We start from the raw sequence: 113,499 nt of genomic DNA, 5'->3' as shown, positions 1-113,499 counted from the left end.
CCGCCTGCCACCCTCCCCTCCCCCCTTGCTGGGGGAATTCTCTCCATAACACCCGCCGCCATTGAGTCCTGGTTCGGAGATTTTCAGGTTACTTTGGACTTCTTGTGGGCTGAGGAATTTCAGAATCCGCCTTTCATCTTCATCGCGAAGACCGCATTCCGTGTGGTTGGTTTGATCCGACTGAAGGATTCTTACGCAGGGCCCTAAGAGTAAGTGGAGGAAGAGGAGGAGACAGAATGGCACAGTGGCCGGCTGCTGAGGGCTGTGGCATGAGGGCCTGGGTCTTGGGAGAGGAAACAGCAACTCCAGGAGCCGCTGCGTGGGGGACCAGGGCTCAGGCCACTGAAGGGTCCCTTCCAGATGAAGGGACCCAAGACAAGAGGTGGGGCTGAGGGGTGGGTGTGGGAAGGGGGCTTGACAAGGGGAGCTGGTGGGCAGGGCAGGCACCAGTGCCCGTGTGTCAAGTCAGGCCTCCTGGAGGGAGAGGCCTGTGGGTCACCCGTGTGAGCCATGCACCCCCACCTCTGTGTGGGCCACAGGGGAGTGGCAAAGGACTGGGGAAGTCAAAGCCCTAGAAACGGCCTGTGATGGGCCCGGAGCCTCTCAGGGGAAATACCAGGACGACCAAGGGCCTTGGGGCCTTGGGAAAGTCTGGAATCCAGGCAGGAGGGCTGGGTGCCTCAGCCAAGGCCACATAACCTTTCTCCTTGGTCCACATAAATAAAATTGCTGTGTCCCGGGAAAACAGCTGGATGGGCTGCCACCAGACGTGGGTGGTATGATAGGGATGGTCTCACTGGACATACAGGACACATGGCAGCCAAGAAATTCCCACGGCGGCCCCAAAGAGAGCCAGAGCGCCTCCTGGGGCCAAGAGACGCAGGCCCCAGGGCCCTGCATGCTCAAGACCCTGCCCACAGGGCAAGTTTTGAAAATGAGCCTCAAAAACGTCAGGAAGTAGGGGTAGGTGCGCACCAGGCTTTTCCGGGGGGGGGGGCAGCAGGTGTTTTATTCTCTGGAAGATTCACATGTCTCCCGAGGAGGAAGTGGGGGCCCCAAATGCCAAGGCTTGACGCCAGTGTGCAGGGGGACTAACGTCCGTGTTCCATCCAAGACTATGATGCCGTAGCCTTGCCCTTGCACCCACGACCTTCCCCATTTTATCATTTCCTCAGCTCGAATTCCACATCCACGAACCACCCTCTCTCTGGTTGTCCGCACGGGCCCAGGCCCAGTGGGAGGCACACACCATTAAGGGGTCCCGACAGGGCATGTGGCAGTGATGTGCGTGCTCTGAAGGAGGGTCAGGTTTGACGAGCATGTGGACTGCAGTGTGACATGTCAAGGTGAGACAAAAAGTGAGTAAATAAAGAGAATCCTAGAAAGAGACATGTCGAAGATCAAGATAAGGCTGGGCACGGTGGCTCACACCTGTAATCCCAGCACTCCGGGAGGCCGAGGCAGGAGGATCGCCTGAGCTCAGGAGTTCGAGACCAGCTCGAGCAAGAGCGAGACCTCATCTCTACTAAACATAGAAAAAGTAGCCAGGCGCGGTGGCGTGTTTCTGTAGTCCCAGCTACTGGGGAGGCTGAGGCAGGAGGATTCATTGAGCCCAGGAGTTGTAGACCAACCTGGGGAACACAGTGAGACTCCATGCTGCCAAAAATATAGAAAAATCAGCTGGGTGTGGAGGCGCGTGCCTGTAGTCCCAGTTACTCTTATGCCCTTGCAGGTGGTAGGAGGTATTAATATTAAATAGCCTGCTCAGTGGGCCCTTGGGCAAGATCTGTGGTGGAATGCCACTGATCTTGACTTCTCTGAGCCATCGGGTGGTGTGAGGCCTTGCGATTATCTTGTTGCTGCAAGGAGGGTCCACCAATTCTGAAAAACAACTCAAATAGGAGGGGCTTGGTGAAATAGAAAATTAGAAAGTTCTGGTCAGCAAATCTCACTGGCTTGGGCACTCAAAACATTAGAGGACTGCAAAAAAGGCGTTTTTGTTCATGGAGCCAGTTCCAATACAGATGAGTCCTCACCTGACCAGGTAACCACCTGACCAGGAACAATGGCTTTTATGTTTCCCACATGAGGAAGCTGAAGTTGACAAAGGGACCACCCCGGAGTTGCAGGTGGGATTCTGACCTGAGTTGGCCACAGAGGACAGAATCAATGGCCCCCAAAGCTACGCAGGCCCTAAAGCCCCAGAGCCTGTGAATGTGTCACCTCACACAGCCAAAGAGGCTGCTCTGCAGATTGGATTATGTTGAGGATCTTGAGATGGGAGGATGATCCGGGATTATCTGGGTGAGCCCAGTGTCATCACAAGGATCCTTATAACAGAGACATGAAGGGAGGTGTGACTGTAGACACAGAAGCAATGTGACCAAATAATGCAAGGCTGTTGTGATGATTTAAAAAAAAAAAAAAAACAAGCCAGGCACAGTGGCTCACACCTGTAATCCCAGCATTTTCAGAGGCCCAGGCAGGAGGATTGCTTGAAGCCAGGAGTTCGAGACCAGCCTGGGCAACATAGTTAGACCCCATTTCTACCAAAAAAAAAAAAGAAGTAGAAGCAATGTGACCACTGAAGCCAGATGCCTCAGGAAGGAGCCAAGAAATGCAAGGAACGTAGCTCTAGAAGCTGGAAAAGGCAAGGAAGTGAATCCCCCTGGAACGTCCAGAGGGAGCATTGCAGTGGAACCGATTTCAGACTCCCGACCTCCAGAACTGTGCGAGGATAAATTTACCTTGTTTTAAGTCACCAAACCGGCAGTAATTTGTTGCAGCCGCAACAGGGAGCTAGTAAATTGGGCAGTGAGCACCACAGCAGCTGTGTGAACACACGCCCCAGTAAGACGGAAGTTACTGCAGCTGGCACTGCCCCAGGCGGACCCCCCTAGTCCTTACAAGGGGGCAGTTAATATTATTATCCCCATTTTATTGATTGGCAAACTGAGACACAGAGAGGTGAAATGCCTTGCCCAGGGTTACAGGCTCCTGAGTCTAATTTTTTTTGTAATATAATTGTGTTTATTGAATTTTTTATTTTGGTAAAACATGTATAATGTAAAATTACTACCTTAGCCATTTTTAAGTGCACAGTTCAGCGGTATTAAGCACACTCAATATTGAGCAACAATCATCACCGTCCATCACCAGAACTTTCTCATCTTCCCAAACTGGAACTCAGTCCCCAAGAAACACTTAACTCCCCACTCCCTATGCTTATTTTTATTTATTTTATTTTATTTTTTAAGGTTCGGGCTACAGTGCAGTGGCACAGTCGTAGCTCACTGCAGCCTCAAACTCCTGGGCTCAAGCCATCCTCCTGCCTCAGCCTGTTCAGTGCTAGGATTACAGGTGTGCACCACCACACCTGGCTGATTTTTCTATTTTTTTTTTTTTGTTGTTGTTGTTGTTGTTGAGACAGAGTCTCACTTTGTTGCCCAGGCTAGAGTGAGTGCCATGGCGTCAGCCTAGCTCACAGCAACCTCAAACTCCTCGGCTTAAGCGATCCTCCTGCCTCAGCCTCCTGAGTAGCTGGGACTACAGGCATGCACCACCATGCCCGGCTAATTTTTTCTATATAGATTTTTAGTTGTCTATATAATTTCTTTCTATTTTTAGTAGAGACGGGGTCTCACTCTTGCTCAGGCTGGTCTCGAACTCCTGACCTCGAGCGATCCACCCGCCTCGGCCTCCGAGAGTGCTAGGATTACAGGCGTGAGCCACTGCGCCCGGCCTCTATTTTTCATAGAGATGGGATCTCACTTTGTTGCCTGGGCTGGTCTCAAACTCCTGGCCTCAAGTGATCCTCCCACCTCAGCTTCCCAAAGTGCTGGGAGTACAGGCATGAGCCACCGTGCCTGGCACGGATTCTCTTTTTGACATCAGCCGTGTGGCCGTGGGCCACCTCCTTCCCCTCTGGAAGCCTTGGGTGCCTCATCAGTGTAAGAGTCCTAGTGACAGTCCCCCCCTCCCAGGGTTGTCAGGATGGCATTAAATAAAATACGGCTTCCTAGGGCTGAGCAGACGCTCTGGCAGAGAGGAGATGGGCACCCGGTGCCAACAGCTATAATTATACCTGGAGAAGGAGAAGCGGAGATGGAGGAGTCAGCTGAGTAGAAGGTGTGAAAGTGGAAAGGAAGCCAGACAGAAGGCAGACAGATGGCGGAGGCCCCTGGGCAGCAGCTGCCGTGAGTGGGCCGGAGCCGGCAGCCAGTGGGAAGATGCGGAGAGCCCCTTGTGTTGGTTTGCTAGGGCTGGCGTAACAGAGTGCCCCAGACAGGGTGGCCCAAACAACAAAAATGCATCGTCTCCCAGTTCTGGAGGCTGGAAGTCTGAAATCCAGGTGTCGGCAGGGTTGGTTCCTCCTGAGGCCTCTCTCCTTGGCTTGCAGAGCTTTCTCCCTGTGTCCTCACCTAGTTGCCCTCTGTGTACATCCGTGTCCTAGTCTCCTCTCCTCTTCTTACAATGACCCCAGTCCTATTGGATTAGGGCCCACTTTAATGGCCTCTTTAAAGGCAACTGTCTCCAAAAACAGCCACAGTTAGAGGTTCTGGGGGTTAGGACTTTAACATATGAATTTTGGGAGGACACAGTTCAGCCCGTAAGAGCCACTGAGGGGGTTGCTGGGAGAACAGGAAGGGGGAAGAAGTTGAGGCTAGAGGCAACAGGCTCCTCTGGCTTCGGGTGTGCCCGACTCACAATCCAGTCTCTGGGAGGCCCAAGGGACGGTGGTTCCAGTCTTCCCACAAGGCCTAGTTGAGTGGGTTAGGTGTCTGTCTCCCTTGTTTAGGTTCCTTGCAGCCAAAAAGGGCCTAACTAAGCCAGTATATAAAGCACCTGGCACACTCAATAAGAGCTTAATAGCTCTTACTGTTACGCAGATCACTTTGTCAGCAATATTCACATCAGAAAAAAATATCATGTAGGTCGAAAAATAAAGAAGAACCTGATTATACAACAATAAACATTACCATAAGGTTGGAGACACAGCATTATTAAACCTACATGCTTCATACACTATAACAACAATATGGAAACAAATGTTAGGAGTAGAAGAAATGGAAAGAAACATAATTACTGTGAGAGAATTCAGTATCCTCATATGGCAAATCGAGTGTACGAAAAAGAAAGAATATAGACACAGAGGATATATGTGAAAGCTATAATTAATAAAATAAAAATTTAGATGCTAAAGTTTATACCTTACAAATTAAGTAGGCTTTTTTTAAAAAAAAACTTTATATTTTAGAAAACTTAATTTACAGAAAAATTACAAAGATACTATACAGAGTTCCCATATATCCCGCCAACCCAGTTTCCCCTATCAGTAACATCTTAGTGTGGTACATTGTTACAATTAGTGAATCAATACTGATACATTATATTTAACTAACATCCCAGACTGGGTGTGGTGGCTCACACCTGTAATCCCAGCACTCTGGGAGGCCAAGGTGGGAGGATCGCTTGAGATCAGGAGTTTGAGACCAGGCTGAGCAAGAATGAGACCAAAAAAAGAAAAAATAATAATTAATATCCATACTTCATTCAGATTTCTTCAGTGTCTCACTAATCTTTTTTCTGCCCCAGGGTCCCACATAACATTTAATTGCCACGTTCCCTTAGGCAACTCTTGGCTGTGATAGTTCCTCAGACCTTCCTTGTTTTTGATGCCCTTGACAGTTTTAGGGTTTTTTTGTTTGTTTGTTTTGTTTTTTAGAGAGAGAAGGTCTTTTTTTTTTTTTTTTTTCCCTATTTTTTGAGAGAGAAGGTCTTGCTCTGTCACCCAGGCTGGAGTGCAGTGGCACAATCATAGCTCACTACAGCCTCTATCTAACTCTTGGACTCAAGTGATCCTCCTGCCTCAGCCTCCCGAGTAGCTGGGACAACAGGTGTGCACCACCACACCCAGCTAAGTTTTAAAAATTTTTTGTAGAGGTGGGGTCTCGCTATATTGCCCAGGCTGGTCTTGAACTCCTAGGTTCAAGAGATACTCAGCCTCCCAAAGTGCTGGGACTACAGGCGTGAGCCATGGTCTGAATGTTTGTATTCCCTCAAACTTCATACATAGAGCCCTCATGCATGGGATTATAAAAGAGGTCTTATAAAAGAAGCCCAAGAGAGTTTGTTCACCCCATCCCTCATGCTAGGACATGACATCTATGAAGCAGAGAGCAAGCCCTCACGGGGTTACATTCTGTGACAAAAGGAAGGTTATCTGTGTGTGCACAATCTAATCATAAGAGACCTTTAAAAGCAAAGCATTTTTCCCTGGCTAGTGGCACAGGGCATGTCAGAGAGTGTCCAAGCGTGAGGATGATGGGAGGTGACATTGCTGGTTTGAAGGCGGAGGGGCCTCTGGGAACAGAGTGCACCTGGCTGACAAGCAGTAAGGAAACTGGCTGTCAGCCAACAATCGCAAGGAACTGTTGTTTTGCCAGCAACCTGAAGGACCTTGAAGCCGATTCTCCCCCAGAGCCCACAGATGGGGTTGCTTTTGAACCCAGCCTGGACTGATTTTGATTTTGACCTTCAACTCAGCTCAAACTGACTTCTTTTTTTTTTTTTTCTAGTTGTAAAAACACAAAATCTACCCTCTTCTCAAATTACGAAGTATACAATACAGTGTGAACCACACGCATATTGTTGTAAAAATCTGCAAGGCTTCACAAATTTGCATGCATGCCATCGTCACACAGAAGCCAGGCTAATCTTCTCGCTCATGGTCCAGTTCAGCGTATGTGCTGCCCAAGTGAGCACCCAGCCAATCTTCTGACCTGCAGAACTGCGAGATGATAACTGGGTGTTGTTTTTAGCCACGAAGTTTGCGGTGATTTTTTATACAGAAATAGAAAAATTACATCCTAAGCACTGAAGATTATTGGAAGATTTAATCAAGGTAGTGCATGTATTGCGCAGAACCCAGTACCTGGGCAGCACTGATAAATGTGTTAGCTGGTACTGACGCCACTGCCCCCTGCCCCCACCCAGTAAAAACCAGCTGGAAGCCATCTGCAGCCTGGAAACCTGTGCTATAAATAAGGTCTCCCTCATCCAAGAGGTTTCACATAAGGTCTCTCAGGGGCTCGCTCTTTCATTCATTCATTTTGAACACCTATGTGCCAGGCACTGGCCTACGCATCAGGACATGACAGTTGTCAGGTCTGCAAGGGGCTTACAACTGGGTAAGGGAGGTGGAGACCCGGAAGTGATCGCCTTCGGCTCCAGGAAGAGCATCCTCCTGCCTGCACCAACCCCCTGCCCTGCCTCTTCCCACGGGGGGACCAGGCTGGGAATGCAGAGCAGGGGTTCTCTACCCACCCTTTCCTTCCAGGATGGAGCAATGCCCAAATGGACATTCCTTCCACGTCCTCTCTGGCCATTGCCCTCTCCTTTCCCCTGCCCACCTAGAGAAAGAGGCATCTCTCCTAGGTGCAGGGCTAACCCCTTCTCAGATACTCTGCTCCCTCATGTAAACACACTCGGGCTTCTCCCGCTAAAAGCAATCCAACCCTTAACCAAGCTGTCAAACTTAGCATCCCCCAACAGTGGGACAAGCTTCTGTTCTGGACCTCCAGTTGCGACATACTGGAAAATACACATCACCACCCGTGGAATGTTCTTGACAAAATTGGAACCTCATCATGATGAATCAGTCAAATTCAGATTGTGGGACAGTTTTACAAGAACGACAGGCTTTTAAAGTCACACTCATAAAAGACAAAAAAAAGAAAAAATCGAGACTTTTCCAGATTAAAGCTGACTACAAGAGACGTGACAACCAAATGCAGTAAGTGATTGGAGCCTAGATTTTTTTAAAGGATGCAAAGAGAAAACAGAGCCAGGCACAGCGGCTCATGCCTAGTGATCCCAGCACTTTGGGTGCCTAAGGTGGGAGGATCACTGGAGCCTAGGAGTTTGAGACCAGCCTGGGCCATATAGCAAGACCCTGTCTCTACAAAAAAATATAAAAATTAGCTATGGTGGCGCACACCTCTAGTCCCTACTACTTGAGAGACTGAGTCGGGAGGATTGCTTGAGTCCAGGAATTTGAGGTTGCAATGAGCTATGCACTCCAGCCTGGGTGACAGAGAGACTCTGTCTCAAAAAAACAAGAAAACACGTAATCCTCACGTAAAAAACACGTAATCCTCACGCCTGTAATCCTAGCACTCTGGGAGGCAGAGGTGGGAAGATCGCTTGAGGTCAGGAGTTCAAGACCAGCCTAAGCAAGAGTGAGACCTCGTCTCTACTAAAAAATAGAAAAAAAAATTAGCCAGGCAATTAAATATAGAAAAAATTAACTGGGCATGGTGGTGCATGCCTGTAGTCCCAGCTACTTCAGAGGCCGAGACAGGAGAGGATTGCTTGAGCCCAGGAGTTTGAGGTTGCTGTGAGCTAGGCTGATGCCACTGCACTCTAGCCTGGGCAATAGAGTGGGACTCTGTCTCAAAAAAACAAAAAACAAACAAAAACAAAAAAATCCCAAAAGTTTTTATAAAGACAAGGTCTTGCTATGTTGCCCAGGCTAGTCTCAAACTCCTGGACTCAAGTGATCCTCCTGCCTCAGCCTCCCAAAGTGCTGGGATTACAGGCATGAGCCACAACGCCCAGCTCATAATGACATTTTTGTTAACTACTGAGTGCCTATATGATGGTGGTCCCATAGGCTAGACCACATAGCCTAAGTGTGTAGAAGGCTGTACCATCTAGGTTTAAATGACGGTCACACAATAACAAAATCACCTAGGGCAGCATTTCTCAGAAAGTATCCCCGTCATTAAGTGACACATGACTGTATATACAGGTTGAGAAAGAGAATGTTAAAGCAAATGTGGTTAAATGAACCTAGGTGGAGGGTGAGTGTTCATTGTATTATTCTTACAATTTTTTTTTTTTGTAGCTTTGAAATTTTATAAAATAAAAATTTGGGGAAAACAAACAAAACACCCTCATTCCTTCCCGTATGTTCCTCCAGCTGTCACCATTTCACCTTCTGTGCACAGCAAAGATTCCTTGGAAGAGACTACGTTCACTGTCCCTATGTTCTCAACCACTGCTGTGCTGGTTAAATGTTTAATAACTGGCTCAATAAACAAACGAGCCCCAAAGCTCCTGACATATAATGTTTGCCAATTCCTGTGGTGTAAATACTCCCGCTGTGGTTGATATCCAGCTACTAATGTGGCATCAACAAACATGGATGCCAAAATAGGTAAGCAATTCAGGGGCACACATAATATAGTATTCCCAGCATAAAGATACTGTGTATGTAAATAACTTCAAGAGCACAGATCATAGTAATGTAGCAAAATAATTACAAAGTGATGAATTTTGAGTATTTATTACTTTTAATATAATCCATTTGATCATAAGTTTATACAACTAATTATTACATATTGGCTCTGTTTAACAACTGGCTCTAAAATTCTTAAAAATTTACCAGCTGGCTCTGGCAAAACAGTACAAGCTGCCTCTGGGACACCTCTGTAAAAAAAAAAAAAACCTTAACTCACCAAAATCTGGCTGCCAACTCCACCATTCCACCAAAACCCTCCTTGCTCATCTCACCAACGACCTCCAGGACAGTGGATACAGTTCTGCCTTGCCTTGCCTGACTGCTGTAGGTAGCATCCCACTCTGGTAATTCCACCTGCCTTCTCCAAGGCCTTCCAGGTCCTATCTGTTGGACAGTGCTGCCCGGGCTCCTCGAAGGGCTCTTCCTCCCCACTTTTTCTTGGGGCCCTTGACATGCCCATATGACACATGTTCCTGGGTGCCCTTGTCCAACCCCGTGGTTTCAACTACAATTAAGAATCCGGATTTCTAACCCAGATCTTCTTCTCAGCAATAAACTTGTGTACCTCAGCTGCTTAACTAGTTTGCTCCTCTTGCAATAAAGACATCTCAACGGAAGCTGGAGTGGAAGCGCTCATCCGTTACTCCCCTGTTGAGGTGGAGCCCCTCAGGGACCGAGAACACAGGTCTGTCTGGCCCTGAAGCCAGGGAATGCATGCTCCCCAGTGCCAAGCTGCCTTCCTTTCAAGGAATGAAGTCCCATAAATCCAAATCACAGGTCAATAATGCAAAAAGGTTCAACAGGACCAACAGCAACATACGTTAACTCCCCCATGAGACCAGCCCTCCTCCACTCCCGTCACAGATTGCACAGTCATATAAAGTACCGCCACTTGGTGGCGGCATTCTCCAAATAGAAAATAGCATCTGGGGTGCTGAAAAGACAAAAACCTGGGCTTCTTCAGGTCAAGGTGTGTCAATTCACACTAAATTGATGGGGGACTGGACCCAAACCAGCCTGGTCTCAGCTTCCCCCTTCCTGTTCTGGGCCAAAACTAACAGGCGTCTTCCCAAAGCGGGCTCCTGCGCTCTTGCTCTTGGAGCGGCTCACTTGCTGGTCAGTCACTGTCAGGGAGAGCCAGAGTCAATGACTCTCGGGCTAGTCCCTCAGTCAATCAGAATCCAACTGAATCTGTCCTGTGGTCGCTCGACCCACGTGCCTGTCCCTCCTGTCACCTACAGGATCTGCGGAGAGGATTACTACAACCCGGTGAATTCACGCCCTAAGGCTCCGCCCCTTCGTAGTCTCGTCCAATCACAGATCTGAACGTCACAGGAGTGCCCACCCCCGCCGGCCACATCCAGTCACAGGCACCGCTCTTCCAAAACCCAGCCCTATCACAGGCCACGCTGTCTAGGAATGCCACGCCCCCTAAGGCCCCGGTGACGGACCCAATCAGAGACCTCTCCCTCCCCGAAACTCCGCCCCCCTGGGTCGGCTTTTCCCAGGCCCGAGCTGCTCCGGGCAGACGCGGCGGATGATGCAATTGGGCCGCGCCGCGAGAAGGTCACACGGCATCCTCCAACATGGCGGCGGCGGCGCTGCGGGGTGGCTGGTGCCGCTGTCCGCGGGTGAGCGGAAGTGGCGAGCTGGCAGGGCCGGTTTAGGGGGATCGGAGCCTGCGGCTTCCAGGGTCTCCTTCTCCTCAGGCCTTTGGCGCCCGTGGCCCTTCCCTGGGCTCCTCGGGAGGCTTGGGGTTGGGTTGTTGGGTCAGCCGAGGCCGGAACAGGGGCCGCGGCACGAGGCCTGCGGGCGGGGACGTAGCGCACCGGGCAGGGGGCGGCGATGCGTGGAGCCCGGCGGGAAGCTGATCACCCCTCGCCTCCTGATCAGGCCCCACGTGCACTGGGGAGTGCATGGTGGCCGGGGCGGCGGTACCCCATGGAAAAAACGTGGCGAGGGGAAGGCAAAAATTTGTGACATTCACAGCTGGCTTTTAAATGCCAGGTCCTCTACGGAGAGCATTTCCTGTATCGCTTCTTATAATGTTTCAGTGTGCAAGAGGTGGATCTCGCCCTGGCTAAGAGCTAGGGATGGCTTTTGGGTTTATAGGTCGGTAGGAGTCAAGGCGTTTAACGCGTACCCAGAAATCTGTACTTCATACCGCTGCTGCTTGTCCCTATTTCATTATATTAGGAAAGCGGAGACTCAGAAAGGTTAAGCGGCCTGCACGCAGTCCCAGAGCCTGTCCGATGCCTACGTCAGTCTGACTCCAGAGGCACATTGTTAAGGGGAAGGAAAATATCTCATAGGAAGCAGAATGTCCGGACAAAGAAGATGTCTTTGACTTAGGACTGATTTGTTTGTTTTGTTTTGTTTTTTTCAGGTGCTTGTCTTTTGAGCCAGGGTTTAGAGGCTGAATTTACACATGTTTAGATTTGGGCACAAGACTGAGAGGGAACCCACCCCAGGCTGAGACTTCTCTCCCAAATTAGACAGCCGTCCACTTCTATTTCAGATGGTTGCTGAAGTCAGTGCTTCTGGAATCCATGGGTATAGGCGTATAGAGAGATAAAACAAGTTATCTACACTCCCCAGAGTTATCCTTGAGTAACTATAAAAGATAGTGGCACCTGTATGAGTTTGGGATGTTGCACAGGGATCCTAGAGCCTAGAGGCAGGGAATAGAGAGGAAAGGCCCAGGAAATGCGGAAATGGAAGAATGGTTCTACTGGGTCATTTGACACCAAAGTGGCAGGCTCTGTGCTGGATGCTAGGGTACAGAGTTGAGCAGGACCTACGTGGACCTTAAAGTTCATCATTTGGTAGGAGAAAAAAGTGCCTTTCACATGAGGTTAGCTGTGTCTTTCCCCAGAGCGACTCTCCTAAATTACTGTTTGCAGCCCAACCCTTTAACAGGACATTGCAGGTTTACTCCAAGGATGTTGATGGGGCAATAAGTTATCAGTGTTTGCCTCTGAAAGTCCCCGTCTCTAGTCTTGGAAAGCTTTCAGATTCAGGGATTAAATTGTACTGGTACATTTAGTCTTCTTCCCCTATACGGTGGCATTTCCTAGGACCCTTTGGTTTTCTCCTAGTTTCAGAGGCAGGAGGGTAGATACAGGTTCTGGAGGTGCAGACACAGCATTTTCTCTTTTCTGCCAGATTCTACTGGCTTCTCAGACTTTAGGAAGATTACAGAGTGCACAGCATGCAGCAGGCAGGGGATAAAAATTAATGAGTAGGTTGCAGGTGATCCTTGCTTTTTTTTTTTTTTTTTCTTTTAGAGACAAGGTCTCACTCTGTCACCCATGCTAGAGTACAGTGGTATGATCCTCACTCTGTCACCCATGCTAGAGTACAGTGGTATGATCGTAGCTCCCTGCAGCTTCAAACTCTTGGGCTCAAGTGATCCTCCCCCTTCAGCCTCTTGAATAGCTGAATACCGATACTCACCACCATGCCCGGCTAATTTTTGTAGAGATGGGGTCATACTGTATTGCCCAGTCTGGTCTCAAACTTCTGGCCTCAAGTGATCCTCCTGCCTCGGCCTCCCAAAGTGGTGGGATTATAGGTGTGAGCCACCGCACCCAGCCGACCCCTGCTTTTTTGTGTGTGGTCTGCTTTCTTCTCAGTCAGCCTCTCGTTTGCCCCAATTAGAGATGCCTCGGCAGCGGAGTCCAGTTTCTTTCCAGCCACAACGTACCCCGTGGTTCAACCTATCAGATATGCCGGCCAGGTGGAGAGCTGCCACTGGTAAGTGACAAAGGACACTCAGGCAAGTACACACGGGGGAGGTCAGAAAAGTCAGACCCTTATTGGCGGGAGGGAGGAATAGGGCTGTGACTGTTGAATTCTGCCTCCCTGTGGCTTCTGCCCGTGGATCCCTTGCCGAGCACAGCCGTTCCCTTCTTTGGGAGATAGCCCTGTAGGCATTGGAACAGAGTCACCGGGTTGTGCCCTTGCCTCCGTTTCTCCTGGTCACTGCTGTTCAACCCTGCTTCTGTTGATGCCTCACCACCATGAGGAGGGAAGCTCCAAACCTGTGTGCTTGGGCCGCCCCACACCCTCTCTTCTGCACCCAGAGCCTCAGCTCAGCTGCCTTCTCACAGGCGGCTAACTACCTCCCTGATGCTGTCCTGGGTGTGGGACAGGCTCTGTGACTCTTTCCCTTAGTTGTCCAGTCCCTTGCACCTATGGTGTACAGCCCTGGGGGAGTGTGGCTGGGCTGCTGTAAGGTGGCGTGATCCTGGATGGTTGTAGAACCTGGGGTTGCCCCAGGGAAAGGGTGGCATCCTAAAGGGACCGCAGCCTAGCCACCCCTCTGGGCTTGGTGTGGCTTTCCCTTGTGGCTTGTTGGGGGCCAGGGAGGCAGTTGTCCCCAATCTGGTATACCCAACATACCTATGGAAAAGTTGACCACAGGTGGCCACTTTTCCCTAACTTGACTCTTACAGTGGCTCCTTAAACTGTTTCTCTTTCTTTGAGCCCACTCTTAGCTATGCACGTGGCAAAGCAGGGGTTTAAATCTACCTCTGCTTGACCTGGAACCCCTGTCAAGGGGTTGGAGCCATATACAACAGTGGCTGTTATATCTGTCTGGAGCTGAGGCTTTTTCCCCAGCCGACCTAGGGTTTGCCTCTGGGTGTGCTGGGTTTTCCCAAGGGTGCAAATTTTATTTTGTTTTTTTGGAGACAGGATCTGCTCAGTGCTAGAGTGCAGTGGCAGGGTCATAGCTCACTGCAGCCTCAAACTCCCGCCTCAGCCTCCGTGTAGCTGGGACTACAGGCGTGCACCACCACACCTAGCTAGTTTTTAAATTTTTTTTTTTTTTTAGAGATGGGGTCTCACTATGTTGTCCAGGCTGGTCTCAAACTCCTGGGCTCAAGCAATCCTCCTGCCTCAGCCTCCCAAAGTGCTGGGATTCAGGGCATGAGCCACCATGCCTGGCCTATTATAAAAGAGACAGCTTTAACAAACGATTTTCTTACACCTGTACCAACAGAAAGGAGAAAATTTTTTAAAATGCCACATCTATCTGTGGGACATTTCAGCATATGTCCTTCCAGTCTGTTCTCTAATTTTTTGTTTTACGTTCTTTCTAGTCCAAATCATATTCTTCTGGAAACAGAAAAGGCTTTCTGTCTGGCTTGCTAGATAATATCAAACAAGAATTAGCCAAAAACAAAGAAATGAAAGAAAGTATAAAAAAATTCCGAGATGAGGCCAGGAAGCTGGAAGAGTCAGATGCGCTCCAGGAAGCCAGAAGGAAATATGTAAGTCCCTTTGTCCCTTTGCCTCAGATCTGTCTTGGCCGATGTGCTCGTTTCCAGAGCCAGGGGCAGCCAGGGGGGCTCGGTGCCAGGAGACTTGGGGCAGGGGTGGCTTGGAGGAGGTGAGGTCACTCACTGCACTGATGAGCAGGAACCCGGGACAGCATCATGTCACCAGGCCCCTCAGTTCTGCCATGAGACCAGTGTTCTCTGCGGCTCAGAGAAGCCCTGGCTTCTCCCCGGAGCTTATGGGAAATGCAGGGTCTCACACCCTCCATACCTGCATTGTCACGGGTCCCCGGGTGACTCGTGCGCACCAGCTTTCAGATGTGCTGCTCCCAAGAGCTCCTGGTTGTGACCCTCTGAGTGAAGAGTGGAAACTGGGTGCTGGTGTCATTAGGAATTTGCCACTGCTGCGCCTCCTTGCGCAGCTGCCCAGCGCCAGGTGGTGGGAATGGGCTGAGCTTGCTGTATTTGTAACGGCCCTGGGACCAGTGGCTGAGGCTCAGAGATGCGGGCACCCGCCCCACGTCCTTGGAGTTTGGTTCTATTGGCCCCTACCCGGCCATGGGCAAGGTCTTGTCCCTCTGAATGTCCCCAGAGTACTCCCTTGCCTGGAAGTACTGTGTGGGCCCTGCCTGTGGGGGATTCGGTGGCCAGCAGGGGGGGAAGGGGACTGCTGAGAAAATGCTCCTTGGAACCTTTGGTTGTAAGAGAAGTCTCAAAAATAAACAAACAAATAAATACCATTGTCTGCCTTAGAAAACCATTGAGTCGGAAACCGTGCGGACCAGCGAAGTGATACGGAAGAAGTTGGGGGAGTTCACGGGCACGATGAAGGAGGTGACGGTCACACGCGGGAGCCTTTGGGGCCACAGCGGGTGGGGTGGGCATCGGGGGAGGCCCACCCTGAGGACGCCCTCTGGAGGCTTCCAGAGTTGTAAGGCAGCAGGACGGAGGGTGCAGTCAGACCACCTCCCGCCCGCATGACACCTGACCCCTTAAGCTGGCGGAAGCGTGTGACAGTAGCATGGCCTCGAGGAGAAGAGAATGCTTTTCTTCCAGCCTAAGACAGAAGGGGGGGTCACTCTCACCCGCAGCGAGACCGCCCGAGTGCACCTTCTTGTTGCCGCTGTTTTTGTCTGGACTTGCGGGGTGCTGGGCAGCCCCTCACCACCCTGGGCTGCCCTCCCTGGGACTGATTCCTTGTCTGTCGCAGGGCAGTTCCCGAGTCCCCGGAGGACTCCAGACCACGGCCTGGGGGTGCTGTGCCATCATGCCCTCTCTCTGTGTCCCTCTGTCTCAGAGCCTTGACGAAGTCAGTAAAAGTGACCTTGCCCAGAAAATCAAGGAGGGCGTGGAGGAGGCGGCCAAAACGGCCAAGCAGTCGGCCGAGTCAGTGTCCAGGGGCGGTGAGAAGCTGGGCAGAACAGCGGCCTTCAAAGCCCTTTCCCAGGTGAGCCCAGGTCTGGCCCAGAGCGTGCAGCCCCCAGGCGCGCAGGCCCCGGCGCCCACTCGAGGCCGCTGTGCTTCCCCGGCAGGGCGTGGAGTCCGTGAAGAAGGAGATAGACCACAGCGTCCTGGGGCAGATCGGGCCCTACCGCAGGCCCGAGCGACTCCGGAAGAGGACGGAGTTTGCAGGAGAGAAATTCAAGGAAGAAAAAGTGTTTGAGCCCAATGAGTAGGTCCCGGCCTGCCTCCCTCCGGCACCCGGCACTGCTGTCTGTCTGCAGGGACCCACCCAAGGCTCCCACCCAAGTCTGCTTCTCAAGTCTGCTTTCTGCTTGACGTTCCTGGCTTGCTCCAGAGAATTTGAGGGAAAGGGGAGGAGAGCAGGCAGGAGGCCGAGACGGGGGTGGAGTCATCATGGCCCCTAAACTTGGGGTCGCCTCCTTGTCCATCCCCCCCACCCCTCCCCACAGCCATAGGAGGGTGCAGGGCCCTTGGCCAGAGGGCCTCGGAGCCGCTGCTCATGCCAGCCGCCCACCCTCTTCCCCAGGGAGGCCCTGGGGGTTGTGCTACACAAGGACTCCAAGTGGTACCAGCAGTGGAAGGACTTCAAGGAAAACAACGTGGTGTTCAATCGTGAGTGGGGATGTCTCCAGGGCCCACGACCACCTGCCTGGGTCCCAGGGGGTCAGCTGACTGTAGAGCATTCCCCTCCATACTGGGCCCAAGATCCCCATTTTGCAGAAGAGGAGACGGGGTCAGAGTGGTCCCCTAATCATGAAGCAGTTTTCTGCCGTGAGACCCTAGATGATGGTTCCCTCATAAGAACAGTCAGGACCCGGGAACCCTGGTGCTGACAGAGGCCATGGCCAGCCCCAGGTCCCATGGCAGGCGCTGGGGCTGGGCGTGGGGTTTCCCAGGTGCTAGCAGGGAGAGCCGTCGTGCCGCATGCCCCCGTCCCTTGTCCCGTGAGGACCGCTAGAGGCCTGTGTTTCCTTTGTAGTAGAACCAACAGCCAGCGGGGGTGGCGCCCCATAATTTACACAGCCCCACTAGGGCCGCGGCTGAGGGGTCTCCACAGCCTCGCCAGGTAGGTGGGCAGGCGGCGGTGGACGCAGGCTCACAGAGATCCCCTCCCTGCCCCGACCCATGTCAAGCGCGGAACCCTCAGGGAGCCCCCGAGAGCTGTGGCAGAGGGGCCGCTTTCCGGAAGGGGCCCCTGCTCCAGCCCCTGCCCCTCCCCTGCAGGGTTCTTCGAGATGAAGATGAAGTACGATGAGAGCGACAACGTGCTCATCCGGGCATCCCGGGCCCTGACAGACAAGGTCACCGACTTGCTGGGTGAGTGAACTGCCCCAGGACTTCCCATGCTGGCCACAGGGAGCGTCCCAGGCCTTCCACCCACTCCAGGCTGCGCTCCCTGCAGGGGGCCTGTTCTCCAAGACGGAGATGTCGGAGGTGCTCACGGAGATCCTCCGGGTGGACCCGGCCTTCGACAAGGACCGGTTTCTGCAGCAGTGCGAGAATGACATCATCCCCAACGTCCTGGAGGTGGGTGCGGGAGCCCTCCCCAGCTGCTCCCCGCCCACTGCCCCGTCCCCAGCTGGCACCCTGGGTCTGAGCCCAGAGTTCTGCTGCTGAAGCTGTTTTCTGAGCAGACACCTTGCACTCGGGCTCCTACCTGGCTGCAGCCACCCCACGGGCTGTGCCCAGTGCCCTTCCTAGGTTTCTAAGTCCTGACCATACCCCACACCCAGGTCGCCCAGGTCCCCCAGGCCCGTGTCTCTGAGCAGGGGTTGGCAGTCACCTGTGGTCCTGGCTGGCACTCTGTTGTCATTTCATGCCTCGCCCACAGGGTATGACTGCTCCGGAGAATGAGTTTCTCTCCCCCTCACTGCCTGAAACCCAGCCCAGCACCTCCGGTGTCACTTCCCTCACACTTCCTACCTGACGCTCTTCCCTCGAGCTTGCCCCGGGAGCAGCTGCCAGGGGCCTCTGAGGCATTGGGGAGAAGTGGGCGGCCACCCTCAGGCAGAGCGGGCCCGGGCCAGCCTGGGGCTGTGTCTCAGCTCAGGGTCCCCCTGAGACCCACAGCTGAGGGCGTGTTCCTCGCTGTGCTGTCTCAGGCACCCAAACCGCCGTTTGGTTTGTGGAGGTGGGGGGGGGCTCTTTCTCAAGGTCATGCTGCAGCCCACCCCCACGAGGCTCCTCCCCAAGGTCACTTGCCTCTGCCTGCCACATCTCTGCCTCTTCAAGGCCCCCAGGACACAGTCAGGCCAGGCCTTCCTAAGTCCCTTCACAGCACCACAGAAAGCCCCTCTGCCCTTGTCCCCTCTGCCCCGCCAGCCTCCTTGAGGTCCCCTCTTCCTCCACCCGGTGCCTAGGTCCTTCGTGCCACCTTGGGCTGTCTGGGAGGAGGTGGCAATGGAAGCCGGAGCCCAGGCAGCTGCTTCCATGGCAGGTGCAGGACGTTCCAGGCCCCTGGCTTTGCCCGCGGCTGTCCCCAAGGGCACCTGACTTCTTCCTGCTCCTCTCCCTGCTCTAGCGCCTCCCACCTCCACGCCAGATCTGGCCCCATCCCAGGTCCCTGCAACCCGCCCCTCCTCCAGCTGTCCGCAGAGGTTAGGAGGCGGCCAGTGCTGCTGGTGGCCAAAGCCTCCTCCCCAGGCCCCACGGGCTGGGGGATGGGGAGGCGGTTGGGGGGCGGACCTCCGAGGCGGGGGCCCGCTCATTGGAGACTTCTCAGGAGTTCTCCCGCCGCAACACCTCGCTTGTTCTCTCTTGCTTACATTTTCCTTTTCCTTTTTAGGCCATGATTTCAGGAGAACTTGACATTCTCAAAGACTGGTGCTATGAAGCTGTGAGTACTTTGTTTTTTAAAGCTAAAAAAAAATCAACGTGGAAAAGGACGTCTGCTCTGACAGCTCCGTTAGGGAAGCGCACAACAGGACCCAGTGTCCGGGTCCTCCTGTCTGCTGGCCATGACAGAGCCCAACAGCCCCCACCACCTTCTGACCCTCTGCGGGTGGATCGTCCGGGCCCATGGGCTGGGCACTGTGTCACTGCCGGTCCCCTGCTTCCAGACTGTAAACTCCTGCTCAGGGATAATCTCTTCCTTCCATGCCTGAGAGAAGGCCTGTGGCATTCTTCCCCCATGGGAAGTCACGAAGCTGCCATCTTAAAATAATTTTGTCTAAGGACAAGTCCTAGGAGCGGTGACTGGAGTAAGATGAGGTCTCTGGCGTGGCCTGTGGCTTGTGTCTGACTGCCCCATTCCAGGCGGCCGAGGTGGCCTGGGGTACGGGCTGGGGCCAGAGAGGACGCAGGTCCCACATATGACCATAGGGGTCTTGGTACCTCTGTCCCCTGGCCAGAGCTGTGTCCCTGTGCCCACCTCCCAGGCGTCGGGGGAGGGAAACCCGAGCACAGAAGGGGCCTCCAGGACAGACGCATTAGCTGTCCTCAAGACACCGTGTGAAACAGACCAAAACAAACGCTGGACGGAACAGCGTGTCCCGACAGCTGCTTCCCGGCATTAAAGCTCGGTCGTGGGGCCGCGCTGGGTGCAGGAGGTCAGTGTGGCATCCCCGGGAGCACAGGCTGTCTGCGATCCCTGTCCCCTGGGCTCCCGTCTTGCCAGGCCACCTCACCTCACCCTGTGCACTCCCTGACCTGCGTCTTCATGAGCTGTGTGTTTTGTTTTGTTTTTTATCCTGCCACTTTGTCTCAAGCCATCCAGAATCTTCTCTGGCTAATTCTGTTCTGCACCCAGCTCACAAACAACTTGGAAAAAGCAGAGGAGAAGATGTCAGATCTTCCTTTTAAATACTCCCCTGCACGGTGACTAATCCAACAGGCATTTATGAGTTTTGGTGTGGTGGTTTTTTGGTTTTTTTGGCTTTGATTGTTTTTTTTTTTTGTTGTTTTTAACCTTGGGACCATTAAGCAGCAGCTGATTATTTTTGCCAGAGAGCTGCTGGTGGCCCTGGAAACCTAGCTAAAGTTCCAGCCCCTTCCACAGAGGTGCTTTTAAAATGTCATCTTTAAGAAACCAAACAAGTCGGATTGGCTCCAATTCCCACCCCCCGCCCCGCACCCCCGAGGATCAGCGGTTTCCATAAAAAGTAGATGGTATTGGAGCATCTTCCGTCACGGTCGCCTGCCAAGCCCGGAGAAGCCTGCAGTGGAAATGTGTCTTGGGGGCTGTCTCCTGTGCCGGGGAGCAGGGGCTGGCAGGTGCTGCTGGGGGCTGGTCCGAAAGATGGGCGACCCACGGGTTAGGGACAAATCCTAGAAAAGGTGTTTGATTCCAGGCCAAGACTCAGGCTGAGGTGAATTCGGCCAGGGAGCTGCCAGCTTATCCCTGGGGAGAGTGTTTTGGGTTGTGTCCCAAGAGAATCACCCACTTGCTGATTAATACCGTTTTCACTGGGCAGCCTGGATCTGACCCTGTTCTCAGGAGAGGGAAGCGTGTGATCGGGCCAGCAAGTGGGTGGCAGCTGCCTCCCTGCCTGGACGCATGCTCTTGGCATCTGCTCTTCCTGGACGCAGGGCACCCCAGCGCCAGGGTGTGCGGGCATTGGCTTCCTGTGGTGTGGCGCCTCAGAGGCCACCCTCGGTGGCCGTCACAGGAGCATGCCGGCCTCTCGTTGCAGACGTACAGCCAGCTGGCCCACCCGATCCAGCAGGCCAAGGCCCTGGGCCTGCAGTTCCACTCCCGAATCCTGGACATCGACAACGTCGACGTGAGTGCCTCTTGCTGGGGGCCCGGTCAACCCTGGGGGTGGGAACTGTGGCCCAGACAGGGCCCAGGAGACGGCCTCGCCTGGGGCTGTGCTGATCAGAGGGTCCTTGGGAAAGGTGTCATGGGAAATGCCTGCTGGCGGTGGGCTGGCGGGAGGCCTGCTGGGGGGGGGTGGCAGTGCTGGGCAAGGTGCCCGGGCTGCTGTCTGAGGCCCTCTCCGGGCTCCCCCACAGCTGGCCATGGGCAAGATGATGGAGCAGGGGCCCGTGCTAATCATCACCTTCCAGGCCCAGCTTGTCATGGTGATCAAGGACCCCAAAGGCCAGGTGGTCGAGGGTGACCCGGTGAGTCAAGGGGCACACAGGCACCTCCCACCCCCAGGACATTGCCTGAGGCTACGCGACATGGATGCCAGCTCAGAGCCCAGAGCTTCTGGGACCGACTGGGAACAGGGAGAAACCTCGGGGCTGGAGTTCGGGGCTGGGGGAGGTCAGAGGACGGACTGGCCTGTCCGATTTTCCCAGGTGCTGGGCAGCTTCTGAGTCATAGGCCCTGTCCCAGCCTCTGCTCCCAGCGCCTGGGGGTATTCCCGGTAGCACCTACCCCATAGGGCCCAGACCTGGGTTGGCACCAGGACTCTGTGCCCTGTCCCCCATACCCCCAGAGCCACCTCTCCCAGCAGCCCCTTCCCCTCCCCCTGCAGGACAAGGTGCTGCGCATGCTGTACGTGTGGGCGCTCTGCCGCGACCAGGACGAGCTCAACCCCTACGCGGCCTGGCGGCTCCTGGACATTTCTGCCTCCAGCACGGAGCAGATCCTCTGAGTGTGGCCACTGCAGCCAGGGAGCCCCCGGGGCTGGATCACCAGGCGTGGATGCCCAGGGACACTTGCAGCAACTCCAGACCTCTGGAGACAAGACTGCCTGCTCTGTCCCCCCAGCTCTGCCAGGACAACTACAAAACCAGCTGGCCGGGAAAGGGGCCGAGGGCTACTGAGGGTGCCCAGTGGCTGCGCCAGCCTCTGCACTGTCCCTCTGCCACCTTGGGGTGCCCAGGCCACACAGTGCCAAAAGGCTCTGGGGCCCAGGGGGCAGGGCCAAGCCCCGCTGCTCCTCGTGGCTGGCCACGCCAGCCAGGCCATTTTAGGTCTTTTTTTAATTTTAACAATGCTCTCATTTCCTGTACATAGCCTGAGATTTGGAAATAATAAAACACCAAAGTGCAGAAGAGCAACTTGAGTGGCCTGAGGTGTCTCTGTGTGTGTGAGACAGTGACTGGGACTGTGCATCACAGAGAGGTGGTCAAGGTCAATGACTGCAGCGCCAAAGGGGTGGCTTGCCCTGGTCAGGACATTACCTCTGGGGCAGGGAACTGGGGTGGTCAGTGACAAGGAAAATCCCAGTGACCTGTCTGGGATCTCGGAGGGTTGGGGTCCCCAGGGCTGGGCAGCTTGCGTGCCCACAGGAGTGATGTTTGGGGACGATGAGAACCCCAAACGGAGCCGGTCGGTGGTGGTCTATGGTAGAGAAGAGTGCGGGGCGGGCGCTCGGGTCAGGCCAGGGGTCTGAGGTGTTACGAGTGGGCGGGGTGGCTCCCGGGTGCCCGCGAGGCCCTAGGGTGGGGGCTGGGTCCCCCCCGCAGACCGGGGCGGGGTCGCGGGCCCGTGCTCTGCTCCGCGCGCAGCCTCCGCCCCCTGTGGCCCCGCCCCCGCGGCGGCCCCGCCCCCGTCGCCATGGGAACAGCCGCGGCGGCCCGGCTCGCGCGCGGCTCGCCTGCCTCGGTCTCTGCCGCTCCAGGGGCGGGTGGGGTGGGCTGAGCCGGCGCCGGAGCCCGGGCTGCCACCTCCGCCGCCGCCGGGGAGAGACCGAACGCGGCGCCAGCGCAGGTCCCGGAGAGAGCGCGGCCGCCGGGTGGTCCGTCCCGGTCCGGGTCCAGGCTAGGGTGAGGGGCGCGCAGGGGCGGGGGCGGCGGCGGTGGGGGAGGGAGTCCTCGGGCCGCCAAGAACAAAGGGAGCAGGGCGGTGGCAGCGAGGACCGTCCCCCGCCGCGCCGCCCGGGCCGCGGCCGCGCGTTCGCACCTGTTGTGCACGGCCCGGGCCGGTCGGGGCTCTCTCTGCCCAGACACGGCCGCAGCTGGGTCCTCCCGTGGCGGTGGCTGAGAGCCCGCGAGCCGGGCATGGGCGTAGCCCGGGGACCGAGGCGCGGGCGGGGGATGGGGCCGAGCACGGTAAGGGGGCGGTGGCGCGGTAGGTGGGGGTTGGCGACGCGGAGGCGCAGGAGGGCGCAGCCTCATCCCTGCACCCCGGGCGGGTCCCCTCCTCCGCAGGGCACGCGGCGATGTGAGCCATGAGCGCGACGTGGACGCTGTCGCCGGAGCCGCTGCCGCCGTCGACGGGGCCCCCGGTGGGTGCGGGCCTGGACGCGGAGCAGCGCACGGTGTTCGCCTTCGTGCTCTGCCTGCTCGTGGTGCTGGTGCTGCTGATGGTGCGCTGCGTGCGCATCCTGCTCGACCCCTACAGCCGCATGCCCGCCTCGTCCTGGACCGACCACAAGGAGGCGCTCGAGCGCGGGCAGTTCGACTACGCGCTGGTGTGAGGGGCGCGGCGCCCCGGGCCGGCCCTACGCGGGGGTCTCCGAGGGCCGGCCCGGCCGGGGGCGCCGCTGGGCCCGGACTGCTCTCGGGATCCCGCCCCAGAGTCCCCAGCCTGGTGGGGGAGGCGTTCGGAGAAGCCCGGCCCCTCCCCCTTTAGACCCCTCCCATCCCCCCTCCTGGCCTGGCCCGAGACCCACCTCGTGCCTTTCTCAGTCCTGTCCCTTTACTCTCTGCACAAGTCACCCGGGATCCTGAGTGGGAGGAAGACCCCCGCGCCACCCCCTCCCCAGCGTGTAAGTGGCTCTGCTATTGTCCATTCCCGGGAGTGGGGACCCCCTCGTGCCCGCTCTCTCCCCTGTCATCTGGCCATCGTGAATCCCACCGTGACTGAGTGAGCGCTGGGCCCACGGGGCGGACGCTGCATACCAATATGCGCTGCACAGCGTGTCCCGGAGACGGCGGAGCCCGAGGACCTGCCACCGCTGCGGTGTCCAGGATGCGTGGCGCCTTCCGTGGGGGGGAAGCGCGGGCAGGCTCCTTCCCGACCCCAGCCCGGCCCCAGCACAGGTCAGCGTTCCCTCCCCCTGAGACCCCTGCCATGCCCCCCCAAGCCCTGCCATGCCTTTTCACGCCTCCCTGCCTCTGAGCCGATAATAAAAGCTGTTATTGAGCGCTTACTGCATGCCAAGCAGTGTGCTGAGTTGGCGCCTCCTATTCCTAGCCTATTTCCTCTTCGGGATGGTGAGAATGAGCCCCTCGCTCCCTTAGCATCCCCATTCTACAGGCCAGGCCACTGAGGGCCAGGTGGCTGGAGTGCCTTGTCCACAGCCACATGGCTAGAGAGGCTGGCTACTGCATGCTCCCAGGACTGCCCAGTCCTGCAAAGATCCACTCACGCCTTTCACCAGCTTTGGGGGGGATGTGTGATGTGTGACCATCTCAATCCCCCCAGCTCCAGCCACAGCCAAGACCCCACACAAACTTCTTTCCCTTGATCTGGGGAGGCACTGGGGTCCCTGGGCAGGACTCAGCCCCGTGGGGAGCTGGAGGGGGGCGCTTAGCGGGCCCTGGAGGGTGGCTCCAAGGACCGCATCTGCAGCCCAATCTTCCCGAGCCTCCGGCCTCATCCCTCCTGCCCACCACCATAGCGTGCGCCTTGGAACCAAGCCGTAGGTCTGGCGCTGTGGCGCGGTGGCACAGAGTGGGCTGGCTCTGCTCCACGGCCCACCCGGGGAGATGTGTTGTGAGCCTCGGGGGAGCCGTGTGCAACGTGTGTGGGGAGAAACGAGCGTTTCTATAAAAGGCAGGCTGAGTGAGGGCACAGGCTCCGTACACAGAGAATTTACCGACTCAGACTAGCTAGGCGTGGGGGGTGGTGCCGTAGGAGGACTTCTGTTTCCCCAGGAAGACCCCTGGTTCCCCAAGCCCTGGCCCTGAATCCATGCACACAGGGCAGGTGGAGCTGAAGGGGAGACCCCCACTGAGAGCCCATCAGCACCCCCAGGTGTTTGGGATCTTGGAGATAGGCCAGGACTCCAATGCCCCTCCCTCCTCCCCTTCTAGGGATCATTAAGGCCCCAAGGCCACCTCAGGGACATGTACTTCTCCCTCCAGCCTCCGGCCTGGAACATCGCACCCCTAACTTAGCCTGGGGCCCCCCAGCCTAGGGCCTTGCTCCTCTGGCTGGGCCATCCTCGCTCTCTGCTGGCTTCTCCCCTTCATCTGTTATGACATGATTCTGCCCCACTCTGAAAGCCCGTCCCTGACACCTGGCCCCATGAATACTGCCCCGCTATTCTCTTGCCGTCCACGCTGGTCACCTCCAGTCAACAAGGGGCTCCTTGCCCCAAGCGTCACTGGACCAGGCACAGCGGCAGCTTTCCTCCCTGGCACCCTCCTCCCCCATGCCCCCAAGCTCTGATACTTCAGGGTCCTCACTCCCACCTTAAGTCACAGGGAAAAGAGAACAAGGCAGGTTGGCGAGACCTTTATTCAGTCATGGGATACCCCCCAGGAAGGGACAGGGAGCTGGCTGGGGGCAGGGGGAGGGCATTGGGAACAGGTCCGTTGCAGACAGCCAGGGAATGCGGGTCCCTGACGTGCAAGAGAGGGGGCACCAGAAAAAATGGAAGCCCAGGCAAAGGGGGACCCATACAAAGGGGTTTATGGTGCGTGATGCCAGCCATGGCCCCCCAGCAGAGAACAAGGCAAAGCTGGGCTTGGGGAACCGGGGAGGCCAGCCCCACCCATCTGTCTGCCTGTCCACCTATCTAGGAGGTCAGGGTGCTTATGGATGGAGTCCCCTGTCCCCCATTCTCCGTTAACCCAGCCACCTAGCTGCCCCCACCAAACCCCTATAAAACTGGGGTTCCATTTTTGAGACCCCTGATGTATGGAACATCTTAGAGGGTCACCCCACACATCTGAGCACCGTCTCAGGGACCTTCTGCCATGACCGGATCTTCAGGACAACCCAGTGCCAGCCAAGCAGGACTCAGGGCCCGACTGGGATGTCTGGTGTGGCCACTGCCCCTCACCTAGCAGGGGTGACCGCCCTGCCCAGAAGCTCCAGGGGCACCAGGAACGGGTTCAGGGGGCAGATCCCAGCTGCTTGCCAGGATGATCTCAGTTTGCTGGGCCCTGCCTTCTCGGGGGAGTGGGCAGTGGCCTGGCCAGGCTCCTCTGGCCCCGTGGCACCAGTCCCATCACCCTCAGCCCCAGGCCCCGGGTTCCCTCCAGCCGGGCTGGGCTCAGGGGCGGTCAGGTGTTGGTACATTTCTGCCATATGTTCCACCAGGGCCGTGCAGGGCAGGTGGGGCAGCTCCTCGGGAAGCGACATGAGCAAGTCAACCACCACAGCCGACTCTAGTGATGGATGGAGAGGGAGGGGTGAGGGGAGAAGGGGGCCTGCCGCCTGGGGCACCCCCAATCCTTTAGAACCCACCTCTCCCTCCTCTTACCAGCTGCTGAGAGCTCAGGGCCATGGCCACTACGGGAGAAGGAGGACAGGTACTTGTAGATCTTCTCAAAGTCCACGGTGAAGTCTCCCTCGGTGGACAGGCCAGCCAGGGACCCAGAAGATGACTCAGGGGCAGAACCAGGAGCCTCAGGGGTGGGGCCAGAAGTGTCAGGGGTGGGGCCATATGCCTCAGAGGTGGGGCCAGGAGCCTCAGGGGTGGGGCCAGAAGCCTCAGAGGTGGGGCCAGAAATCTCAGGGGTGGGGCTCGAAGCCTCACAGGTGGGGCCAGATGCCTCAGGGGCGGGGCCAGGAGCCTCAGAGGTGGGGTCCTCCTGCACTCCCCGGACGCTCAGGAGTAGTGGCTTTCCTCGGGCCCGCGTGGGCTTGGGGGGCTTGGAGTGCAGGAGGCTGAGTGGTTCTGTGGCCGCGATGGTGAGCACCTGATAGGCAAAGCAACCGGGGAGGGGATGGGGGAAGTCTCATCTTCCATTCCTGTTGTGCAGAGGCTGAGCCCTCCATCTCCACCCAGTCACCAAATCCTCCTCGCCACCCTGAGCTCAGACAGATGGCCTCAGAGGCAGGGCCCAGGATGCCATCCGCCTTATTTGGACTCATATGTATGACCCTGTTCCCTGGGACCCACCCCCCACCTGCCTGAGAGATGGCTGTACCTGCGAGAAAGCCACTGTCAGGGCTTCCTCCAGCGGGCCTGTTATCTTCTCAGCCAGATCCATCCATACCTGAGTGACGTGAGAAGGTACACGGTCAGCCCTGGGATCAGCCTGGAGCGGTCCCCCCAAGCCCTGCCCCACCTGGGGATCCCCCATAAGGCCAGCCCTGGGAAGCCTCGCCTTGCCCTCCTGCCTCACCTCTATGGGGGCTGGGGTCTGTGCCTCCCGGCGCCTTGGACCACCACCTGGATGCACCCTCCGAATGGCCTCCCGGGCCACACGGCCCTTGAGCTGCTGGAGGAAGTCCTGGATCTAGGGAGGAGAGAGGAGGTAGCTGAGCTCAGGGCTGCAGGAAAGAAGCCAAAGCCCGCCGCCTTGCTTGCCTGCTCCAGGGCGGGCCGCTGCGCCCTAGCTTCGCCCAAAGGGTCCCAGTGACTCTGCTGGGCGTCTGGCCAACGCCTCAGAGTATGACCAGCTACCTAATGAAGCTGTAAGTCCCAGGTCTGTTTTGGCTCCTTCATACGCAATTCATTTCCCTTCTTCGTCCACTCCTCCCATTTCTTGATTCTCACATCAACCTCATTGCGCCTGGTCCAACTGCGCGCTTTCCGACCGGCCTCGGCAGCCTCTGCCTCCGAATTCGCCCCGCCCCTAAGTTTCGCCCTCGCCCCGCCCCTCAGCCCCACGTAAGCCCCGCCCACGACTTACCGCCAAGTTCGCCCCGCCCCTCAGGCTCGCCCGCTCACGCCCCAATCCTGCGCGGCACGCACGGCCCGCCCCCAGCACGTCCCGCCCCCAGCACGTCCCGCCCATCAGCCTTCCTTACGCCCCGCCCATGCCCCGCCCATGCCTTACTCCTAAGCTCGCCCCGCCCCTAAATCTTGCTCTCGCCCCGCCTCCAGATTCACTCACGCCCCGCCCCTCGTGAGCAACCACTCAAGCCCTCAGCAGCACGTACGGCCCGCCCCTCACCTCCGCGTCGCCCCGCCCCCACCCCGGCCAGGCCACTACCCGCCCCTTCCTACAGCAGCCCCGCCCCTAAGCTTCATCGTCGCCCCGCCCACTCCGTGACCCTGCCCAGACAACACGCTAACCCCGCCCCCAGCCTTGCTCTCGTCCGGGGACGCGCACCTCACCTCAACCTTGCTCCGGCCGGGCAGCTCCCGAGCCAGCTCGGCGGCGTCCGGCTCCGGCTGGCTCCGCCGCGCCTGCAGCATTCGCAGTAGCTGTCGCTTCTCACGGGCGCTCCAGGCTGCAGGGCCGGTCACCTCGCCCAGATAGCGCGCCGGGACGGTTCGCCGCCGCTGAGGCGGCTTCATGCCGGCCAGAGAAGTGCCTGTGCTCTAGGGCCGCTTCCCTAGTGGGTGGAGCTACGGGGGCCGCTGAGGCCTGAAAGCCTCGTGCGGAGGCGGAAGTGGCTGGGGGCGTGGCTCTGCGTTCGTGGGGCGAATGAAACCTCCTCTATGGAGAAGATGGGGAGACTGGCGCCGGATCCGAGGCATGTACGAACTAGAGCTCAGCCCGCATTTCACCTCATTCGAGAAGCGGAGCCGACACCCTGGATCTCGTGCCTTCCCTCAGTTTCTGGGCTAACTCGTGAAACGCCTACTGCGTGCTTTTCTTCTCGCAGAGGGCTGGTTCCTGTCCAAAAGGCAGCTGTCCAGTCGGGGTCCAGAGCCTGGTTGTGGGGTCGGACAGCCCTTGGGAACCTTGGGCAGGTGATTTAGCCTTGTCGAGTCTCAGTTTCTTCATCTGTAAATTGAGCTAGTAGTCCCATTCTTGTCTATGCGCAAGGGAGGGAGGAGCTCCAAACTTAAGAGGAGGGCGAAGTCCAAACCAGCGAGGAGACCCGAGCGAGGGCAGGGTCGGGCGGTGGGAGTGGAAAGCAGAGAAGGCCTGGCTGGAGGAAGATCGCAGGGGGCAGGTGGGCTACTGCAGGGGCAGGAGGTGGAGCTTATTTTAAATTTAAGCTGGTGGGGTTAGGTGTTGCTTTCTGTTTGGGACAAAACGGCCTTGAGTCTCCCCTGACGGGTGTGTGTACACGTGTATATGGGCGTGTGGGCCCCGCCCTCAAGTCAGGACTTCACCCAGCCTGGATTTCCATCCCACCCCAGCCCCTCAGTCCTGGTCCTAGGCCCCTCCTGGAGCCCCCTCCTCCTGTCTGCCACCCCGCGCCTTGCACACACACTTGACTCCACCAAAACTCAGCTGGTCAGTCCGGAGGTTTATTTTGAGCCCAGGTAGGGGGAAGTGGAGGAGGGGAGAAGCGTAGGGGTAGCGGTCCCATCGGGTCAGAGATCCTGGGCAGCGGGTCCAGTCCTGGCGATCCTGGTCCCAAAGCCGCGGCTGAGTGCATCTCAGGATCGTGCTGTGGAAGGGGTGGCAGAGGCTGAGCAAGGGAGAGGACATTATGTCGGCCACCCCCTTCCCGGCAGACCAGTGGCCTCTCCCATCAGTCTGTATGCTGGGGTAAGAGTGGGAACTGCGTCTGAATGCCAAATTCTCCTTGCCTAATGCCTGTCCAAAATTTGAGGACCCCTGGCTCGACCCAGAGCCCAAAGCCCACCGCTGGTGACCCACTGCCTGAGTTGGAATCCCTCCTCCACCAAATACTGTGACCTTTGACACGTTATTTAACTTCAGAGAGTGCCTCATTTTTCTCCTCTGTAAAATGGGGACTATGATAGTATCTACCTGAAGGTTGTTGTGAGCATTATTTATTTATGTATTTTTTAGAAATGGGGTCTCCACTCTGTGGCCCAGGCTGGGTTGCAGTGGCGTCATCATAGTTCATTGCAGCCTGGAACTCCTGTGCTGAAGGAGTTCTATCCTGCCTCTGCCTCCCGAGTAGCTGGAACTATACAGGTGTGTACCACCATGCCCAGCTATTTTTTGTAGAGACGGGGGTCTTGCTGTGTTTCCCAGGCTGGTCTAGAACTCCTGTCCTCAAAAGATCCTCCCACCTCAGCCTCCCAAAGTGCTGGGATTACAGGCGTGAGCACTGCACCCAGCTGGTTATGAGGATTAAATTAGTTCATATGCGTAAAACAGAACAGTGGCTGGCACAGAGTAAGAGCTATGAAGTCATTGTCAGCCCCTCCTTCCTGCAGCTCCCCCACCTCCGCGTTTACCTGCCTCACTGGGGCCTCCTGGGCTGGGTGCCGCCGGGCGAGGTTCTCGGGGGCAGGCCGGGGGGCGGGGGCGCTGCAAGGGAGAGGCAGGCAGCAGTCGGGGTGGCTGCGCGCAGCGCCGGGGTAAGGGCGCCCCCTCGGGGCTGCTGCGGGCATAGCGGAATCGGGGCTATGGCGACTCAGGCTCGGTAGGCGGGATCGCCGCGACCCCGGGTCCCGACGCTCAGGAATAGTCTGGGGGCTGGGCAAAGGTCCCAGCGTGGCCGAGGTCTGTACCTGAGTGCGCGCAGACGAGGCCGAGCCCGGCGGCCAGGGCGGCGCCCAGCACGAAGGCTGCCAACACCAGCGCCACCACCGGCGCGGGCTCCAGGGCTGCGGGGGCCGGCGCCGGAGGCTTGGGGCGCGCGGCAGCGCGGCCCGGGACGACCTTGGGGGGCCCTGCAGGGAGTCGGCAGCACTGAGACTGGGCCCAGGACCCGGAAGTCCTTCCCACCCCTGCCCCACGGCCCCCTGCGCGGGGCGGAGGGGACTGCGCGCTCACTGGGGGGCGGCCGCGGCACGGTGACCACGATGGGCTGCGTCAGCGTGTGTAGGTGGGGGCTGTCAGCACCCAGGCTCTCGCCGCTGCCACTGATGGCGCCCACGCACGCCTCATCCTGAGGCAGGCACTGGGGGCAGGTGCGGGGTGGGGAAAGAGACCAGGACGTCAGGGCCCGGGACCCTGGCTCAGGTCCCCAGGGCTCCCAAGAGAGACCTAAGAGTCCAGCTCTCCACCACAGCCAGAAGGCCCCTTGGAAATCCGGCCCCTTAGGGTCCATGAGCCCAGCCCCTAAGTGTACAAGCAGCTAGCTGCCCAGCCCTTGGGGACCCCAAATTCCAGCCCCTCAAGGAGGTCACAAGATCCGGCTCTCTCAGTACCTAACCTGTGAAGCTAACGTCAGGTGCCCAGAGATTCGACCCTCAGTGGCCTTTTGCACCCAGTTTCTCAGCCAGAGCCGCCCAGAGTCCCAGAACTGTCCATGGGGGAACCCAGTGTCCACTCTCTGTCTCCCGAGGAACTCTTGTGCACAGTTCCATGGGCCCCTGGGGTCCTTGCGCCCAGCCCCCAGACTGGGAGAGACCCAGTGTCTACCCCCCAGTCCCAAGTGACCCCAGACCCCAAAGCGCCCAGATGCTCAGATCCCCAAACTCCGGGGTATCCTCAGCCGCCAGTGCCCAGCCCCCGAAGGGGCCTGGGGCCCTGATCCCCGGCTCTGCCTTCGCGCACCCGCGATGGCGGGGGCGGCGTCAGAGGCGCAGCGCGGCGGACTCCCCGGCGGCGGCGGCGGCAGCGGCTTAGCTGGCAGTGGAGGAACTGCACCGAGGCGTTGAACACCGGGCGCAGGCGGAAGCTGAAGCGCGCGGGGCTGGTGGCACCCGGGCGCGGCGGCGGTGGCGGGAAGGCGACCGAGGCGTCAGCGGGGCAGCCCCCGCGCAGCAGCGCCAGGGCTGGCCCAGGGGCCGGGCGTGATGACGGCGTCACGGAGCAGCGGTGCAGGGCCAGGCCCCAGCGCGGGGAGGGACGGGCCAGGGCTGCCTGGGGGACGGGGACGACATCAGGATCGCCCGCCCCGACCTGCTGCCACCAGCCCTCGGTGCTCCCGGTGTTCGCACCTGCACGAACACGCGGCTGTCCGCTGGGACCTCGAGCGGCCCCGCGCGGCGCGGGAAGACGTCCTCCACGTCCGACAGCTCCAGACTGAAGAGCGGTCTGCGCAGCCAGGGCCCCGGCGCCGCGGGAAACTGGGGTGCTGGCGGGGCGAGGGTGGGGGGAGGGCGACACTGACAAGGGAGGCCGCGCTGCCCCTTAGGCTCTCAGGGAAAGTGACCCGACCACCTCGCCCCCGCCACAACCTTTGGAAAAGGGATGCGGTGGCGGAGTCACCCAGGCTCCGCACTGCGCCACGTCTTTGCAAGCGGGACAGTTACTGTGTTGTGTCCCCTGGCGACCCCGGGGACCAGCGCAGCCCAGCAGCTGAGGCTGGTGCAAAGCTGGGAGCCCCTGGGGACGAGCCTCCAAAGCAGGTGAGGAAACCTCGGGGCAGAAAGGGCTGAGGTGCACACGAGGGTGGAAGGTCAGGCTGGGAGTCAGAGCTCTCTCGCCTCCCCCCAGGCTACTCCCCTTTCTAAGGGCAGGTAGGTGCTGTCATCAACAGGGGGGGTGGGGGGTGAGGGTGCCCTCCCCAGAGGCCCTTTGGGACACAGCCAAAGCCCAGTCAGGCCACCAGGATCTGGGACTTTTCTGCCTGTCCAGGGTTCACACCCACAGGCTGAAGGCAGCGGCAGCAAAGGTGGGGGTCTCCCGTCCGTGCCCGTGCACCAGCACACTCGCACACACACTGCCCAGGGAGCACGCACAGACGTCCGCTTCCGGGAGGCCCTCACCTAGGGTCCTTGTCAGACGCTGGGGACTGCCCACACACCCACTCTGAGGGGCACCTGCACAGCCCACCCCTCCCACAGTCCTGGGCCTCTCTGCAACTGCTCCCTGCTTTGAGGAAGTCCAGGATGTGGGCCAACCTGAGGATGGCACAGAGGCAGTCCCCACCCTACCCTTTCCCCCAAGTGGGGTGGACAAGAGGTCAAGTTGAGGAAGGACCACACAGGGAGGGATGGCAGTGGGACAGGCCCAGTGTCCCCCTCCGCCTGTACATACCAGGTGGCCCAGTGGGTGACGAGGTGGTCCCCAAGAGCAGGGCCAGCAGCAGGAGTGCAGAGCCCAGCATACTGCACTGGCCGAGGTCAGGGTGTCTGGGGGCCAGAGCAGAGGCACCAGCCTGGCTGCACCCGGGCCTGGCAGGTGGGCAGGTGGCCCTGTCCTTGGCTGGGCGGCCACCCTGGGAGGCAGAGAGCGGGGGTGGCCAACAGGGACTGACATCAGAGCCAGGGCCCAAGGCCTGCAGGGAATTAAGGACTCCTCTCCTGTCCGTCCTGTGGCTACTGGGGGCAGAGAGTCCCTCACACTGGCCGCTCGATATTGGGCAAGCTACTCTAAACACCTCCCTCCCAACACCACCCCCCACTCTGCCTCAGTTTCCCCTCCATGCAGATGCCTCAACCACCAGAACAGCACCCCCTCCCCAGCCCCTTCCCACCTCCCTGCCAGGCTCCAGACACACCACAGACTCGCAGAAGAAAAGGGAGGGGTTTATTCTTAAGCGTCTAAGGATTTACAAATGAGGGCATTTTGTTTTAAAAAGGGACAGGGCAATACTGGCGGCCTGAGAAGGGGTCCCGGGGCCGGTGGGCTGGGCCGGGCCACCCCAGGCTCCTGCCCGCCCGGTCTGCCCTCTGCCTGGTCCAGAGGGATGGCTGGTGACGAGGGGGAGGTCTGGGGAGAGGCGGGGAGGTAGGAGAGGCTCCCCCAGGACTCCCCCATAACACTGAAGGAGGGGGTGGGCAGACACACACGCACAAAAAAACGGAAAATCAAGTTAAATAAAAATAAAACCAGGTAGCCCAGTCTCGGGCCTCTACCGGCCCGGAGCCAGCCAAGCAACCTTCCAGCTACCCGCAGAGGCCCCTGTGGCTGGCCCCAGGGAGGGAGGGTGGGGGCCAGGCCTGTCGGCACCCCTACCTGGCCCCTGTCCCCTCACAAAGGGGAGCAGAGGCAAGACAAGGCGGCCTTCCTCCCGGGGCAGAGAGAAGATGACTTCTACTACTTTTAAACATGCGGCATTTTGTGACTATGATAAGGAGAGTTCAGACCACAGATGAGAGGACACAGCGACCCTATGTCTACGCTGCTTCAGCTACGTCCAGCGAGGTTCCTCACCTTTGGTGTTGGTTGGTTTTTGTTTGTGGTTTTATGGGGTTTTATTCTTTTTTTTTTTTTTTCATTTTTGTGTTTTGCTATTTTGTTTTTCTCGTCCACGTGATTTGCATGCATCACCAACAAAAAGGAAACACACTCCTCCTGCTCTGCCTGCAGCAGCAGCGAGTGCTGGGGGGACACCTGGCCAGCTGTGGTGCAGCACAGTGGCACCCTGGGGTCACGGTGACCACACTGAACTCCCACCCATAGCCTGGTGCCCCCTCTCCCCCGCTGGAGCCTGTCACATGTCCCTGAACCCCCACATCCACTCCCTTCCCCCTCAATCCAACTCCCGCCACACTCCTTCTCGTCGTCTTCAATTCGCTCTGGCCGCCTGCTCCCGCCACGCCCCCCGTCTACCTTCCCTGAAGGCCACCCTGTGTGTGGCCACAGCCCCTTGGGCCCCCTCCACACCCCCTGAGGTCTCCAACTCGCCCCTAAGCTGGGGCCAGCCTCCCCGTCCAGGGCCCCAGGGCCCCAGGGCCGGCCCCTGAAGCAGGAGCCGCAGCACCTGGCCCAGCCCCTAGTGGGCGGTCGGGGGACCCTCCACAAGCAGCTAAACGTGACTTTGGTAAAAGTTTCTGAAGGTACCAACAAACCCCGTGAGAACAAGCTCTTCTCCGCCCCCCACCCCCCACCAAGTACAATAAAATACAATAAACTCCAAAAAGGACCCCCTGAGATCAAAGAGAGAGAAAGAGAGAGACAGAGAGACCAGCCCCGCCGGCTGCAGTTGCAACGCCCACAGCCCCTTCTGGGGGCCACTGACTCATTGCCCCACGGAGACCTAAGCAGACCCAGGGGTCCCGCCAGGGGTGGCTGAGCCCAGGCTTGGGCCAGGAGGGAAGCAGAGGCAGGGAGGGTGACAAGGACAGAGGTAGAGGGGGTGACAGAGAAGGAACAGGTGCATGGGGAGCGGCGAGGACGGCACGCTCGGAGCGGGGCTGGGGACTCAGGGGTCTCTCCTGACCCTGGGGGCCACCCCAGCCCAGAGGTTACAACTGAATAAATAGCGAGTCTGCTCGCGGCCTGCTGTCGTCCGTTCACAGTGTCTGTCCGGGGAACTCGCGCGGCCGGCTGACCCCGGGGCGGGAAGGGCTGGGGCCTGACGGCCCGTCTGTCCACGGCTGGCGGGCAGGGAGTCGGGGGTGGGTGGGTGCCCCTACTTTCTGTCCTCAGCCCTCGGCGGCCATCCGGGTCCCAGGTCTCCCCTGGCAGGTGGCTGGGTGGGGAAGGGGGGCCTGTGGCCATGCCCCTGGCCCTTGCGGGGCTGGCCGCCGCCATGCAGCTACCTGAAGAAGGGCAGGTGGTGTTGGCTCAGGACCCCACTAGTCCTCGGCGACTCGGTCTTTGCCATGACATCCTTGAACCAGGACGCCACGTCCACCTCGAGTGTCTCGTAGCGCCTGATGAAGCTGTGTTCCTGCGGGGGCCGAGGCAGGGGCTTAGGAGGAGGGGGCCTCATGCTCAGGGCCTGGGGCTCCTGTGGGGATGTTCTGCAGGGACAGGGATGGGGAGGGGCCCCGGGTACTCACAAGTAGCTTATTATACTTTGGTCTCTTCCTGTGATCTTTAGTAAGGCTGCAGGGAGGAGGGAGGGAGGGAGGTGAGAGCTGGCAGGAGGGGCCCGGCTGCCCCCCACTTCTCATGCCCCAGGTGAGCTGGAGGTTGTTAAGGTCCAAGGGGGAAGGAGCTGCTGATGGTCTGGGCCCTGGTGACAGCTGGGACCTGCCCAGGTGTGCGCCCTGAAGCCTCCCGGCCCTGGGAGACCAGATGGGGACCTTCTGCAAACACGGCTCGGCCTGCTGTGGCTGGGTGCCCACAGCCTCCCACGGCCACCTTGCCAAACGCCTACGGGGCCAGCTGTCCCCTCAGACTGGGTCCAAACCCAGCTCGTGGCTCCCAGGGCATCAGCTCCAGCTCTTGTCTGTGCCCCCAGCCAGGAGCCCATGCACAGCTGCCGCCACCCCAGGGCGGCCCCACACCCCCTCCTGCCCCAAGCAAAGGGCCTCCCCTGATGTCCCTGAGAGGAGGGCAGGCAGGGCGGGGGCTCTCACCAGTCTTTGACGAAGGACTGGAAGTCCCCCGAGAAGCCCATGTGACCGGGCAGGAGCGGGGGCTCTTCCTGGAGGACTTTGGTGAGGACCTCAAAGTCCGTCTTGCAATTCTTGTAGGGAAACTGTCCCGTTGCCAGTTCCACCTGGGAGGGAGATGGGCAGGGCTGGACCTCGCAGGCACGGGGTCGGGGGCCACACCGGACCTCACCCCCGGCCCGAGGAAGGGGCGGAGCCCCACTCACCAGCGAGATGCCGAGGCTCCACACATCGGCCCGGATGTCGTAGTCTGGCTTGGTGGGGTCTGGGGGGTCGATGCGCTCAGGCTGCCGGGGGGAGAAGGGGAGGCTGTACCCCAGAGGCCGCCAGGGCCCGCCGCCCCCCATGTGCTGGGCCCCCACTCACCGCCATGTAGGCGGCGCAGCCGGCGCTCCGCGTCTTGGCCTTGGAGTCGACCAGGCGGCCACTGATGCCGAAGTCACATAGCTTGATCTGGCCTCGCTCATCCAGCAGGATGTTAGAGGGCTTGACGTCGCGGTGGATCACGCCGTGCTTCTCCTTCAGGTAGTACAGCGCCTTCACGATCTGCGGCATGCACAGGGGCAGGTGCCCATGACCATGGGCCCGGGCCTGCCCACCCACCAGGCCGCCAGCCCAGCCACTCACCGCCACTGTCATCTTGCCCAGGATGCGCTCGGGGATAGGGCCCTGCATCCGCTTCTTGAGCTTCTCGGCGCACGTGCCCATGAGCTCCATGGCGATGAAGACATCGGTCTGTCGGGGACACACACAGGGCTTGAGATGGCAGCGCCTTCCTGCTCACCCCAGGGCAGCTCTGGCCCCAGGGCAGGGGTGGGGGCACCCGGCAGGGCAGGGGTGCTCACATTGGTGATGAAGGTCCCGAAGCACTGCACAATGTAGGGGCAGTCGTGGCTCTTGAGCACCACGTCCAGGTCCATGAGGATGCGCTTGTTCTCCTCCTTGTTCCCTGAGCGCCGCATTTGCTGCACGACAGGCACGGAAGGAGGGGAGGGACCTCAGCACCGGCGGACCGAGGTGTAGGCCAGCCCGGGGGCGAGGGCTGAGGCTCACCTTGACTGCAATGACGTGGCCCGTCTTCCGGAAGCGCATCTTCCACACCTGGCCGCATGTGCCACTGCCCATTTCACCCAAGTTCTCCAGGTCATTGATTTCTGCCTGGTAGCGCTGGGAGGACAACAGGGGCTGGAGGGTCCCAGGGGCCTCGGCTGTGGCCCTGGGATGGGCCCGGCCTACCTGCACACCTCCCACCCCAGGGGCACCGAGTGAAGGGTGGTACCTGGCCCCCGATGGTCAGGTAGCCCGTCTGCTTCATGATCTCCTGCAGCTTCTGGTCGATCTCGATGCTGGGGGGACAGGGAGCAGGCGCCGGTGGAGGGGGCTCCCGAACAACCAACCCCCCTGCAGTTCCCACAGGACTCCCTACAGCTTTGTCCAGCCCCACCAGCCCACGGCTCACCTCTCCATGCTGCGGGGTGTGAACAGAGTTGCCGGGAGCCCCAGCATGTGGCGGGGCCGGGCGGGGGGCGTGGGGTGCTGTGGGGAGCTCTCTGAGGACGGTGAGCGGCTGCCCCCATCGTTGGCCAGCGGGAGCTGCAGGGCTGGGGGGTGAGAACCAGTGGCGGGGAGGGGTCAGTGCCCAGCTGGCCTCTGCTCCAGGCCTGGCGCTGGGGGAGGGGCTGGGACCCTCACCTTCCCCTCCCTGGCCTCCCCAGCTGCTGGGTGGAGGAGCTAGGGTCTCTCAACCCAGGCACTGGGCCGTCCTCAGGGTACCTCCTCCCACCCCTGACCTGGCAGGAGACTGAGTGGGCTGGTGGGGTGTGAGTGAACCCCCATCTACACTGACAGAGAAACGAGGCGGGAACCTCACGGTGTCCCTCAGCCAGGCAGCTTTCCTGGAGTGTCCTTTTCCTCCCCACCTCTGCCAAGGATGCAGGTCAAGGACCACAGTACCCACACTCTGGACCAAGCGAGGACAGAATACCCGCCAGGATCAGCCTGGGCTCTGGCCCTGCTGGCAGCACGGAACTTGGCCCCCAACAAGAGCGGGGTGGGCCACCCAGGGAGACAGTGGGCATGGGACCCCACCTTCTAGCTGCCCTGCCCCCACATGCTGCTCCAGGGTCAGGGAGGACCCCTCGGGTCAGTGGGCTAAGCAGGGGCAGGACTCCAGGGTGGGCCTGTGTACTCTGGGGGGACATCTGGGGGTATAGCCCCTGCAGGAGCTGGCGGGACTGGGTGGGGGGCCGTGCTGGGCCAGGGGGTGGGTTCTTTCCAGCAGCCTGCATGCGGACAGCTTGGGCATGCGACAGCGGGCGGGCAGGCAGCGGGCAGGCAGCGGACACCCTGGGATGGGCAGGTGGCATTAGGGGGCGGGAGGGCAAGAGACAGACAGACAGACAGGAGCCAAGACTCGGGGCCCAGCTGCCCAGAGGGGGCACTGCAGAGACAGGCCAGAGAGGGGCCTGGGACAGGAGAGCAGGCTCACTGCAGGATTAGGTGTCTCCCTGGCTGAGTGGGCAATAAGGTGTGGGTCCCTTGGAGGAGCCAACCCTTCCTTGACCCCTCACGCCCCAGAGGCCCTGATCCGGGAAGGCCAATGGTGTGCTCGCCTCGGGGCACTGGCTACAGGAGCCTCCGAGGCACCCTCTCCCTGGAGCCTGCCCTGCTCCTGCAGCCTCTTTGGACGCCCTCCCTCCGGCCTCGGCCCCCTTTCTTGCCCACAGCCCCACAGACTCCCACCATCTCGGCCTAGTGACAAATGGGGAGAGACAACCTGCTCCAGCTGCCAGCAGCCGGGCCCTTGCCTTGCCCTGTCGGCCAGGACCTTGGCCTCAGCCGGAGAGAGGGGGCAGGTAGGGGACCCTGACCTGCAGTCCTCAGGGGGGTGCATGGCCTGCCAGGAGCAAAGGAACGGCTCTGGGGCCTGGGGAGGCCTCCCCTCCCGCTGCCCCCGGCCACAGCACTGCCTCCCCCTGCTCAGTGTGTCCCTGTGCCTCTGCTCTGCCCATGGCCTGAATCATAGTCCGGACCCCTCCTAGCCCCTGCCCCCCCAATCCAGCCCCAGGCCCTCTGCACCTGGACTCTCTCCAGCACCCCTGGGGGGGTTTCCTGCCCTGCACTGCCAGCTCTCTGGGGGCGAGGGCCACACCTCGAAGTGTCCTATTGGTCCCCGCCCTGGCACAGTCCACCTGGCCCTCTGAGGGCTGCCCAGAGCTCAGGGAGGTGGCTGCCGGCCCACAGACGGGGGGCACGGTGGGGATAGGAAGGGTGCTCAGGTGGGGGGCAGGAAGGAGACACACGAAGCCCTGAGAACGGAGATCACAAAGGTCACAGAGGTGATGACAGGCCACACAGCATGTCAGGAGAGTGGAGTGAGAGCAAGAGTGTATGACAGAGAGAGAGAAAGGATGAATGAATGAGAGACAGCAAGAGAGGGCTGGAGGGCAGGTGCCCAATGACGCGGACAGGAGCCACAGACATGCAGGCTGCCAGCCCCACACACGTGCACACGCTCATGCAAACACACACTCCCGGGGCATGGCACAGACCTCTACACACATGCAGCCAGGGACAGACACCCCCCTTGCCCACCTGACACACACTCATGGTCAGGCACACACACGGGCAACTCTGCCACACTCACACACAACTGCCCCCGGGCCAGACCCCACACCCAGTCTCCCTCCCAGCACAGGCTCGGGCGAGGCCCAACTGCCCACCACGTCTGCTCCCAAACATGCTGGCGCTGGTGTCCAGGGCCTCAGCCGGCTATGTCCTTGCCCCCCCCATGCCACCTCCAGGGACACTGTGCTTGAACTCTACTTTCTCCAGAGGCTTTCCGGGACCAGCCCCCTGCAAAGCCCCTCACCCTGCTAGAATGTTCTCCCTGGCAGGGACTGTGCTCACTGTCCCCAGGCAGTCTCTCCTAGCACAGCCTCAGCTCCACAAGGAGAGGGGCTTGGTCTGTTGTGATGACTGCCGTGTCCCTGGTGCCGAGGACAGGCCCACACCCAGGGGGGCACTACACATTCATCCCATTGTTGAGATGGATCAAACAGGCAGGGTCCACCCACCTGGCCCAAACTTCTCTCTCTCACTTACATACACACTTATGCCACGTCGCACTCACGTGCCCCCTTGCAGGCCACAGATTCCTGCTCTGCAGGGACCATTTCCTCCTCCAGGGAGTCCAAGCCTGAGCCCAAGAGGAAGGGGGTAGGAGGAGGTGAGAGGGCACAGAGGAGGCCGGGCTGGGCCGACGTTGCGCGAGTGGCTTGAGAGAGTGAGGGTGACAGGAGACATGGACACACGCGCACACACACACATAGGGGATGGGGATGGCTTTCTGCGGCCGGGGCAGCGGTTAGGTCAATGGTGCAGATGTCCAAGCGGCGATGATAAAAAGGCTGGTACCTGCTCGTTGGGACGGGGCAGGAGCAGGGCTTAGAGTGATCACAATAACTGGATGGGGAAAAGGAAGAAAAAAAAACAACACCACGATAAATCACAACAGAAACGACCGATTCGTCCAAAAGAAAAGAAAATCAAATCATAATGAGGAGGAGGGGGAGGCGCGAGGCACCAAACTGCAGAGATGGGTAGAAACCGACAGAGATGGCAGAATGGGGAGGATGGGATGGAGCTGACAGACACACACGCCTGGAGGGGGCTCCTTGGGGGCCTGCCCGCCATGAACCTTACTCTGTATGGGAACAGCCACCCCCTAAAGCACCCGGGCCCCATACCCAGCCCTTTCTCATCCATGCGGGGGCTGAGGAGGGCAGCCCTGTGGAGCCCAGCAGGGACCTTCCATGTCTGGGCCAGGCTTCCTGCCCCAGGCAGTGTCCAAAGCCAGCATGTCCACCTCCAGGACTTGTCTGTATCCCAAGACTCCTCAGGGGGGAACCCATGCCAACCCAGGTTCAGCTGACCTCCCTCCCAGAAGAGGGCGGGTTGGGGGATGAGGAGTGTCAGGCTGTGAAAGTCAGGCTAACCAGGGGAGTGGATGGGGTACCCAGATATGGCGGGAGTGCCTCCTCCCTCCTGGCAAGATGACTCCACAGGGAGCTATATAAACTATGAGGGCCACATCAGAGGAGACATAAAAGGTAGCATTTCACTGGGTCAAGAGAGACACAGAAAGGAACATGGGTGGCGGGTGCTGTTCAGTTTGTGGGGAGGGGGAAATCTGATTCCCTCTGGCTGAGGGGATTTAGGGATGGGGTCCTGTGAGACACAGGAGGCTACCTGTGGTCATGGTGATCCCAGGCCAGGTTGTGTGTGTGTATGTGTGTCAGTGGGGAGGTATTGATCCAGGATGACAAGACGTCAGGGAAATTGGTGCTGAGATTGTGGGAACCATCAGAAAGGAAGTGGATGTGTGCTGGGGAGCCTAGATATAGTCACACTGACCTCAGGTGTCCCCAGGCCAGGTGGGTATAGGTGTTAGAGGAATGGGCAAAGTAACTTGAGCCTAGGTGACAAAGTCACCAGTCTGGGGGTTGGGTGTGTATTTCTGGAGAGACCAAACATGCTCACCGAGGTGATGGTACTGACACTAGTCACGGGGCTTTGAGGGGGATGGTGCATGTAGGTTGGGGTCTGCTGAGCCCAATGACAAGCTCATCCCGGACTGAGGAAGGAACCTTCAGACACAGTCATAGGGAGACCAAATGGAAGAAACCTCAGTTCCTAAGAGATGGAGGGGATGTTGTATGTGGTCAAGTGACCTCAGGTGTCCCCAGCCCAGGTGTGTGCGTGTGAGCAGATCATCCGCTGAACTGGGACAAGCTCCCAGGTTGGGGGCGGGGGATGATCTTGACAGTCACTGAAAATGACGGGAATGGAAGCCCCGGGTCGAAAAGTATGTCTGTGTGTGCGGGGCGACCTGGATGGGGCCACGGTCGTGTGGAGTAGGGGACAGCCCGGCTGGCTGCAGGTGACAGGGCCTCCGAGGATCTCGGCGATGGGGGCGGGCCAGCGGGAGGGGGCCTCGCCCGGGCCGGGTCACCAGGCTCCCCGGCCCCGAGAGTGCGAACCCCTAGGCTGGGGAGGGCCTCCCGGGAGCTCACCGGCCCCACGCCCCCCGGGTCACCGTGACCGTCTACCCACGAGCCGACGGCGGGGGAGGCGGAGAGGAGAAGCGCGAGCGCCCCGGAAGCGGGGGCGGGGCCCGACGGCGGGGGCGGGGCCTCCCGCGGCGCGCGCCCCGCCCCGCCCGCCCCCTCCCCCACGCCGCCGTGCTTACTGGGCCTGGGCCGCTGGGGGCTGATATCCAGGTTGAGGTCGATCCTCCGCCGGGCCTCGCGGTTTTCCTGCTTCAGCTTTGCTTCCAGGCGGGACAGCTTCTGCTCCAGGGAGGACGCCGCCATCTTCCCCGCCGCCGCCGCCGCCGCCGCCGCCGCCGCCGCCGCGCACCGCCCGGTCGCCCGTCAGTCCGGCAGACAAACACCGCACTGCGCCTGCGCCCGGATGACCCCGCCGAGCCGCCGTCTCGCCCCGCAGGGCGCATGCCCGCGACGCGCACCCGCCCTTCCCTGAATGCGAACCTCCGCGCGTGCGTGCTTCGTCCCAGCCCGAGGGATGACGCCACCTAGAGCTCGCGGCTGGCAACGTGCGAAACCCCCGCTCCCGCCCCGCCGTGACGCGCATGTGCGAACCCCGGAGCGCGCCGCGCACAGGCGCTGCTAGGAAACCCACGGTTTTTTCAGAGAGCTGTGGGCGGGGGAAGCGGCGCGCATGCGCATGGAGGGAGCGATGCGGCCACGCGCGAGGGTTCTGCTGTGCATGCGCGCCCGTGGACACTCTTCGTAGCCGTCACCTGTGGTCTCCACGACTGTGCAGCCTCAGTCTGCTGCTCGCTGTTTCCGGTTCGGTCCTCTCTGACAGCTGCGCCCTCTCAATACCTCCTTCCTCACCTCGGACAGTGCTTCATTAAGATCCCTGTTATGCTTAACTGCTGCCGGGGCTGCTGCCGGCAGCGCGGTGCCACCTGCTCACAATAATTCGGCTCCGTGGGGAGCCCGGTCCATTTCAGCCGGTCCCAGCAAGCTCAGGGTTGGCGGAAGCCAGGTGGGAGGGGAGGGCCCTGGGAACCCAGCGGCGTGACCCCTGACCTCAGCGACGGGGCCAAGGTCAAGGCCAGAGTTCCTGGACAGACGATCTTGGGACCTCAAGACGCCCCCCTTAGTTGTCCCGCCCCCGAGGTGTGAGCTCGGCTCCTGGACACGCGGAATTCCTATCTGAAGATGGGCCCTGGGTTTAGGCATCTTTGCGCTGCACCCCTGCATCCTAAACCACTCCTTGTAGTGGTCTGAAGGGTGCTCGGGGGGAAATGTCCCCACCTGGAACCCAAGGTCCCCTGAGAGCAGCTTGCCTTTGCTCTTAGGTGCCAGGAGTCTCCAATTTTGCAAGGACTCCTGGGAGGTGGCCAAGCCTAGGGTTGATCGGGCAGGCTGTGCCAAGTGCCCTGCCAGCTCCAAGTCCAACGGGAACACTTTGGGATGAGTGTTTAATGCTTGTAGGTGGAGCAGACACAACAGCATGGAGTTAAGAGGGTAAAAAGGGGAGGTGGGGAAAAGTGATTCTCCAGACAAAGCTAAGCAGATGACGCCATTGCATTTCGCCTTCAGATTAGATGAGATCGCTACCTTCCCTTGTTCCAGGTGGCCTTCTGTGTCTCTGTTCCCCAGACAAGAGGCTCACACCCTTGATTCTGGCCCTCGGGAGTCACTTGGCTCCGTGAAATAGAACGTTTAGACAGTGACAGAAGTGGACATAAGAGATAACAATTAGAGTTCTGACAATGAGTATTATTTATTAAGCACCCACGGATGGAACATTCAAAAGACATCCTCAGAAAAACATAGCCTCCACGGCAAGTGTTCCTACCCTGGAGTCTGCCAACCTTAGAAAGTCCATGAAGCTGTTGATTGCCCAAAGTTGTCTGCAGAGTTTTATGTGTAAGTGTACACAAGCATTTTCCTGAGGAAGGAGGTGCCCAGCTTTCGTTGGTTTCTCAAAGGGTCTAGGATCTAAAAATGGGTCAGAAACTAGATATTCGGATACCTGTTGTTTAGGTCAACATCTCCCAATGTGCCGTCGTAGGAATACCTGCATAGGAATTGTCTGGGATGCTTATATAGGCGCAGGTTCCTAGCCCCTACCCAAACCTCCTGTGTTGGTCTTTCAGGAGTAGGGACTGGGATGTTTTGTTCGGTACTAACTAACTCCACTGTTGATTTTGATACATGGCCAGATATGAGCTGTATTGTTCTGAGTTCACATGTCCATAGCAAACAACTTATAAATAAGGGATTAGCATCAAAATTGGGGTAGTGGGGCTGGTCCCTTGTGTCTGTGTCCCCTTCCTAAGGGAGAGAATCCCAGATGTAAGCCACTTTTTGGGGAGGGGGCTGGAAATCCCACTGGGATATGCCCCCACCCTATAGGTGGCACTCATTGAGCCGGATTATCCAGTTCTGGTCTAGGGATGGGGCTAGCCAGCCAGCCACAGACACAGGCGTGGTTTTGGTCTGAGAACTCCATGACTGAGTTAGTTAATCCCTCCATTTGAGGTTCTACGCTGAATCCACAACCTCCTGTATCTCCCTAGACAAACCAGTCCCAGATCTTGCCTGGGCCCCACCAGGCTGACACAAGTCTGCCCCTCCTCTCCTGGGCTCACGTGGCCACCTCCCTTAGAAGACAATGGTGGAGATTCCTACGCGGTGGCATCCCTGGGGCCCTACCTGAACACGCCGCGCCCACCCTGGCCTCATTCCTCCTCCATCTTCTCTCGTACCTCTGCGGGCAGGCCCTCGTACAGGGTGTCTTCCACCAGGAGCCCCGCCTTCTTCAGCCCCCCACAGTGGCCAAGTTCTTCGGGCAGCGCCTCTAACCGGTTGCCCTTGAGCTCCAGGCGGATGAGGGCCCTTAGGGCCCCCACGTGGGTCGAGAGCTGGCTCAGGTTGTTGTAGCCCAGAAGCAACGTTCGCAGCTTTCGGCAGAAAAAAAGCTCATCTGGCAGGGCTTCGAGGGCATTGTAGGACAAAACCAGGTGCTGCAGGCTCTGGAGGAGACCCACCTCAGGTGGCAAGGAGTGCAGCCCATTGTGGGACACGTCCAGCAGGCGGAGGCTGGAGCACAGGCCGAGCTGGGTGGGCAGCGTCTGGAGCTTGTTGTGACTGAGGTAGAGCTGCTCCAGGCTCCTGAGCTTCCTCACATGCTCAGGGACGTAGGCGATCTGATTGTGCCACAGCCTGAGTGTGACCAGCTTTCGGCAGTGCTGGAAGCTAAGGATCTCCTCGATGGACCGCAGGTGGTTGTCCTTGAGGTCAAGTTCCTGCAGCGCCCCGAGGCTGAACACCGCGTGGGGGATGCGCTCTAGCCCACAGGCCACCAGCTCCAGCTCCCGCAATGCCACCAGCTTCTTGAGGCTGTTGAGGGCCAGCAGACGGGCCCCGTCGTTGTGCAGGCTGAGCCGCTGCAGGTGTCCGGCCACATCGGTCACGCTGGCTGGCACCTTCCCTGCGTTGCTCCGCAGAGACAACACCTTGAGCTGCTTCAACTCCCGGAGGCTCTCAAGGGTGGCTGCCCGAGCCAGCTCTGGGGGGAAGAGCCCCTCCAGATGCAGCTCCTCCAAGCCGCGAAGCCCAAACACCCAGAGGGGCACCTCACGGAGCTCTTCACACTTGACGCGGATGACCTTCAGGCGGTCCCTCAGGAAGATCTGCAAGGAGAAGGGCAACTTCGTGGGTGAGTGCAGCAAGCTCAGCTCCTGCAACTGCACCAGCTGCGAGAGCCCCGGGGGGAAGGTGACATCACAGATGGCCTCCAGCCTCAGCGCCTCCACCTCACTGAGCTCGAAGACAGTGTCTGGCAGCCCGGGGAGCATGCAGAGGGCCAGCTCCAGCCGGCCCCGGGCATTGCGCTGCAGCTTCTGCCGAAGTTTCTCGGGTGTCCACTCATGGTTGAGGTTGAGCTGCTTCAGGCGGCTTTCACTGACCTCAGAGAGGAAGACAGCGAAGCGCTTGGAGTAGAGCGAGTCATATTGGTCGATGAGATGCAGCATGAAGGCGAAGTCATTCTTGACATCAGGAATGTCACCCATGCCAGTCTCCTCCCGCACGGAACGGAAGGAGTACTCCTTGAGAGGCCGGTGGAACAGCCAGTAGAGTGTGTAGAGGCAGGTGAGCCCATAGACGCACACGAAGGAGATGTAGCAGAATGCCAGCTTGGAGAAGAGGTGGGCCTTGGTGTGGTTGCAGCAGAAACTGGCATAGCCCGTGACTTCGGAGGTCTCCACCCTGCAGGCCACCAGGAAGCTGATCTTCTCCACGTAGACCAGGTTGTAGACCAAAATGGCCAAGAACTTGCACACTTTGAGCACCGTCTGCCGGATGTACATTGTATAGAGGATGTCTCCTTCTTCCACATGCACACGGAACTTCTTGACCTTCTCAAACAGGGCTTTGGCCTGCTCACCCTCCTTCTTGTCAAGCAGGGTGACAACTGGTGGCTCGGTCACCACTTTTTCTGGCTCTGCCAGCACCTTCTCCTTCTCGTCCTCCCCTGCCTTCCCTGGCCCGGCCCCTGCTGCAGCCGCCACGGTTGCTGTTGCCCGTCCAGCAGCCGGGCCTTTCTGGTTCTCCCCGGAGACCTCAGATAGAGCCCGCGTGGTCCACGGAGAGTCGAAACACTTGCCCAGGATGGAGATGAAGTGTTCGATCTTGGAGCTGGTGCCAGGGAACTTGAACCAAAAACTGGTGCAAACCATGAAGATGAGCGTGTGAATGATCACGAGGTAGGGGAAGTACTTGGCGTACCAGTGGAGGGCTGTCTCGTAGCACAGCTGGTTAATGAAGCTGTACTGCTGCAAGTCCAAGTTGTTCTTGAGGCCATGAACCTCCCGGAGGCCCCCCATCTGCTCAGAGACCCCCCGTGGCAACAGTTGCTGGCACGGGGCCTCTGAAACATTCTCCCGGGGCTCGTGACTGGGCAGACAGATGATCTTGTCCTGTGTCACCTGTGCAGATGGGAGAGACGGCAAAAGAGAGTGAGGGGTCTGGGGAGTTGGGGGGTGGGGAGAAACAGGCCAAAGGTGGGAGACCCCAATCCCTGACTGTCACCAGCCGGCTGTGACTCCAGAAGAGTTGCCAAACCTCTGAGCATTGGTCTGTGTCTGAAAAAAGGAACTGGGTTTACTTGTGTCCCCCGCAAACCATGTTGAAGTTCCAACTCCCAATCCTTGTGAACGTGGCCTTAATTAGAAACAGGGTCATCGCAGAGGTAGTCAAATTAAGCCCAAGCTATTAGCTTGGGCCCAATGTGACTGGGTCCTTATAGAAAGGGGACATTGCTGGGTACGGTGGCTCAAGCCTGTAGTCCCAGCTGCTGGAGAGGCTGAGGCAGGAGAATCGCTTGAGCTGAGGAGTTTGAGGTTGCAGTGAGCTATGATGATGCCACTGCACTCTAGCCTGGGTGACAGAGTGGCAGAGCAAAACTGTCTCAAAATAAAATGGGGTCAGAATTGGTCTGTGAGCGGTGGTGGGCCTCTGGTTTGTCCTCCTCTCTCCCCTTTCTTCAGTGATGGGAAAACTTTGGGACTTCCCCAGGTGCTGGCCCCGCTCCATTTTCTGGCCCCGCCCCTCACCTGGAGGGTGCAGCCGAAGACCCCAATCATGAGCATGGCCACCGTGAGGTACTCCGCCAGTACATCCCACCAGGGTTTGAGCACCTTGAATGCGGGCTGCTGTTCCGTGAACTGCTTGAATTCGGCCACCGGGATCATCCTGCCTGCAGGAAGACAGGGGGTGCACAGAGACTGTCAGGAAGGGGCACCTGGACGGTCCGTCCCAGGCAGGCCTGCACCCCCAATCTGCTCCCAGCCATGCCACGTCCTGGCAGAACCCCCAAGCTCTGCACCCACACCTCCCTCTTAGCCTGGCCTTGTTTTCCCCATCAAACATCACCGCCTTTCCAGAGGCAAGCGGCCACCATTCTCCCCAGCCACCCTCCCTCTCGCTCCCTGCACCCCAGTCTGACTCTGTCGCCCTCTCAGAGCTCCAGAAGGGCAGTCCCTGGGGCCACTGTCCCCCCCGCCCCGTGTGTCCATCTCCTGTAAACACCTGCTTCTGTGCTTCCTGACTTCAGACACTCAAGTGTCTGGGCCTGCTGTCACGCCACCAGACTGGAGAGTGGCCCAAGGCTCAGGACTTCCGGGGCGCGGGTCCTCCCACCCCCTCCAAGGGCGCTCTGGGCACCACCTCCAACCTCCAACTGGAAAAGCCGGCTGGAGCCAGGCTCTGGTTACCAGGGCCTCAGGGTCAGGGAGTGGCCACAGTCACAGCCCTGGGGGTGGAGGGAGGACCAGAGCTAGAAGCCAGAGACCTGGGCTCCAAGACGTGGGCGATGTACAAATGAAAAGCTCTTGGGGTGACACCTACCACAGGGACTTAGATGGGCGAGGCTGCCAAGCTCCCCGATGGCCAGCCACTCTGTCTGTCCCTGGGTTTCCTTTTAGACCAAGATATCATTATTGTAGATACAGACAGGCCAGGCAAGAGTCATATGGAGGTGTGGGACAATTTCCCAGGCAGGCAGCTACTTCCCCAGGTTGGAGGGGGAAGGAGAGGGTGGGGCCCACTTCTGTGCCATCCAAGCTCGCCCAGTCTATATCTCCCGTCTTCTTCTTCTTCTTTTTTTTTTTTGAAACAGAGTCTCACTCTGTCACCCATGCTAGAGTGTAGTGACGTCATCATAGTTCACAGCAACCTCAAACTCCTGGGCTCAAGGGATCCACCTGCTTCAGCCTCCTGAGTAGCTGGGACTACAGGCTTGAGCCACGATGCCCGGCTGATTTTTCTATATTTGTAGAGATGGAGTCTCACTGTTGCTCAGGCTGGTCTCAAACTCCTGAGCTCAAGCGATCCTCCCGCCTGGCCTCCCAGAGTGCTAGGATTACAGGTGAGAGCCACCGTACCTGGCTGTGTCTTCTTCTTCTTTTTTTTTTTTTATTCTTTTAGAGACAGGGTCTCACTCTGCTACCCAGGCTGGAGTGCAGTGATGTGACCATAGCTCATTGCAGCCTCAAACTTTGGGGCTCTAGCGATCCTCCTGCCTCAGCCTCCCGAGTAGCTGAGACTACGATGTGCACCACCACATCACACCTGGCTAATTTTTAAAAATTTTTTGTAGTAGAGACAGGGTCTTGCTAGGTTGCTCAGGCTGTTCTCAAACTCCTGGCCTCAAGTGATCCTCCCACCTCAGCTTCCACAAGCCCGCTGTGATGACAGGCGCGAGCCACCAAGCCTGACCATCCCCTGTTTTCTTATACAGATTCCTGGGAGCCTCCTGTCCTCGTCCAGCTAACCTGTTAGCTCGGCACAAGCTGGGCCAGGAAGGGAGGCATCTGGGCTGCCAGCCTGTCCTCTCTGGCCTCCCACCCATCTCCCCAGGGAGAACCTAGGACAATCCTGCCTCCCTGACCCACACCTCTGCCCCTGCTCTGACACCTCCGTGCCTCCCTTTTTGGTCCCTATGTCCTCCCAAGGCTTTAGCGTAACACTGGATGAGGATACGGTAGGGGTGGGGGTGGTGACACAAGATGCAGGCCCCGCCCACCAGGCTGAGGGCCAGGCTATCCACATCGACCATACCTGTTAATCCCTGCGATGGCTCCCACCTTAGTCTGGGGGATCTGCAGTTAAGCGGGCAGGCACAAGCATGCCCACATAGGAACTCTCCCTGCAATCCTGAAATGCTGTGGGTCCCCTGACTCAGGCCATGTGACTCAGCCCGAACCAGACACATGCAAAGGGGTGCCCAGAACACAGGATCCCTCATACAACGGCCCTATCTCTACCTAAGCACTCCCTGTCCTAAGCAAAAAGCCAAGTAAAGCTGTCCCAGGGCATTAGACAGCCTCAGACACCAGTATCTTATCTGGGAGAAACATGCGTAGGGCAGCACAGCAATCCCCAGGGAATGAATATATACATTGCAGCCACCAGAAGGGACACCTGGGGGCATTTGGGGGCATGCACATTTTAGTTTTGTGAAATGAGGTCTTGCTGTGTTGCCCAGGTTGGTCTCAAACTCCTGGCCTCAAGAGGTCCTCCAGCCTTGGCCTCCCAGTGTTGGGATTACAGGTGTGAGCCACCGCACCTGGCCTGAGCATGTACAGTTGTGCACAAGGGTACAAAGTCCAAACACACACAGTGAGCTGAGAGGAGACCCAGAACTAGGGGGTCCTAACATCTTTCAGTTCTCAGTTGCTTTACCTAAGAACAGTAACTCTAGGGGCTGGGGCAGAAACGCCACCTACAGGGGCAGGGGTCAACTTCCCACGCTTGCACCCCTGGTGTAAGCTCTGCCACCCACCTTCCCCAGTGCACAGTCACAGGCAAGAAGGTGGAAACAAACACACAGGGGCCCATGCGACGGCCCAGTGGCTCCCACGGAACGCGGTGTATACAGACAGAATCAGAGACAGACTCGGGGGTTATCATTATCTGTCTCTGTGACTCAAACTTGATCATCCTGAACCTGCCATTAAATTCGCACAGATGGAAGGCTCAGGAAGAGGGGCTTATACAATTGGGGGAGGGGCAGGGAAAAACAACCACAAGAAGCACACTCAACTTTCACCACCAGACGCTCTTGATTGCCTCATTTTGTCCCAGCTCTGGGAGCGTGGGTGTCGGGGATGTTACTTTCCATATTCAGGGGAGAGAAATAACTTGCTCAAGGTTTCACAGTTACGAGTGGCATTTGAGGGCTGGCCCCTCCAACCCACAAGTCCCACCAGTGGGATTGCACCCACTTTGTTCAGATGCAGTGTCTTTGCCTAAAGATGTGGTGGCTCACGCCTGAAACCTCAGCACTTTGGGAGGCCAAGGTGGGAGGATCACCTGAGGCCAGGAGTTCGAGACCAGCCTGGGCAATATAGGAAGACCCCCATGTCTAACAAAAATTTTAAAAAATTCGTCCTTTGGCCGGGCGCGGTGGCTCACGCCTGTAATCCTAGCACTCTGGGAGGCCGAGGTGGGCGGATCGTTTGAGCTCAGGAGTTCGAGACCAGCCTGAGCAAGAGCGAGACCCCATCTCTACTAAAAATAGAAAGAAATTATATAGACAGCTAAAAAAAATATATATATATAGAAAAAATTAGCCGGGCATGGTGGCACATGCCTGTAGTCCCAGCTACTCGGGAGGCTGAGACAGGAGGATCCCTTGAGCTCAGGAGTTTGAGGTTGCTGTGAGCTAGGCTGACGCCACGGCACTCACTCTAGCCTGGGCAACAGAGTGAGACTCTGTCTCAAAAAAAAAAAAAATTCGTCCTTTGAGAGAATAAAATAAAAAAAAAATAATAATTAGCTGGATGTGGTGGTGCACACCTGTAGTCTTAGCTACTTGGGAGGCTGAGGCAGGAGGATCGCTTGAGCCCAGGAGTTAGAGGCTGCAGTGAGCTATGATCACGCTACTGCACTCCAGCCTGGGGGACAGAGTGAGACCCTGTCTCAAAAAGGAAAAAAGAAAAAGAAAAAAAAAAAAAAAGAAAAAGAAAAAGGTGCTGAGAGTGGTGTTTCCAGCAGGCCACCAAGGGGACATCTTGTAACCTAGGACCACACGCCCCCCCACCCAGCACTGGTGGCACTGCCTCTCCCCTCCTCTCAAGTCACTTGCCTCCAAAAGTCTGGCCGAGGACTTCTTGCTGCTGGGTGGTACCGGGTGATGGCGATGGTGGGTGCTCCTGTCCGCCTACCCCCCTCCCCACCCGCAGCCCTGAGAAGGGTCTTGGAGAACACAACGTCCAACCTCTGCCTTTTACACAAGGGGGAAACTGAGGTATAGGGTGGAGAAAGGATCACTGCTCCTTAGTAGCCGATCCTGGACCGGGGCCCAGGCCTGTGGACTCCCAGCCTAGTACTTTTCCCAGCAGCCCCTGATAGCAGACTTAAAAGTCTGAGGAGGCTTCAAGTTCAAGAGCTCCAGAGGACAGACAGACTGGGGAGAACCTGAGTGGTAGGACTGTGGGGTTTTGAGGGGCTCTCAGGGATGAGTTGTTAATGTCTCCCCAGAGGCCAAGGAGAAGGGAAAGTTGTCAAGACCCCTCCCCCACCAAGGTCGACCCCAGACTGTAGATCTTCTCTTTGTTACTTGGCCAAGACCCCTGCCCCCACCCTGCGCTCCCAGGACAGGCACCCCTGGGGCTGGGCGGGCCTCCGTTTGCGGCGCCCTCCACCCCCACCCCTGCTCCCGGTGTGCCCCGGACGGGCCGCCCAGGCCACAGCACGCGCGCACCTGGGACGGGTCCTCCCCTCTGCCAGACCCGAGCTCTCAGCCGGACCCCCACCCCGCCACATCTGTGGCGTCCTCAGGGGCGGAGAACCACCTAACTCACCGCTGCCGGACGCACGCTGGGCCCAACAACTCCTGGGTCCCTGGGAGCTGGGCGGCCGGGACTCCCGCAGAGTTCCCGGGCGGGCCGGCGGGCGCGGGTGAGTCAGGGCGGGCGGGACAGGAGCCCGGGAGCCACCCCGTCCCGCCCCGCCCCGCCCCGCCCCGGCCCCGGAACGGTCGCCCTGGCTGGTGGCAGGAGCTCTCAGGTCGACCCCGCTCCTGGCCGCCACGTTAGGGGTCCCGGGCAGGCGGGGATCCTAATCCCGCTGGGCAGACGTGGCCAAGGGTCTCAGAACGCGGCAGTCCGGCTAGACCCCGGCCGCCGGGTGAAACTGGAGCGGGCTGGAGGCCCTGGGCTCCCGAAGCCATCCTGTGGCCGCCCTTCGGGAAGCCAGGCTGCACACACCTCCTCAGGAAGGTGCGGAAGGGCCTCCTCCAACCTCCCCAAGGCCCAGACACCTGGCCTCAAAGTTCAAGCAAGGCACAGGTGACCAAAGTCTTCAGGTGCCCTGGCGCCAGGGTAGGGGGACAGAGGAAAGGGGACAGCTTCTCCATTCCTACTCTGGCCAAGGCTCAGGAGCTGGGCTGAGCAGAGTGAGGGCGGGCGCTCCCCTGTCTGTCCCTGCCCGGTCTTGTGGCCTGCCCTCAAAGAGAGGGGACAAGCTGCTCCCAGGTCCTGGGGGTCACAGGGCCTGGGGGTTTAGGGAGCTGGAGATGAAGTTCTCTAAAGGACACTCTGCCCCGCCCCCCCCACTCTCTCCTCCCCACCTAGGAAGTCCTGGGCCTAATCTCAGGGAAGCAAACCTGTGTGGTTGAACATTGATCTGCTCTCTGTCTGAAGTCCCTCAGTGGGAACTTCCCACCTGGGCTAGGGTGGGAGAGTGAGACCCCTCCCCCACAGGGAAAAAGACGCCCCAGTTGGAACCCCTTAAGCCAGGGACTCAGTGGGCATGCTGACCCCAGGCAGTCTGAAGACAAACTTTCCTTGTGTATTTAGTAGATGTTTATTTATTTTTATTTTTTTATTTTTGACAGGGTCTCACTCTGTCACCTAGGTTGGAGTGCAGTGGCATGATCACAGCTCACTGTGACTTTGAACTCCTGGGCTCAAGCGAGCCTCCCGCCTCAACCTCCTGGGTTGCTGGGACTACAGGCATGTGGCATCACACCTGACTAATTTTTAAAACAATTTTTTGTAGAGATGGGGTTCTTGTCATGTCACTCAGGCTGGTCTCCAACTCCTGGCCTCAAGCCATCCTCCCACCTCAGCTTCCCAAAGTGCTGGGATTACAGATCTTTAAGAGCACCTACTGTGTGCCAGCCCCTGAAGAAGCCTCCCTGCAGGATAAAATAAGAAAGGCCCCCTACTTTCTCAGAGCTTCTGTCCTGGTGGTGGAGAGAGACATACACTAAGTACACAAACAGATGAAGGAACAAGGTAATGGCAGTTTGTGACATGCAGGGTGATGTGGTAACAGGGGACAAGGCGTTCCTGAAGACCTTTTTAGGGAGGAGACATTTGAGAAAGGTTATGTTTTCTTTCTACTGAATTCTTCTGTCCCAGGAATCCATGCCTTGGAGGTTTGTTTGAACTATATGCTGAAACAAGCATCTCAATACATATTGCTTTGCTTGTGCAAGAGTCTGAGGTCACTAGCCCATAAGCCCTGTGAGCTGCACACTTGTCACTGGTACACCGTGGACATTCAATAAATGCTTGATGTGTGATCGATCATACATTGTCTTGGTTTGGGCTCCTCTGGGCTCAGACCCTGAGATGAGGAATTGGATGTAAATAGTTTACCTAGAAAATTATCCCAGGAGGCACCACTATGGCAATGAGGAAGTGACACAGGGAGGAGGGAGAAAGAAGCCACTAAGCATTCATGAGGGTGATCGAGCAGGTTGCCACTGTGGGCAACTAAGACTCAATTCTACTGGAAATCTCAGCGATGGTGTAGGTCACACTCCCAAGTTGTCCCCGCTAAGGGGCAAGGGACTTGAAGTCTCTGTCTGTGATTGTGTAAGAGCTGCTCTGGAGAAGGGGGTGGCTGGAGGGGTGTTAATTCCCTGGCACTTCTGACTTCCTCATCCACAAGACTGTGGTATGCTCAAGAATGCCGGGGGGTGGGGAGCAGTATGGCACTGCTGTAGGTATAGATGCTTGAGTGGAATGGCTAGATCATAGGACAAACGTATTCAACGTGCTTTTCAACTGTTCTCCAGAGGCTGCCCACTTCCACTCCCATTGCTAGTGTGTATGCCTTTGCACATGACAATGTCCAGCTTAAAAAAAATTTGTGGTTAAATACACATCACATAAAATTTACTATCTTAACCATTTTTATTTTATTTTTTTATTTTTGTTGAGACCTCACTCTGTTGCCCCAGCTACAGTGCCATGGTGTCAGCCTAGCTCACAGCAACCTCAAACTCCTGGGCTCAAGTGATCCTCCTGTCTTAGTCTCCTGAGTAACAGGGACTACAGGCACATACTACCATGCCTAGCTAAGTTTTTTTCTTTTCTGCTTTTAGTTGCCCAGCTAATTTCTTTCTATTTTTAGTAGAGATGGGGTCTCGCTCTTGTTCAGGCTGGTCTCAAACTCCTGAGCTCAAGCAATCCTGCCTTGGCCTCCCAGAGTGCAGGTAGGTGTGAGAATGTGACTTGGGAGGAGGGCCCTGTTGGTTGGTGGGAGGGCAGAGCACCCAGGCTGGTGTCATGCCACAAGGGGCTCACACAGGCGACGAATGGTAAACCTGGGAATATGAGACCTAGAATCCAATCCAGAGGTGAAAGCAGGGCATTCAGTTTGGAGTCTGCCATCTTTCTTTGTTCTCCATTTCCGGAACCTCAACTGGGCACAGTGTACCCCCTTGTCACCCCTAGTTGCCAAGTCCAGCTTTCTGTCTCCTGTGCATGGAGGTCCCTGAGCTCTAGGAGGGGATGAGCTGTGTGCACGTGTGCATCCTGGGGCAGCAGTGAGGCAGAGGGAGCTGGTTCTTTGGGATGGGGTAAGGAGTGGCTGAGTCTGGCACACTGAGGTAGCATGAAGTTGGGACTTGGCCAACAGAGGTGACAAGGCCAGATCTTCAGGTATAAGGGGAAGTAGAGGGGGGCTCATCAGGTGGGCAGCACAGGGCAACGAGGGTGGCCATCCCCTTTGAGGATCTTCTCTGCTCCTTCGTGACCCCTCCCAGCCTGACATAACCTTGTCCCCCGGAAGCTGGACTCGCCAGGATCTCCTGAGAGCTAGGAGGGTGTGGAGGGTGGGGGTGCTGTGCCCTGCAGAAAGATGGGTCACCTCTGGCCATTCTCTGTGTCTCCTGTCGCCTTCCCTCTCTCTCCTCCTTTCTTTCTTCCTCTCTTCCCAAAAATCTGGGGTCGACCTGGCATCCCCGAAATTCCCAGGGCTGCATTCCCCCGGCAGACCCCTCCTCAACTCCCCCCGACCCGGTTAGGGAGTTTCCTGGGGTCTGGGAAAAACCTTCGGGTATGAGGGAGGCGGATGGCCCCAGGGCCCCTGGGCGGCCCGGGCTCCGCAGATGCAAAGGCGAGGACAGGGACCAAGGACACCAAGCAGAAGGATTGGTCGGTGGGCCGGAGCCGCGATGGTCCCGCCTCCTGGTTGCCAGGGCCCAGCCTATCCAAGTCCAGGCGGTGTTTGCTCGCCGGGCATTTGGGGTAGGGGTCTGGGCAGGTGTATGTGTTGGGGGAACAGGTGGGGGACGCCGGGGATTTGCCCTCAGTCCCTCCCGTTGTGTCTGTCTCTGGGGTCCTCAGGCGCAGCCCGGGAAACAGGCCTCTCGCAGACCGCGGAGAAGCCGCCCCTCTCTCCAACGTGCGTCTCCCCCCCACTCTTTGGCGCGCTCCCGCAGCCCACGATCCCGGGCTTGGCTCGAGAGCGCGCCCCCGGCTCCCCCGCCCGCGGCCGAGAGGCGGGGCCGCCCTGCTCCCCCGGAGCCGCCGCCCGCAGCCCCCTCCCCTCGCCTGCTCGCCGCCCGCGACCGCCGCGGCGCTGCGCCTGGCCCCACCCCAGGCGACCCTGCGTGGAGCGGCGGGAGGCCGGAGCCGAGGTGAGCGCGCCGGGAGCAGGTGGAGCGGCCGCGAGCGGGCCAGGGCCCGGCTGGGGGAGGGGGAGGGCCTGGGACTCGGCTCTTTGTCTCCGGGAGCCCGATCGTAGGCAGCGGGGCGGCTCTTCCTCCCGACAGGTGCCGGCATCCCTCGGGGAGGCCCGGGGAGGGCCCTGGGGGCCGGCGGGGAGCCCCGGGCGTGCGCTCCGATCCCCGCATCTGGAGCCCGCGGCAGCCCGCTGTTCCTGAGGCTGGTCGCCTGGAGCCCGAGGGGGCGAGGGTAGGGGCGTGGATGTTGTCCTGAAAGGGAGCCGAGGCAGGGGAGGGGGTGGGCTGGGGCGGGCAAGGACTCTCAGCTTTGGGGGAAAGCAGTGGGGCTGGGACTTGGGGACAACGGAGAGCCGCCGAGCTGGTAAGTGGGCGTGGGTGGGTGGGAGGGGAGCGGATCGAAGCGGAGGCGGAGGTTTGAGTGCCCGTGGGTGGCGATGCTGGGATCCAGGTCCCCACTCGCCGCCTAGCTGTCCAAGACCTGGGATGCTGATTTGTCTGTCTCATCAGGTGCAGGATGGACAAGAGGGACAAGGCCAAGGCAGGGGCCGTCGCGCGGACGCCCTCATCTCGCCCTCCTGGCATTCCGACCCCCAGGCCCCCAGGGGCTCCACGACCCCTTCCCCCAGTAACCCCTGCAGCCCTCCGAGTTCTGGGAGCAGCGGGAGCTGCGGGGCGAAGGCCTCTAGCGGAGCGAGCCGGCGGCATCGGAGGAGTCACTATTTCGGAGGCTGCACCCCGAGGAGGACCACCACGGAGTGCTGGGACAGGTTCCCGGAATCCAGGTACCTCAACCTCATTCCTCAGTTCCAACTCCATCTTCCCGCCCTCCTTCTTCTGAAACATCCCCCTACCCTTTTCCGGATCATAGTTGACTCGACCTTCTCCCTGCAGCCACCAGGCCTCCAGCAGCTGGGAGAGGGGAGCGGGCCCCGGCCAAGACTCCCAGCCTGGCCTCTCTCTCTAGCCCGGGGCGTGCCAGCGGGACCACCAGGTAACATGCTTCCTCTCCTCTAGTCTCCTAAGTAAGAGTTAGCGTCACAATCTTTAAATTTACATGAGTTGGGGCGCCAGAGCTCTTTCAGATCACTGGGTGCAAATTGGGGGAAAGCTGTTAATGGTCCTCAGAGACGGTACATGGCCCATTTCACAGATGGAAAAATAGAGACCTGGGAAGCTAAACAAGGACCTCAGGCTCTGCCCTGAGTGTGGCCCCTTCTGTCTCCAGGCCAGGCCCTCTTGGCCAGAAGGGACCCCGGCCCCCAACGGAGGAACCTGTGGCCAAAGGAAAAGCCCTGGAAGTTCCCAGAAAGAGCACGCTGAGCGCTGGGGCAAGGAGAGGTATGTGACCTGGAAAGGATTGAGGTTGCTGGGCAGCGAGGGCGACTGGCTAAGAGGTATTGGTGATGCTCTGGCCTTCTCTGTCTCCAGACTCTGCCGGGCCTACCCCAGGCACTTCCTCCCCAGCCATGGCCCGTAGGTCCCGGGCAGGGGGCACCGAGGTGGGACTCCCCAGGCCAGCTCCGAGTGCCCGGCCACGGCCCCCGTCCGAGGCCTCCAGGAAATCAGCGAGCAGTGCCTCGGAGCACAGTACCACGGAGCAGAGCCCAGCTGCCAGGAGACGGCCCAGCGCGGGCGGGGGCCTCCAGAAGCCGGCCTCGCGGCCCCTGGGCTCCAGCGCCACCCCTCTGTCCTCCCCAGCCCGCTCTGGGGTCTCACCGCGTGGAACACCCCGGGCTCCTACGCATCCCTTGCAGCCCAAGTCGAAAGGGCTGCAGGCTCTGCGCCCCCCACAGGCCGCAGCCGCAAAGGACACTGCCCCAACGCAGGGCCTGCCTTCTTCTTCTCCTCGGGCCACACCCTCTCCACCGAGGCCTGTGGCACGACAGGCACCTTCTCCCCACATCCTATCCGCTTCCCTGCCGGCCACACTCCCGCCCTCTCCACCGACTACGCCCCCTCCGCCAGCCTCGCTCCATCTTCGGGGCCCACCCTCCCCACCGGCCACGCCCCACTCACAGGACCTCCCCGGTCCGTTGGCCACGCCCCTTCCTGTAGCACCGCCTTCTCCCTCTGTTCCACTCTCTCTGCAGACCCTCCCCTCTCCGCCGGCCACGCCCCCTTTGCAAGCTCCACCCACACACCTGGGTACGGCCTTTCCGGAGGCATCCGTCTGTTCCCTGGCTACGGCCACTTTTCTGGCTCCATTCTCTCCATCAGTTTCACCCCCTCTGCAGAGCACGCCCCCCACCCAGGCTTCTCCGGCTGTGCCCTCTCTTCCGACTCTCCCCTCTCCTGTGGCCACACCTCCTCTGTCTGCTCCTCTGCCACCTGTCACACCTCCTCTACAAGCACCTCTTTCTCCCACAACGTCTCTGCTGAAACCGCCCTCTCCTCCAGCCTCGCCCCTTCTGCCAGCCCTTCCTGCTCTGACCACGCCCCCTCTACGGGCCAGCCCTTCCCTGTCTCCACCCCTCCCCCAGGCCACGCCCCCACCACTGGCCATGCCTCCCTCACAGGACCTTCCTCTTGTGGCCACATCCCCTCCGCAGGCCTCTCCCTCTCCTCTGACCACACTCTCTCTGCAGGCTCCTCCTTCTCCACTAGGCATGCCCCCTACGCAGGCCACGCCCTCTCTGACCACACCCGCTGTGCAGGCTCCTCCCTCTCCTGTGGCCTTGTCCTCTCTGCAAGCCTCACTTTCTTTGGGGTCACTTGCTCGGCAGGCCACACCTTCTTTCCTGCCAATGCCCCTTATGCAAATCCAACCTTCTCTGACCTCGGTCACTCTGCCGGCCCTTCCTCTCCTTGCCTCAACCTCTCCGCAGGCCTCTCTCTCTCCCTCTGTCTCACCCCTCAAATCACCCTTGACCACATCCCCTCTGCAGGCTCCACCTTCTCTGGCCTCGTCTCCTCTGCAGGCCCCGCCCTCTTTTCCGACCACGCCCCCTCTGAAGGCTCCTCCCTCTCCCCCTGCTTCACCTCTACGGCAGGCCCCTAGGTCTCCTTTGGCCACGCCCCCTCTACAGGTCCCACCTGCCCTGACTTTGCCCTCTCTGCAGGCCTCGCCCTCTCCCCTGACCACGCCCCCTAATCCTGCCGCACCTGCTCTGACCTTGCCGCCTCTGCAGGCCCCTTCCTCTACGCCTGCCTCACCTGCTCTGTCTCCTTCGGCCACGCTCCCTCCACAGAGCCCACCTGCTCTGGCCTTGCCGGCTCTGCAAGCCCCTTTCTCTCCCCCTGCCTCACCACCTCTGCAGGCCCTTCTGTCTCCCTCTGCCACACCCCCTCAGTCTCCTGTGACCACGCCCCCTCCACATACTCCACCTGCTCTGGCCTTGCCCCCTCTGCAGGCCCCGCCCTCTCCCCTGACCACGCCCCCTCACCAAGCCCCGCCTTCTCTGGTCTTGCCCCCTCTGCAGGCCCCTCCCACTCCCCCTGCCTCACCACCTCTGCAGGCCCCACGCCGTCCCCCGACCCCGGGTCCGGACCCCTCCATCTCGGGTCCGCGGCTGACCCTGGCGCTGGCCCCGGCGCCGCCGCCGCCGCCGTCGCGCAGCCCTTCCAGTACGCTGAGCGGCCCGGACCTGGCTGGCCACAGCAGCAGCGCCACCAGCACACCCGAGGAGCTGCGCGGCTACGACAGCGGGCCCGAGGGCGGCGCTGCGGCATCCCCGCCCGCCGACGCAGAGCTAGCCGCCTGTCACCCGGCCTCTTGGAGCCGAGGCCCCGCTCCGCCGCTGGCCCTCCGCGGCGTCCCAGGTAAGGGGCGCTCCGAACCGGACAAGGCTGTGGGCGTGGCTTTGGAGCTCGGGGGCGTGACAGTCGGGTCCGGAGGCGGGGCTGAGGCAGAGGGCATGGTCTTCACGCGGGGGCGGGGCCTATCGTCCTCGGTCCACCCTGCGTCTCTCCCCGCAGGGGTGCCCTTGCAGTGGCCTCCAGCTGCCGGGCCGGGCTCTGCTGACGGCCTCTGCACCATCTACGAGGCAGAAGGGCCTGAGTCGGCGACCTCCGCCCCAGGCGATCTGGATGCGGGGCCCGTGCCCGGCGCTGGAGGTGGGAAGGCGGCGGCCGGGGCCGGCGCAGGCGCGCCCTCCCGGAGCCCGAAGTCGGCGCGCCTGGGCGAGCTGCCGCTGGGGGCGCTGCAGGCGAGCGTCGTGCAGCATCTGCTGAGCCGGACGCTGCTGCTGGCTGCGACGGAGGGTGCCGCGGGCGGCAGCGGTGGTGGCCCAGGGGGACCAGGGGGGGGTGGCGTCACAGGGGGCGCCCGGACTGCTCTCAGCGACGCCGAACTGGGCCGCTGGGCCGAACTGCTGTCTCCCCTGGATGAGTCCCGTGCCAGCATCACCTCGGTCACCAGCTTCTCCCCGGACGACGTGGCCTCCCCTCAGGGTGACTGGACCGTAGTGGAGGTGGAGACCTTCCACTGAGCCAGCCCCCAGCCCCGCCTATGACACCCTGTCCCTGCCTTAGGATCCGCCCCTCCGGTTACGCCTCTGTCTTAGACGCCCCCACTTCCCTGGAGCCCGCCGTCGCTGTCAGGGGATTGCTCTCAGCTTCGGAGAAACAGTCTTTAGGCCCAGGCTCCAACCTTGCCTTTGGCCAAGGAGGCTCGGGACTCACCCACACCTTTGGCCTAGGCCCTCACCTCGGGCCCCGCCCCTTTGCCCTAGGACACGCTCCTGCTCCCCTCTAGTCTGGCCCCACTCCCCCGGCTAGGCCCTGCCCTGTGTCCCGTATATTGTCCACCCCACGCTGCCCGAGTTTGCAATAAAACCGGGACACTGGAGCTTGTGCACCTTCGCTGTTGCGGCGGCGCCTGGGGCTGGGGGCGGCTGTGCGTGAGCAGGTTGGCGCTCTGGCTGAACTGCGTGGCTTTGCTTCTTCGTGTCCGACTTCTGGTGGAACGTTAGGTGCAGGAGGGGCCCGGCTGGGCCGCGCGCCCCAGTGGATGAGCCAGTGCATGGCCGAGGAGAAGGAGCGACTGAAGAAGCCCTTCCCACACTCCGGGCGGAGGAACTGGCGCTCCTGGGGAACAAGCAGGAAGGGCTTGCCCTGCGCCCGGGTGGGGACGGGAACCCCTTCCCGGGGCCTCTCTTCATAGCACGACCTTGTGCATCCTGGGGCACTGCTCTGGGCGCCAGTGGCTGCTGCGGGTAGGGACCCCCTCAAGGGGGCCTCGGGGTGGGAGCTCTGTGCGGGCCAAGACCGACGAAGGGGTCTTTGGCGTCCTCTGATCCTCCTGCTCCCTCCCAATCCCCGGGCGCACCGGTCTCCGCTCACCAAGGAGGCTGCAGTGCACACGGCAGGACTGAGACTGGGCCAGGAGCTATTCAAGAGGACCTTCGGCTGATGTAGGGTCGCGGGCTGACTGCCCCTTAGGGGCCTGCAGGAAGAAGTGGCCTCTCCCAGCGCTGGGGGGCGGGAGAGGGGTGACCCGCTGTCCTAACGCTGCACTGCCCTCTCCAGGAACTCTCACCATGTCACTGTGTATCCCACCCCCACAGGCATTCTTGCATTCTTGCCATGTCCCCTATCCCAGGCATCCTCATCAGCCCCCCGCCCCACCGCCGCGTCTTCAGTTGCCCCCTTCAATCAGAATTCCTTTTCTTTTTTTTTGAGACAGAGTCTCACTCTGTCCCCCAGCTAGAGTGCAGTGGCATCATGGTAGCTCTCACTGCAACCTCAGACTCAAGGGATCCTCTTGCCTCAGCCTCTGGAGTAGCTGGGACTACGGGCACATGCCAACATGCCTGGCTAATTTTTCTATTTTTGGTAGACGCCTGGTCTTGCTCTTGCTCAGGCTGGCCTTGAACTCCTGAGCTCAAGTGATCCTCCTGAGTCGGCCTCCCAGAGTGCTAGGACTACATGCGCGAGCCACTGTGGCCAGCCTAGCATTCTCCCAGGTCTTTTTTCCCCAAGGTCTCCTGCTTGGCACCAAGAATGACAGAGACAACCCCAGGTGGGTAAAGGACAGAGTGAAACCGGGTGTTGGGCTCTCAGCCCTGTCTCTGCCCCTAGACCTGGTCCCCCTACTCTACCCTGTGGCCAGGTTCCTGTCAGGCACAGGCCACCAAGTCCTGTCTGTCCCCACCCCAGATGTGGCCACCTCCCAGCCTGGGGTCTGAGGAGAAATGGGCTCTGTCCCAGAGGGGCACTGCCACCTCCTTCCCCCGGAGGCAATGGAGGGGAAGGAGGCGGGCACACTCCCTCTCTCCAGCTCGGAGTTTCATGGCAATTCACAGGCATGTCCTTCCTGCTGGCCATGGGGAGGGGGGACGCAGGTGCCCTTATTTCCACTCTGAGAGACAAGCCCAAGGCAGGGGGCTGACTCCTAACATGCCTGCCAGCCAGAACCCCAAGGCCAGCCCCCAGGAAGGATAGCGCAGAACCTGAGTGTTCCTCCGGGGGCACTGCTCTGTTTGGGGAACCAGCTGGGGTGGAATTACCCTGTGGGAGCAGGAGGCACAGACAGCGACTGTCACTGTCGGGGTCTCGGTGTTAAGTCATGGGATGGGAATGGTGCATGTGGTGGCAGGAGCTGTCGAATGAGATGGGACAATACACAGGACTTGGCTGTCCTGATTCATACCCAGTGTCATATGCCCTGCTGGGTCGTGGCTCCCAGGGTTCTGTATGGGCCCACACTGGGTGCAGGGGCAGGGTCTGCATGGCATCTGCCTGGACCCAATTAAGTTTCTGCCCCTAGGAAGCCTTCCTTTGTCACCCCGGTTCTGTCCTTCCCCACCCACCACACCAGCGGGGACTCTGCCTCTGCTCTGTGGGGAACCCCAGAAAGGACTCTGTCTCTTTTGCTCCTCTTTTCCCCAGGAAGCTCCCCACTCTCTGTCCCCACTACCTGGCTCAGCTTGGCAGCTTGCTCTCTGCACCAGCCTTCCAACACCGTCGTCCACCTGACGGTGCCCCCTCGCCTAAGCCCTCCAGGGGCTCTCATGACCCTCAGTTCAAAGCCCAAACTCTCCCTTGAGGTGAGAGCCCCTTCCTGGTCTGGCCATGCCCAGACTCCCCTGTTCCTCCTTCCTGAACATCACATGCCTCTTGCTGGTCTGGCCTTTATGCTCTTGCCCCTGGAAAAGGCTCTGACACCACCGCCTGCAGGTAGCCTTCCTGACCTCCCTGCACATCTGTCTATATGTTAGTGACGGGCAGGAGCCCCCAACCCTGTGCCGGTCTCCTCCACTACACTGGGGATGCCTCAGAGCCAGGCACAGGGCAAAGCACCCGGGAGACCTCCGCAAGTGTGTGCTGAATGAATAATGAATGAATGAATGCAACCAGATCCTGCTCTTCCTGAAGCCAGCACCTCGGCGTCCGTCCGTGTCTCTCAGGGGTCCCAAGCTGAGTCATCCAGGTGGGAAATCATACCCCACCCCAATACTGACTGCCCCTCTTTCCTCTCCAACCTCCCACTCTATCAGACTGTGGGGAGCTCCCGAGGGCAAGGACAGCCCACCCCCTTGGCACTGTTTTCCCGGACCAGGGGCTGGGCACCCCTGGGCCTGCCCCACGCAGCGCCCCTTGCCCAAGACTGTGTAAATACACTTTATTTTCCATCTTTCCCGCCTGGGCGACATGTGGAGTGTGAACAGGCAGTGTGCAAAATGGTGGGGGGCAGTGTGGGGAGCCCATGGGAGAGCCCCACGGGTGCCTGCCCTGGTCCCCAGGCTGTGTAACACTGAAGAGTGGGCGACCAAAAGGGGTGACTGAGCAGGAGTCCCCACCCCAGGAAGCGCCAGGGAGATTGCTTGTGACGCTACTTTACTCGAGGCTCCAACGAGCACCGAGAGGGCCAGCCCTGGGGATCACAAGGCCCAGGGTGGGGAGAGAGGAGGGGTCTGGGGGGCAGCGTTGGACTTTGGCACCATTCTGAGCTCTGACTCAGCAGAGACCACGGGGCCACCAGGAGGAGGGAAGGGGAGGAAACTCCACTGGGAAGCTCCTTCCCTGGGGCCTGGCCCTGGCCTGAGGTGGGGGGGGGGGTGGTGGCTGGAGAGGGGAAGTGGATGGAGGCTGAGGACCCCCGTGGAGAGGTGCCCTTCCATCACTGGCCAAGACAGGTGATGCGAGTGTCTCCCAGAGGAGGATGTGGTGCGCCAGGGAGAGGGGTCTCTTCACTTCCTCGCAGCTGCTCTGGCCTCAGAGAAGCAGGAGACTGCCTGGGCCTGGGCTGCTTCCCGCTGGCCACTCACACCTCAAGTGGCCCTGCACACAGTACGGGGGACTTTGGTTTCTGCTGCAGGGGCCATGATGCCTGCACCAGGCAGAGAAGCCCAGCCTGGCTCTCTGCCCCCAGCAGCCAGACTCCCCTGGAGGCGGCCAGGGGCTGGTCAAGGGTCTCTGTGCCCCGAGGAGCATTGTGGGGTGCTTAATGTCCAGCCCAGAGCTGGCTCTCCGTCCTCAGGCCTCCCCTACCTCCTAGGCCCTTTCCAGCGGGGCCACCCTTGTCCCAAAGGGAGCCTGCTGGGAGGGGAAACTTCCTGCTCGTTCAGTCCTGGGGCTTCTGAGTCGTCCGTCCCCTGCCCTCTGTCCCTTGCCCTCTGCCCTCGCTGTTAAGAGGGCAGCCCCTTCAGGAACCCCCAAGATGGGTCAACACTGCGGGGAGGGAGAGCCTGCCCAGGGGTCCTGAGGAGCCCCAAGCCGGGCCTCGCCCTAGGGGTGGGCAAGCCACACACAAAGGGCGCAGCCGCGGACTTCCCGGGCGCCCCCCGGCTGCGGCCTTCTGCCTCTGGGCGCACGGGGCACGGCCTCAGTTGTCCAGGCCCTGGCTGTAAGGCGCGGCCAGCTCGTCGGCGTCGCTGTCTGAGCTACCCTCGCTGTCCTTGGCTGGCCGCTCGAGACGGCGGAAGAAGCGCGCATCGCGCGGGGACAGAGGGTACAGCGCGTCCTGCAGGGCGGCGCCCACGCCTACGCCGAGCAGCTCCTCGTCAGACGACGGCAGCGAGTCTTCATCCAGGTGCCGCGCCAGGCCAAGCCCGTCGAAAGCCAGTGGGTCCTCAAAGGGCGGCGGGCCCTTCAGTAGCCGCACCTGGGGCGGGGACCAGCGCTGGAGGCGTGGCCCGACCTTCCGCCCCGCATCCCCAGCCGCAGCCTCCGCCGCGACGCCCGGCCGGTCCCCGCATCCCCCGCCGGCTCACCTCGGCCTTCAGCTCCTCGATCTGGTCTTTGAGCTCGCGGATGTACTGCGACGAGTCTGAGTGGTTCAGCTGGCCCTGGATGCGGCCCTCCTCCCTCTGCGGGGTGGGCCAGGTCACGCGGGCTCAGAGCAGGGCCTGCCCCCGTCCCCGCCCGGGACCCCTCCGCTCACCTGGATCTCCAGCTCGGCGATGCGCTGCCGCATCTCGGCCACCGCGGCCATGCTGTCTGCCTCCCGCAGGCGCACAGCCATCACTTCCTCCTTGCTCTGCAGGTAGGTGCAGGTGGAGAGGGCGGGTCAAGTGGGGGCCACGGCGGGGCGGGGCGGGGCGGGGCGGGGCCACGGCGGGGCGGGGCGGGGCGGGGCCACGGCGGGGCGGGGCGGGGCGGGGCGGCACCTTGCACTCTGCCTCCGCCTGCTTGCGGCGGCTTTCGCTGAGCTGCGTCTGCAGCCCCTTGTTCTGCGCCGCCAGGTACTGCAGCTTCTCCTGCAGCGTCGCGCGCTCTGCCTCCACGCGGTTCAGCAGGTTGCGGTGGATGTGGTCCTGGTCGAGGCACGGCAGATGGCGGGGGTCACGGCCTAGCCCAGGGGCCGGCCACTGACCCACTGACATCAAGCCCCCTCCCCTGACAGGCTGACGCTCGGGCCCACCTGCGTCTCGAGTTCCACCACGCGCTGCCGCAGCTCGCGGCCGTCGGCCAGGGCCTGGGCCTCGCGCAGACGCACGCTCATCAGCTCATCCTGAAGCTCGCCCAGGACCAGCTTCCGGGGGGACTCTTTCCAGCGGCCGCCGCGGGACAGATGGGCCTGGGGTAGGGGCCAAGCGGCCTGCCGTCAGCCTCTGCCGAAGAGCCCAGACGGGTGGCCCAAAGAGGCTCCCACCCGGCCCTCACCTGCCAGGTGTCTGAGAGCTCCTGCAGCTGCAGCTTCAGCTCTCGCGCCGAGGCCACCGCCTCGCCCTCCCGCACCTTGAGGGCCTTCAGCTCCTCTTGCAGCCGCGCTACATTGTTCTCGTCAGGCAGCGAGCTGTTCCTCTGTGGGGAGAGAGGTGATCAGGGCCCGGGGGAGCTCCTTCCTGTAGGACCTACAGCACCCTCCTCCCCCCGCTCCGTCTCCCCCCCCCCCCCCCCACTTTTCCTTCTGCACTCTGTCTTGGACAGCTCAGCTGGGGGAAGGCAGCAACCCAGCCCAGGCCCCCAGGATGCAGACCCCACCTGTGGAACTCAGCGGAGATCTTCAGCTGTAAAATGGATGCAATAACAGCACCCACCCTCACAGGCTGTCCTAGGGTAACCCCATAAATCGTGGGTCCTCCATAAGTGTTACTGCTAAGAACACCAGGCAGGCCTGGGTAGTGAGGGCCAGGGCCAGGGCTCATGCTCCCAGGGGGTCTGAGATCTACCCCCTTTGGGGCCCATTCAGCAGATCCTCCCCAGGCCAGGCCAGCCCCTCTCCTTGGGGACAGGCTGAATGCCAGCCTAGGCCCTGTTCTGGTGTCCCAGGTCTCAGTGATGGGGGATTTGTGCTCCAGCCTCTTGGACCAAAATCCACTTGCTGGACGAGGTCCCCAGTGACTGTTGTTTGGATCTAGGGGTAGGACAGATCTAGCAGGATGTACTGGAGGCACCTGGCTCTTTGATGTGGAGGGAGGAGGGAGGGAAGCCCAGCTCTTGGATGGTGGGGGGCGGGAGGGTGAGAGGATGATGGCCTGTCAGTCCCCCATTTTGGGGCACTCCCCAAAATAGTGCAGGCTGTCGAGGGACATGGCTCCTGCATGGTGTGAGTGGGTCCTGGGCACCTCCCTTGCTCTGGCAGCTCAGTGGGGGAGTTGAGTCAATGCAGAGTCAAAAAGCAGTTGAGGAGGGACCCAGGAGGCCTGGTACTCTCTCCAGAACTGAAGGCAGGAGAGGGTGGACCCCAGTCTGCCCCTGAGTGGTGTCTCCATGGGAGTGTGTTGGGGGTGGCACTGATGGGCCTTGAGCCTTCCTGTCCCCCTCTGCCTCCCTTCTTCCTGGAACTCAGGGCCTGGGGGAGACACACACAGGTGGGTCAGGGTACCCAGGAAGTTCACGGAAGCCACCACACTGCTGGTGTTTGCCTCGTATGTGAGGGGGGTGTGCTGAGTGTGTGTGTGGGTGACCAGGCATGAGCATGTCCTCCTGTGCATGTACATTTGAGTGTGTGTGTGCGCACGCGCATGTACTCCCATGGCTTGGGAGGGTCTGGGGGTGAGGGGTCCAACTTCCTGTCCCCCTGGACCCTGGTGTGAGACCAAGGGGGAGGGGCACAGAGGCACCCTGGGTGCTATGGCAGGGACTGACAGGGCAGGGGTGGGGGTTTCTGACCCAGGGTCACCCGTGAAGGCTTCCACAAGACCTCCTCCTCTTCCCCAGGGCCTCTCAACACCTGCCCTCCTGCCCACCCAGTCGCACCTTCTCCATATCTAGAACCTTGTCCTGCATCTCTCGCAGGGCCCCCAGCGTCTCTGTCTCCCGCAGCCTCGACTGCTCCAGCTCTGTCTCCAGGTGGGCCACGAAGTCCTCAGTGAGACGCGGGTTCTCCTGGGGGAGGGAGAGGCTGCTGGGGAATGGGCAGCCTCCATGCCATGTGGCTGCGGGCCCAGGCCTCACCTGGCAGGGCCCGGCACTGGGGTGTGGGTCCTTGCTTTGGAGAAACCACAGGGTGCTCATCCACTGAGGAGGTTCCCCCACTCCAGGCCCGGAGACCTTGGCTCAGGCATTGGCAGAGGGATTCTAGTTGACCCGCTGCTCCTGGGGAGGGGGAGGTGGAGCTGCACTGTTTCTCACTTGCCCCCATGAACCACATCAGTGTGATGCCCTCTGCTGATAGGGAAACTGAGGCTGGGCTCGTCCCACCCACGGCACAATACGGCCTTTCAGGCCAGTCAGAGAGACTCTACCAGCTGCCCCTGAGCTCTGGCCTTGGTAGGATGCAGAGATGGGTGAGGCCCAGGGCCACATCTTCAGGCCAAAGGGAGGCTGCTGCAGGCAGGAAGAGGTGGCCTGGAGGAGGTGCAGCCTGGCAGGGGCTCCACACGGGGCCTGAGCCCATCTGGGCTGAGGCAGGGCCACAGTTGTCCAGGGCAGGGGGCAGGAGGCCCTCGCTGGGGAAGGGGTTGGTGGCCGGTGCCAGCAGGGCCTACAGGATGTTTCCCTTCCCTCCAGGGCCTGTATAAGGGCACGCCGGGCTTGGGGGCTGCAGTTGCCTGCTGGGTACAGCTGTGGTGAAGTCCTAAAAGCCGCCTCCCAGAGAAGGGGACTCTTTGCACTGGGCTCTGGCTCATGGGCCCACCCACCACTGAATCCAGAGTTCAGGCCCCACCCCCGATGCGGGTGCCTCCTCACCCCCACCTTGTCAGCTCAGAGCTCCCAAACAGCCCTCGACTGCTCTGCTACTCTCTTCTGAGGACAATGTCCTGGCCACTGGGGAAGGGAGCTCCCTCCCTTCATGGATGGCACCCAGGGAAGCCCAAGAATCCTTCAGACCCTGGGGAGATGCAAGGCCTCCCCAAAGAGTGACAGTCTCATCTGCTGTGGCCCTGCAGGGACAGCCTGGTTCTCAAGGGCCTCTGTGCTGAAGCTGGACACTCCACGGGGTGGCAGGAACTAGGAATCACAGAATGCCCCCTGAGTCTGGGGCCACTCGCTACTGAGGGAGCATCTGCGTTTGTCTCAGGGTCCCCCCACCCAGGAAAGGAACACGAAGGCCAGGCGCTGAGCCAGGGCCAGTCTGAGCCCTGAAGGTCCTGGGGCGTGGCCTAGGGGCGTGGTCCCGCTCCCGCCCGGTACCTGCCGCTCCTGCAGCTGCCGGATGGTGCTCTGCGCCTTCTGCAGGTCCTCGGCTGCCGAGCTGCACTGCTGCCGCACCACCGCCAGCTCCCGCTTGATAACGTAGTTCTCCTCCGCCTCTTGCGCCCGTGTCACCTGCCCCTGAGCACAGCGAGCATGGGGGGCCGTGACCCTCGGCTCCCATCCCAGACCCTGCCTCCCGCCACAGGGGGAGGCTCAGAGAGGGCGGAGGTGCCGGGAAGTGAGAGGGGGGAGGCCTCCTGCACTCAGAGCCTGGGATGGGGCGCCCCACCGAGCCTGGGGGTAGGGGATAGGGGACAGGCAGGAACAGGACATCCAGAGGAGCCTGGGAGGAACGGATCCACCCGGGCTCTGTCCCAGGTGAGGAGAAACAAGTCCTTCTCCAGGGCCAAGGGCACAGTAGAGGCCTCCTCTGCCCATTCATGCTGGGCTCTGCTGGTGAGGGTGGAGGTCTGGGGACAGCGGAGGTCCCAGTGCTCAGGGCGTGGCTCCCCGGGGCCAGCTGTGGAGTACACCTCCTGCAGGGGCGCCTTCTCCGGTCCTGGCCTCTAGGGCCTCCAACTGCCTGCGGCTAAGACACCCCCTCTCCTCATCTCATACCCCCAAATTTGGGCCCCCCATTCCAGGCTCGGAGCCACCAGGTGGCGGGTGGAAGCTTCCAGATAAAGCCATTCAAGATGAGGCGGCAGCAGAAGGCAGGTGAGCGAGAGAAGGTGGCACGCTTTGCAGGTAGGAGCAGAGAGCAGCAGCGTGAAGGACCAGAGGGGCGTGTGTGCGTGTGTGCGCGCGCGCGCACCTGTGCATGTGTGTGCTCAGCGCAGTGCACACGCCAGGGCCTGATGCAGATACGCCCTTAGGATCCCCGGCCCTCCTGGGCCCCTACCCATGTCCCCTGGAGGAAGATTTTTGTACATGCGCGTATACATTCACACCCAGACACACACCCACACATACACCGCGTTTCTCCCAACGCACATGCCCCCCCAGAAAGCCTGGGTCCCCCAGAAGCAGTCCCCAGCTGTCCCCATGCATGGAGCCAGGCCTGCCCCCAGAATGGCAGGGAAGAGGCGGTTACTGGCTGTCGTGTGCAGGGACCAGGGGAGGGGCCAGGAGGGAACCCGGAGAGGCGATGAAGAGCTACAGTACCTGGATTAACCTATCAGCCAGAGCAGCGCTCTCCTACCCGGCGAAGGGGGTTCCCAGCAACAGGGGGAGGAGGCAGAGCGGAAGTTGCGGGGACAGGAGAGGGGGAGAGACAGACAAGAACCACTTGTCACTAACGCAGTGGACTATCTCTAGAAGCGGGGGAGAGAGGAGTGAAGACCAGAGAAAACCAGCAGGAGAGGACCCGGAGGAAGACCAAAGCCAGAGCCAGCTCCATCCTGGAGAGGGGTTTGCGTGTGAGCGGGAGGGTCGGGGGTGCCCACGGCTGCGGGGGACGCTGCAGGGCTGGGAAACCCACTGTCTCACCCCGTTTTAATTTCAGTTTTATAGTAGAACAAGACTTTGGGGTAAGGCGAATAAAATCCTGTTGATGACACACCCTCTGTGGTCAGTTCAGGGTCAATGAGGACGAAGGAGGAGCAGGAAACGGGGACGCTGGGGCCTGGGCTCAGTAAGCCCCCAGTTCCACCCCCACCTTCAACATGTTGGGGTTCAGGGTCAAGGCTATGGCTCCCTAGTATGGCGTACACTCCTCCTCCACCCGGCCTCCTTTCCTTTCTTTTGAGGGCGAGACTTCCAAATTACAGGGTGGGGTGCTTTGTGGCCCAATTACGGGGCGCCTCCGTCGAAACAGCCATTCTGCCTTCCCCCAACCCGCGGCCCCACCCAGACGGCCTGGGAGGGCCCCGGTACAAAAATGGATTGCCAAGGTCGCAGTTCACCGGGTTATAACTCAGCCCTGACCCCAGGGTTAATCACATTGCGAGTCAGGGCCCCTCTTCCCCCCCATTATAGGGCAGCCATTATATATCGGGTTCAGGGTGGGGCTTGGGCCCAGGACAGGGGACAGGGCTGCTTGGTCCTAAGGAGAGGGAGATGCCAGGAGGAGTCGGGGCTCCAGGTCGGTGGCCACGCCCTCGCGGTGACCACACCCCGCGATGACCACGCCCCACGCCGACCACGCCCCTCACCTTCTCCAGGGTCTCAATCCGCTGTTTCAGGAGCCGGTTCTCCGTCCGAAGCCTCTATTGGGGGGGCGGGGGGAGGAAAAAGAGCATGTCAGAGCCTGCTCCCCAGTTCTGGACACACGTACCCCCCCTTCACCTTAGGGGCCAGGCCACCTCCAGGCAGGGCAGGGACGGAGCCAGCGTCTTGCGTTCTGGGTCAGCGATTTCAGAAAACAGGGCCAATTCCTGTTTAGAATGGCTCATTAAAAAATAAATAAATAAATAAACCAACCTCGGTTTAGTAAAAATAACGCTTTCGTGGCTCTGTGTGTGTGGGTGGCTGGAGGGGCAGGCAGCACCCACACCCTCCTCCGAAGACCGTCTCCATCCTGTGCTGGGCTCAAAGCCCTGTGCTGTTGGGGAAGGGGCCATAAGGCAGCCTCACCCCGCGCCAGAGCCCCAAGCCCCTGGGCTCGGTCCTGGAGGACGCTCCTCTCAGAGTTTGGGTCCAGCATGTGATAAGCACACTTCCTTTGGGTTGACAATTACATTTCTGTGACCACTGAGAGCAAGCTGACCCCTACGGTTGTCACTTTCCCCTGGCTGGCGCTATGCTGGTGGCTTGTGGTTAGATATCTGTGGTTTTAGGTTCCCCCACGACTCTCTGGGAAGCAGGTGAGGTTTACATATGGGTCGTACCTAGTCCCTACCTGCCTCTGCCTTACGAAGGAGGTACAGAAATAGTCTGGATCTGCAGGGGAGTGAGGGTCCTGCCTCGCTGGGGGTCACACAGAACATTTCCTGGCTTTCCAGGATGGAAACACCCAGAACATTCCCAGCAAGCAACTGCGGTCAGAAGAATCACAGACTTGATTGTCATTGACTCATGTCATAGGTGGAGAAACTGAGTCAGAGAGGGGCAAGGGACTTGCCTGAGCATCTCAGCTTAGCTGTGTCAGAGCTGTTTCAGGCACAGGCCTCTGTCCCCTACAGTGATCTAGACCCCTGACCCCTGAATTACCCTGCCCTCTCTCTGGCGTCAACCTGTCACTGCCCCAAGCAGAGCCATCCTTGCAGGAGTTGGACATGCCTGACCAACAACTCCCCGTTTTCTCTGTATTTTATGATGCTGTGACATCCTGGGGTGTCAGTGCTAGCTATTTCCAGAGACAGTAAACCACCTGCCTGCAAGTGCGCCTTTCAGATACAAACCTACCGATCCAGAGCCCAAAGCCCCAACCACCCCCTTTATCTAACTCTCACACCCCACGACGATATTTCCCTCGCCCGAGACCATCCCAGGGCCAGGTATCGGAAAACCGGGACCACCCCTACAGCCTAGAGGTGGCTGAAAGTATTCAAACCAGGCGGTCCTAAGCCGGTGCAAACTTGCCTACACTGCCTCGCTCGTTCCTTCCTGCAGAAACCACGTGTTCCCCTGGCTCCTTCTGCCTCCCAGCCGGCCCTGGTAGCCCACGTGCACCCTGCCTGGCGTGGCCTACTCCTACTGCTGTTAAGTAATGAACTCTTCTTTCAAAGGCAGTGGTACCACGTCTGTCACCTTGCCTCGCCTGATTAAAACAAATCCCTGGTACATTCTAAAACGGGCTAAAGATGAAAGAGCAAAGAGCAGGGCCGGGTGAGAAGGCATCTGTTTGAATCCTTTAAGGCCTCTGCGGCTCCCCAGTTTCTCTCAGGGGACATCTCCAGGCTGGGCTTACTGCCTGAGGGTGGGTGGTGTCCCTGCTTACTGCCGGGCCTTCGTGGTCACCAGGTGGGAACAGGCCCTTGTCTGTATATGACAGAGACAGATGCACATGTCTGGACTGGTGCGTCAGTCCTGCGAAAGGGGGATGCCCCAAAACTCGGGACACAAAACTACAAAGAGGGCCCGGACAGTGATGCCTACTTTTCCGCTTAGGTATGGGTGGCAGGTGACCTGGATTCTAATCTAGGTTTTGTCCCTGCCTTTCTAGACAAGGTGGGGATGATGACAGTGATGATGATGATGATAGTAATACTCATAATTGAAACAGCAGAGCCAATGTCACCCCCATTTTGCAGAAGGGGACACTGAGGCTCAGAGAGGTGAGTTCACCTGCCAGGGCCACACAGCTGGTCCGGGGTGGAGCCGGGATTTGAGTCCCAGTCTGTTAGACTCCAGTCTCAGGCACTGTGTGGCTCTGCTCCTGAAGAAGACAGAGCCAGGCTGTGTTGGGGCTTGTATCTGTGTCTGTCCCCCTCACTGGCCTGGGGGGCCCTCAGTCTTGGCTGTAACACTGGCACACAGCAGGTGTTCAATACATGCTTGTTGAGTGAATAACTAAAATCGTGTGTGCAGGGATGAAAGAACTAGGAAGGAGAGAGAGGCTTTGAACACTCAGGGAACCCTCTGACCTAGCAGGGCCGGCGGGCCAGGCCCCTGGGGAACTGGGGGCTCCCCCACCCATGGCCTTGTTGGAATTCCTCCAGCGCCCCAGGCCTGCTGCTGCCCCAGGCCTTTTGCCCTCGACTGATTCCAGGGCCTGGGAATGCCAGGGAGGGCCACCTCCTCAGGGCAGACGGTTCAGAGCACTTTATAGATTGCACACTCTACTTTAGCGGTTTATTGAGTGGTTGCCTGCAATGCCGGGAGTCCCAGGAGGGTGGGGACCTTGACTGTGGTGTTTGCCGCTGTGTCGCCAGTGGCAGATCAGGCCCGGTGGGGGCAGGCGCTCACACGCTGGCCTGGCAGGGGAAGGAAGGGCCAGCCAGGTGAACAGAGAGGCGGCCCCTGAGAGCCTGGGGTCGTCTGCCTGCGTGCCAGGCAGGGCTGCCCGCTAGCGGCTGACCCCTAGAGTTGGGAGGGCAGCCCCCAAGGACAGCACATCCCTGTCCTCGTCCCCCCCACCCTCAGGCCCCTGGGCTCACTTTGATCTCAATCTGCTCCTCCATTTCCTTGCTCTTCATGGCTGCGTACTCCTTCTCCAGCCTGCAGAGGGGCAAGGTCACTGTCTCGCCCTTAGGGACTCCCCGCTTCCCGCCATACCCCAGCTGCTCGGCACTGACCTCTTCATCTTCTTGGGGTTGTACTTGACCTGGTAGGCCTTGAGGACCAGCTTGTCTGGGCAGCTGTCGAACTGGTGGGGGATGACCCTCTGGAAGTACTGTGGGGACACAGCCGGTCACCGACACGCAAGCCCTGACCACGGGGGACCACCCAAGCCCCTGCTGTGCCCTCCTGCCCTGGAGGCCACCCCCTGAGCCCCTGCTGCCCCCCTGCCCTGGAGGCCACCCCCTGAGCCCTTGCTGCCCCCCTGCCCTGGAGGACACCCCCTGAGCCCCTGCTGCCCCCCTGCCCTGGAGGACACCCCCTTAGCCCCTGCTGTGCCCCTGGAGGACACCCCGAGCCCCTGCTGCCCCCCTGCCCTGGAGGACACCCCCTGAGCCCCTGCTGTGCCCCTGCCCTGGAGGACACCCCCTGAGCCCCTGCTGCGCCCCCCTTCCCTGGAGGACACCCCCTGAGCCCCTGCTGCCCCCCTGCCTTGGAGGACACCCCCTTGAGCCCCTGCTGTGCCCCTGCCCTGGAGGACACCCCTTGAGCCCCTGCTGTGCCCCTGGAGGACACCCTGAGCCCCTGCTGCACCCCTGGAGGACACCCCCTGAGCCCCTCTTGCCCCCCTGCCATGGAGGACACCCTGAGCCCCTGCTGCACCCCTGGAGGACACCCCCCTGAGCCCCTGCTGTGCCCCTGCCCTGGAGGACACCCCCTGAGCCCCTGCTGTGCCCCTGCCCTGGAGGACACCCCCTGAGCCCCTGCTGCGCCCCCTGCCCTGGAGGACACCCCCTGAGCCCCTGCTGCCCCCCTGGAGGACACCCCTTGAGCCCCTGCTGTGCACCTGGAGGACACCCCCTGAGCCCCTCTTGCCTCTCCTGCCCTGGAGGACACCCCCTGAGTACCTCCTGCCCCCTCTGCCCTGGAGGACACCCCTTGAGCCCCTGCTGCACCCCTGGAGGACACCCCCTGAGCCTCTCTTGCCCCTCCTGCCCTGAGCCCCTCCTGCCCCCCCTGCCCTGGAGGACACCTCCTGAGCCCCTGCTGCACCCCTGGAGGAGAGCAGGAACTGGTCTGCCTGGGCGTCCCTATGTCCCCAGCGCAGGACCCAGCCTGTCGGGGAGCAAGGGAAAGCCTGAGTGTGTGGAGCTGCAATGCGGAGCTGCCTCAGTTTCTAGGTGAAAAGCAGGCTGAAGGGGCTCCTGCGGGTGAAGGCCAGGGGTAGGGGGTCCCCCAAGCCTCTGCAAAGGGTTAAGGTAAGCTGAGGGTGGACACAGCTCCCGCTCCCCAGCCCAGCTGGCCCCCTCTGGCAGCTGCGGACAATGGCCGTCCGTGTTCGCAGACACAACCGTGGCCTTTGTGCATTCTTCCCCGCAGCACCAGCTGGAGGATACTGGGAGGGGGCTGGGGCCGGCCCGGTGGGGACACGGCGGTGAGAGACAGGCTGGCCTCCACTCCAGCAGGCAGGGCTGCCGGGCAAGCCGGGGTGGGCAGGGCATGAGGCTGCCCCAGATCCCGCGTTCCCTGCGGTGTCCTTGCCAGGCCCGGGACTGTGTCCGAAACCACATCCGAAGCCTGGCGGTTTGGCCAGTGTTACGATGGTTACTCATTGCCATCAGGCTTGGGGGGACTCGGAGCGGGGGCAGGAGGGAGAGGGTGGGACCTCCCTGGGCTGGGGCCCAGCCTGGGCTTCCTGTTGCCCTGCTGCCAGGCTGCTGGCCCCCACCTGTGTCTGGCAGAGCCTGGGGACTCCTCCAGCCCACCCAGGTGCTCCAGGGAGAGGATCAGGGATGCTCAGGAGTGCCACCTTCCTCTCTAGAAGCCACACTCTCCCTGTCACTTGGGAGGGCGTCTCATGCCGTGCCTGGGTGCCCGATGGGGGGCAGTCCCACCCCACCCTGGCCCTCCCCTGGCCCACCTGGGACATGCCCTCCATGTCCAGCTGCATCAGCTCCATCTGGTTCACCTGCAGCAGGGCGAGGCCCACCCGGAACACAATCTCCAGCCCCTGTAAAGGCGGCGGCAGCCACGGGGACAGTGAGTCTCTGGTCCTGCCCCCCTCTGGGAGGCTCTCTGACCCCTCCCCAGGCCCCAGCCCTTCTTCTGCCTGGTTGGGATTTATTTCTGGGGTGGGGGGCAGGACTCGCTCCCTCCAGTGGACTGGGTTGCAGTGGGGGGTCGAGGTGGGGGGCCCTGCCGTGTCCTCACCTCGTACATGAAGATGTCGAAGACCCGGGTGGCGACGGGCAGGGGGAAGGTGGTCAGGAAGAGCGTGAGGAACCAGGACGAGGCGTACATGGATGTGTGGAAGCTTTGGGAGCGGAAGTGGGTGTTGAGGTCCGGGAGCTGCTCCTGCAGGGGGCAGGAGGCCGGGCGGGCACGGTGAGGGGGGCACCCTCCCACCCGGGGTGCTGGGCCTCGGCGCCCCTGCCTCCAGGGAGCATTTCTCGACCTGCCCCAGGCAGCCCGTGGCTCCCTTCCTCAGTGCTCCCTGAGCACCATGTCTGGGGGAGGCCGAAGCACCCCAGAGCTTCGAGTAGCCGGGGGTGGGGACCCAGGCAGGGTGGCAGCTCATGGGGTCCTCCTGTGAGGGAGCTCCTGAGGCTCAGGAGGGTCGGGTCACTCCTCACAGCCGCCCAGAGAAGCAGAGGTGGAGCCCAGGTGGTTGGGGTCCCTGGCCTCTGAGAGCCTACTACTGCTCACCCTGTGTTACAGGACTTGCCGGCCGCTTGCCCACCTACTGCCCCAGCACGAAGCTTTGGCCACAGCAGAGTTTGATTGGCCTGACAGCTTTCCGGACAGGTGGAAAGTGGCAGGTGGCTGGGGAAACCAAGGCTGCAGAAGGCATGAGGACCCCCGGCTTTCTCTGGGTACCAGGGGCTCTCTGTGCCCTGGGTTTACACAGCGTCATTCATTTGTTCGTCTGCTTGGCTACAGGAGGTCCCGGCTACCCAGCTTCGGGTGGGATGGAGTCTTCCCTGCCACCGGCCTCCCTGCTTGTGGCACTGCCAGGCCCTTTGAGCTATAATAATGCCACCCATGCCTCAGACCTGAGGAGTGGAAATCTCCCATCCAGATGCATCCAGATCACATAGCCCTACCTGCTACTGGAGCAGGCCTGCGTGTGTGTGTGTGTGTGTGTGTGTGTGTCTCCTAGCCAGGAGCAGGCCCTGCGGGGCTGCTATTTATAAACAGACGTCTGCGGCTCTCTGGTAATCAGCAGCCGCAGGGCCGCAGGCAGACACCACTTTCCCTCTTTCCGCCACAGCTGGGAGCAGCCAGGGAGGGGCTGTGGGTGTGTCAGACCAGGGCCAGCCCTACCTCTCTGCCTCAGAGGCCCGGGGAGCCCCCGCTGTAAGCGGGTGGCCCTGTCCAGCTCCTCCAGGCATCCTTCAGGGCAGTGCTGGGCAGCTCCATGGGGACAGGGGCTCTTTCTGGAGCTGGAACATCCGGGCGTGATTTCTCAGGCCTGGAATTTTCAGTCCAAGAGACTCCCAGGGACAGCCTGGGCTGTCAGCCCTGGGCGGGCCGCCTGGCCCTGCTCACCTGCAGCATGTACTCGAACTGGTAGATGCAGAGCCCCAGCTCGGCCATGCTGGGCTTGAAGAGCTCCCGCAGGCGGTACTCCTGCATCAGCCGCACGAACACGCAGAAGGCCTCCTCCTCGGGCATCTGGGGGCACGGGCAGGTGTCGGGGACTCAGGGTGGGGTGGGGGTTGTGCTCGCTGCTCTTGCCAGGGTCCTGGTGTTGCACGGGGGCCCGTTTCTGTACCCAGCTCCCTGGACCCTCACAACAACCCCCTGGGCCATGCGGTCACCACTGTTTCAGTGCTGGAAAACTTGAGGCAGAAGTTGTCTGCACAGGGCCACCCGGGAGGAAACAGTGGAGCTGGACTTGAACCCAGGGCTGGCCGCCTCCAGCACCTGCTGTCTTGCCACCTGGTTAGGACGGCCTCATGTCCCCTCCCAGCTCTGTCCTTCTACCTGTCCTAAGCCCTCTGGTTTCTCTGGAGGAAACGCACATGCCCTACAAACACCACACTGGTTGACTGAGTCCCCAGCCTGAGGTCACTTCCAACCCTTGGAGGTGGCTGAGAAGGATGGCTTGCCCCTCCAGCCCCTGTCTCTGTCCTGGATGGCATAGCGGACAGGACGCAGCCAGCCCACCCACCAGGGCTTGGCCTGGGGACTGTTGGAGGTCACAGTGCACGGAGAGGGAGGCTCTAGGAGGACAATGGATAGGGGACTCCTGGTGTGGGCCTGGCCACCCACCTGCATGAGGAGAAGGCCCACGATGAAGGCGCTGCCCTGGCAGTAGCCCACCTCCCGGTCCACCAGTGAGTACGCCTGGAAGGGAACGACGGGGTGTGAGGGCAGGGTTCCAGTGCCTGGCGCAGCAGGCTCATGGGGGACCTGCTCCTTTCCGCAGGGCCTCTGAGCCATACCTTCATGACGTTGAAGAGGACCTCCTGGCCCAGGCTGTCCTGGCCTTTGAAGAACTCGTGCTCAGGGTAGGTGCGGGCGATGTCCCTGCGGATCAGCTTCTCGCACGGCGAAGACATCTTGAGCAGCTCGGAGTACTGGTTCTTGACGGGCATGTCCGTAGCACTGCACAGGAGCTGCCACACGATGGCCCGGAAGTGGTGCGGGATGCCCTTGCGGATCAGCTCCTGGCCAGGGGGAGGGGCGGGGAGTGGGCGGCGGGGCTGGACTCCATCCCAGGCCAGCCTCCCCACGGCCACCCAGTCCGCCCCCCAGGTGTGGCTGGCACACGCCTCACTGGCCGCACGGAGCTCACTGGAGCCACTGTGCTGCAGAGGTTCCACGGCCCCCATTCCTCATGGATACCGCAGGGCAGAGAGCAAATGGGCACCTGAGGCTCCGGGGGCTACCCAGCCCCACCCCTCACTCCCTCCTGTCCCCTTTGCCCAGGCTGGGCTGCCAAGTGACCACACTGCCGTCTGCCCTGCCCCATGTGCCTGGCCGCCCCTGCCACCTTAAGTAGCTTCTCCTTCCTGCGCCGCCACTCCTCCCACTCATTGGCAATCCGGCCCCACAGGATCCACGTGTCCTCTTCCAGGTGGCTCAGGTTGGAGGAGGCCGAGGAGCTGGACACCAGCGAGGAGCCGCTGTTCCGCCGCGAGCCGTTCATGGAGCGCATGGACTTGGAGTCGGCCTCCAGGAGCCTGGCAGCAGGAGGGGCCAGCCAAGGGGGTGCCAATGACTCCCTGGGGACACGGAGCCCTGCCCCTCCTCCCGAGGGGTGTCTCTGAGGACACCAGGGATTGGGTCCCTGTCGTTCTTGCTGAGTGAACTTGGCCATGCCCTCACCCATGGCTCCTGGGAGCTTCCAATCTTGTGTCCCATCCTGCACCCAGCACCAGCCCCAGCACCCTGCACATTCACTTCGTTTCATTCTTGGAGCAACCCTGCGGGCCAGGTTTCGGGACACCTGCACTTTCAAGGTGAGGTGTGGGGACAGGGAGCCCCAGCCGAGGGCACCCAGCTAGCCAGGGGCTGTGTTAGCTGTGTGTTTCTGACACTTTGACATCTGGGGCCTTGCTGGCCCTGGACGACGGCCCCTCCCAGGCTGGCTAGTTCCTAGAGAGGGTAAGGGACCACCCGCACACCTTTCCCACGCAAACCAACCAATCCCGAGCCAGCTGCTCAGCCACCTCCCTTCTTGGGCTTTCACACTCTTCTGGGCCACTGTCCCCCTGCCCTAATCACCCCAGGGCCAGATGCCAGACAGCTGGCCTAGGGACAGCCCCTAGGAAATCACAATAAAGGCTCTTGCCCGTGGGTTCCCGATTGGCTATGGCGCTACCTCATGTGGCCCTGTGTGGTGTGGTGCACTCTCTCCTCTCGGGAACTGGGACTAACAAACTATCTTTGCAGCGGCAGATACCTCCTGATCTCTTGGCCTTGCTATCCATAATAATACTAAAAGCTACATTGTAAAAAGGGGCAGGGCTTTAGCCTCTCCCTCCAACCCTGGCCCCGTAAATGATAGCCGGACTCAAAGATTCCCTTGACCTCCCCAATCCTCAGTGTCATCCTCTAAACAGGGTGGGGACCGACCTGTTCAGCTAAGGTTGGGAGAAGGAAAGGAGGTGTCCCTTGTCCAGCACTTGGTGGTGGCTGTCACCTTGTGTGGGGCTGGGCTGCACCCCCAAAGCCCTGCCCTGGCCCCCTGTCCCTGGGCCTGAACTCACCGGTTCTGCTCTTCAAGTTTGGCCAGCAGCTCCAGCTCATCCGGGCTGAGGTTCTCAGAGTCGGAGGTGGGGGAGCAGGTGGGGGCCGACAGGGCCTCCTGGGACGAAGAGTCGGGGCTCAGAGTGGGGCTCGCCATGGTGGGCAGGCTCGTCAGCCGCGCCTGGGGCCGGTTCACAGTTCTGTCTGGGGGCCGGAGATGCATGTGGTCGGCGTTGGGTGGGTGCCCACCCTGTCCCGCCTGCCTACCCTTGGGACATTTCCTTCCCCTGAGCTTCCCACTCGGGCTCTGTCCGCTCTGTGCACCCCTTGTCCCCACGTGCCCCAGCCAAGTTGATAGCCATGCCACTCTTCTCTTCTAGACCCTGGTGACCAGGCTCCCTGCCTGTGCAGTCAGGCCAGACATCTGCATGGAGACAGGGGACACAGCCAGGCCCTGAGCCATCCTGCTGTCCCTGGGCATGAAGGCCAAGGCTCAACTTGACACTCCTGAGTCTGCAGCAGGGCCCGGGGCAGAGGTCCCCATCACTCGAGGCCTCAAGGACCCTGCTGGGACCTCAGGGTGCAGAAGCCCCTGTTTCGGTGGCCCCTCCAGACAGCTGGGTCCCCGTCCCGTGCTGCAGCCTCTCTGGGAGTCCCATCAACATCTGACCTTCCCGTCTCATCAACGAGAGTGGGCTGCTGGCACAGCCAGAAGCAATTATTCTCAACTGTTAATTGTCTGGCACTGCCAGTGGCCGGAAGAGTGACTCCCCTTAGGCTGGGAAGCCAGGGACGCGACAAAGTGCTGGGAATCTGTGCCCTGGCGGATGCGGAGCCAGAACTGCGGGCTCTGATCCCTACCCTGGTCTCAGCCTGCCATGTGCCGGGGAATGCCGGGCACATCTCTGCTAGCCTTTCGGGGTGTGGTCTGGCCTGATCCTTCTGAGGGTTTCAAGGACACTGGCCTCCTGCCTTCTGCCAGCTTGGTGGGGGGCAGATCAGCACTGTGTTGAAAACAAAGGCCCCAGGCTCAAATGGACCTGTGTCTGCACGTGGCTACCCCTCCACTGGCTGCGTGACCTTGGGCCAGTCACTTGGCATCTCTGAGTCTCCGTAGACTGAGCTCAAACAGGGCCCTACCTCGGAGGGTGGCTACTGCACATGACGTAGTCAGAGCAGCGTCGGACACTATGGGGCAATCACTGCCCCATAAACGTCAGCCATTGCTATCCATCCTGGGGCCAGGGCTGCCGGGTTCTGCCGTGGCCTATGTGGGGATGGCTGGAGGGGGTGGCATCACCCTGGTAGGGAGCTCTAGGGGGCAGAAACAGCCGTGCGAGTGGAGGCAGGGTCTGGAGACAGCGTTCCTTCATGCTTCTTCCTGGTGATCCCAGGGACACCAGGGTCATGGGGGCAGGAAGAAAACCCTCTGCCTTCCTCACTGCTTCGCCTACCCTGCCCACACCTGCCCCCTCCCCTGTACACTCTGACCAAGGGTCCTCCTGGTGCCGCAGGACACCACCTGCCTGGCTCTGACAGCTCAGCCCACAGAGTGGGCCTTGCTGGACCCCTGGAGGGGGCATCTGGTGTCCAAGGCAGCAGGGGGACAGTGACAGGACTGCAGCAGATCACTCTACATGCTGGCCACCCTCAGCCACTGGGAACCTTCCTGCAGCCCAGCTGGCCCCCAGCCACCACCTGAGGGCCCACAGGTCAGCTGAACATAACCCATGCTGCCCTGCCATGGGGGCGGGGGTAACCACCATTCTTTCTTCACCTCCTAGGGGCCCAGAACCCTCCCTTCTCAGGACTCTGTGGCTCCCCAGGGCCACTGGTTCAACCTCTGGCCCTTAACTGCTTCCCCAGTCTGCTGGGTGCCAAGGGCTCTGGGTTTTGGTGAGTGGTGGGAACCCTCCTGTCACCCAGTGGGCCAGGGACCTCCTGCCCCAAAGACCAAGCCACCGTGCCCTCAGCAGGAGTTAATCTTTCCCGACAGAGGGACAGTGGGGCCACTCCGGGGCCTCCTGCAGAGTCAAAGTCTGCAGCCAGCTGGGGCAGAGACCTGGGCTGTGGACAAGAAGTGCTGATCGAAGGATCTCTCCGGGCAGGGGGTCGCGGGGGGCTAGGGAGGCGGCATCAGAGCCGGGAGAGTGGGAAGGAGGTGGCGGAGGCCAGGACCTGCGCCGCAGGACCACGGCTGGATTCGAGGAGCAGTGAGTGCTCGGAGAAATGTGGCCAGGGCAGTGGCCTGGGGACCACTCTCTTGCTGAGCTGAGGGGACCCAAGCCCCAGAGCATGTTGGCCCCATGCTCACTCCCCGAAGGAGCCTGAGAGGATGGCCTCAGCCCTGAGTTTCTTATTAAAAAAACTCCAGGGTCCATCCACTAGCAGAGGTCGTCAGCTATTTATCACATATTAATGTGCATTTCATACAGGAAGTAAAATGTATTAAATACACAAGGCTGAAATTTGTAGTCTGAGAGACAGGAACCTTTTGGTCCTACCAGAATATTCTCTTGACTCATCCCTGGGCTCCGTAAACACTGCCTAGCCCTGGAAACCATCCTCCTGGAGAATGTATGCGCATACACACACACACACACACACACACACTCACACGCCCACCTACATACTCATTCACGCCCCACACACTCACATACAAACTCTCACACACATACACACGTGTACTCATGCAATTCACACACTCTTAAACATGCGCACACTCTTACACACGTGCACACTCAGAGACACATCTATCTCTACACATTCACACTCACATGCACACAAAACAACAAACACTCGGACACACATATGTTCTCATTCACACACATGTACTCATTCACTCCTGCACTCACATCCACAAAACACACTGTGCCCATTCACACTCACACCCTCTCTTACGCGTACACGCCCGTCCACACTCAGACGTCCATTCATTCACACCCACTCACCCCCCCACACTCACTCACACACATGCGTTTCCTGCACCAACCAGCCCTCGCCTCCAGGAACTGAGTGGGCTTAGGGGGTGGAGGCTGGCTGCTGTCCTGGGTCCAAGGGTGGCTCTGCTTTCCCCTCCAGAGCACCATGACTCTCACTGGCTCAGTCACTCACTCTGGCACTTACTGGGGGCCAGGCACCGTTCTAGGCATGGGACGTGGCTCAGAGTAAGGTGGGCGAGGCCCATCTGCATGCCACCATGGTGGACGGGCATCGGCCTCAGGGCCTGGGGTCCCAGCCTGTCCACATCCTCAACTCCAGCTCAGCCATCTGAAGGGGGGTCCTGGCCCCTGACCCTGCTGGCGCAGCTCCTGCCATGCCTCCTTAGGGGGACCCCCAGCTTAGGAAGCTAAGCCAGTCCAGAGGGCTGGGAAGAGGCTGTGTTGGGGAGCTGGGTGGGGAGGGAGATGGATAGGGACAGAAAGGAACAGAAAGGCCCAGATGCTGGGTGGCTTCAACCTTTTCACTCTCCCTCTCTGGGGTGTTTGGACACCGTGACGTCCCCTCCCACCTGGCTGATGAGATGGGAGCCCTGGTCCTACCCCACCTCTCTGGTCAGGGCTTCCTAGTCTCCCATGTGGCCCCTCTTCCTCCTCGGTGCTGCCCTTGGCCTTGGCCCTTCATGCCCATGGGGATCTCACTCTTAGGGCTTAAATGGCCAAATATATGTCACCAGCTTTTCCTTTCTCCCAAGTACTGACCAAGCGCCAGGTTGCCAACTGGCCCCTGAACAGTTCCATCAACCCCCAGCCCACCCGCTCATCCCCTGTTTCCAGGTTTCCCCACCAGGGCAGGAATCACTTCTGCCCTCCCAGAATTGGGGGAAAGAGACCAAGAAACAATTACACAAACTCCCCATTACGGATGGCAATAAACGTCCGGAATAAGAGAGATGGTAGGACGGAGAATAGCCAGGCAGTTCCTCGAAAACGCAAGCACAGAGTTAGCACACGACCCAGCAATTCCACTCCTAGGGGCTGTCTGTCCAGGAGAATGGAAAACACCCATCCACACAGAAACTCGTACGTGAATGTTCACAGCAGCATTGCTCACAAGAGCCAAAAGGCAGAACCTAGACCCGAGTGTCTATCCTCAGGTAAATGGATCAACACAACGTGGTCCATCCACACAAGGGAATACCACTCAGCCAGGAACAGGAATGAGGCTCTGACGTAGGCTACAGCCTGGCTGAACCTTGAAGACCTCATGCTTGGTGAGAGAAGTTAGATACAAGAGGCCACATGGTGTGTGATGCCATCTGCATGAAATGTGCAGAACAGGCAAATCCACAGAGGCAGGAAGTGGATTCGTGGTCACCAGGTGCTGGGGGGAGGGCGCAAGGGGGAGAAACTGCTTAATGGGCACAGGGTTTCTTTTTGGGCTGATGGAAGTGTTCTGAAATTAGATAGTGGTGACTGTTACACAACGCTGTGAATGGCCTAAACACTGCTGAACTGTCCACCTTAAAGGGGGGAACTTTATGCCATGTGAATTAAACCTCATTTAAAAAAGAGAAAGGATGGGGTGGGCTGGCAGAGGAACTGAGGGGTGCAAGCAATGGGGTGATGAGGGTGATGACTCCAGGAGGGCTGGAGGGTCTGCAGGGGCCAGACTCTTCCCACAAGGCCTGTGGGCTGAGGCACGAACCTGATTGGGTTTGCATTTTTAAAATTAATTCATTAATGAAATAATTTTGAGCAGAGACTCACTCTGTTTTCCAGGCTGGAGAGCAGTGGCGTCATCATAGCTCACTGCAGCCTCAAACTCCTGGGTTCAAGCAATCCTCCTGCCTCAGTCTCCCGAGCAGCTGGGACCACGGGTATGCCACCACGCCCGGCTAATTTTTTTTTTTTTTTTTTGTGGGGACGAGGTCTTGCTATGTTGTCCAGGCTGGTGTCGAACTCCTGGCCTCAAGCGATCCTCCCACTTGGGCCTCCCAAAGTGCTGGGATTACAGGCGTGAGCCCTGCCACCCGGCCCTTGCGTTGGCATTGTAGAGAGCATTTTGAGATGCTCTTCAAACTTTACGCTCTCGTGATGAAACAAGGCCCCTTCTCCTACTGCAGGTGCGTCTACCTGGGTCCATGGTGCCCTGCCACCCTCCACCCCACCCCACTCTGGCCAGGCCTGAGTGCCCCCTCCTTCCCTCTCTTGTCTAGACTTTAGTCAAGCCCGCTACCCCTGTCTTACCCCCTGCTGGCTTCTCTGCCCTGGCCGAAAAGTTGCTGTCTTAATGCCGCCTCCCACTTGCGATCTGGGCCTAGCACTCACCCTCCTCATTGGGGCTTCTGTCCCTTCTGACGCTCTGTCCACAGGGCCACCAAAGCCATATAGAAACTAAGCTCTAGCCATGTCACCTGCTGGCCCAAGACCCTTCAGCAGCTCCCGAGGTTGAGATGGAGCACAGACATCTCTGGAGGATGCACACGCTCTCCCCTGCCAGCCCTACACTCCCAGCCCGCCGGGCACACGGTTTCCTCCTGCCTGTGTCTCTGCACTTGCTGTTCCTTCTGACTAGAAGGGCATTCTCCAAGGCCTGGTGTGGCCATTCTTTCTGTGAAATCTTCCCTGTCAATTTCCCTCCCTCCAGCATCCTGACTCACTTCTTCCCTCTTTCTCCCTGCAAACACCTACCCCCTGCACCCCAGCCGATGCCTGTTCTATGGCAAGGACTTCCATACCTGCCTGCCTGCCCGCCCGCCCTATGGGGTCATGAAGGATTCAAGGGCAAAGGCCTGTCTTCTTCAGTCTCTCCTCCAAGCCCCTAATGCACTATCTGGCATTCAGTACATGCTTAACGAACGTCTCTTGAATAAATGAAGACAAAAAATCTTCACGCTGCCCAGCCAGGTGGTCACGTGGCTACCATGTGCCCTTGATAGGGTACGATGGGAAAGGCCCTTCGCCTCTGGGGTCTTCCTCCCCCAAACCCATCACCCCAGTATAATAATGAGAAAAACACCACACAAACCCAGACTAGAGGACATGCTACAAAATACCCGTCCTCCTCAAAACCATTAAGGGCACGAAAAGCAAAGAAATGTCTGGGAAGCTGTCACAGCCAAGAGGAGCCCAAGGAGACGTGGCACCTAACTGTCCTATGTCATATGGGATCCAGGGACAGAAAAAGGACAGTAGGGAAAAATTGAAGAAATCTGAATAAAGTATGGACTTTTAGTTGATAATGTTATCATACTGGCCCATTAATGGTAACAAACGTGCCCTACCAGACGTCAACAATAGGGGAGACTGCATACGGGGTGTATGGGGAGGACTCTGGACTAGCTTCGCAAATTTTTCTGCAAATCTAAAACTGTTCTACAAAATAAAAATCTATTTGAAAAATTAAAACATAGAGATTCTGTACCAGTGTGGACAGAAAAGTCAACGACAGCTATAACGCATGAGAAGTGCGGTATTGTGCGGAGGGTCCCTCGTCTAGGCTGGAGGGGAAGAGGGTTTTAAACTTGGATTTCTGACCCCAGAGCCTTGGCCCCAAATCCGCCGCTGTGCTGCCACTCATTCTGCATACTCTTACTTTAGAAATGACATTCGTACGTAAATGCCAAGTGCAGGGGGCACTCGGTAAGTCACAAACATTCTTTCTTTTCTTTTTTTAAGAGATGGGATGTCACTCTGTCACCCAGGCTGGAGTGCAGTGATGTAATCATGGCTCACTGCAGCCTCCAACTCCTGGGCGCAAGCGATCCTCCTGCCTCAACCTCCTGAGTAGCTGGGACTACAGGTGCCACCACACCTGGCTAATAGACATTATTTTTCAACAGGGAGGGTGAGCGAGTGTGTATGAGCCATCTTTCAGTGCGTGGCATTTTCAGAGGCATCGATAAAGACCCTGGGTTTCCTTTCAACTTTGCCCCACCTCCACCCCTCATTTCTGATCCCCTACCTCTAATATTATAATTACTGGGGACACAGAACTCATTTCTGAATCTGAAGCCTCAAAAGACGCCATATGGGCCGGGCGCGGTGGCTCACGCCTGTAATCCTAGCACTCCGGGAGGCCGAGGCGGGCGGATCGTTTGAGCTCAGGAGTTCAAGACCAACCTGGGCAAGAGTGAGACCCCATCTCTACTAAACATAGGAAGAAATTATATGGACAACTAAAAAAAATTTATATATATATATATATGAAGTTAGCCAGGCATGGTGGCGCATGCCTGTAGTCCCAGCTACTTGGGAGGCTGAGGCAGGAGGATCGCTTGAGCCCAGGAGTTTGAGGTTGCTGTGAGCTAGGCTGACGCCATGGCACTCTGGCCCGAGCAACAGAGTGAGACTCTGTCTCAAAAAAAAAAAAAAAAAAAAATGCCATATGATCCCAATTTGCCCGGACTGACAGATTATCGCCAGCCATCACTGTCCTGGCTGGCACCAACCTCTGGGGAAGTGGCCCCTAGCAACTTGGGTCCTTTTCCCTGGCAAGGAGTGGGCAACCAACGGGCAAGTTGCGCCTCAGAGAACAAGGACAGCAGGTAGAATTCGGAGGTTTCCAGTCTAGCTGCTCCTCCACACTGCTCTGGAAGATTCCACATTCCTGGCCTTGGAGTGCGGATAGTTATCCCAGATTTCTTGGCTGCAGGTGAGAACTTCAGAGCCAGCAGCGTGGGTTTGAATCCCTCCTCTACCCGTTTTTATGTTTGTGATCTTGGGTACGATATTTTTTTTGCCTCAGTTTCTGCATCTGAGAACAGGGCTCATGTTAGTATCCACTTCCCAGGTTTTGCTGGGAGGAATAAATGAGCTTAAACCTGTCATGTACTTAGGACAGGGCCTGCCCCATGATATTTGGTCTCTGCTGGATGGAAAGTTCCATGAGGGCAGGGGCCCACGACTACGTCCCCAGAGTCTACCAGGCATCCAGTATTTGTGGAATGAATAAATAAACTTCCCCTCCGCTGCAGGCCTGCCCCTTATACAGTGGCTCTGTTTAAAGATTAGACACAGTAAAACTAGAATCATCTTTATTAGTGATAATAGCAGCTACAGCAACACGTGGCTTCAGGCTAAAACCTGAGGGGTGGCCCACTAGACCTATGGAATCCCTTCTAAGCCCCCAGAATAAATTTACTCCTTGTGCCACCGTGGAGGCCGCTGGGCTGGAGGGAAGGGTTTGGGGGGGCCGGCCCTGCTTTTGGGGGCAGACGGACCCAAACTCTTTCTGCAGAAGAGTTTCAGGCCCTCTCTGAGAAGCAGGGGAGCAGGGAGGACCATCAGCTCCTAAAACTGAGCATCCGCTACGTGCCCCATCAGACTGGGACTCAGGTGTAAACAGACAGACTCACACCCTGCCCTCGTGGGACTCCCAGGCTGGGAGCGGAGACAGATCTCAATGAAATGATCTCACATACACATGGTGGCATGATGAGAGACGAAACAAAAGGGCAGGTGAGTCAGGCCAACAGGGCCTTGGAAATCTCCCTGGAAGACATGCATCTCCTCCCTAACCCTGCTGAGTAGAGTTAGGTCTCCTAACTAACCTCCCTCCTTCACGGCCCGTGTTTGGCTTTTAGAGTGTGTGTGCTGCAGTCTTCCCTGGAGAGGGTGCCGTGTGCTACCTTTCCAAGTTCTCCTAACTACAGGTCCCTTTTGCTGGGGAGCGCCCCACAAAGGCACTGTGTGTGGATCGTATTTGGGGCACAAAGCTTGGAGGATGCAGCCCATCAAATGAGGCACAGGGGCACGCCTCCCTGAACACACCACGCTTGCTCCTGCCTCCTGGGCCTCTGTCCAAGTGCTTCTGCTGTCTGGAACATCCCTCCCTGCCACGTCTGCCTGTGACCCAGTCCATACGTCATCCCTGCTGCCACCGCACCTTCCCTACACCCCGGGGATGCACCAGGTCTTTTTCTGGGCTCCTGCAGTACACTGTACATAATTCTGTCTCATGTTCCCTGCAGCAGGCAGCAGGATGCAATGGCAAGGACATGAGCTGGGATCTTGGTCCCTCCACATTGTTTGGAGGATTAAATGAGATAATATGTAAATGGTGTATGGCACAGTGCCGAACACATGGCACGGGTCACCTCATGCCAGGCAGAGGGGCTTTAGAAGCAGGGCAGGGACCACATCTCACACTCCTTCATACCCCAGCATCTGACTCGATTCCCGTAACTAGAGGCATCTATATTGCAAGAAGAAACTGCAAACATATTCTTCCCTGTCTCCCTGCACCTCTCAGAGCGCACACACAAAGAGACACATCTTGGCCCCAGTCTAGGGTAAAACTGCATTGATACTGCTCGCAAGCCCTTTCCAAAGCCTTCTCGTGTTTTCCTGCAGAGTTCACAGTCATTCCTGGGGAGCCTTCCCACCCCTCTGTATCTGCACAAAGTCCCACCCTGGAGAGGCTGCGTGGAGTTTGTTTCCCATGTGCCACGTGACCTTCAGGAGTCTTTTCATCCACTCCTTCCTTCGGCAAGTGGACAGAACGAACCTCGCCCTACCCAGCGTCAGAGGTCTAAGTGGGGCACCAGTGTGGCCAGCCTGTAGCGCCCCCACCCCCACCCTGCTCCCCTCAGCCCTCCTGGGAGGCCACAGATCCTACAACAGACCATTTCTCATCCCCATCCTCCCAGCCCCAGTTCAAGCCGGCTTCTTGCAATACAGCTGAGCCCCAGAGAGACAGCCATTATCCAGGGAGGTGTCCACTAATTACAAGCAGGGACTAGAGTGGCCAGTGATTCATAGGCACCCAAAGGACTGCCCTCCTAGATACCGCTGTCCCCTTCCACAAGAGAACATTCAAGGCCACACCCTAACCTCACTGGCTCCCCCGTAGTACAAGGTACTGTTCTAAGGATTCATCTCCCCATTTTCCAGATGGGAACGTTGAGGTACTGAGCCACGCTGAGCTTTTTCCCAAGGCTGTCAACGATCCGCTAATGAGTATCCACAAGGAAGCCTGGGCTTTTGATCTAGGGCTCTCCAGGCAAGCTTCTGTTGTGAGAAGGGCCCCAGGCACACAGTGCCCAGGCTGTGCCATTCTCCTTACACCCTGCGGTCCCTGCCACAGTGTCGTGCCAGTTCTGAGATCCCCTCTCTGTCTCGCCTCATCCCTTGTGCCAGGGCCAAGCCACCTGCGATTCCTTCCAAACCAGCAGCAGTTGATCACACAAACCCAGGGGAAGTCACAGGTTGTACCCTAGGGGGCCAGAGCTGGGGGGAGGCGGGGCGGGCGGGAACAGCCAGCACAAGCTGGGAAGATGCAGGGACATGAGTCCTCTAGCTCAATCACACCCGGCCGAGGAGAAAAAATGAAGCAGACGATTCACTCATGTTCCACCCGAGCCTCTTCAGCACATTTTTGCCTTCTGAAAATGTTCCTTAACAAAGAGCTGCCTGCTTCTGGCAGGCCCCAACCCAGCCCCACCAGGTCTCAAATGCCAGGATAGAAGGAAGCCGTTTTGGCCAAACACACTGGTCGTGGGTGAAAGAACTCATGCAGGCTGCCAGGGGCCAGCCTGGAGGAGCAGCCTGGACAGCAGCGCTGGCTCTGCCATCTGAGGCCAGCAGGCGCGACGGGGTCGGGATGCTGGTCCTACCAGTCTGGGCAGACTTCAGGACGGAAGCCAGGAGCAGTCTAAACCCCCTCCCTCCCTGCTGGGGGTGGTGGTGGCATAAATCAGGGGGGCGGGCAGTGGTTCCTTTCGGGACACTGGTGTAGGAGAGAGAGAGAGTGTCCTTCCTTTTGAAAAGGGCACAGAGGGGAGAGGTGGATTAGAAGAAAGAGGAATGGGGCAGGTGCCCACAGGGGCAGGTGTTGGGAGATTCTTGGGCCCTGCCACTCTCCAGGACCCCAGAGTGGGTGCCGTCTCAGGGAGGCTGGTGTGGAGGGGCAGGCCGGCTGCCTGGGGCATGACAGTCATCTCATGGCCTCCTGAGTCTCTGCCTGAGCTGGGGGAGGTGTCAGGGGCTCTGGGAGGGTCTGGGAAGGTGGGATCCAGGGAGTGTAGAAGTGCTGAGCAGTCTTGGGCAGGGAGGGACAGATCTCAAATGCCTGGTTTGTGTTGGAGCTCCTAAGTTTCTCTGTGTGATACTGGGGGATCCAAGTGACCCACTGTGTGTGTGTGTGTGTGTGTGTGTGTTTGGGGCTCCCAGAAAGGTGGGTGCTTATGGTGGGGAGTGGGGTGGTTCAGAATATTCACTGGGAGCTCCTGAGCATGGGTGGATTTTCCAGGAAGCCAGGATCCAGACTGGTCAGGTTCAGGGTCAGTGTGTGGAGCTATGGAAGTGTGATGGGTGGACCCCGAGGAGTGATTTTTAGGGGTGCCCTTGGGCATGGAGCGGGTCGGGTGGGAGCTGGGCCAGCAGGCTGAGCAGGGGGCTGTGGGTGCGGGTAAGAAATCTGATTGACAGAGGCCAGGGAGGGGTCCTGTGGGGTCAGAGGGAGGGGTAGGGTCCTGACGCTAGTCTCCTGGGGAGAGGAGGGGGCAGGTCTGGGAGGAAGATAGGATGTGAAAAGAGGGGGTGCGGGGACGGGGTGGCAAATGTGCAGATGGGAGGGGTCCTGAGGGATCAGGGCAGAGGGTGGGCGGGGATTTTGGGCTTGGGGGGACGATTGTCGGGGGGGGGGCACATCTGCAGAGTGGGGGATGGGAAGCCCTGAAGGTGCTCCTGGGGAAGGGTCCTGAATGTCAGTGGAAAGGGTGGGCGGGGGTCCTGAGCCTGCCGGGTCCGCACGGGGAGGGGACGGAGTGGGGGAGGGGCATCCTGCAGGGGCTCCCGGGAAGGGGTCCGGAGGGATCGGGGACGGGGGTGGGGGGCCAGGGCCCGAGGGTCCGAGGCTGGGGGTCCGAGGCTCCCGGAGCGTGTTCCGGGGCGAGAGGCTGCCCGAGTCGCGGTCCTGCCCGGCCCCCGCGGGCCGCAACGCGGAGCAGCCGGCCTGAGCAGGCTCCCGGGAGGCCCGGCCCGCACCGCCCTACCTGAGCCGTGCGCGCCGCCATCGCCGTGCCGAGCCTCGCCGTCCCGGGCTGTGCCGCCGGATCCCCGCCGCGCCGCTCGCCTCGCAGCCCCGGCCCGGCCCCCTCAGCCGCCCCCCGGGACCGCGGCCGCCGCCGGCTCAGCCGCTGCCATTTCACCCGCTGACAGGAGCCGCTGCCCCGCCCCCGAGGCCTGGTCGACCAATTCACCACCCCCAGGCACCCTGGCTCCGCCCACCACCCAGGAGTGACGGGATATCTGGCCAATCCGTGGCCATTCCGTGAGGAGGGTCCTGGCTACGGTCAGAAGGTTGCCGCCTCTGAGGAGAGAAGCGAATTGAAATGAGGGAAGTGGTGAAGGACAGGTGGTTTTGCCTATAGAAATGAAGACTACTATTGATCAACACCTGGTGGGGCCAATAGCGAGGAAGGAGGGGTGTGTCTCTGAGGAAAGGCCGCGGCCCCTCCGCAGAGCAACCCCAGGCAGAGGCGGCCAAGCGTTTGGCACTAAGCCCCGCCCAGGACCAGGCTTTCTGCCCAATAACGAGACGTCCTGAGACATCCATTATTATCTGCCCCTCAAACTTCGGCCCTGGCAACTGATGGGACACTATAAAGAAGATTGACACCTAGGGAGCCAATGATACTGAAGGAGGGTGGGAAAGTGACACTCTCTGACCAATGGCTATGTGAGATTGGTGTGAGGTTAGCGTCCTGGGAGGTTGGGCTTGAGGCCTGGGTGAATGAAATGGAGGGCGGGGCTAAGGGAAGGGGCGTGGCCTAGGCCAACGATGGGGCGGAGCCAGGTAAGGGCGGGGCTCGTGGGTTGGGCCTGAGAAGGGGCGTTGCCAGAAATTCTTAAGGGTAAGCGGCAGGTGATAGGATTGCATCCCGTCTGAGCCCGGCTCTGGGCAGGGAGCCGGGCGGTTGGGGTTGGGGGACTCGCATAGAAGGGTCAGGCCGTTCTCCTGCCCTAGTCTAGTCCAGTTTTTTTTTTTTTTTTCTGTCCAGGTTAAGTGTCTTTTCTGAAGCTCACAGGGCAGCACGTTCCTCCACCAAAGCTCTGATCGCACTGTGACCACCGTTTCCACGGCCCTCCCATGCCCCACCCTCCCAGATTGATACCTTCCCCGCCAACCCAGAAGCGGGTGGGGATGCAGGGCCTAGTCTAGTCTCTCCCAGGTCCCCAGCATCGGGGCCTTGCACATGGGAACTGCTTATAAATGTTTGATGAATGAATAAATGAATTCGTGGGCCCATGACTCTTGGTGAACAGGGAAAGGGAGGTGTGGAGGTAACTTGAGCTGGGGAGGGACAAGCAGGGACAGTCACTGACAGTGGGCAAAACCGAGCAAAAGGGACATGTTACCACCCCCAGATGCAGCGATGGGCCCTGAAGGAGGATAGGCCGGGGAACAACTCTGTCATAGAACAAAGAGTGACGTCATAAGTTCAGAATGGGGACCAGAGAGCTGGACCCAGGGTGGGGCGTTTCAGGACTTTCTAAAGTCTGAGATTTGAACCTTTCTCTAGATCTGGAGTAGGGGGTTCTCTGGTCTTGGGGACTGACATACAGGCATGCTATGTTCCCTGCTCCCCCCCTCTTCTCCACCTCTGTATGCCTTCCTTCTCTCCCTCCCTCTTTTCCTATGTACATTGCACATTTATTCTGGAATTTGAGCAGGGGGGCACTGTAGTACCAACTACTCAAGAGGCTGAGTCTGGAGGATCGCTTGCGCCCAGGAGTTTGAGGTCAGTCTGGGCAATATAGTGAGACCCCCACCCCTGTCTGTCAAAAATAAATAAATAAAGGGAAAAACTATTTTGGAACTGTTAACAAAAGCTCCAAAACATTTCTGAAAACTCAGATGATAAATATAATGCCACTCCCATACCCCTCCCCTTCCAATATTTTTTGTTTTGTTTTTTTCAGAACAGATCTTTACCTTCCTGCCTTTAAAGCCAGCTGAATCTCACTGACCTTGTCCTCTAATTCCTGAGTGGGGCTGGGAGGGGGCTGGAGACCCAGCTATACTTGGTTAGTGATGGGATGTGGGGTATTAATTACATTAGAAGGGCAGATGTGAGACCAGGACATAGTAGGGGTCAAACGACCAGCAAGCGACAATCCCTGAACTGGCTGCTCATGGTCCCTCAGTGTGGGGGGACTAAGGAGCCATCACAAGGGCCACAGTCTTGGGGTTCACTGCGGATACCAGATCTTCTCAGGAGTGATCTCCTCAGGGAATAATAGTTTAGTATGAGCCACAGCTTCTGAGGAACAGAAAAACCCAGGGCCTCTGGTCCTAGAATAGTAGCTGGGATGTAGGAGACAGAGTGGTCTTGGAAGGTTCGGGCCTAGGTGGAGTCCAGGACCCTCCACCCCCACCCCAGAAAGAGATCTTGATCAGTTAGTTTCTGGGGCCTTGTCTGGGACGTAGTCAGTAACTGGTGTCTGACGATAAAATCAAACACAAGAAAGATGCACAGGACATTCGACCTTCTCCTTCTCACACTACCATTTTCACACAGCGGATGGTTTTATTCTGGGGACACTTTGATTCCATTTTTATAAGCACAGTGAGAAAAAAAATCCGACAGATTCCTGTTGGAAAAGACTTTTTCATCATTAACTGCATTTAGCCAATTCAATTTCTAGATCATTTTTCTATTTGGGGCAGTGAAACGGTTTCCAGAATTTTTCAATTTTGAATCTTTATTTGATAGAAGTCATTTTTATCAGGAACATTTTTTTTCATGCGACTTTTACAACAACCATTTCATGCATTCATCAGGCTGTTTTGTACGATTTTTACAAACTGTCAATTTTAACATCGTGATTTATTTTTGGGGTGAGTGTCATTTCTTTGGAGACAAATTCTGCATATTTGAGTTTATTAAAAGACTTGCTTCTGCCAGGGTTGAGCCAATAACAAATTTTACCACAATCAAAAAATTTTCTTTTCTAGATTAAGCTTTGGACTCAAAATTCTTTTGTTATGAATACTGATCAATGTGGACCTGGAACCCATACTTTGTCACACTGATTGCCAAAACGGTCACAATAATTGTAGCTCCTCCTTTCAAGAGGTAAAGGCTGTTTTGCCACCACTTGAATGTGACCTGATTTGTGTCTTGTTCTGACCAACAGAACGCCTCAGAAGTCATGCCCTAGTGGTTTGGGACCTCCACCTTAAGAGGTATTGTGGCTTTTGTGCTTGCTGTTTTATTTTATTTTTTTTTAATTTTAAATTTTGGTAAAATATACATAACATCAAATTTGCCACTTAACTATTTTTAAGTGTAGAATTAAGTGGAACTAATTATATCCACAATTTTGCAGTCATTAACATGATCAATTTCAAAAACTTTTTTTTTTTTTTTTTGTTGAGACAGAGTCTCACTTTGTTGCCCAGGCTAGAGTGAGTGCCGTGGCGTCAGCTTAGCTCACAGCAACCTCAGACTCCTCGGCTTAAGCGATCCTACTGCCTCAGCCTCCCGAGTAGCTGGGACTACAGGCATGCGCCACTATGCCCGGCTAATTTTTTCTATATAGATTTTTAGTTGTCCGTATAATGTCTTTCTATTTTTAGTAGAGACGGGGTCTCGCTCAGGCTGGTCTCGAACTCCTGACCTTGAGCAATCCACCCGCCTCGGCCTCCCAGAGTGCTAGGATTACAGGCGTGAGCCACCGCGCCCGGCCTCAAAAACTTTTCCATCGTCCTACAATAAAATCCTGTAACCATAAACAATAATGCCTTGCTCCCACCTTGGTATCACCTATTCTACCCTCTGTCTCTATGAATTTGCCTATCGTAGGTACCTCATATAAGTGGCATCATACAATATTGGTCTTTTTGTGTCTGGCTTATTTCACTGAGCATAATGTCTGCAAGAATCATCCATGTTGTAGCCTGTGTCAGAAATTCATTACTTTTTATGGCTGAATAATATTCTATTGTATGTATAAACCACATTTTGTTCATTTATTAATGGGTGCTTGGGCTGTTTCCACTCTTTGGCTATTGTGAATAATGTTGCTATGAACATTGGCACACAAGTATCTGTTTGAGTCTGTTTTCGATTCTTTTGGGTTGATACCTAGGAGTGGAATTGCTGGATCACACAGTAATTCTACCGTTAGCTATTTGAGGAGCCACCAACCTGTTTTCCACAGTAGCTTTACCATTGTACATTCCCACCAGCAATGCATGAGGGTTCCAGTTTCTCCACATCCCCACCAATACTTGTTATTTGTTATTTTTAAAAATTGTAGCTATCTTAGCATCTTGGTTCCTTTAGGCTGTTATAACAAAATAGAATAAACTGGATATCTTATAAACAATAGAAATTTATTTCTCTCAGTTCTGAAGGAGTTACAACTTTTTAAAAAAATGCAATACTACTGGCTTTTATATTTGCCCATGTATTTACCTTTACTGGAGGTTTTTATTTCTTCATTTGACTTTGAGGTACTGCCAAGTGTCTTTTCTTATCAGTCTAAAGGATTGCCTTTGGCATTGCTTGCAAGGCAGGTCTAGTGGTCACAAACACCTTCAGCTTTTGTTTATCTGGGAATGTCTTAATTTCTTCCTTATCTTTGAAGGACAGTTTTGAAATATATAGAATGCTTGGTTGACAGTTTTTTCCTTTCAACAATTTAAATACGTCATCACATTATCTTCTGGCCTTCGTGATTTGTGATGAGAAATCAGCTGTTAATATTACAGTAATATTATTATTTTAAAAACGAATCTAGTTTGTTTGGCTCACCTGTTAATATTATTGAGGATTCTTAGTCTGTGATGAGTCACTTCTCTTGCTGTTCTGTAGATTTTCTCTTTGGTATTGGGGTCTTGCTATGTTGCCCAGGCTGGATTCAAACTCTCAGGCTCAAGTGATCCTCCTGCCTCAGCCTCCCAAAGTGCTGAGATGGCAGATGCAATCCCAGGCCTCCTTTCCAAGAAGTTTGTTGACACCTAGAGGACTGAGGAAGGTTCCCCCCCACCCCAAAAAGGAGAAAAGCGTGTTCCTTGGGAGTCTTAGCTCCTTCTTGGGGGTGGACTCCGGAGCTGCCTGTCTTGCAGGGTGAAGTGCTGTGGCGAGGCTCGCCCTCCATCCTGGGTTTCTGGGGGCGGCAGTGCCAGGAGGGGCTGGGGCTCAATGTACGGGGGATGAGCCAACCCAGAGGGAGACGGAGGAAGGAGGTGTTCTGTGTTCCATCAACTTGTGGCCAAAGCCACCTTGGTGTTGTCCAGCCCTGTGAGAAACCCAGAAATCTGCCTATTCCCTGATTTCTGACTCCTGAACGGTTAAGAAAATATGTGTTTGAGTTGTTTTGCACTTCCATGTTTTGTGGACATTTGTTCAGTAGCCATGGGACATGAATACATGCACCCAGAAGTAATGTTTTTAAAAATGTTAGATGAAGAAAATGATGAAACTTTACTGAAAGGCATTTTTAAAATTTATTTCTTTTTCCTCTCTTCTTCTTCTTTTTTTTTTTTTTTTGAGACAGAGTCTTGCTCTGTCACCCAGACTAGAGTGCAGTGGCATCATCATAGCTCACTGCAGCCTCAAACTCATGGGCTTCTGCGATCCTCCTGCCTCAGCCTCCTGAGTAGCTGGGACTACAGGTGTGCAGTGCCACCATGCCCAGCTAATTTTTTTTTTTTTTTTTTTTGTAGAGACGGCATCTCGTTATGTTGTTCAGGCTGGTCTCCAACTCCTGGCCTCCAGCAATCCTCCTGCCTCAGCCTCCCAAAGTGTGGGATTACAGGCATGAGCTCTAGGTAGCTTTTAGAAGTCTCAGATTTCTTCTGTGTGCAAAGGGGGACAGTGACAGGACCTCACTCAAAGGGACGCTGTGATGAAGGAATGAGGCTGTGCATGTCTACCCACCACCATTTCAGGCACATCAAAAGCACTAACTGTACGTGCATTTCTTTCAACAGATATTGCACACCCACCAGGTGCCAGGCATTGGGCTGGGCACTGGGGTGACATCAGAGAACAAATAAGCATATTCCTCTCTTCTTGGAGCCAACATTCTAGTGGGGCATGCGGGGAGACAGACCCCATACTAAACATAATGAGCATAATTTAAAAAGTAAGCTGTAAGCCAGGCTTGGTGGCTCACACTTGTAATCCTAGCACTCTGGGAGGCAGAGGTGGGAGGATTGCTTGAGGTCAGGAGTTTGAAACCAGCCTGAGCAAGAGCAAGACCCTGTCTCTACAAAAAATAGAAAACTTGGTTGGGCATGGTGGTGTGCATCTGTAGTCCCAGCTGCTCGGGAGCCTGAAGCAGGAGGATCGCTTGAGCCCAGGAATTTGAAGGTGCAGTGAGCTATGATGATGCCACTGCACTCTAGACTGGGCAACTGAGTGAGACTCTAAAATGAAAGAAAGAAAGAAAAAAAGAAAGAAAGAAAGAAATAAAGAAAGAAAGAAAGAAAGAAAGAAAGCAAGCAAAATAAATTGTATAGCATGGTGGTTCTCAGCCAGGGGCCATTATGCCCACAAGCGGATATTTGTTAGGATATGTGTAGCCTTTTGAGCCTGGCTTCTTTCACTCAGCATAATTATTTTGGGATCAATCCATGTTGTTTCATATATCAATAGTTTATTCTTTTTCAGTGCTGAGTTCTATTTCATTTGTCAATGTATCACAGGTTTTTTTATACATTCACCTGTTGATAGATGTTTGATTTTTTTTTCACTTTTTAGCTATTACAAATAAAGCTGTATGAAAATCTGTATACACGTGTTTGGGTAGGTGTATGACTTTATTTCTTTGGGTAAATACCTAGTTGTGAATGGTTGGGTCATTGGTAGTTGGTCTGTTTCACTTTTTAAGAAACTGCCAAGCTGTTGTCAGTTTCTTAACAAAACATAATCCAAGTCAAAATAGAAAGTCTCGACAAACAGTAATCAAGAAGATATTAGAAAGGTGGTTCAAGAACTAACGTTCTAAAAAGGCACCCAGCCCAAGCAGTGTATTTAGACCTTCCCTGATTCCTAGATTTGTGGTTTTATACTGCTTCTGGCTCTTAAATTTGGGTAACCACTTTGGACTCTTCAGTTGGCTCTTAGTTTGTTTCCCACCCTTTTCTTATCTTTATTTACTGCTCTGATTTTCCTGACCCTTCGAGCCTCAGATGGTATTCAGTAGGCAGTTGCCAACTCTAAGGAAACTTGCCATACGTGATCTGGGCTAGACCCAATCCCTCTCTACCTCCCACCTGCACAGTGGGAAGAAATTTGGATCAGGAACAACACAAGGAAGCTGTTATCACCACTGTTGTTTAGCATAGTGTTTAAAGTATACTGTTTAGCATAGTGTTTGAGATCATAGCAAAAGATATAAGACATGAAAAGAGTGTAAAAGCTGTAAGGATCAGAAGGGAAGAGAGAAAACCATTATTAACACATCAACTGCCATGAGAGTTGTATTTAACTCACTCTAGTTTTGACTCCGGGGTCATGCGAAGCATATATAAAATCATACTTGTTGATATTCTTATTGTTACAATTAATATGGACAATTTAATTCTAAAAATGTGGATGAAATGAATAGAAGTCAATAATTTTTTTCTATTTACATTTACCTTTAAATTACACTCGAAGTTTTAATTCTATTTTTGTAATAAAACACTGTGGCCCCAAGGAAAAGTTTCTGGGTTTTTTTGTGTGGCAGTCAATGTGTTAATTTAACATAGTATGATCAACTTCATAGAAGAATAAATGGAAACATTGCAAATAAAAAGAGTTCTTAACAGAGTGATCATCTTACTAAAATTAATAGAAACAATGAAACAGAAAGATAATGGAAAATAAGACCTCCAAAATAGCAACTCAAAGTATTATGTATCTAAGAACCAAGGCAATGAAGAATGCACAAGACTGTTGTTGTAGAGAAAAAAAATTTAATTCTATTAAAGAATATCTTTAAAAGAATTTAGATGAATAGAGATATCATAGTTCCAGATGCTAGATGAATTAACACAGTAAAAGTGCCAATTCTTCCCAACTTAATTTAGAAATTAATTACAAACCATGTCAAAATTCCAGATCAATTTCATGAATGGACTGAATGTGGTGGTGCATGCCTGGAGTCCCAGGTACTCAGGAGGCTGAGGTGGGGGGAGAATCTCTTGAGATCAGGAGTTCAAGGCCAGTCTGGGCAACCTGGTGAGAACTTGGCTTTAAAAAAAATAATAAAAATTTAAAAAATGAATAAAAAGAAATAGAGATGGCATTTGCCCTGTAATATTTGACAAATAGATACATTTTCAAGAAGGGTTTCCCCAAGGGGCATTTACAAAGATGTCCAGGACAGTGTTGTTTGTAGTAGCAGAGTTGGGGTAATCTACGAGCCTCTGAGCTGGTGTTAAGGAAGTAAAACATGGTGGGTGCACACCATGCACCAAAGCAGTAGTCAGCTCGTTGTACAGGCAGCAACGTGTCCAGATATCAGTAACCTAGAGTTGGGAGAAACAGAAATAACTTCAGATTCAATTAAACACACACACACACACACACACACACACACACCCCTCCCAAGTACATATAAATGTAAGGACACGTATCAAACACATCCGAGTGGATGTCCGTGGTATCAACGGAGGAGGAAGGGTTAAAAATTAAAGGTCTGCAATGCCTAGAAGACAAAAGGGTAGACAAAGCACAACTTGCTAGATTCATTTTCCTAGATAATCGTCTTGTTCTGAGACTCATCCTGCCTTCATCATCAGAAATGGAGCCCAAGTCAACAAGTGCTGGAAGCTGACTTAGCAGCAGAACTTTACTGTGAGGCAGAACTTTCTGGTGGGCACGCCCTCCTTCTGGGGTTCTCGAGGGCAGCTCAGAGAGAGGAAATGAAAAAACCAAGAGGGTTGCACAGTCTCTGTCCAAAGCAACCGTCGGAATATGTTCTCAGGAAAGGATTTAGATGGAGGAGAAAGAATGAGTTGGTTTGGGGGTCAGAGGAGGTTTTCTGGAGGAGGCAGCACTGGAACTGTGCCTTCGAGGACATGCGCAGTGTTGACGGGAACAGGAAGGCACACACAGGGCACAGCCAGGGCAAAGGCACAGTGGGCAGGAGAGTGGGTCTCCCCTGCGTAGGGCTGGGGCTGAAGCCGCCCTGGGGAGCCAGGCGGAGCTGTGCAGCTCAGCGCCGAAGCCAGAGGCTGCCCGTGCCCTGTGCTGTGCCCACAACTCTCTGCAGGGGAAGTGAAAGGAGAAGAGAGGTGCCAGGGTGGAGGGGGCAGCTGACCACTACCCTCTAGTCCTGGCCCAGGACAGGGAGGGGAGACCTGTTTCTGAGGGTCTCAGCACAGTGGGGAACATGTAATGAAGGAAGTTAAAGACAATGTATTAAGTCTAGCAGGTTCGGGGGACTCTAAGAACCACTGGAGACACCTGACTGACCCTGGAGGATCTGGGAGGGCTTCCTGGAGGAGGTGTTGCCTGGAGAAGGAGTCAGAATTATTCTGGAGGAGACAGAAACATGAAACAATGTTCCTGACACGGTATCAGCACATGCAGAGATTGGGAGGGTGAAGAATAGGACTCGTTGGAGAAGCCGAGACTGATTCAGAGGCCACAGTCCGGGGCTGGGTGTCAGCTGGGACCAGATCACACAAGGACCTGAATGGCAGGGAACAGGGTTTGGACGAATGTGGGAAGAAGGTGAAAGTCCCAGGATTCAGCTCCAAGACCAGGACCGCTCTGTGGCTTCCATTCTCTGCAGAAATGAGGGGTTCAACCAGGGCCCCCAGCTCGAGGCCAAGGGCGTGTTACACTTTCTTTGTTGCTGTTAATTTGGGCTCTGCTTTTTTATTATTAAGCATGCAAAGAGGTAGGTAGAAAAAAATGCCTTCTACTGAGCTCATCAAGGTTTGACGTCTTCACCCATTTCAGATCCCCTTAACAATAAATCCTAACAAATAGAGTGGCGGTCCCATGCTCCCCTCCAAGCTCGTATTCCCTTCTTTCTTTCCCTGAGGCATCCTCCCTCCAAGAACTTGGTGTTGATCCATATTTTAAAATATAGTATTTATTTATTTAATTATTTGAGATAAGGTCTCTCTCTCTGTCACCCAGGCTGGAGTGCAGTGGCACTATCATGGTTCATAGCAGCCTCCAACTCCTGGGCTCAAACGATCTTCCTGCCTCAGCCTCCCAAAGTGCTGGCTTGCCCACAAATGTTTCAATCATGCGTGGATCCATAGACCATATATTGGGTTGTTTTACATATCTAGAATCTCTATAAAAATGTCATCACGTAATCTCTATCTTCTGGCAACTTTTGTTCTCTCCCCATTATAATTAGGAAATATGTCTCTTCAGCACTGATATGTCATTAAAAAAAAAACATAAACACGGGAAGACAAGTGCTTAGTAAACAAAAAAATAGGGTAAAGCTTCCTTAATTTGAGATGGGGCAATTTCTAGGATCCTACAGAAATGTCTTAGCGAATAGAAAAATATGAGGACCATTTTTTAGCAAAATCAAGAAAGAAATGAAGACTGTGATGTGTAGTGGGTTGAATTGCATCTCCCAAAAAAGGTTTGTTGAAGCCGTAACCTCTAGTACCTGTGACTGTGACCTTATTTGGAAATAGGGTCTTTGCAGATGGTAACTAGGTTATGATGATGTCGTGAGGGTGGCACCCAATCCAATGTGACTATGTCCTTATAAGAGAAGGAGAGAGACACAGAGGAAAGTGACATGAAGCTGTGGTGGGGCGGGGGAGGGAGGGAGAAAACAATGCGACAACAGAGGCTGAGATTCAAGTGATGTGTCCAAAAGCCAAGCAATGACAAAGATGGTTGGCAACTCTCAGAAGCCAGGGAGAGGCATGGGAGGAGGCTCCCCGGTACACTTCAGAGGGAACATGGCTTTGCCGACACCTTGCTTTCAGACCTCTGGCCTCCAAAAAGGTGAGCTAATAAATTTCTGTTGTTTTAAGCCCCTCCCCCAGTGTGTGTCACTTTTTTATGGCAGCCCTAGCAAAATGATACTGCTTGTTGAGAGGCAATTTCGGCGACCCTGCTTAAATGACTTGATAATGAAATATGAGAACCATATTTGGTAAAATCGAGAACCAAATAAAGGTGCTGGCTGGGCAAAGTGGCTCACGCCTGTCATCCCAGCACTCTGGAAGGCCGAGGTGGGAGGATCACCTGAGCCTAGGTGTTCAAAACCAGCCTGGGCAACATAGAGAGACCCCGTCTCTACAAAAGATAAAAAAAAGTTAGCTGCCTGTGGTGGTGCACACCTGTAGTCCCAGCTACTGGGGAGGCTGAGGCAGGAGGATCACTTGAACCCAGGAGTTGGAGGCTGCAGTGAGCTATGATGACACCACTGCACTCCAGCCTGGGTGACAGAGCAAGACCCCCTCTAAAAAAAAAAAAAAAGAATAATCATTTATGAATATGGATGAAGCTCTTAAACTTAACTAAGATTTGAATAAAGACACAGCATGAATTTACAAAAAGGACACTCCATATTTTAAAGAGGTTAACGCTTCACAAGTTCAGTTATAAACCCAAAGCCATAGTGGATTCCCGTAATTTTATGGCACCTCGGCATCCAGTCCTAATACAAGTTAGTTCTACCTTCTCCTGCCAGAAGCAGGGCTTGCGCACTGTCCACACGGCTTGCAGTTCTCCACCTCCTCTCAGTTCCTCAGTGGGGTCGACCCAGATATCTGCTTAATACAACTTCCTCCTGGGGACCCTCCCTGGAAGCAGCTGGATATGGCCTCCTCCACTGGCCTGCTGCCCCCTGCCGTCCTGCTCCGACAGAGAAGATGTGTCCCACTGACCACCTCGCGGTCACAGCGTGACTCCTGGAACCCGTGCCGGCTTGTGTTAAACCCACCGATTAAATCTCCCCTGCAGGACATCTCTTTGGGTAAAGCCCTGGACCCCAGTAAAGGCATTGGTTCACAGGTCTCTCTCTCTCTCTCTCTCTCTTTTTCTCTCTCCTTCTCCCCTGCCCCCTCAAGTGCTCCCTGGGCTCCCTGTGTGGCCTCTGGACATGGCATATACCGCCCAGGACCTGTAAGTAATAAAATCTTCATTTCCATCTTCTGTCTCTTCTAATCACTGAAGGGGTGCTCTCCGTCCTAAAGATCCTAAATTAAAACCAATGCCACCCCAATAAAAATCCCAAAGAGATTTTTTGATAGTTGTTCTTATTGTGATAAAGTACACATAACATAAAATGCACTATTTTAACCATTTTTAAGCATAGGATGCAGTGGCATTAAGTACATTGACATTGTTGTGCTAACACCACCACCATCCATCTCCAGAATGTACCATCTTCCTAAACTGAAGCTCTGTCCCTATGAAATGCTACTTCCTCATTTATTTCTCTCCCCATCTCCCCATCTTTCTTCCTTCCTTTCTCTCTCTTTCTTTCTTTCTTTCCTTCTTTCCTTCCTTTTCTTCCTTCCCTTCCTCCCTTCCTTCCTTCCTCCCTCCCTCTCTCTCTCTCTCTTTCCTTCTTTCTTTCTTTTCCTTCTTTTTGCAGAGATGGGGTCTCTCTCTTGCTCAGGCTGGTCTCAAACTCATGAACTCAAGCGATCCTCCCACCTCAGCCTCCCAGAGTGCTAGGATTACAGGTGTGAGCCCTCACGCCTGACCTCCCATTCTACTTTCTTTTCCTATGAATTTCTCTAGATGCCTCATAGAAATGGAACCTTCCGCAGCTGTCCCCAACCAGGAAGCGGTTTCATGGAAGACAATTTGTCCACGGACCAGGGTGCGGAGGATGGTTTCGGGATCATTCAACACATTGCATTTATTGTGCAGTCAAACCTCTCTGCTCGTGATAATCTGTATTTGCAGCCGCTCCCCTGTGCTCAGCTCCACCTCAGATCATCAGGCATTAGATTCTCATAAGGAGCCACAACCTAGATCCCTCGCATGCGCAGTTTACGGTAGGGTTCGCGCTCCTCTGAGAATCTAATCCCGCTGCTGATCTGACAGGAGGCGGAGCTTAGGCGGTGATGCCAGCGATGGGGAGCGGCTGTAAATACAGATGAAGCTTCACTCGCTCCCTCGCCTGCCGCTCACCTCCTGCTGTGCGGCCCGGTTCCTAATAGGCCACGGGCCAGTACTGGTCCACAGCCGGAGGGTTGGGAACTGCAGCTGTATATGGTTTTTGAGTCTTCTTAAAACTTTATTTTGAAAGAGTTTTAGCTGTGCAGGTGAGTTGCAGAGGCAGCACAGAGGGTTCTGTATGTCCTTTAACCAGCTTCCTCTAATGCTAACGTCTTGAATCACCGTCATACCTTTGCCCAAATGAGGAAATTGATATTGGTGCAATACCGTGAACCAGACTACAGACCCCATTCAGATCTCACCAGTTTTTCCATCCCTGTCCTGTCTCTGTTACAGGATCCCACGTTGCATCGAGTCAGTGCCAGAGTTTACCAGGGCCGCCGAAACTACGCGCCCCTGACTGTGGTGCACAAACAACACAAATGTATTCTCTCACAGTTCTAGAGGTTGGAAGTGCAAGATCAAAGCGTGGGCAGGGTTGGTTTCTTCGGAGCTTCTTCCCTAGGCTTGTAGACGGCCACATTCTCCCTGTGTCTTCTCCCCATCTTCCCTCTATGTGTGTCTGTGTCCATGTTTCTCCGTTTTGTAAGGACACCAGTCCCATTGGATCAGGACCCAATCTCATCATCGCAACCTCATCACCTCTGCAAAGACCCTATTTCCAAATATGGGCCCATTCTGAAGTACTGGGGTTAGGACTTCAATGTGTGAATTTTGGGGGGACACAATTCAGTTGATATCAGTCATCCTTAGTCTGGGGAACACGCATGTTTCTCTCACACTACTTACTCGGAGTTAGCACCAGAATCGCAAAACTTAAAGACTGGGGTGGGGGATGGGGTCTGGACTCCCGGATCTTGGGGAGGTACGAGATGGGATCTGCACTCCTGGGTCAACATACGAATTTTGGGGAGAACACAGTTCAGTTCTTATCAGTCATCATGTTTCCTTAGTCTGGAGAACTTGCGTGTCCTCCTCACACTGGCTGTTTGGAGTTGGCACCCGAATCCCACAGGCTAAAGGGCTCCATCCCACAAGACGGAACCCGCTGCAGATGCCAGCTGCCAAGGGTGCCCAGGCCACTTGCATTCCTACCTGGCTGGTGAGAAATTGAGGGTTCCCACAACCGCCTCTCAGGTTCAGGAACTTGCTGGAATGACCCACAGAACTCAGGACAACACTTTGCTTGTATGTATCAATTTATTATAAAGGATGCACCTCAAAACAGTCAAACAGAGGAGATGGAAGAACAACAAAAAAATAGTTGTGTGGCTGTGCGGGGGTGTTGGGGGCTCCATGCCATCTACAGGTGCCACTGGGTAACCAGCGGATTGAATAACCTGGCGCTTCCAGCCTGCAAGATGACTTCTTGCAACCAGCAAGTGCTCAGTCAAAGGCGTGCAGGGGTGGAAGGTGGAAGGGGAGCACAAGGAACGTGTGCACGGAGGGGGTCAAGCCCCGGGCACGTGGCAGCCACACATGGCCATTCAAATATTCTGATCTTGGAGAGAAGAGAGAGTAGACTGACGGAGCACACCACGCCCTGAACACACCCACACCAGGTCACTGGGAAAGCTCCCAGGAGGGGCAGGAACCACAACCTCTGAGCCAGGAGAACCGCCAGGCATCAGAGGAAGGACAGAAGGGGACCCAGGCCCACGGGGGGTGAGGATTCTCCCAGGGCGTTGTAAGGTCTGGGGACGGGGAGAAGGAACCCTGCCTTAAAAGTGGGGAAAATTTTGCTATTCAGCAGACTGGGTTGGGGCAGCAGGGGCTGAGGAGGGAAAACACACTTCCTCACTGGAGTAGGAGGCTGCAGACCTTTTGCAGATCCAGAATTTGGCAATATCGCATCTGTGGTCATTCCAGCCCTGGCTGAATATTTCCACACAGTCTTCCTCCCCGATGTTGTTGGGCTCCCCGCTGTTCCAATGCTTGGTGAGGCTGCAAAGCCCGTGCAGGGCGTGAGTCTCTGCCCTCACCCCACTGCGGGAACCGTGTTTCCACCTCCTGTGAACTTGATGCTTTAGCACCTGCCCTACATCCGTATGCCGGACAGGCATGGCCATGGACAACCCATAATATGCCTGAGACACGGTGCCTTGGCCTCCTGCCTCCCACTGTCGTACCCCTCCTTGGGAGGGGTCCTCAACCTGGAGTCGGGGTGATTTTCAAACACCCAACAACCAATCCAGAGCCCACACCCCACCCCCTCCCTTCCTGGGCTCTCCAGTCCTGGCCCCTGTCCCTCTGTCCTTATCACCCCACGGCCAGGTGCCAGACAGCTGGGGGAAGCCCCTATGCCAGAGCCCATGGAAACAACTCCAGCTAGCCAATGCTAAGGCTGCTCACCCTGCCTCACCCGTTCCTTCCCAGAGACCCCGCACTTCCCGTCTGTCCCTCTGCCTCAGAAGCGACCCCTGGGCTTCCCCAGGTGACCCACCCTAGTGTGATGCAGGCTCTGCCTTTGGGATCTGTGAGTGTGACAAGGTATCTTTACAATGGCAATTGTCTCCTGAGCTGTTGGCCTTACCATACCTCCGACTGCTACTCATACACTGTATTTTAAAACACCTGCCCCGGCGACAAGCTCCTCCTTCAGCTCTGATGGTGGAACTTTAGGCGCCGACATGAACGCTGCTATCTGAGCGTGAGTATGAGACCACCTTCCTCAGATCGGTCAGGACTTGAGAAAATCCCACCCTCTAAGCCCCAGGGGGTCAGGGAGTGGGGCAGGATCCCCAGGGAAGCTCCCAGAGCTCCCACCCCACGGGATAGGTGTCCCCTTCTCCCGGGATCTACCTGGGCGGCAGAGGCGAACCGTCCACCCACTGCCACGTGCCTTCATGAGTCAGGTCGGACATCCCAATCCAGGAGAAGCGCTTCCTCCTGGAACTCTGCAGCTGTAGGAAGTTCTGGGTAGGGGGTACAGGAGGAGTCACAGGGGAGCTCTGCTTCCCATTGGCCAGGCTCGGTGTCTTCCCATCTCCTGGCAGGAAGTGCTGCTTTCAGTCTAACCTTCAACCTCTAGTATACCGGGTCGTGAGCCCCCACATGTCTGAGCCCCTCACATCTGTGTCCCAAGCACATGGGTTCTGACTTACACACCTACGTGCACTGCTGGTCTCTCCTCACAAACACGTGGAAATACTGTATTTTTTTGTCTTTTGCATGAATTCACTTAAGCCTGGTTTAATGTCCTGGAGACAGATCGTACCAGATCGGGATTGTTGGTCATGCAACAATTGTCTCTTCAGCTCCGCAGTGAGTGAAATCACATCAATAACTTGATATCAGCCACAGTGGGAATATTTACACCAGGGAAATTGGCAAACCCTACACCTGACCACTTATTCCCCCAGAGAGCTGCTTGTCAGGCATTTGCCAGCCACCACTGGGGCTTACGTACCTTCGCTGTGCTCCCCAAAGCGTTCACAGGTGTTCAGAATCTGTCTCTCCTTGCACGGTGCTCGAGCCCCCCTGTGTGTACCCTTCTCCTTCTGCCTTTCCAAGTCAACAAGCAGCCCCACTGCCAGACAGTCCTCTCTGAGCACCTGCAGCCAAGCTGGCCAGTGGCCACCTGCATGCCCCAGACCAAGACAAGGCCCCCATCAGGTGTACCTGCTCCTCTTCGCCTTTGACGACTACCAGCTGGGCCCCAACATCCCGGCAGGCGGTGATGGAGTCGTGCCAGTTCCGTTGGGAGTAGGAGAAGAAGTAACAGTTTCCTTGGAAGAATGTCCAGTCCCAGGGACAGGGGCGACACAGGTGGTCTGTTGGGGCAGGTGGGCCAGGGCTGGGACCCAGCTGTGCATGCCCAAAGTCCTGCACCTGCCTGCCCTTCAAGCCCTTGGGGGTCGGGACCCTTCCCTGACTGTCCCTGCTGGGTGGGACACTCCCCTCTCCACATCCTGAGATGCTCCCCATCCCCAGGAGAACCCAGGACTCTTGGCCCCATCTCCTCCAGAATGGGAGTAGTAGGAGCTTTACAGCTCAAGCCAGCAGCCAGGAGACTGCCTTAACTGAGTGCCTACTGTATACCTGCTCTCCTGCAAATACCAACTGCAATCATGCCCATTACCCTGTGTTCCCATTTCACAGATGTGGAAACTGAGGCTCAGAGAGGATTGATGACCCTAGCAAAGTCTTAGCACATGGAGGCCCCATCAGGGCTAGGACCTCTGGTGACTTGTCACTCACCAACTGCAGCCTTCAGCTGGGTCAGTTCCTGGTACATCTTCTCTTGCTTGGACCTTTGTGGGAACTCATCGACTCGAGCCTTCAGCTGGGTTAGTTCCTGGTAGATCTCCTCCTGCTTGGACCTTTGTGGGAACTCATCGATTCGAGCCTTCAGCTGGGTCAGTTCCTGGTACATCTTCTCTTGCTTGGACCTTTGTGGGAACTCATTGACTCGAGCCATCAGCTGGGTCAGTTCCTGGTAGATCGCCTCCTGCCTGGACCTTTGTGGGAACTCATCGACTCGAGCCTTCAGCTGGGTCAGTTCCTGGTAGATCTCCTCCTGCTTGGACCTTTGCGGGAACTCATCGACTCGAGCCTTCAGCTGGGTCAGTTCCTGGTAGATCTCCTCCTGCTTGGACCTTTGCGGGAACTCATCGACTCGAGCCTTCAGCTGGGTCAGTTCCTGGTAGATCTCCTCCTGCTTGGACCTTTGCGGGAACTCATCGACTCCAGCCATCAGTTGGGTCAGTTCCTGGTAGATCGCCTCCTGCCTGGACTGCTCCTGCCCCAGGGAGCTGGGGAGCTTGGAGACTGTGCCAGAAAAAAAAAGGAACTGCAATTATTAAACCCCTACTGTGTGCCATGCCCTGCACTGAGCCTCCAGGGTCATGGATTCTGAGAGCCAAGGTCTTGATTAATGCCCTTTGAAAATGAGGAAGACTGACACCCTGAGAGGCAGCTCAGAAGGACAAAGGGAGCCAGGTCCTTCCTCCTCCTCCTCTTCTCCCTCCTCCTTCTCCTCCTTCTTCCTGCACTCCCCAGCCCAGGGTGGACGGGGCTGTGGGAGAGACCCCTGGAAACCCCAAGGGACCCGATGGCTTCCAGCCCCACCTCCATCCTGGAACTGACCACCCCTGCCTCTTTCCACAGCGAAAGACCCAGGCCTGGGAACCAGACCAAAAAGCCTTCCTGACCTTGGACGACGATGGTCACCAGGAGCACAGCAAGGAGCATGAAGGCCAGAAACAGCAGCACTAGGGGGCTGCGGCCCAGACACCCTGTAGGGGGGTGGGGGGAGGAGGCTTGGCCTAGCACACCAGTGTCCCCACCTCAGCCTGGCACAGAGACAGGCTGGCCCCAGCACCCACCTCCCCAGGACACAGGAGTCCAGACCCTCACCTCCCTAAGGTCCAGGAGTCCAGCCCCCCACCTCCCCAGGACCCAGGAGTCCAGACCCCCAGAACCCACCTCCCAGGCTCCTAACCCTTCTCTACCTGCAAAGCTCTTGAGGCCACGAGTCTGGTGGGATCCTAAGTCTCTTGCAAAAAATCTGATGCTGCTGCTTCTCACCTGTTCCTCCTCTGAGTGGACAGACATCAACTCAGAGCCTGGGCAAGCCGAGGCTGGCCATCCCCTGGGTCCCATCCCCTTTGCCCCCTCCTCAGAGTCCCACCCCAGCCTCACCCAGGACACCCAGCTCTTTGGAGTCACTCATGTCAACTCACTGTCCCGCAACGTCCAGGTCTCCTGGGAACCATGGGTTTCATACCCCACACCACGATCCTTACTTCTTAAATCTACTCTCACACAGGAAGAGAAACAGGAAAGTGGGTAGGGACACATCACCAGAAAGGCCGGTGGGAGTGGTCAGAGAATGGATGGGCCAGACCTCTCAGGAATTTCAGGGAGGTCGTGAGGGGTGGTCTGGGGTTCACAGGGAGAAGGAGTTGTCCACTCATGATGTGGCCAAGCTGTGTGACACTGTCAGTGAAATCCAGCATCTTGTAACAGAAAGCTACATTGTTATGCCCTCCACCTGGGGCCCTTGACCTCTAGTTTTTGCTGCCTTGTTCTGCTGATGTCTTCATTTATGGTGATTTCTGCTGACTTGGGAGTTGGGGCTGAATGACAGTTACTTGTTTATTTAATGCCCATTTCAGTCGAGCACTTCCCTAACTGCTTTATACAGTCATTCATTTAATCTCCCTAATGTGTGGCAGGTCATACACCCTCCACTTTAAAGAAGCGGGAAACTGAGGCACTTTGAGGTTAGGTGACTGGCCCAAGGTAACACTGCTAGTAAGTGGTGGAGCTGGGACTGGAACCCAGACAGTGTGTCTCCACAGTCCACACTGTTAACAAAAGAGAGTCAAATAGTATCACAGAGGAAACAAAGAAAGATTCTTAGCACCTTTATTCAGAATCGTCCCAAACTGAAACAACTCATGTGGCCAACAGCAGTTGAATGAAAAAAAAAACCTGTGGCATATTGACAGCGTGGAATACTATACAGCAATGAAAAAGCAAAGTACTGATACATGCAACAACATGGATGAATCTCACTAAGGAGTGAAAGGACGCAGAGAGAATGAGTACTTTGCATAAGATTTTATTTCATAAGACTTTCAAGAAAGGGCGGAACTGATCTTGATGGGATCTGAAAATGGGGTTACCTGGATGGAGCCGGTGGAGATTGGCCAGGAGCGGGTGGAATGGATTCTTCTGTGTGATGAAACGTCCCACATTTTGATCAGAGGACGCTTGCAGGCATGAATCTGTATGTCACAATGTCTTGAGCTGCGTACTGCAGACTGGTGCCTTGCATTGTAGGCGTGTTCTACCTCAGTTTAAAAGTGGACCATGCAGCGGCAGTATGTGATGGCTGAGTAGAGGCACGCAGGACTTGTCCCCTCCTCCACGAAAGTAGAGAGTAGAGGGTCACACTTCAATTTGAGCATCGGGGAGAGAAAACTGGAATTCAGCAGAGAGGTGATAGGAAACACTTGAGGCATGGAAGGACATGGGCATGTCCCCCGTCCAGCTGTCGGGCCACAGTTCACTTGCACCCACTGTGACCACCACCACTGCTGCTGCCACCCGAGAATGCCAGCCACAGACCTGGATATTGTCCTGGCCTATCCTCACCCCGCCTCATCAGACGGCCTGACAATGGCCCAGAACAACTGCCACCGGCACCCAAGCACACTGTCCAGAGACCTGGGTTCACCTCACCCACTGGCATCTGCACCTTCCTCCCAGAGGCCCAAGGACAGGTACACTTGGGCTGATGCTGGTGCCACTGGGATCCAAGGACTGGCCCACCTGGTGCTCCTCTCCCCAGCAAAGCCTCACCACAGCCTCCACTCACAGCCCCAGCCTAAGGCACTGAGGACATTACAGACACCACTGATGCGATTCACATCCAAAGAAATCATACAGACATTACACTACTGCATGCGCCCAGAAGCAAAGCTAAAGTGCCCGTACCCAGCTAACACCACAGACATGTCAACAGGGAAGTGTCTTCCCCCATGAAAGCCATTGCCAAATATTGGAAGAAGTGACAGTTACACCAGATGCACAGATATCAATATAGGGACACAAGAAACA

The 113,499-nt window shown here is 57.6% G+C and overlaps 9 protein-coding genes across 20 annotated transcripts in view; 3 read left to right on the top strand and 6 right to left on the bottom strand.

Moving 5' to 3' along the window:
• The first annotated feature begins 10,872 nt into the window (after positions 1 to 10,872).
• On the top strand, positions 10,873 to 21,990 carry TIMM44 (translocase of inner mitochondrial membrane 44). The gene is made up of 13 exons (XM_069479239.1): positions 10,873 to 10,935; positions 12,965 to 13,060; positions 14,410 to 14,580; positions 15,340 to 15,420; positions 15,884 to 16,033; positions 16,119 to 16,258; positions 16,577 to 16,662; positions 17,275 to 17,367; positions 17,453 to 17,577; positions 18,836 to 18,886; positions 20,682 to 20,771; positions 21,004 to 21,114; positions 21,474 to 21,990. Exons 1-13 carry the CDS (start codon positions 10,891 to 10,893, stop codon positions 21,591 to 21,593), a joined length of 1,359 nt encoding a protein of 452 aa, XP_069335340.1. The 5' UTR covers positions 10,873 to 10,890; the 3' UTR covers positions 21,594 to 21,990.
• A 1,124-nt stretch (positions 21,991 to 23,114) lies between these two features.
• On the top strand, positions 23,115 to 23,363 carry CTXN1 (cortexin 1). The gene has a single exon (XM_069496294.1). It carries the CDS (start codon positions 23,115 to 23,117, stop codon positions 23,361 to 23,363), a length of 249 nt encoding a protein of 82 aa, XP_069352395.1.
• A 2,004-nt stretch (positions 23,364 to 25,367) lies between these two features.
• On the bottom strand, positions 25,368 to 28,406 carry SNAPC2 (small nuclear RNA activating complex polypeptide 2). Of its 3 annotated transcripts, XM_069496282.1 has the most exons (6): positions 28,128 to 28,406; positions 27,190 to 27,303; positions 26,992 to 27,060; positions 26,612 to 26,760; positions 26,322 to 26,485; positions 25,368 to 26,226 (listed from the first exon to the last, which is right to left on the bottom strand). In XM_069496282.1, the coding sequence occupies exons 1-6, from the start codon at positions 28,308 to 28,310 to the stop codon at positions 25,895 to 25,897; spliced, it is 1,011 nt and encodes a 336-aa protein (XP_069352383.1). In that variant the 5' UTR covers positions 28,311 to 28,406; the 3' UTR covers positions 25,368 to 25,894. The 3 variants fall into 3 exon arrangements, with proteins under 3 accessions (XP_069352383.1, XP_069352366.1, XP_069352375.1); XM_069496265.1 differs by having other exon boundaries at positions 26,322 to 26,760; XM_069496274.1 differs by lacking the exon at positions 27,190 to 27,303 and having other exon boundaries at positions 26,322 to 26,760.
• A 1,721-nt stretch (positions 28,407 to 30,127) lies between these two features.
• Positions 30,128 to 32,887, bottom strand: TGFBR3L (transforming growth factor beta receptor 3 like). Its single transcript, XM_069491384.1, has 6 exons — positions 32,818 to 32,887; positions 31,776 to 31,912; positions 31,390 to 31,698; positions 30,664 to 30,790; positions 30,399 to 30,560; positions 30,128 to 30,195 (listed from the first exon to the last, which is right to left on the bottom strand). The coding sequence occupies exons 1-6, from the start codon at positions 32,885 to 32,887 to the stop codon at positions 30,128 to 30,130; spliced, it is 873 nt and encodes a 290-aa protein (XP_069347485.1).
• Positions 32,888 to 33,975: 1,088 nt separating this feature from the next.
• On the bottom strand, positions 33,976 to 42,447 carry MAP2K7 (mitogen-activated protein kinase kinase 7). Of its 3 annotated transcripts, XM_069479221.1 has the most exons (12): positions 42,319 to 42,447; positions 40,485 to 40,532; positions 37,528 to 37,669; positions 37,348 to 37,414; positions 37,122 to 37,235; positions 36,914 to 37,033; positions 36,696 to 36,803; positions 36,435 to 36,614; positions 36,275 to 36,355; positions 36,033 to 36,175; positions 35,511 to 35,556; positions 33,976 to 35,398 (listed from the first exon to the last, which is right to left on the bottom strand). In XM_069479221.1, exons 1-12 carry the CDS (start codon positions 42,440 to 42,442, stop codon positions 35,264 to 35,266), a joined length of 1,308 nt encoding a protein of 435 aa, XP_069335322.1. In that variant the 5' UTR covers positions 42,443 to 42,447; the 3' UTR covers positions 33,976 to 35,263. The 3 variants fall into 3 exon arrangements, with proteins under 3 accessions (XP_069335322.1, XP_069335328.1, XP_069335330.1); XM_069479227.1 differs by lacking the exon at positions 40,485 to 40,532 and having other exon boundaries at positions 36,033 to 36,196; XM_069479229.1 differs by lacking the exon at positions 40,485 to 40,532.
• A 1,675-nt stretch (positions 42,448 to 44,122) lies between these two features.
• LRRC8E (leucine rich repeat containing 8 VRAC subunit E) lies at positions 44,123 to 52,575 on the bottom strand. Of its 2 annotated transcripts, XM_069496243.1 has the most exons (3): positions 52,477 to 52,575; positions 47,725 to 47,867; positions 44,123 to 47,097 (listed from the first exon to the last, which is right to left on the bottom strand). In XM_069496243.1, the coding sequence occupies exons 2-3, from the start codon at positions 47,860 to 47,862 to the stop codon at positions 44,848 to 44,850; spliced, it is 2,388 nt and encodes a 795-aa protein (XP_069352344.1). In that variant the 5' UTR covers positions 47,863 to 47,867; positions 52,477 to 52,575; the 3' UTR covers positions 44,123 to 44,847. The 2 variants fall into 2 exon arrangements, with proteins under 2 accessions (XP_069352344.1, XP_069352352.1); XM_069496251.1 differs by lacking the exon at positions 47,725 to 47,867.
• A 4,536-nt stretch (positions 52,576 to 57,111) lies between these two features.
• Positions 57,112 to 61,024, top strand: PRR36 (proline rich 36). Its single transcript, XM_069491374.1, has 5 exons — positions 57,112 to 57,379; positions 57,489 to 57,588; positions 57,823 to 57,935; positions 58,026 to 60,356; positions 60,513 to 61,024. Exons 1-5 carry the CDS (start codon positions 57,112 to 57,114, stop codon positions 61,022 to 61,024), a joined length of 3,324 nt encoding a protein of 1,107 aa, XP_069347475.1.
• A 3,160-nt stretch (positions 61,025 to 64,184) lies between these two features.
• On the bottom strand, positions 64,185 to 92,976 carry EVI5L (ecotropic viral integration site 5 like). The gene is made up of 20 exons (XM_069496237.1): positions 92,857 to 92,976; positions 80,939 to 81,122; positions 79,720 to 79,909; positions 79,169 to 79,393; positions 78,996 to 79,070; positions 78,270 to 78,395; positions 76,932 to 77,075; positions 76,642 to 76,731; positions 74,738 to 74,835; positions 74,600 to 74,660; positions 71,714 to 71,767; positions 70,725 to 70,757; positions 69,558 to 69,698; positions 68,181 to 68,309; positions 66,642 to 66,782; positions 66,400 to 66,555; positions 66,146 to 66,292; positions 65,920 to 66,015; positions 65,750 to 65,845; positions 64,185 to 65,640 (listed from the first exon to the last, which is right to left on the bottom strand). Exons 2-20 carry the CDS (start codon positions 81,073 to 81,075, stop codon positions 65,362 to 65,364), a joined length of 2,418 nt encoding a protein of 805 aa, XP_069352338.1. The 5' UTR covers positions 81,076 to 81,122; positions 92,857 to 92,976; the 3' UTR covers positions 64,185 to 65,361.
• Positions 92,977 to 107,143: 14,167 nt separating this feature from the next.
• LOC138390390 (CD209 antigen-like) overlaps positions 107,144 to 113,499 on the bottom strand; it is a 22,844-nt gene continuing 16,488 nt past the window's right edge. The window contains exons 1-8 of one of the 7 annotated variants that reach the window (XM_069479290.1): positions 111,574 to 111,650; positions 111,384 to 111,470; positions 111,084 to 111,167; positions 110,667 to 110,700; positions 110,131 to 110,183; positions 109,552 to 109,703; positions 108,733 to 108,845; positions 107,144 to 107,874 (exon numbers count right to left, since the gene is read on the bottom strand). In XM_069479290.1, the coding sequence (XP_069335391.1) occupies positions 107,673 to 107,874; positions 108,733 to 108,845; positions 109,552 to 109,703; positions 110,131 to 110,183; positions 110,667 to 110,700; positions 111,084 to 111,167; positions 111,384 to 111,470; positions 111,574 to 111,604 (756 nt within the window). In that variant the 5' untranslated portion in view covers positions 111,605 to 111,650 and the 3' untranslated portion in view covers positions 107,144 to 107,672. Of the gene's footprint in view, positions 107,875 to 108,732; positions 108,846 to 109,551; positions 109,704 to 110,130; positions 110,701 to 111,083; positions 111,168 to 111,383; positions 111,554 to 111,573; positions 111,651 to 113,499 lie in introns of those variants that run through there. The other 6 variants (XM_069479252.1, XM_069479257.1, XM_069479283.1 and 3 more) reach the window with 6 other exon arrangements.

This window comes from Eulemur rufifrons, chromosome 2 (assembly GCF_041146395.1).
Source record: "Eulemur rufifrons isolate Redbay chromosome 2, OSU_ERuf_1, whole genome shotgun sequence".
Taxonomy (NCBI): Eukaryota; Metazoa; Chordata; class Mammalia; order Primates; family Lemuridae; genus Eulemur; species Eulemur rufifrons.
The sequence above is the reverse complement of the archived record's forward strand: the minus strand, read 5'-3'. Positions and strand labels throughout refer to the sequence as shown.

Excerpts from the sequence above, each read along its gene's own strand:
- TIMM44 (XM_069479239.1), top strand. The coding sequence starts at position 10,891 with ATGGCGGCGGCGGCGCTGCGGGGTGGCTGGTGCCGCTGTCCGCGG. Across the intron at positions 14,581-15,339 it reads AGGAAGCCAGAAGGAAATAT|AAAACCATTGAGTCGGAAAC; the intron begins GTAAGTCCCTTT and ends TGTCTGCCTTAG. Across the intron at positions 16,259-16,576 it reads AAAGTGTTTGAGCCCAATGA|GGAGGCCCTGGGGGTTGTGC; the intron begins GTAGGTCCCGGC and ends CCTCTTCCCCAG.
- CTXN1 (XM_069496294.1), top strand. The coding sequence starts at position 23,115 with ATGAGCGCGACGTGGACGCTGTCGCCGGAGCCGCTGCCGCCGTCGACG.
- SNAPC2 (XM_069496265.1), bottom strand. The coding sequence starts at position 28,310 with ATGAAGCCGCCTCAGCGGCGGCGAACCGTCCCGGCGCGCTATCTGGGC. Across the intron at positions 27,304-28,127 it reads CCGGCCGGAGCAAGGTTGAG|ATCCAGGACTTCCTCCAGCA; the intron begins GTGAGGTGCGCG and ends TCTCCTCCCTAG. Across the intron at positions 27,061-27,189 it reads AGACCCCAGCCCCCATAGAG|GTATGGATGGATCTGGCTGA; the intron begins GTGAGGCAGGAG and ends CACGTCACTCAG.
- TGFBR3L (XM_069491384.1), bottom strand. The coding sequence starts at position 32,887 with ATGCTGGGCTCTGCACTCCTGCTGCTGGCCCTGCTCTTGGGGACCACC. Across the intron at positions 31,913-32,817 it reads GTCACCCACTGGGCCACCTG|CACCCCAGTTTCCCGCGGCG; the intron begins GTATGTACAGGC and ends TCGCCCCGCCAG. Across the intron at positions 30,196-30,398 it reads CCTCGTCTGCGCGCACTCAG|CGCCCCCGCCCCCCGGCCTG; the intron begins GTACAGACCTCG and ends TCTCCCTTGCAG.
- MAP2K7 (XM_069479221.1), bottom strand. The coding sequence starts at position 42,442 with ATGGCGGCGTCCTCCCTGGAGCAGAAGCTGTCCCGCCTGGAAGCAAAG. Across the intron at positions 36,804-36,913 it reads TCGGGACCTTCATCACCAAT|ACCGATGTCTTCATCGCCAT; the intron begins GTGAGCACCCCT and ends TGTCCCCGACAG. Across the intron at positions 36,615-36,695 it reads TGGGCAAGATGACAGTGGCG|ATCGTGAAGGCGCTGTACTA; the intron begins GTGAGTGGCTGG and ends TGCATGCCGCAG.
- LRRC8E (XM_069496243.1), bottom strand. The coding sequence starts at position 47,862 with ATGATCCCGGTGGCCGAATTCAAGCAGTTCACGGAACAGCAGCCCGCA. Across the intron at positions 47,098-47,724 it reads TCTTCGGCTGCACCCTCCAG|GTGACACAGGACAAGATCAT; the intron begins GTGAGGGGCGGG and ends CCATCTGCACAG.
- PRR36 (XM_069491374.1), top strand. The coding sequence starts at position 57,112 with ATGGACAAGAGGGACAAGGCCAAGGCAGGGGCCGTCGCGCGGACGCCC. Across the intron at positions 57,380-57,488 it reads GACAGGTTCCCGGAATCCAG|CCACCAGGCCTCCAGCAGCT; the intron begins GTACCTCAACCT and ends TTCTCCCTGCAG. Across the intron at positions 57,589-57,822 it reads CGTGCCAGCGGGACCACCAG|GCCAGGCCCTCTTGGCCAGA; the intron begins GTAACATGCTTC and ends TTCTGTCTCCAG.
- EVI5L (XM_069496237.1), bottom strand. The coding sequence starts at position 81,075 with ATGGCGAGCCCCACTCTGAGCCCCGACTCTTCGTCCCAGGAGGCCCTG. Across the intron at positions 74,661-74,737 it reads AACCCCAAGAAGATGAAGAG|GCTGGAGAAGGAGTACGCAG; the intron begins GTCAGTGCCGAG and ends GCCCCTCTGCAG. Across the intron at positions 65,641-65,749 it reads TCGAGGAGCTGAAGGCCGAG|GTGCGGCTACTGAAGGGCCC; the intron begins GTGAGCCGGCGG and ends TCCCCGCCCCAG.